Source organism: Hemicordylus capensis, chromosome 3, assembly GCF_027244095.1.
Source record: "Hemicordylus capensis ecotype Gifberg chromosome 3, rHemCap1.1.pri, whole genome shotgun sequence".
Lineage (NCBI taxonomy): Eukaryota > Metazoa > Chordata > Lepidosauria > Squamata > Cordylidae > Hemicordylus > Hemicordylus capensis.
Window position 1 is genome coordinate 136,850,476 of NC_069659.1, and position 144,179 is coordinate 136,994,654.

General features: G+C 43.6%; 1 protein-coding gene across 5 annotated transcripts; it reads right to left on the reverse strand.

Annotated features, from left to right (window-relative positions):
* Positions 1–1,875: 1,875 nt before the first annotated feature.
* Positions 1,876–62,792, reverse strand: FHL2 (four and a half LIM domains 2). Of its 5 annotated transcripts, XM_053308720.1 has the most exons (7): positions 62,640–62,724; positions 62,147–62,272; positions 35,207–35,386; positions 15,118–15,292; positions 5,696–5,865; positions 4,335–4,521; positions 1,876–2,773 (listed from the first exon to the last, which is right to left on the reverse strand). In XM_053308720.1, exons 3-7 carry the CDS (start codon positions 35,360–35,362, stop codon positions 2,622–2,624), a joined length of 840 nt encoding a protein of 279 aa, XP_053164695.1. In that variant the 5' UTR covers positions 35,363–35,386; positions 62,147–62,272; positions 62,640–62,724; the 3' UTR covers positions 1,876–2,621. The 5 variants fall into 5 exon arrangements, with proteins under 5 accessions (XP_053164695.1, XP_053164692.1, XP_053164691.1 ...); XM_053308717.1 differs by lacking the exon at positions 62,147–62,272 and having other exon boundaries at positions 62,640–62,792; XM_053308716.1 differs by lacking the exons at positions 62,147–62,272; positions 62,640–62,724 and adding an exon at positions 54,265–54,312.
* Between the last annotated feature and the right edge of the window lie 81,387 nt (positions 62,793–144,179).

Below are 144,179 nucleotides of genomic sequence, written 5' to 3' on the forward strand. Positions count from 1 at the left end.
AGTGTCTAATACATGAATACAGAGAGCAGAAGTGGGAAAAGAAAATGTAGAGTTCTCCCAACTTTTACAGAATTATTATGTTCTTTTTTTCAGCCCAGGCCATATTTTAAAGAATTGAGATGCACTGCATTTGTTGTAAATGGACGACTGTCTACTTTATTTATTTATTTATTTTTAATCAAATGTGTACACCGCCCCAAAGTTTCATCTCTGGGCAGTTAACAATAGCATAAAAGAAGTTAAAATATATACAAAAACTTAAAACAATTTAACAATTTAAAAATCACCCACAAATTAAAACCTTAAACTTAAAAAAAAACTAAAAAAGCTTGGGTGAAGTGGTGGGTTTTCAAATGCTTTCTAAAAATGGTCAGAGATGGGTAGGATCGTATCTCAGTAGGGAGCACATTCCACAGTCTCGGGGCAGCAACCAAGAAAGCCCATTCACGTGTGGTCTCCAGCCGAGCTGGCGGCAACTGGAGACTGATCTCTCCGGATGACCTCAATGGGCGCTAGGACTCATAATGAAGAAGACGTTCTCTTAGATCTAATTCGGGGCCTAAGCCATGTAGGGTTTTATAAGTTATGACTAGCACTTTGTATTCTGCCCAGAAACCTATTGGCAGCCAGTGTAAGTCTATCAACAAAGGAGTGATGTGGTACTTTGACATCATTAGGAATGTGAATAGCAATAGCACTTACATTTATATACCACTCTATAGCCAGAGCTCTCTAAGTGGTTTACAGTGATTTTTAGCATATTGCCCCCAACATTCTGGGTACTCATTTTACCGACCTCGGAAGGATGGAAGGCTGAGTCAACCTTGAGCCCCTGGTCAGGATCGAACTTGTAACCTTCTGGTTACAGGGCGGCAGTTTTACCACTGCGCCACCAGGGGCTGTTGGCTGTTGGGAATGTTATGTATTATTCTCTATAATACAGTAGAAGCCACAGGCCTTCTCTGTGACTGCCCCAAGGCTCTGGAATCTGCTCCCTGTTGAAATAAGAACATCTCCTTCTCGGTTTGCTTTTAGGAAGACTCTCAAGACACACCTGTTTCTCAGGCTTAAAATTAATTTTAAACTTTAATTTGTTTTTATCTTATGAAATTGTTTTTACTTTATTTTCTGAATTGTTAACTGTTTTTACTCTCTTTTATATTGTGTTTTAAATTTTGTACACTGCCTAGAGATGCACAGAATCACATTATTATATTAAACCACACAGAATCAGGCAGTATAAAAATATGATAAATAAAATTTCAGGAACTTCACTTTGACGCACAGAATTCAAGCAAGAAACATATTCTTTAAAATAAAATAAAATAAAATAAAAAATTAATTATAGCATCCATTAGCTAGTGAAAAAGGGACTCCTGCCTAAATCCTATTAAATCCTAGCCTGCTCATGATTCAGGGACAGGGGATTCTGACCTTTTCTTATGATTTGCTGTGAAATTCAGAATAATCACCTGATCAACACCTGAGGCTACTGATTGCACAAAAATGAAGAGGCTGCTATAATGTTGCATTGGCATCACATATACAGCACAGCAAAGATTTAGAACTGGAATGTAATTGCTCATATTTTGCATGGTTACCTAATCTTTCAGAGTATAAAATTCAGAGTTTTCAGTAATTTAGAGTAGACAGCCCTTTTGCTGTTACTTTCCAGAATATCCTTGTAATTATGCAGTGCTTGTATTTTGTAATAGCCTTATTAGAAATCTGTAAATAATCTTTGTATATGATATTTGTTGTGGCGGGGACAGGCAGGAAGCTGCTGTTTGTTTTTAATCAAAAGGGTTTTTGTAAATGCTAATGTTTATTATAAGTTAATTTTAAAATGTCAACATTCACCAAAATACACCACAGTTGTGTTAGAAATACATTTATTTTGTTGTAAAATACAAGGTGCAATGTAATATCAAAACAGGTAACAAGCTGAAAATGTACTTGTGCAATGATCTTGCAGAATTGTGCAATAATGTATGTTACACGCATCAGTTTAAAACTCATGCAGTCTGATCCTTTGTACATTTACTTGAAAGCAAGCCCTACAAAGTTCAATGGAAGTCAGTGTGTAATGTAAGTATGCATAGAATTGCAGCCTTAACCCCTTGTTTTAAGGCACAGCACAAATCTTTCTATTACTGACACCTACATTCCCTACATGTTATCACTTACACATTTTCAAACTCGGACATCATAAATACTGACTCTTAGTCTGCCAACACACTATAAACAATGACCATTGTAATTATTTAGGAAACCCCATTTTGAAAGTGGAATCTACCTTTAGAATGTAAATATCTGATGAAGAGAAACTTATATTGGTACCATCTGGGGGAAAATGTACCTTGATGTTTTACTGCTCAATTAATAAATTAAATGTTACTGCCTAACAGTTTTTGTTAAAATTCACCGCTTTTCCTTTTGCCTTTCCTTTCTCCAGTGCATTTCCACAATTTAGAGAAAATAGTTAACTGGTAAATAGATAACTGCTGAAAAACAAAACACTACATTTTCAATTTCTTGTCAAAGCTCATACACATCATTACCTAGTTTATAAAATATATGCATTTGTGTGAGAGAGAGCTTATTTTTACTGCTTTTGAATTTTAAATATCTTTACCACACTCAGGACATAGGATCTCATCCCTTTCTGTGAGGAAACCTCGCCCCACTAATGACAGGGAACACTTCTTACAGTTAAAGCAATCGTTATGCCACTGGCGTTCCTCAAAGGAGATATATTTGGTGCCTCCAAGACCTGAAAAAACACAAGACATTGTGAGAAGAATCATGGAGCACTATCTGTGAAGTGATTTGGGGCAGATCCCAACATCATTTGGGGTGGAGAAGGAAGTTCCATGGACATGAATATGTGGAAATGTGCCTAAATTGGGTGTCCACATACGTTTGCAAGAATAGTCCTGTAAGTAAGGTCTTAGATACCTGTCATTCTCTAGAAAAGTTACTTGGATAATCAATGGAGATATAACTGTGTGTATGTTCAGACAATATGCTTGTGTTCTTAGCTTCATTTAAAAAAGTCAAGTCAATCTTCCTTACATGAGGCATTAACTGTGATAAAAACACATCTTGCTAGAGAAGTTTTCAACAGGCACTGAGGCATGTAGGTAAAATGTTGTGTTAACAGAGCAAATTGATTTGACCTTATAGTCATGCTATTTATACACTTTTTGAACAATACCCCTCATGTGCCAGGTTGTGCTGCTGTTCTTAATTACTGTATACTACTTCTTGAATACAAAGGCAGGCTCATTATAGCAGCCTTAACCCTCAAGTAATGTGTTTTGGAAGCTGTAGTGGACACTCTGCCTCCATGTCCATGTCAGAGTATATTGTGGTGGGTGTGGTTGATTTTCTAACCTTGGTTGTGCAAAGTCAACCTCCCTCGCTGGTCTTGTGGTAAAAGGTAAAGTGTGCCATCGAGTCGGTGTCGACTCCTGGCGACCACAGAGCCCTGTGGTTGTCTTTGGAGGAAATGACTTGATTAGCAAGCCAGAAGTCTTGTGGTAGCAAGCATGAATAGTCTCCTTTGCTAAGCAGGCTCTGCCCTGATTTGCATTTGAATGGGGGACTATATGTGAGCTCTGCAAGATATTCTCCTCAAGGAATTGGTCCACTCTGGGAAGAGCATCTGCATGCTTGCATGTAGAAGGTTCCAAGTTCCCTCCCTGGCATCTCCAAGGTAGGGCTGAGGGAGATTCCTGCCTGCAACCTTAGGGAAGCCACTGCCGGTCTGTGTAGACAATACAGAACTAGAGTCAACCTTTAACTGATTTAATGTTCTAACTGATTTTAATTGTAAACCGCCCAGACACACAAGTTTTTGGTGGTATAGAAATATTTTAGACAGACAGACAGACAGAACAATGGTCTGACTAGGTATAAGGCAGCTTCCTATGTTCCCTGCGCAGGTATTCTCAAACGAATCCTACTTTTTGTATACTAGCTTTAATCATTGGGGGTCGGGGGCGGTGTCACTTAACATTATATATTATTTTAGGCTGTCACAGTATCAAAAGGTTGGCGAATCCCTGCTCTGATAAATCCTTTTTTGTAACACTAAAACAAAAACACGGGCACTCTGGAATTTGTGTCATCCTTTCCTTGGTCCTGGGTGCTGCCCTTCCTGCTGCTGCATGATGATCTCAAGTAGTCTATCCAAGCTACTGTGGTGTTTTCTAGAGCACTATTAGGAACAAGCCAAATTATGACACTTGGTGGATGTTTCAAAAATCATCCAGAAACTGCTAATTTGGGGGGGGGGGTGCGCGCAAAGCAAATGGTAACAAGATACTCACCGCTTATTGGATTGGTGCATCCTGCACACTTTTTAGCATAGAGGCTACAAAAACAATTCAGGCAATAAGCAAACTCATCCCGGGAAGTAAAGCGTTGTCCAGACAGCTGTTTTTTGCATCCAGTACACACAAAGCATTCCTTGTGCCATGGCTGCTCTCGGTAAGTAATTCCTCCTGTGGTGATTGGCTATTTAATTACAAAAAAGAGAGTTATCTGCCTATTTGTTTTTGTGTCCTCCACTTTCTTTTACCTTGCAAAGAAGCTGCAAATTGGTTTTGATACTTTGATTCGAAAAATGTCCATTAATCAAAATAGTTTTCCACAAATAAGCAAGCTTGCTACCTCCTTGGTTATCTCAGCACCATTTCAAGTTTCCCTGAAACCACTGCAAGGTTCAGAATGCCTGCTTCTAAATGGCTAATAAATACTGCATGGTGTTTGCACTTGCTTTGATTATACCGTGTAATAAACGAGGTTCTGAAGAATGATTGCATGTCGTCTGAAACATGCATAGTTGGGAGGAAGCAGCTACCTTCCTGGTCTTTCTAAACAGCACCTGTGCTCTCTTGAAAACCCTTTATTTTGCCTTTCTTGTGGGGCCTGTTGGGACTATATATCCAAGCTAGTCCATCTACTGTGCAATTAAGGATGTGCACAAGCATGTACAGCATCCTCTCCTGGTGTTCTTTCTCACTTCTGCTAATCACATGGGGGGAGTGTCAGTTGAACTGCCCGCTTACACGCGATAAGAAGCAGAGGAAAGCATGCCAGGAGCGGGAGCAGTATGTGCTCAGGCATGCCCCTAATCACATGATAGGTGGGCTGGCTCAGATATATCATCTCAAGCAGTCCATGGTTCAGCACCATCTTGTGCGAGTGAAAAGTCTCAACCGTCTAAAAATCCTTTCACTGGCTTTGCACTGGCTGGCCTGGCTCTGTTCTTGGAAGTGTGAGACTCTCCTTGACTGTGGCTCCCGTGATGACCCCTTTATATATATACACCCAACATTCATAAAATGAGTTGACTTTAAATAGCTGAAATGTTGATAGGCATTACGTTTTGGAAAACAGTACGTTTTTCAGTGGTCTAAAATTTCAAAAATGGGGTGGAAATGTCAAACACTTAGAGATGATCTAAGTATACGAATACGAGGAATATTTATATTCGCTTTTCAACAGAAGTTGCCAAAGTGGTTTACACAGATATAAATAATCAAACAAAGAAAAACCGTGATGAACTACTTAGTAATTTCTGTCCAAGCTAAAATGGACCAATTTCAAAAACTCCTGAAATGATTCTTATGTTTCAATTGTGCCATTTATTGAATCGTGAGATCTTGCCAAGAGCAATAAACAATACCTTCTTGCACTGGACACATTGCATGGCAAACTGCTTCTCATAGCAGGGCACACAGAAATTCTGATTGTCTTTGGGGATGAAACTCTTTGTTCCAATTGGCTGTTGGCACCGATGGCAGATAAAGCAAGTCTCATGCCAGCTATTTCCTTTATATTCCATTTTGCGAGTACCTAAGAGGAGACAATAGTATGGAATTCTACAGTGTTTGTTTTTAAGTTAACTTTCAAGTTACTATAGTAAATAGGAGGCTAACATTCCACTGGAGAGTTAGTATATAATGTGAGCATGTAGATCTGGACACACTTAGTAGAAGCCTTTTACCACCTTTTTGTTATATAGCAGGGCTCCTGTACCCAGAGGTGCACCTAGATAAATTTGGAGCCTGGACTGAAAAGCTATTGGAAGCCCCCTGCCCCACCCCCTACAGTATTTTAAATACATTTTTAATGCAACCATACCACCCAGGACAGACCAAAAAGGATTTGGGCCCCGCATGGGGTGTGGAGGCCTTAGACTTTCGGCCCATAAGTCCAGGGGTAAGAGCGCCTCTGTTTGTACCTTGGCAGATTGTATGACAGACAGTAATGCAACAGGTGCAGTAGAACTCAGCATGGAGATGCAGTGAGGAAATGAGCAGCACTTCTTATTATTCCTACAGGGCCCCTCTGCCTGGAAAGATCTGCAGGACATCTCTTTGTGTCCATACAGATTTTCCCAGGCAGAAGGGCCCCATTAAAATAAAAAACTTGGTCATCATAGCCCAGTGGTCTTCATTTAGAGGGGGCCCACAGGCCCCCATCAACCCAAAGTGTGACTCTTTGGTGAGTTATGGTTTATGGGGCCTGTGTGAATCTTGCACCAAAGCTGCACAGTCACCCTGGCACCATGCGGAGACAACCATTCTCACCGTGCAGCGCTGCACTTTACCTTGTGTGTGTGTGTAGGGGGTCTCCTTTAAGGGAAATTGATCCCCTCTTGAGCCCCTGCATCATCTTGGAAAGTGTACACGGAGTGCTGGAAGTGTAGAGTGTATCCAGGTTCACTTTTAAAATGAACACTGGTGCAGTCATTGACACCAACGTGTGCATGTGCATCTGTACATACATACAATATAATGTCTGAATAGGTCTTCTAGTTCTGCTACTTGTATAAACTGGCCCTGAATTGCTGAAAGGTGAAGCACACTCTTGACTCACATTAATATCTCAGTTCTATTTTGAGGTTTAGACTTGCTTACAGATGCATGAGACAGCCCCATTTTCGTATATGGATTGCCTTGCACAAGGTTTGTGTGTGTATCTTCACCCTCTGGAAACAAGCCAGAATAGAAGAAACCCAAGCCACAACCAAGAACAATCAATGGTGAATTAAGGCATAGGCAGAGGAGGCATCTGCCTATGGCAGCAAAATTTGAGGAGCGGCAACTTTTGCTGCTCCTCAAATTTTGCCATGCCTCTCTGGGAGCAGCGGGGAGTTGGGGGGGGGGGCTCTCAAGAGGAATTTCCCCCTTTTGACTATAAAAATCGCCACTGCTGCAATGTGATGGGACACAGTGTTGGGATGACTGCAGGGAGGGTGGAGTTTTATAGACAAAAGGGGGTGGATTTCCCTTCCCCCACGTGGTAGCAAAAATTCTCTTTGCCTATGGGTGGCAAAGTGGTTAATCCGCCCATGAGAATGATCCACCCATGAGAATTTAAACATTTAACATTGTTTAAAATACTTCAAGTAGACCTGGTCAGCACTGAGTTTGCTGTTTAGAAGGGCATGCCAGTTCATAGCAAATCAACCAAATTAGCTGGAGTTTAAGGGCCAAGTGTTACTATCTCTGTATGATTCAGGGAGCTTTCAATTCTATTAATATCATTTATCAGAGGATAAGATTTGACCCCTAGAATAAGCTGTACATTAAAACTTGTGATACTTTAGAAATTTGTAAGTATTCTGTAATTAGCATACAAGCAATGTAGCAAGTGCATTAAAAGATAATTATCTTGCTCTATGACATTTTTAATACATCTTATCAGTTTATTAGTGAGCTATATTAATAAAGGCATAATTACACTCCATTTAGCTCTTCCATGATTTTTTTTTTAAAGATTAGCCAAAGAGCTAAAGCATCCATCCCTGAAGAAATGTATAATGTTCTTTTAGACACAGCAGATCTGATAATGGGTAGGGCTGGGAGGTTTCACTAAGAAGAAGCCGAAGTTCCTATATTTAAATGCTGAGATGTTCTCAAAGCTGCTGCGTTAGGGAGTTGCACTGTCAGGAGTGGTGTTGGGCAACCATAAGCATGCTTGCATTTGTGGAAGAGTTGTGCAACTGTGTGGTATGCCTAATTTGTCTGAGTGAGAAATGTTGCGCAAGAGTGCTATAGCACCATAGGACAAACCTCTGGGTATAGCCTGCCAGTGCCACAAAGATTGAGAGTGGTGTTTAACCCCTGCTGCGAAAAGGTGGCTCTGGGTGCTTAGATGCTATACTGCACTTCTTGAAGAGGAGCACTTAAGCATCATAGGGAGGGGCACTAGAGTGCAATAGCTGTTTCAGGCTGTCTCACATAAATAGAATTAACTCCCTCTCACTAATTGCTAACTTTTAACACCTTCTGGGACCAGGCTAGCACATCTGGGATGCAGATTTGCTTTTGGACTTTGTCCCCTCCTCAAGATAACAGTTTACAGAAGAAGACTGAGATCTCTCTGAACTGACCAAATATCCTGAGCTAATTTGGGTAATTAAAAGACAACATTCAGAGGTTAGCAGAACTAAAGTGCCTTTTGTGATCCAGAAGACTCAAAATGGACATCAAGGGATGGAACCACTATAAGAAGGAGTCTCTGGACATGGCAGTTTAGCAGTTCTGTGCCTACGGGCATTCTGGTCACACGCTAGCTATCTTGTGCCTACAGCAAGATTTGCTCAGGAACTCTGCTCATGAACAGGAACTGTTTGTGACTTCTACTGCGCAGTGAGAAGTCAAGACTTTTCCCCAGCCATGGCACCTTCACTCTCCGCCTCGCTCTGAGCAAACTGTCTGCTTGACCACCAGAAGCCAGACCACCGCTCTGTTGCTTCTCCCAGCTACAGTCTCTCCTCTTCAGCTGAAAGATCCACCATTCTCAAGCCTGGGTAAATATGCAGCTCATACAAACCTGGAATTCCCTCATCCCTTCCCCTACACCCTTCACCTCTCCCCCCTACTAATTTCTGACCCCCCCAAAACCATATCAGCTTTGAGCCTTCCGTCCTCCCTCCCCCCTTTTTCCGCCTGTTTCTAACCTGTACTAGGCTCTAGGAAGATTTAATTGCACGCACATATGTCAGTTAGGCACACTGGGTGGAATATATTGGTACTGGTTAGGATGTTCTGTATAAATACTGTTGCTAATATTAATAGAGTGTTCTGCTTTCTGCTTTGCTAGATTATGTTGCTAGTCTTTATACTCAATAAAGCCCATTGAATCTTTGAGTGGTTGGATCTCTTTTCTTCCTTGTTTCCAGATCAAACGTGGTGACCAATATAAAAGAACTCGGCCCAGGCCTATTTTATATACTAGCTAATGAGAATATTTAGTATATAGATCAGGCCTGGTCTGTAACAACTCCAGTTAGCAATTTATTTTATTTTTATTTTTTTAAAAAAATAAATTCTGTACCTCTAGCCCCTTTGGGGGGCTTCCTAAAGGCCATGGGGGGGTCCATGAAGGCTCCCCCTCCCCCTGCTGGCCTTGATAATCACCACCACAGCTCATCCAGCCGCACTTTGTGGCCTGTTCGGGCCTCCATATACCTGCGCAGTGGCCATTTTGCCTGCCATGGAGCATGCGCAAATGGCCTCTGTGAGGCCAGCGGGAGGAGGGGGAACCTTTACAGACCCCCCCAATCAGCCTTTTGGAAGCCCCCCAAAGCCCCTCCCTGTGATGCTTTGAATTAAAAATAATTCACGACACACACACCCCGCGGACGGGGGGGGGGGTCGAAGGGGGGCCGGACCAAACTGGCCTGATCTGGTTCAAGTGCAGTTCACACTCGAACCGAACTGTGCTAGGTGGTTCTGTGCACACTCCTATCACTGACCCCAAACTGGTGCGCTCTATTATTATTATTATTACATTTATATCCCGCTCTTCCTCCAAGGAGCCCAGAGCGGTGTACTACATACTTGAGTTTCTCTTTCACAACAACCCTGTGAAGTAGGTTAGGCTGAGAGAGAGAAGTGACTGGCCCAGAGTCACCCAGCTAGTTTCATGGCTGAATGGGGATTTGAACTCGGGTCTCCCTGGTCCTAGTCCAGCACTCTAACCACTACACCACACTGGCTCCTTTTTTTGAGATGCAGGATTACAGTGCTTGGGATGATCCACAACATGTTTGTTACAGGTTCCCACTTTTATCTCTATACAGGTATAGTGATCAGCCACCTCTCCCCTAAAGAGTTAACCGGAACTGAACCCTGTCCTTACTGACATGCTGGTGAACTCCCGAGCTCAACCAATCAGCACACCATGTGGGTGGGACCTAGAGAGCCACTGGAAGGAAGAGAAGACTTTTTTGTTAGAAGAAGCAGGCTGGGGGTGCAGAGGAGGACATGTGGCCTTGAAGGTTGGCTGCAGGAAAATGTCTCTGCAAATCCTGGAAAGCCAGGAGGGCAGGAAGCTTGAGTTTTCAACCATGATTGTTTACCTGTAACATAACTAAACTAAGAAACATTAGCCTTCACCCATCCAGACAGACTCTGTAAGACTCTGTAAGCTTTAATTGTGCTTTTTGTATTTTCCTACATACCTGTTCTTGCAACTGAGTAACCACGATTTTTTAAGTGTGCCACCCCAACATCATTCAGGGTGCTTTTTGAAGTATTCTTGTAACCTACGGAGTATTTTTACCTGTAACTAAAAGCTGAGAGAGCCTCAGACGGAAGTAGTCTAGCATTTGAATAAAACTTTTTCTTTTTTTTCTTTTCTTTTCTTTCTTTTAAATACATTTTATTGGTTTTAAAGATATAAAGATTCAAAAGTGGGGGGGGGCGGAAATGAAATTAATATAAGATCAAAAGAACAAGATACATCTCCAAACTTACAAAAGCCACTAATAAAAACAGTTTTGCATACTTGTTTAGCAAACTTATTATCCACAAGTAAAGTACATTCTTATCATCAAGCTTTTTGTTCTTTTCTTTTACAGGTATCTCTGAGCGGGGTTTTTAACTCAGGAGAAGAGCGGGGGGCTGGAAGGGGTTCTTATTCTGGTGCAGCACGTCCTCAGACATTCAGCAAACTACCAGTTTTCTCGCCACATGTAGGCTTGCACATGGAGGATTTTTGTGTACTCTTCCAATAGCAAGAGGAAGAGAGTTTCCCTGGGATTCCACCCCATGCCCAGGGAGGGTCAAGCTCTGTTGAAAAGAGGGATGGTGGTGGCAGCCTTTAGAACCTACCAGAAATACAGAAGAGTTTTAGGAGTAGAATTTGCCAGAAAGCTCAGCAGGGATGATTCAGCATTTCTTTCCCTCATGTGAGCTTGCTCTGAGACAAAGGCTATACTCTGCTACAAAAGGATACTACAATACGATTGATTTTACATCAATCAAGTATGCAGTTTGATTTACGTCTTGAATCAAGTCTGTCATCTCAGTAAGTGATTTAAGACAAAATCCATGCCCAGCCCAGAAACCCGGCAGTTTTAAGTAGGCTGTGGGGCAGAAGAAGCTACATCAGTTGCAGAACTGTGATTTTGGCCAGCTGCTTTGAATATACTTGCATAATTGTGGTTTGTAACTTTGCCATCTTGTAACCAAAACTCCTCTGATTTTAATGTCATGGCTCATCAAGCATAAAATTAATTTGAGGATAACCAACATGAGAGGGAATCTTAAAAGGTTTGCCGTACCAGTGACATTAGCTGATTATGCACGGACTTCCTGTAAGTATAAAAACTGTGACCCCCCCGCCCTCCATTTTCAGTTCTGCTGTTAAATGCTGCCAGTATAAATACTGCTATTCCCAAGCTATTTTATCCTATGCAACAATGAAGATCAAAGTATGTTTAATTGGAACATTGTTTGATCCTCGATTCAGAACGTGAAGAGGCCAGTGGCTTTGGGACAGTGAAACTTGAAAATGAAACAGCTCCATGCTTGATCAGCTTTCAGAGGAGCCTGTTTACTGCTCTCTTTTTCTGGATTACTTTTAAAAGTTGTATGCTGTTCCATAGCTTTCTTGCTATTTTTCAGAAAGCATATTTTAAAAATTCTCAAAGCACAGGAAGGAAGGAAGGAAGGAAGGAAGGAAGGAAGGAAGGAAGGAAGGAAGGAAGGAAGGAAGGAAGGAAGGCTGTTAGCAGGAGTCTGAAGTAGATGGGTTGGATGAGAAGGATTTTTTAAATGATGCCAAATCTTCTAGCATCAACTTACATCAGTTGATGGGATCCTGTGACTGTTCATTCAGACAACCACCAGCAAGGCAGAAAGCTGAGGACATGTCAGGGACATGTTGTCGGGACCCAGCAGCATGCATTCCCAGTAGTCATGACATCTGAACCTGCCCAGGTCCGGTTCCTGTTCCAGATTACAGAGATTCACATGACAGTCTCCCATGATCCTCCGCCCAACTTCAAAGGTAGGGTACAGTTGGGAAGGTGAATCTTGGGACTTGGGTGGGTTCACATGTTATGCCCTCTAGGAGCATGCACTGCCAGTTCCTGACATGTCTCTGCCTTACTGGTGGTCGTGTGAACCCGCCCTTAAACTTACTTTTTATTTGACACCAATCTGCTTTATTTTAAAACTATAGGAATATTAGCCCAATTTGTGCATTATCAAAATGGGTACAGTCAGTGTACCCAAGCAGAAGGGGGAAAGGAACGCTTCAGCTAATCACACCCTCCATCCGCAAAGTACTCTGTGGCCACATCACTTGCTCTTCCTGAGTTCAGCACCTGTCTGCAGCAGTGTGCTCTCTATAATTTTTTTCATCTGTGTGCTGAATGAGTTTGGTTCTGAGTAGAAGTATCAAGGCACATGCATTCAGAATGGGGCCTTCCTGATTCAACTTGAGCGAGGACTAAAATTAACTGAGGGGACACTTAAAAACTTGTGAGCGTGCACAAGTTTGCATGCCTTGGAGGGAAAACTGGTCTGAAGAGACAAGCACTAACTTGGAGCAACTGATCTCCATATTCTGAAACCCTGGCTGTCTCCCAGGGTTTAGTGCTTGTCTCTACAGATAAGTACTGAACTTGGGGGGAGCAGGGGGTACAGTCATGGAACAAGTCAGCACTGGGCTTAGCTAGCTAGCACACTCTCCATTTTAAATTTTTATTGGCTTTTATAATAGCTTTAACATTCAAATTAAATTCATTTATTTAATTCTGCACATAAGTAATTATTGACTTCCTGCTTACCTATCTGCACGGTTCACAATAACTATACATATAAACCATTGCTATAATAATTCAAAACTTACATACTCCACAATACTACTCGATTTTCCCCAACCCAACCTGCTGTTATTACTATATTTCAAACCCTACTGAAAAGTCCATATTAGAAAAATAATTCTTTAAGTAAAGCAAAAATGGTTCCAAATCTTCTTTAAAACATTCCAAATTTTCATCTCTTATAAGTGCTGTAAGCTTTGCCATCTCAGCATATTCCAAAATTTTTATCAACCAGTCTTCTTTTGAGGGCATTTTAGTGTCTTTCCATTTCTGTGCATATACTATCCTGGCCGCCGTAGTTGCATACATAAAAAACATTAAATTTCTTCTGGAAAACTCTCAGTTATTCCTAGCAGGAAGGATTCTGGCCTCTTAAGAAATGTCACTTTAAAGATTTTCTTCAACTCATTGTATATCATATCCCCAAAAGCCTTTGCCTTCCTGCATGACCACCACCTATGGAAAAACGTTCCTTCACATTTCCAACATTTGTTAGAAACATTTTTATACATCAATGCTATTTTTTTCAGTATCAGATACCACCTATACATCATCTTATAGTCATTTTCTTTTAAAGTATAACATGTAGTAAACTTTAAATCAGTTTTCCATAATTTTTCCCAAGCAGCCATATCTATATTATGACCCACATCTTGAGCCCATTTTATCAGTCGTTTTAACCACTTGATCTCGTCTCCTCCAAAAGCAACAACTTATACATCTTAGAGACTAATCTTTCATCATTTTCACACAGTTCCTTCTCAAATCTCAACATTTAATCCACAATCCCAACCTTAAGATCCTTTTTATAAATTTCATTTAGCTGATGATACTGACAACAGTTGCTAACCAAATTTTGTATTTCATTTAAATTTTTTAATTTACAGCCCGTTTCTTGAAAACATAACAAATCCCTATAAGTACCCCATTCAGATTGCATATTTGTCTTTTTACGTGCCAAAACCTCACTTGGGGATACCCATAGTGGAGTTTTACGGCTAGCTAGCACACTCTCATCTACCCTGATGGTTTCAGTGCCCATTTTGTCCATGCATGGCTGGGCTCTGGTGTTCTCAAAGAGGCTTCTTGAGTTTTACATTAAATTTATTAAAGTCATAAACAAATAATTACTCAAGGCTCTTCTGAAGCCTTGAGGGCTGGTTTCAGTATTTCTCTGCATTAATGTCACACAGGGCACATCTGTCCTACAAACTTACAGGTCAATCTTATGCAGGTTTACTCTGTCACATTGAGTTCTGTGGATTTTACTCAGAGGTAAATGTGCACAGAATTTCAGTCTTGAACTGGTATCATTCTCCTGTCCCTAAGGAATCCTGGAAACCATGCTAGAATATGTAGCAGATAATTTTCAACATCTTCATGAAACCACAGTTCCTAGGCTGTGCTGAAAGCTATTACAATGTACTGGTATAAGAACAAACAGAAGTTTGTATTGCTGACATGTCTATAGTGCAGTGGAGGGGATTTCCTTAATCATTAGGTCAGTCTTTCCAAGAAGAAGGAACCTATCCCTATCCCTTCCATAACAGCAGCCTAAGTACTGGAGGAATAATGTTAAGATTTGTTGTTCTACTCTCTTAGTTTTTCTTTTCTTGTATTCTGGAGGCAGAGCATCGAAATTTAATAAAAAAAATTAGAAACCCTCCATGCAACAGAATATACAAAGCATGTGAAAGACCTAATTAACCTACAAAGGATTGATTCCCAGGTTAAAATCTCCCAACACCATCTTCAGCTTCTCAATACAGGAGACTAACAGTAGTTTTGCTTCCAAGCAAAAGCCAATAGGCCTGGAAGCCTCACCTGCATTAAGAAGCCACTGCATTGGCCAGACACACAAGTTCTACCTGGGCCTTTGATGACAAACCCCAAACATGAATGGCAGAAGAGCCCCCACCACACACACATTGGATTAACCCCTAAAGCCCACCCCTGGCCCCAAGCACTCAAGTCCTAACCTGGCATGATGGTCTTCTTGCACTCACTACACTTGGAAGAGTATTCATTGGAGTAGCATTCAGTACAGAGAAGGTGCTCCTCTTTTGCAGCGAAAGGCTTGTCCACCAGCGAGTTCTTGCACTGGAAGCAGTGAAAGCAGGTTTCATGCCAGTGCCGGTCCTTGTAGGACAGATCCTGTAGAAATCCCAAACCACAAAACATGCGTAATGAATAGCCTGTACTATATGGAACATGTACTTGTAGAATCCAGAGGAAAGAGTTGTGGTATGCAAGGACAAGACAGTGGAGTTGAATCAGGAATATTAACGGTTTAATGAGATTATGTACAGAGAGGCAGAGTGCAGCCCACCTTCAGCACTTTTCCTGCCGGCTGTTTGTGTTAGCCCCTCCTCTACTCCAATAAAAGTAACTAAAGCATCACTCAGAAGCTGGCCTGGATCAAGGAATGGATTAACCAAAAACACCACAGTACTAAGAGACGGATGTGAAGCACTTTAATTCTCGAAATGCAGTATTCAGATGCAATGTGATGTAGCTTGCCTCAAACTGTAGCCAGAGCAGAAAACTATTCCTGCAGACCATACTGACCATTGGGCCATCTAGCTCAAATAGCCTGCTCTGACTGGCAGCAGCTCTTCACACCTTCAGATAGGAATCTTTCCCCGGGAACCTTCTGCAGGTGTTCTTTCACTGAGCTGTGACTCCAAGATTTTTAGCTGCAGTTGCACGTCGGTCAGGCAATCATGTTTAGTGGTTCAAAAAAATGAAAGTTATCACAAAATTGCCATGTGCTGAATAATACAGAAATGGGGTGGTTGTTGTTTTTAAAGGGTGATTAAAGGTGAAGAACAATAGGGGCCATATTCAGGATCTGATCCTGGTTAAATCAGCCACAGTGGTTTGACCAAGATTGCCTGGGAATTCTGGGTTCTCACAATCAGCTCCCCAGGGCTCAATGATCCTTGTTAATTTTGGTTCTTTTGAGCTCTTTTTTGCCATCTCTGCTGTGTATGCAGAAACCCCTTTGTCTGTGTTTGGCCCTGTTTCACTGCACCACTGGTTCTTTTCTTTTTTAATATAATGATTTTTAAAAACATTTTGTATTTTACATACATCTTTCCCCATCCCCCCTCCCTCCCCCCTGCCCCCAAGCCCGGCCTTCCCTACCCTAGCCAGCCTTTGTGCACTGCGCTGGCTGTGAGGAGGTGAGAAAAGAAAGGAGAGATCAAGGGAAAGAGAAAGAAGGAGAAGGGGAGAAGGGGAGGGAGGGAGGAGAGAAGGAATACACACCGTTGCACCAATATATGTGGGTAAATCAAAAGGGCTTTTATTCTAAGAATAATCCGAGAAAGTTATCCCAGATTCCTGGCCATCTATTCAGTTTATTTACTTTTATGAAGGCCCATTTTTCATGTGCTGCTAACTCTAGCAGGTCATGCATCCATTCCTCACTCCTAGGGGGAGTGGGAGATTCCCATTGCTGCAGTATTAATCTCTTGGCTACCAGCCTCTCCATAGCCATTGTTTAGAACTTGATTTTAGTCCCCAGTCAGATGGGATATAAACCAGTACTGCATTCAGGTCCTTCAGTGCAAGAAATGAATCCATCACTAAATGAATACACATAATAACCTCCCTCCAGAAGCCTCACACTATGGGACAGTCCTAGAACATATGCGTTAAGTTGGCGTGAGGATTATTGCATCTCCAGCAATTACTGTTTGAGGCCATTTGTAATTGGTTAAGGTGTAGAGGGGTCCAATAGGCCCTGAAAATAATCTTCTGTTGGGTAAGGTGCAATTTAAGATCCATTGAGCGGCATTTAACACGACCTAAAATATTTTGCAATTGCGCTGGTGACAATTTATGTGTAAGTTCCAGGTTCCATTTGTCCCTGAGAATGTCCAAGCCAGGCACCATGTTTCCATGCACAAAGGCAGACAGATATTTATTTAGTTTTGGGAGAAAGGACATCTTAATGGCGTGCACTATTATATCTGGAGTTGCTGGGGGCCCCAGGGTGTCTGGTCCGAATCGAACAGATACACTATGTTTCAATTGCATATACTGACAGGCTCTTGACGGGGGTAAGTGGAACTCCTCTGGCAGAGTTGCAAAGGATTTGTAATTCTGATGGGAACACGAAGTTTGCTATTAGAGGGAATGATGGCGATGAAACTAGAGACACCTCAATTGCTCTGCAAAGTTATTAATATTCAACTTGAACAAAATAGGAGCTAATAGGCATCTTTAATGCATGTCACAGGAATCTGAAATTTTAGCAGTTTACCACTAGTTCTTATCACTCAGATCAGTTTCCCTGAAGGGCAATTTCTACTGTTATCAGAAAGTCAGGTTTCCTGAAGTTACATGATCTGGAATATTTGGAGATGCTGACATTCCTGTCAGTTTGCTTAACTACCCAGCAGCATTCTAGGACATAATGCTCAAAGGGTGATTGTTGCCTTCTAGCTGCACAAGTCATTGCAAGCCCATCCACAAAGCTGAACTGCAGCACACAGTCTTAATTTGTTTGTGTTTCATAAGAACAGGAGAACAGCCCTGCTGAGTCAGACCAAAGGCCTGTCTAGTCCAGCATACCTGTGTATAAGTGGTGACCAGTCAGATACGTCTGGGAAACCCTCAAGCAAGGCATGAAGCCAAGAGCTCTCTCCTGATGTTACTCCCCCATGTATTCAGAGATATACTACTACTAATCATGGAGGCTCCACACAGGAACATAGGACTCTACCTTATACCTGGTCAGACCACAACTGGCAGCAGCTCTCCAGTATTTTAGATAGGGGTTTCACTCAGCCTTACCTGGAGACATCAGGGCTTGAACTCAAGACCTTCAGCATGCAAAGCAAATGCTATACCACTGAGCCACAGTTCCATCCCCTTTTAGCCAATATTTATTTATCTATCATATTTTTATACCTCCTGATATATACATCTCTAGGTGGTGTACAAAATGTAAAACAATATTTAAAAATCAGCACAGATTAAAATACACGAAACAATTAAAACAGTAGCATAAAACAATTATTAAAACAAATTATTAAAATTAATTCTAATTAAAAGCCTGTGAGAACAGATGAGTCTTGAGGGTCTTCCTGAAAACAAACAGAGAAGGAGATGCTCTTATTTCAGGAGGGAGCATATTCCAAAGCCCTGGGGCAGCCACAGAGAACACCAGGTCCTGGGTCACCACCAAACGAGCTGGTGGCAACCGTAACCGGACCTCTCCAGAAGATCATAACAGGCGGCAGGGTTCATGACACTCTCTTAAATAGCCTAGTCCCAAGCCATTAATGGCTTTATAGGTAATAACCAGCACTTTGTATTTCACTCAGAAACAGCCAGTGCTGTTCCCTTAAAACCAGTGTTATGCAGTCCCTTCAAGTTGTCCCAGAGACCAATCTGGCTGCCGCATTCTGTACCAATTGTAGTTTCCAGACTATGTACAAAGGCAGACCCACATAGAGTGCATTACAGGAGTCAAACCTGGAGGTTACCAGCATATGTACCACTGTTTTAAGGTCATTTATCTCCAGAAATGGACGTAGCTGTCATATCAGCCAAGGCTGACAAAACAAACAACAACAAGTATTTATATACCAAATTTCAACAGAAGTTTCCAAAGCAGTTTACAGAGAGAAATAATAAATAAGGTGGCTCCCTGTCCCCAAAGGGCTCACAATCTAAAAAGAAACATACAATAGACACCAGAAACATTCACTGGATGTACTGTGCTGGGGGTGGATAGGGCCAGTTGCTCTCCCCCTGCTCAATAAAGAGAATCACCATGTTTAAAAGGTGCCTCTTTGTCCAGTTAGCAGAGGCTCCTGGCAGAAAGCGCTCCTGGCCACTGCCTCAACTTGAGAAACCAGGGAGAGCTTTGGGTCCAGGAGCACTCCCAAGCTACATACCTGATCTTTCAGGCAGAGTGTAACCCCATCTAGAACAGGCAGATCTTAAACCATCTTTTGGGTCCCAACACCACCACCACCACCAATCAGTACCTCTATCTTATTTGGATTCAACTTCAATTTGTTATCCTTCATCCAGCCCATTACCGCCTCCAACATTTCATGTAGATGTTAAAAAGCATTGGAGACAATATGGAGGCTTGTGGAACTGCACACTTTAGTTCTCACTTTGCAGAACAGCAGTCTCCAAGCAACACCATCTGGAATCTACCAGAGAGGTAGGAATGGAATCACTGTATAACAGTGCCACCCAATCCCACCTCCCTCAGGTGGTCCTGAAGGAAACCATGGTCAATGGTATCAAAAACAACAGAGAGATCCAAAAGGATCAGCAGAGGCACACTCCTTCTGTCGATAGCCAGTTGGAGATCATCCATCAGGCCGACCAAGGCAGTCTCAGTCCCATAGCCCACTTTGAAGACAGTTTGAAATGAGTCTAGATAATCTGCATAATTCAAAACTGCCTGGAGCTGAGAGGCCACGACCCGATCATTCACCTTGCCCAACCATGGAAGATTTGAAACAGGTCTGTAATTAGTTAACTCTGAGGGATCTAATGCGGGTTTCTTCCAAAGTGATCTAATAATGGCCTCCTTAAGACAAGAAGGCATCCTGCCCTCCCTCAGAGAAGCATTTATAACATTTACCAGACCCTCTCTGATAATATAATTACCAGATGAGATAAGCCAAGTAGGGCAAGGGCCAAGAGAACAGGTTGTAGGATGCACAGTCCAAAACAGTTTTTCCACATCCTCAGGAGTCACAAACTGAAAATGATCCAATCTAATCCCATAAGAGGAGTTGCTGGACACTTCCACAGTAGACTCTGCTGTAGCTATGGAATCCAGCTTGGCCTGGATAGAGAGATTTTATCAGCAAAAAAGTCATTACAAATGTCACAGTGAGTGACTGATGGTTCCAAGTTTAAATTCGTGGGGGGGGGGCTATATACTAGGCCCCTCACAACTCTAGACAGCTCAGCTAGATGTGAATTTGTGGAAGCAATGCAGGCAGATGAGAACCCCTTCTTTGCTGCCTGCACTGCCAAAGCATAGATCTTCAAATGTGCTCTGGGTTTTGCCTGATCAGACTTGCACCGAGTCTTCCTCCACTTGCGCTCTAGTCGTCTACCTCGCCGCTTCAGTTCATCCAAATACCACAGGGCTGTCTTTAAAGCAGGTCAGAGAGGACACTTAGGAGCGATTGCGTGTTCCACTTTAGTGAGTTGATTATTCCATGTCTGCACCAGAGCATCGACAGAATCACTAGCAGAACCAACCCTGAATCTTTCCAAGGCTTCTTGGAATCCTACTGGATCCTATAACCTCCTTGGGTGGACCAATCTAATAGGTCCTTCACCCCTGCTGAGGTGGGTTGTGGCTGTAAGTTCTACCTTAACCAAATGGTGATCCATCCATGTCAATAGGGAGATGACAGGAGTCCCCATGGAACACCTCTCTGATCAGAGCAAAAGACCAAATCGAGCATGTGACCAGCATCATGTTTTGGTCCAGAGACCAATTGGGCTAGGCTCACAGTTGTCAGGGCCACTATGAACTCTTGAGCCACTCCTAACAGCCCAGCCCCAAATGAACACTGAAGTCCCCCACTACCAACAACCTGGGCCACTCCAATGCCAAATGAGCAACCAGGTCCATCAGCTCAATTAGAGACTCCACTGGGGAGCGGGGTGATCTTTCATTGAAAGATAATCTTTGAAAGAGCTATCCTCCAGATAAAGAAGCCATCAATAGACCAATCATATCATTTGTCTCTTTTCTTGGGCAATAAGTATATCTATATATAAAACGCTTAGGTGGTCTGTGGCAAATGGTGCATAGCAAGCCCCGCTCACACAGTGCTTTACCAATCAGAGGTAACAGAGCAGGAGCACACCATGGTGACTGGGCAGTCGAGATTCCATATGCAGATAGGGAAGAGGATCCTGTGATGGTTAAGGTCAGTTGGAATGCAGCAGTTACTGGTGGGAAGATTGTAGCGGAGAGAAGAATCTATATAAAAGGATAGTGGGCAGGCATCTGTGAAGAGAGAGGTTGTGTGTGAGGAAAGAGCCCCTTCAGGAAAAGAATGCTGCCACTGTGTGAATTAGATGAAGAAACAAGAGGAACAAGATCTGTTAACTCAGGAAGGAAGAGAGAAAGACAGGGGGAAGAGCGAGTGGAGGAGAGAGAGGAAAAGAAGGGAGAGGAAGAGAGAAGGAAGGAAGGGCAAGGAATGGGCCTGGGCCTGTCAGTGACCTGAGGGGAACGAGTGGCTATGGTGGCAGCAGCAAGGAAGGGCCTGATCAACCATTGCCACTGCTCGGAGCTAGAGAGGCCATTGGTGGTGGGAGGCACGCAAGCAAGAGATGGGCCCGATCCTGTCAGAATCCTGAGGGGACCGAGCAGCCATGGCAGCGGCAGCAGTGAGGAAGGGCCCAGTCAATTATTGCTGCTACTCCTGTGAGGAGGAGCAGGAATGGGGCTCGAGTGATGAGATCTCTGGGTTTAGGAGGCTGTAGCTTGGCCAATCAGCACTGGCAACACTGCAGCCACGACCAAGAGGGGTGATGGAGCAATGGGATGGAGGAGCAACCCAGAGGAGTGAGTGGATGAGGGGGATGAAAGCAATGGGATGGAGGGACATCGAACCGGTTCGGTTCGATGTTTGGGGTCAAAATGAACCATCCCCTGTTCAGTTCGACCCTGGACCAAACACCCCTCGACTGTTCAGGGGGTTCACAGACATTTTTTTAAAAAAAATTTTTTTAAACCCAACAACAACAACAACTTACCACCTTTGGGGGAGTTGTTGGTGGCGGCAGAGGGGTCAGCAGAAGTTCCTCCTCCCCCCGCCAGCCTCCCTTCATGCCTATACCAGTCATTTGGCCAGCTCTTCGGCCCATTTGGGCCTGCCCCCTCCGGCGTGGTGGCCATTTTGTCCAGGCCATGCAGAGGCCAGTTGCACAGGTGCAGCAGCCTCCAAAATGACCACCATGCCAGAGGGGGAATCATGAAAGGAGGCCGGTGGGGTGGGGAGAGGGAACCTTTGCTGACCCCCACCCCCACCCCCAACAACTCCCCCGAAGGGGGTAAGTTAAAAAAAATCTTTTTTTAAAAAAAAGTCTGTGAACCCCCCCCCCCCCGGACTGGACCGAACTGGTGGGGGGGATTCGAGGGGGTTCCAGACCAAACTGGCCCAGTCCGGGTCCAGTCCAGACTAGAACTGAACCGGACCAGCTGGTTCCATGCACACCCCTACTCAGGTGAGGACTAAGAGAACTGAGGTGAGGGGGCTGTGGCAGGTGGTGAGGGGAGCAATCAAGTACTAGGCATGCAGATGCTCTGCGCAGGTTAAGCTAGTACGAATATATTCTCTGGTTCTATATTAATCACAGTGTGGTGATAACTGGACTTCTCTTTCACAAAATTGTTTAATTAATTTATTATTTATTGCATGTATATACTGCCCCATATAAAATATCTGGGTGGTTTACAAGTAAAAACACATTACAAATTACCACACAATTTTCTAAGTAAAAGCTGCTAATGTTTTTCTGTTTTTGAAATACAACAGAACAAGAACAATATTATGCAGAAATATCACTCTTTTTAAAAATTTAATTGACTTTTTCTGCTAATGATAAATATTTTATATGAAATGAATTAGAACTCCTCTTAACAAAGCATTTGCCAATATAGAAATCACCCACAGCTAATTAAATAACTTTCCTTCCTTGCCTAAATAGTGCAAATATCTCTGGAAAATGTTTTATGGGGGGTGGGGGGACAATGTGGAGCCAGCAGATTATGTGTACTGCCCCTTTAAAGGGCAAGCTCAGAAGACTTCAGGATGGGAAGGCCATATAAGAGAATTAGGGAGCATTCTCAGTTTTGCAGCAGAAGCCTATTGGTTGGGCCTGTATCTTCTTGGAGGCCTAAATAGTCATAAGTCCAGACAGACTAGAGATTAAGGATGTGCACAAATTGATTTTTTTCAATTCAATTTGTGCCCGAATAGGATCACCCCTGATTTGTTTTGTGTCTGAATCTGTGTCCCCCCCCCCGAATTACACCAGATTTGATTCATATTTGGATCAATACAGACCACTTATAAAGGTCCTAGGGCATCAAATTTGGGAGGTGGGTAGGTCCTCATGGTTCCATCCACCATCCAAATTTCAAGGCACTGAAATTTGGCACAAGACATGGGACACTTGGTTGATTTTTATTTTAGTTTTTACCGATTTTGTATATGTCTGCCATAGGAAATAATGGGGATGCAAAGTCGCCCATCCTAACATGGACCCCCAGCTTGCATTTAATAATAATAACAACAACAACTAAAGCAAAAAATAACTGAGCACATGAACCAAGCAACCACCAGGGTTCGACTTCCAGCTCTAAAAACAGTTGCCAAAAAACAACTTGCTCAGGTATTAAAAGATGTCAATGCTGCACTTGCAGAAATAACAACCAATCATTTGCAAGAAACAAACCAACTAATGTACAGTGCAGCAACAATAACAACACAAGAGCTCAGATATAAGATCAATGGACCTGTAAAAAAAGAAAGTAGTACATCACCTAAATGGAAGATTAGATTAGAAAATAAAATCTCCAGGCTTAGATCAGATGCTAGTAAATTGAAAGATATGAAAGAAAAGAAGCTGAAGAATGAAAACACCAAACAGTATCTGATCCAAAAATACCACCTAGATTCAAGGAAAATTAGAGAAGTCCTGGAAATAATAAAGCAGCAAATAACAGCAGTGTCAAAGAAGATTAGCAGATATGAAGCCAGAACTACACAACACAGGCAGAATCTCCAATTCCAGTCGAATCAGAGACGTTTCTACCAAAGCATAGAAGGAGAAACTGCAAGAAATGTTGAAACACCAAATAAAGAAGAAACAGTGCAATTCTGGGGGAAATTATGGGACAATCCAATAGATTATAATAAAAAAGCAGGCTGGATGAAAGAGGTCAAAAAATGTAACCAACAAATGCAAGATCTAATAATAACACCAGAATTAATAAGTGAAAGAGCAAAGAAAATTAAAAATTGGACTGCTCCAGGCGACGATGAACTGCATGGCTTTTGGCTTAAACACGTAACAAGCCTTCATAAACAACTATCAAAACAGTTCAATCACATTTTGCAAGGAGGTGATATTGAACAATGGCTAACAACTGGGAAAACTCATCTCATTATGAAAGACCCAGCAAAAGGTGCAGTTCCAAGTAATTATAGAGCAATAACCTGCCTGCCAACCATGTTCAAATTATTAACTGGAATAATAGCAGTTGAAGTGATGCAACACTTATTAACTAACAAACAGCTTCCAGTTGAACAGAAAGGAAATTGCCCAAACACCAGAGGCACAAAAGACCAGCTGCTGATTGACAAAATGATTTTAGAAAACTGCAAGAGAAGAAAAACCAATCTAAGTGTTGCATGGATTGACTACAAGAAAGCCTTCGATTCATTGCCTCACACATGGATACTAAAATGTTTAGAAACAACTGGTGTCAGCAAAAACATTCAGATATTTATAAAATAAAAGCAATGATCACGTGGAGTACACAGTTAACAATCAATGGCGAGACACTTGGACAGGTTAGCATTAGAAGAGGCATTTTCCAAGGGGACTCACTATCCCCTCTGTTGTTTGTAATCGCCATGACCCCACTTCCACAAATACTAAACAAAACAGGCCTCGGATACCAAACATCTAAAACATCCAGTAAAATCAACCATCTGCTGTACATGGACGATCTGAAGTTGTGTGGAAAGTCCCAGTCAGAAATCGAATCACTGCTAACCACTGTCCATATATTCAGCAGGGATATAGCAATGGGATTTGGACTAGACAAGTGTGCTGCATTAATAATGAACAGAGGGAAAATAAGAAAAACAGATGGAATAGAACTGCCCAATGGAAGCAACATCAAGAATCTTGAAGAGAAAGGACATTACAAATACTTGGGCATTGTCCAGGCTGATAACATTGCACATGCTGAAGTTAAAAGAAAAATTGGAAGTGGATACATCAGGAGAGTTAGAAAAATCCTCAAGTCCAAACTCAATGGCGGGAACACCATACAAGCCATAAACACCTGGGCTATACCTGTTATCAGATTCACTGCAGGAATAATAGACTGGACCCAGGCAGAGCTAGAGTCGCTGGATCGTAAGACCAGGAAAATCATGACCATGAATCATGCTCTGCACCGCCACAGTGATGTCGATAGGCTATACCTCCCTCGCAGCTCAGGTGGAAGAAGAATGCTGCAAGTCCATCAAACAGTAGAGGAGGAGAAAAGAGGCCTAGAAGAATATATCAAGGACAGTGAAGAAGATGCACGTCAAATGGTCAATAACGAGAAACTATTCAACACCAATGAAATAAAGCAGGCCTACAAGAAAGAACAAGTCAAGAACCGAGCAGAAAAATGGAAAAATAAGCCCCTGCATGGTCAATATTTGCACAATATAAGCGGAAAATCAGACATCGCCAAGACCTGGCAATGGCTTAAGAATGGCAACTTGAAGAAAGAAACTTAGGCTTTAATACTGGCTGCACAAGAGCAGGCACTAAGAACAACTGTAATAAGAGCAAAAGTCAAAAAATCCACAATAAACAGCAAGTGCCGCCTTTGTAAAGAAGCAGATGAAACAGTGGACCACCTAATCAGCTGTTGTAAAAAGATCGCACAGACTGACTACAAACAAAGGCATGACAAGGTAGCAGGGATGATACACTGGAACATCTGCAAAAAATACAAGCTACCTGTAACCAAAAATTGGTGGGACCATAAAATTGAAAAAGTGGTAGAAAATGAAGATGTAAAAATATTATGGGACTTCCGACTACAAACAGACAAACATCTGCCACACAATACACCAGATAGAACTGTAGTCGAGAAGAAAGAAAAACAAGTTAAAATAATCGACATAGCAATACCAGGGGATAGCAGAATAGAAGAAAAAGAAATGGAAAAAAATCACAAAATACAAAGATGTACCAATTGAAATGGAAAGGCTGTGGCAGAAAGACCAAAATAATCCCAGTGGTAACTGGCACCCTAGGTGCAGTTCCAAAAGACCTTGAAGAGCACCTCAACACCATAGGGACCACAGAAATCACCATCAGCCAATTACAACAAGCAACTTTACGGGGAACAGCCTATATTTTGCGACGATATCTATAATAACCAACAATATTGATGATAAAATTCAGTCATCCCAGGTCCTTGGGAAGGACTCAATGTCTGGATAAAACAAACCAGTCAATAACACCTGTCTAACTGTGTAAACAAGTAATATTAATAATCATAATAATAATAAAGCTAAGCTCAAGCCCTTGTAGAAGCGGAGTTATGAAGCAAAATGTGTGGTCACTAGGTCACTATTTTTCAAGTCTTTGGATTCTTTGGTGTATGATAACTACCCCTCAATGAATTTCCTGATAATGAATCCCTATAAGGATTCATTGCACACCTACATTTCTTTTGTTCATTTTGACTGTCTTTGGACAGTGCCACCTGTCAACTGCCATGTGCCAACTACACATACACACACACACACACACACACACACACACACGGTTTATTTTTTTGTAATTTTTGAAGTGTTTAAATTTAGATCGAAGTGTTTAGATTCTTTGGTGTCTTCATTACACACCTTCATTTCTTCAGTTCATTTTGACCCCACTGCTTTTCAGGTGGGGATGGCGAATTAGTGGCATTCCATGTTCCAACTACCTCCAACCCACAAGCCACTGAGTACTCTGAGTTTATATTTTAGGAATTTTTGAGGGGTTTGACTCTTTGGTGTGTAATGAATCCTCATAGGGATTCATTATGAGGAAAGGTTATTAGACACCAAAGAGTCTAAACACTTGAAAAAAATCCCTAGAACATAAACGAAGTACCCCACTGCCTTGTAGATGGGAGCGGGGTGTATTTGGCACATGGCATTTGACAGATGGCACTGTCCAAAAACAGTCAAAATGAATAGAAGAAATGAAGGTGTGTAAAGAAGCCTGCACTAGATCCCTCAGAGTTGAGCAATTATAGGCCTGTTTCCAACCTCCCATGGCTGGGCAAAGTAATTGAGAAGGTGTTGGCCTCTCGGCTCCAGGATTTCTTGGAGGAAACTGATTATCTAGACACATTTCAAACTGGTTTTTGGGTGGGCTACAGGGTAGAGACTGCCTTGGTCAGCCTGATGGATGATCTCCAATTGGGAATTGACAGAGGAAGTGTGACTCTGTTGGTCCTTTGGATCTCTTGATACTATCGACCATAGTATCCTTCTGGAACGTCTGAAGGTGTTGGGGGGTGGGAGGCACTGTTTTACGGTGGTTCCGCTCCTACCTCTCAGACAGATTCCAGATGGTGTCAATTGGAGATTGTTGCTCTTCAAAATATGAGCTTAAGCATGGTGTCCCTCAAAGCTCCGTACTTTCCCCAATGCTTTTTAACATCTACATGAAACCTCTGGGAGAGATCATCAGGGGATTTGGAGCTGGGTGTTACCAGTATGCTGATGACACCCAGATCTACTTCTCCATGTCAACTTCTTCAGGAGCTGGCATATCCTCCTTAAATGCCTGCCTGGAAAAAGTAATGGGCTGGATGAGGGAGAAGAATAAACTGAAGCTGAATCCAGATAAGATGGAGGTACCTGTTGTGCGGGGTCAGAACTCTAGAGACGATTTTGATCTACCTTTTCTAGATGAGGTCACACTTCCCCCAAAGGAACAGGTTCACAGTCTGGGAGTACTTCTGGATTCACACCTCTCCCTGGTTTCTCAGGTTGAGGCAGTGTCCAGGGGTGCTTTCTATTAGCTCCAGCTGATATGCCAGCTGCACCTTTTTCTCGAGACCAGTGACCTCAAAACAGTGGTACATCTGTTGGTAACCTCCAGACTTGACTTCTGTAATGTGTTCTACGTGGGGCTGCCTTTGTACGTAGTCCGGAAACTTCAGTTGGTTCAGAATGCAGCAGCCAGGTTGGTCTCTGGGTCATCTCAGAGAGACCACATTACTCCTTTACTGATGGAGCTACACAGGCTGCCAATTGGTTTCAGGACAAAATACACATTGCTAGTTATAGCACTTTAAAGCCCTAAACGGCTAAGCACTTTAAAGCCCTAAATAGCTTAGGTCCTGGTTATTTAAGAGAGTGTCTTCTTCACTACAAGCCCCACCGCACATTGAGGTCATCTGAGGAGAGCCGTCTCCAGTTACTGCCAACTCGTTTGGTGGCTACACAGAGATGGGCCTTCTCGGTCGCTGCCGTGAGATTGTGGTATGCGCTCCCTGCTGAGATACGATCCAATTTTCAAAAAACACCTGAAAACCTGTCTTTTCACCCATGCTTTCTCAGCTTTCTAATTTTTTTAGGTTTTAATCTCTGGTTTATTTTTAAATTGTTAAATTGTTTTAAGTTTTTGTATATGTTTTGAACTTGTTTTATGCTATTGTTAATCGCCCAGAGATGAAAGTTTGGGGCAATGTACAAATTTGATAGATAGATAGATAGATAGATAGATAGATAGATAGATAGATAGATAGATAGATAATGAATCCTCATAGGGATTCATTGAGGAAAAGTTATTATACACCAAATAATCCAAACACTTGAAAAACAGTGACTACACATTTTGCTCCATAACTCCACTTCTACAAGGGCTAGAGCTTAGTTCTTGTTGTTGCTGTTGTTTTAAATGAAAGCTGGGAATCTGGGGGAATTAATAGGAGGGATTCAAATGTTGAATCTATTTGAATAGAATCAAGTGCAATTTGGTTTGCCAAATCTAGCCAATGGACCACAGGGGCAATTTGTTTTGTCTCCAAATCACCCAAATCAGCTAGATTCGGGTACAAATCGATTTGTACCCAACTCGATTCGCACATCCCTACTAGAGACAGTTCCACAGATAAGTAATGTTTCTTTTATTTAGTCTCCCCGCCCGCACAATCAGTTTCCCAACAATCTTGTAAGTAGGGATGAGCCCGAATGGGCTTGAGCAGCCACAAGCAGGGCAGGGAGTGGTTCCCTTAAAAAGCAGGTAAGCAGGTCCTTCCCAGCTCCTGCACCATCCCACCACTTTCCCAGACATGTCACTTCCTCTACAAAAGGCTGCTGCAGCACTGGTCCCTGCAGCCTGCTCAGTGGCCATGTTTGTGCAGCACCGCAGCTGCCTGTGGCCTTTTGTAGAGCAAGCAAACAGAGAACGAAGGAGTTTAGCGGGAGATTGGTGGGAAACTCTGTGGGGAGGCACACAAGTAGTGCCCCTTCATCACAGCAGAGACACCCAATGCAAGACTAAGGTGAGTACGACCCAACTGCTGTAATTTTCTTGGAAGACAAAACTCCAAGAGAGAGCCAGCGTGGTGTAGTGGTTAGAGTGCTGGACTAGGACCGGGGAGACCCAAGTTCAAATCCCCATTCAGTCATGAAACTAGCTGGGTGACTCTGGGCCAGTCAATTCTTTCCCAGCTTAACCTACTTCACAGGGATGTTGTGAGGAGAAAATTAAGTATGTAGTACACCGCTCTGGGCTCCTTGGAGGAAGAGCGGGATATAAATGTAAATAAAATTAATTAATTAATTAATTAATTAATTAATACCTAGCTTCAAACCCCATATTCTCTAAATAGCCAATAAAACTAATTATGAAGGTAGAATGCCAGCAGAGGAGGTGCTGCTTTCCAGTGTATTGCACAGAATGTCGTATGTATGATTATCTGCCTGAGGGGCAGAAGTCGTGGGTGTGCGCTCGGTGCAAAGAGCTCTTGGCTCTCAGGGAACAAATTTGTTCCCTTGAAGCCAAGGTGGCTGACCTGGAGAAACTCAGGAAGGCAGAGAGGTGTGTGGATGAGACCCTCAGGGATGTGGTAGAGGCATCCCACTCCCAGGCTGATGGTGCTTCTGCTGTCATGGAGAATGGGGGTCTCAGGGAAGGAGAACCTTGGTCTGAGGAAGAGGAAAACACAACCTTAGCAGAGACCCCTTCCTTGGGTGATACACCCATATCCTCCTCTCACAAAGAGGATACTCCTCCAGGGACCTCTTAGTAGTGGGTGATTTGATCATTAGGGGCATAGAGAGATGGGTTTGTGAACCATGTGAAGACTGCATGGTTACTTGCCTGCCTGGGTGCAAAGGTTGCAGAAGTCAGGCTGTGTCTAGGTAGACTGTTAGGCAGTGCTGGGGAAGAGTCAGCTGCCGTGGTGCACGTTGGCACCAACGCTGTTGGGAAATGCAGTCGAGAGGTCCTGGAAGCCAAATTTAGGCTGCTAGGTAGTATACTGAAGTCCAGGACTCCCAGGGTAGCGTACTCTGAAGTGCTACCTGTTCCATGCACAGGGACAGCGAGACAGGAAGAGCTGAGGGGTCTCAATGCATGAATGAGACGGTGGTGCCGGGAAGAGGGGTTTAGATTTGTTAGGCCCTGGGATACATTTTGGGCAAAGCGAAGCTTGTACAAAAGGGACGGGGTCCACTTGAACTAAGATGGAACCACACTTAAAATCAAGAAGGTCACAGAGCAGCTTTTAAAATGATGCCTGGGGGATTGCTGGCAGGATCAGGGTGGTATCTGCTTTGGTCAGCAAAATCACCTAAGGTATGACAGTGAACATGTTTCGGATAAACTAGAAGGGGACAGAGTAGAGCAGGAGCTGAACAGAAGCAAACACAGGACAGCTTGCCAAATGGGTCAAATGATGGAAAGGGGGATAGCACACGCCAACACCAGGTGAGGGACCAGGTGTACAGGTGTCTATACACTAATGCCAAAAGCCTCCGAGCCAAGCTGGTGAGCTGGAGCACTTGGTTACTAATGGGTGTAACAGAAACCTGGTGGAATGGTAAGAACCAGTGGGACACGACTATTCCTGGATATAAACTCTATAGAAGGGACAAGGAGGGGAGGATTGGGGGTTGTTGTAAGTCCCTACTTGTAAGTTGCAAGCAATGACAGACATTTAGACTAAATTACTCCTCAGTAGTCCCATTGACATTAATAAGACAAGTTAGTCATGAATAACTTATCCCATTCATTTCAGAGGGAATAGTCATGAGTAATTTAGTCTGGATGTCAGTCAACAACTAGCTGAATTATCAGAAGAGGTCTGCTGTATGCTGTTTTTCCCTCACATTTCCAATATACAATTTTGCAAAACATTTGCCCAGTTCTAAGTGGAATATACTTTTTATGCACCTTTTCACAAGCTATTGTGTTATTTTCATTTATATCTATCTTCCTTCTTGATTTCTCCCCCTTTTTTTGTTTAGCTAAAGTAGTATGAACCTTTTTCAAACAATCAGAAAAGAAAATGCCACCCTACTTTCTTTTCCTCAGTAATCATGTGTTCTTTGTGCAAAAGCCTTCTTTTTCCAGCTAACCTGAATGGAATTAAACCATAGAGTGGGATGCAGAGATATTAGTTGCAATATTACTGCGAGTTACACATACAGAAGTCCCTGGCTTTGAGGGGCTAGATAATGAATTATGAACACTGACTTAATAAATTTAGATATTTAAAAATGCAGTTTGAAAATTTGGTAGGGAAGTCTGCTGACACAAAAACTCACCACAGAGGTTTGCTGCCCATGCATGCTCAGTGTGCATTTTGCCCCTGAGCCATCAGGAGCATCCACATGTTGTGCCATTCTCAGATGTTATGGAACACTGCCACACAGGAGTGTGTATTTTTTGGCATGGCCATCTACTCCATGGATTTTACAGCCTTTGAACTGGTCCCAAGATCACTACGATAGCCTAGCAGAACACATGTGCTTTGTGGTTCTTTTTTGTTTCCGTTAAGAAGTATCTGCTGTCAAAGTCTTTGTTTGCATATGCGCGTGCAAGCCAAGGCATGTGCACATGTGCACACTATTCTCTTGCTACATTCTCCCCATACAAAAATATTTTCCTAACCCTTTGCGGGGTGGGGGGGTGGGTGGAATACCTCCATAATCTTGTAGCATATAAAATGCGATTGCATACTTTATCCCCCATTGCAGAAAGTCTTGTTTAAAAATCATGGAGAGATTGGATAACAATCTCAGTCCAAGTTGAAAAGTTCAGCTGATTAATTCCACAGAACTTGCTCTGAGATTTGTTGAGGCTAGGCCAAGCTTAGAGATTCTTGAATGTCAACACATGCAAAGTGCCCAAGGGATTAAAGAGATTTTAGCCAAAAGAAAATTCTGGAAAGAAATTGCTACTTTATTTCTGCTTCTCAGCTCAGAGAATCTTTGCACATGTACTTTTGGAATTGTTTGCGTCTGCTTTTTTGCTCCCCATTGCTCAGAGAGGGGCACATATGAAGCAGGGTTTCAGATGTTTATACCAATCCAGTTCTCTTTGCAGAGCCAACAAAATATTGGTTGGGATTGGGATTTTTTTTCTCACCAATATGTTATACAGAAGTATCATTAAAAAGGGAAAAAAACACACATAGGACTGAAATGCACAAGATATGGGAAATCTACAATCCTATCATGATTATTTTTACCGTAAGGCAGCTTTTGGAAGCTCCATTTTTTAGTGATGCTAGAGGAAGGAGGTTTTTAAGCTTTTCCTCCCCAGCACTCTTTTCTTAACTTGTATCATCCCCTGAAGCACTTAGCTCTGCACTTGGGGGCGGTGGGGGGGGGAAGAGTACAGTCATCCCTGATCAATCACAAGGGTTCCATTCTGGGAAAACCTCGCAGTTAGCTAATCCGTGGTTGGAAAGCAATAGAAATACATTGGAAACAGGGGGTTAGGGGAACTGCGGTCTGGAAAAGACTGAAAAATACAATTAAAAATAGAAAAAATCACTCCTGAACCCCTGAAAATCACCCCGAGCCCCGGAAATTGCAAAAAAACAACAACCCCATGATTGGGAAACCATGGTTGGCAAGGGATGAATGTACTTGTATATATTTTTTTCTGTTGCTGAACTAATAGGCAATTTAGATTTGGAAAGCACCATGAAATAGGTTTTTTTTTTAAAAAAAAAAACCCACTCCAGCACTGTTGCTCTGATCAAGATTAGAGCTCTCTGCAACTTCTTTTAAGGTAAAAATAAACACATTGGGAGACAGAGAAGATCTCCCAATGTATTTATTTTTGCCTTAGAAGGAGGTAGTGTCATTTGATGGAGCTACATGTTACAGGTGACACAATAGCCTTTTTAAGTCAAATTGCATATTCTAGCTCTATTCAGACCATATGCTGTGTGAATGTACACAAGTCTGTACTTTTTTTTTTTTTAATGAATGGCCGTATCTGCGTTGATGGTAAAAGTGAACCTGTTTACAGACCCCTCAAATGCATGGTACAGATACAAAGTGTACTTCGGTACCTGTGTTCATGTGAATAACTGTAGCTGTGTACAGACCTGTGCCTGTTTACACTGTACACTCATTGTATGAATGTTGAACATAAGTGTGCAAATAGAGCTTTGGGGCTTTATGAATGTGTATAGGAAAAGGGCAGCAGACTCTGCTCCTTTTCCTATATGCCTTCATCAAAGGCTTGAATAGAATACCCAAGTGTACAGCTGTTTGTGTGAGCGCTGTGCCCACATGTTCAGAAACTTTGCCTTTGCAGGGTCCCTCATCATGTGCCCAGTACCCTCCATGCATGCACCTGTACATGTGGGAGATCCATTCTATGAATGCACAGAGGTGGAGGGATGGAATCTGCTATCTTCAGCTGGTATTCATTACACCAGCAATTTACACTACTGAGCAGGGCTATACAAAACAAGTTTTGTGGTTTCCACACAAAAGTTTCCACCTTCCCCTCATCATGTATAGCAACACTTCTCCATGTCATGATCTCAGCATGTCATGCACTTCCATATGCCTGCTCCACTTCATTGGTGGATTAGAGTCTGCTGATGCCATGACATGGAGAAGTGTTTATACACAGTATGGAGGAACTAGAGACACAGTGCCATTGGGGGCAGCATCTCCATGTTGCCTGTAATATACAGTTCCACCCAATAGTATTTCAGTCATGCTCATGTACAAATCTACCTTCCCTAACCAAATTATGTCTTCCTTAGGCATCACCTCAGTACTAAGGGTTGATGTCAAAGTTGTTCCCAAATCTTACCACACAGGAACTACGATAATTGACATTTACTTACTTAGCACCTAGAAAGCGTTTGGTGCTGTTTAGAAATTACTAAATTTCTGGTCCCTTCTTTTTCTGGTGCCTACTTAAGAACCTCCTTGTTGGGTGGTCAATGGCCTGTTCTTCCACGCTTCTCGACCTGCTCCAGTTCCTTCTCCCTGCTACAGAGCCTCAGGTATAGAGGGGGGGGGTCATTCTGCACCCATTTCTTCCTCTTCCAGGATTCCTGTCACTGACTGGACTCCTCCCTGGGAATTCTACCAGCCCTTTCCACAGACACGTCTTCCCCCAAGGCACCAGCCATGTTGGCTCTGAAGGGCTCCGCATGCCAGCAGCAGCCTCAAGAGGGTTATTTGGGCTCTTGCAAGAGATTGCCATAGCTCTGCAAGATCTGTTAGGCCTCCAGCCTGGCCCCTCCCAGCTGCAGCCTCATCAGTAGTGCCATGGTCACCTGCCCCCACCACTTCCTGTGTCCCTCCAGCTCCCAATTCCCATACTGTTCCAGGTAGGAATGGGGCTCTTGTGGCCTCATCACCACTCCCATTCCTTTGGGGCTTTGATTCCCATCGCTCCTTTTTCAGGGTTCCGAGGACTGTTCTGGCTGTGGCATTTCCCTTCTCCCATCCCATAAGGAGTCTAGTGCAAGAATTTCACTCTGCATTAGGACATGGTAGAGCAGCTGGCCCCAACCACCTGCCGGTGGCAAAATAGTTTTTGGCACACATGGTGGGCATTATATGTTTTCTACCGAGATTATCTAAGAAAGGATAAATGTCATAGACAATTTCAGGGGGCCAGTTGTCAAAAGGAGCCTTATGGGATGTGTCTGCTTCCCAGACCCTCTTTCCTCAAAGAGTCCTTAGGACACCTTTCAGAGAACATGAGCAAAGCGTAGGAAAGCTGACTGTAGAAGGAGGACAGAGGAATACAGAGCCAAGGTATTACCTTAGAATCACAGCCAATGGGCTTTTTGCATTCCTCACAGGCATTCGAGTACAGGCTCTCATAGCACTTGATGCAATAGGGGCTGTCCTCCCTCAGGATGTACTTCTTGCCAAAGAGGGTCTCCTTGCAGTAGTGGCAGTCAAAGCGTTCTGCCATGTTGACGTCTGCGATTCTGCCAGGCTGTCAACAAGAAGAAAACAAGCAACTTCAGGGTTAAGAATAAAGAGTGATAGTGCTGCCTTAAATATCGGTGACAAAATCAGTTTTTTGACTGAGCTTGCTGTTGACAAGGCATTGTTATTAACTAGCATTTTTATTATCATGTTGTAGTTATATATTGATATCCCACCCTTACTCGGAGGAGCTCAGATTATCTCATTTTCACCTCACAAATAAGGTAGGTCATGGCCAACAACAAGCTGCTTGTCCAAGATTCATTCCACCTTCCAGGCAATTTTGGTATTGGAGGGAAGAGAGAGTGGTTATTGCAGGGGAGATGCCAGCTCCATTCTTTCTCATGGCCAGCAGCTGTGGCCAAGAGCAAATGGGAAGAAGGGCAGCACCTGGGCCAGTGGAGGCAGGCCAGCAAATCAGGTAGGGGATAGAGCCAGCAAGGGGGCAGGGTGCTAAGGAGGAAGAGAACTTGAGATGGGGTGGCAGCAGCAGGCAGGTGAGCTTATACCACAGCAGGATGCCCTACTTGCCACTCCATTGTACACTTGCCGCTTGAGACCATCACCTCACCTGGCCTCATGGGGGAGCCTCCCCTCAACCTGGGTCAGGAAGCATGCAAGCCAAGAGTCAAAGGCAAGCTACAAGTCAGAGCTTGTAGAGTCAAAGCCAACCCAACCCGAGAAGATCTTGCTATTGATGCAAAGTCTTGTGCCACCTAGGGAGCTTTAATTTATACCCTCTCAGTCCCAGGAAGACCCAGCGAATAGCAGTCTGCCACACAAGGGAACTTATGCAGGAGTCTATGGCTTTCAACCAGGCAGTTCCTGACACCCTGAGAGATCAATACATCCTCCATGGGCTACTTTGTCTACACACCTGACTGGTCACAGTAAGGACGTGTGTGCATCATGAGCACGCACACCCTTCCCCCTCCGCACATGTTGGGTTTCCTTTCCCTAATTGTGTGGGACTGGTTCAACAAAACCACTCCTCTACATGTGCTGCACATACTGGTTTAAACTAGTATTTGTGGTGCATTTGGCTAAACCATGTCCCACTCCCTCACGATTAATGAGAGTAGTGCTCCAGTGTTCCAGAAGGGGGAGAAGGATGCCAACACTCACGATGTGCACGTGTCTTTTTTTCCTGTGGTCAGGCTGGTGGACAAAGTATCATCCGAACTAGCCCCATGTGTACAAGAAATATATCTCTGAATTCAGATGCTGGGGATAAAACCCAGGAAGATGCCATTATTGTCATGCCCAGCTTGATAGGGGTCCCTGGGTGTGCTATATGTCCCAGGAAGAAAGCTCCCATTGGAGCTAATTGTCACATGGCAGCTGTGAGGCTGATCTAGATCCAGATCGGGGCAAAGGGTTAAATCTTTGATTTAAAAGCCCTGCCTGGAGATGTCAGGAATTGAATCAGGAAGCAGATTCAGCAGATATTCTTCCACTGAGCGACTACAGCCCCATCAGGGGTGCTCCTGCACCCCTACTGCACCCACAGAGACTTCCCTACAAAGGCTCCTGACCTCTGTAGCCACTTCCCCACTAATCAGGCTCACTTCTTGTTGCAGAGCCCACTGCGGCGGGGGGGGACCTGCCTGGGAGGCATTTGAGAAAGGAGCCCAGGAGATCAAGGGATGAATTCACCATTCTCGCACACTGCATGGGAACTCCAAAGGAAGTCAGTTTGGCTCCAAGTCAGAATTCATATCTGAACTTCATCCCTTAGCAGAAGGTGCATGGCCAATGTTTCTTTCTTCTCCTCTGGTTTTAATCACACCCGACAGCCAAGGAGACCTACGAGCTCTTTGTAAACTCATTAGCACTCTCTCTATGATTCCAATCAGACATCAGCAACTTGACAAGGTAAAGCAGAAAGCTGTCAGTGAGCCGGTCATGGTCCAAAGGGACTTGACGAGGCAAACTAGGCAGAATCCATTTCCTGGCATTTTGCCATCTTGTAGCAGAAAGATTTGGGCAGCCAAGAGTGGAATGGTGTCTTTAGCATCTTTGTGCCAGTTTTTAAAGGTGTCTGAATGAAACAGAGTGGCAGAGCAAGTTCTCCTTGAACCATGAAGCTCACTGTAATCTTGGACTGATCACTCACTGGCTGCATTCGCATGTAACATGGAACCGCGGGTCCAATGGACCCACATTCTGCCCTCCCCCGCCCACTCTTCCCTCAACTCTGGTTCCAGGGGATGCTGTCAGTGGTTCTGGATTCGGATGTACCACAGGCTGCATCCAACCTCGGGTTGCAGCACGGAAACTCACTACAACCTGAGGATTCAGGCTGGGGTTTCAAATGTGAACCCTCAGTTTCATTGCCACGCCAAACTGTGTTTCCCTGCATTCAGACATAACGTCTGCAGAACTGCTGGCCCACTCAACTGCAGTTCCACATTACATGCAAATATGGTCACTGTTAACCTAACCTACTCTGCAGGATTGTTATGAAATGATGTATGCTGCCCTAAGGTCCTTGGAAGCAGGATGGGATATAACAGGAAATATGTCAGAAGCATCTTTGAGATTTTCATGTGCAGCAACTTCCTAACTTCAGAGAGTGAGGACTGATTCCAATGTGCAGAAATAGGACATGGTCCTTCTTGGACTGTACCATTAGACTGCAAGAGAGAGATCACATGTTTGAATGCTCCCCCATGTCAAAATAGCCCTTGTGCACAGAAAGCTAGCATGTTAGGGGGGAAGTTAGACAGAAATTAAGCTTCCTTGAAGGGAGGCTAGTATTTCAAGTTCAGAGATGTTTTATAACATGGGGAGAACTGAAATATACTATACCCCACCTGCTGTTTTGAGCTGCATTGTCCAGGAATGGCTGTACCATGTGCTATTTCTCTGTGTTTGAACTGGCTCTGACTCTGGTACCATTCCTATCTAAACCACAATGCTCTTATTGTAAAGGAAATTTTCAGACACGTAAATCAGGATCTTTCATAAATATGAAATTGGCCAGCATAGATTCCTACAGTATTCCCTATAGCATGTCAGCACACAAAGGAAGTATAAAAATTCCACTGAGAGTTTTCTTAACTTGTCTTGAAGGTAAAACACCTCTCTCTCTCTCTCTCTCTCTCTCTCTCTCTCTCTCTCTCTCACACACACACACACACACACACACACTTCACTCTCTCTCTAAAACACATACACATACACTTCTGTTTTCCACTGTATTGAGTAAGAAAGTGATCATATAACAGTCAGTAGGAAATATGGGTGTAAATATATTGCTTTTTATTTCCTTGAGAACAGCTTATTTATAGGATAATTTTTTTAAGTTGCCCAAACCAGAGAAAATTGGTTATTTCCCAAGGTTTTCTTCCTCTGCAGAAAGCCTCAGGTTAATGCAGCCTATTAGTTTCAGTAGAAAATGAAGACATGATTTGTATTATCACTTGAAGCAGGAGGTGCTTGAAACAGGAGTCAAGTATGATGAGTAGGCACTGAATCGCTTTCCCCAGTGGCACTGGTCACAGGACAGAAGTGCAAGCAGTTTAAGCCAGGCTACCAGTTTTTGGTAGCAAGCCAAAATTTGATGGTCCTGGAAATCAGGTGATTCCAAAAAGCCGATCCTGTGTCACTGTCTGCTATAAAGCTACCAGTTGGAGTCCTGTAGTCTGGACAGTTTGTAGCTGACAAAGGTAATTATGTTATTCTATGCCTCCCTTCTTGCTTGTACTTGGACCTGAGGGTCATACATATAATGTTTAATATGTAATATGTCTCTCTGTGTGTACACATACATGCAAGTGTGTGTGTTTAACAAACAGCCATAGGAGCAGGTAATCAGGATGGAGACCATGGTGTATGAGGAAAGGGATTGAATCAGAGTCCTGATTAATATGCCCTGATTTTAAATCCAAACATTTTAAAAACACATGCAGGTACATAGGAAGTTGCCATATACTGAGTCAGACCATTGGTCTATCTAGCTCTTCACAGGCTGGCAGCAGCTTCTCCAAGGTTGCAGGCAGGAATCTCTCTCAGCCCTATCCTGGAGACACTGCCAGGGAGGGAATTTGGAACCTTCTGCTCTTCCCAGAGCGGCTCCATCCCCTGAGGGGAATATCTTACAGCGCTCACACTTCTAGTCTCCCTTCCATATGCAACCAGGGCAGACCCTGCTGAGCTAAGGAGACAAGTCATGCTTGCTGCCACAAGACCAGCTCTCCTCTCCTAAGATCAGGACCTAAGATCTCCTAAGGTCTGCATGTTTAATGTAATGTGTATGCTCTTACACTAAGGATCCATTTTTTGCTGAATTGTCCTAAGGGATAAAAAATTTTTTAGCAGTTCATGAGGTTCTGCTAGTGTACAGAGGAATTTGGTTTTCCTTCTAGTGCACACAAGACATGGATGGGAAGTGAATTTCTTTATGTGCATGGTTTTCTTTTCCATTTGTTTTCCTTCGTGGGGGAAAAAGATTTGTATCAGCAACTTCTGTGTAGACATAAATCCATGCAGGAGGAGATGTTTGGAGAGCATTTTTGTTATTGTTTCAAAAGCTGAAACATAAAGATTTACAATGTCTCTTCTTTTTGTTGTTATAGTCTAGCAAGGAGTAGATCACATTCAGTCCCCGCCCAGTAGTTGGCACAAACATTGCCTCTCATGGCTTCGCAAGAAAGTTATGTCCTCCTCCTGAGAACACCAGTCCATTTTCCAATCAAAATTATAAATCCATAAACAAGTAAAGAATGAACATACTTGAATGAAGCTTTTAAAGATAATGCCTAAAGTAATTTGTAGTGGCCATTTGAATAGTGGAGAAGATACAATGCAAACGTTAATAACTTCTGGAGCACATTTTTGTACAAAGCACTTTACTTAGTTCATATCTCCTTGATCCTCACAACAGCCCTGCAAGGTAGGCTACAAGGCTGAGAAAAACTGAGTTCCTCAAGGCCACCAAATTATCCTCATGGTTGTACAGGCATTTTGCCTTCGACTTATAATATCCAGACACAACATCCTGGCTACTGAACCACTGTCAGGCAAGACCCTAGCAGGACTGGTGACTATTAGCCTACCAATGTGGCCAGTCTCTATACAGCTTTACCTTTCTTGGGTTGCTCTCTAGCAGCTATTTATATGCCACTCCCAAGACCCCAGTGACCTATCTCTGAGGAAGTGCTACATGAACAAGGGGCTCATATCCTGCTCTGAAAGTGCTCTCACAAGTTACTGCTGGCCCTCAAATCATAAGTTATGGGCTGAGCTCATATATGTATTCCTCTTCAAGAAAGAGACAGATCTGAGTTCTGTTTTGTTCTCTGCCGTACAAGGAACCTGAACATTCAGATCTGAGCTAGGGACAGACTTGACTAATTTTAAGTGGGGCGTGAATTGGTACATGCTATACCATATCCATTAGTGATTAAAGCGGAGACCTTCCATTGCCTCTGCATGGCATATGGGAAACACATATATCAGGCAGCAGCGACATAGGAAGATGCTGAAAGGCATCATCCAGAGGCGTAACTATAGGGGGGGCAGGGGGGGCACGTGCCCCGGGCGCCATCTTTTCTGGTCACGTGGGGGGCGCCGCCATGACAAAAAATTTTTTTAAATTTTTTTTAATTTTTTTTGTTAATACAAATGTTTCCTGCTCAGTGCAGCAGCGCTGCAGCAGTCAAGGGAGCGCGTCGGTGCCCCCTTCCCCATGAGCGGTCCCTTCCGTGCCGCCCATGCCCCCCCCCATTGCTTTGCTTGGCGGCGGGCGCTTGTGAGGAAAAACCTAAGTATAATGTAGTATGTTGGGGGGGTGGGGGTGGGCGGAGGGCGCCATTTCAGTGCTTGCCCCGGCGCCGTTTTCCCTAGTTACGCCTCTGGCATCATCTCATACTGCATGGGAGGAGGCAATGGTAAACCCCTCCTATATTCCACCAAAGAAAACCGCAGGGCTCTGTGGGTGCCAGGAGTTAACTTGAATTCAACATAGATTCCTAACTCAACGGCTTTACTTTACACATGTGCATGTGTTTGTGTGAATGACTGTACATGTATTTATTTAAAATGTGAACCTGGGTACAGGTCCCCTCCAATGTAGGGAACAGTTAGGAAGTGTAGTACTATGCCTGTTTTGAACATAATGTGTGAATAATTGTATGTGCATACAGCTCTGTACATGGTACACAGGTGGTACATGTGCTGCACATAATGAGTAAATGTGACTGTGTATACTCTATGCACATACAGATCTGTACACTCATATAGGAAGACATAAATGATGGCAGTTTGGTGCTTTTTGCTGCTTGATCCACTGAAAACTGTCAGTCAACATGATTACAGTATGCCATTATTCATCTCCATATTTTCATAAAATAACAAAATATTCCCCAGAAATTGAAAAAGTGTAAATGGATTCAATTAATATCCTGTAAGTTTTATTCTCTAGAACGGGGTTCCCAACCTGTAGTACTCTAGATGCTACAACTACAACTCCCATCACCCCAAGCTACAATGTATTCTGGCTAGGGATGATGGGAGTTGTAGTTCATCAACATCTGGAGTACCACAGGTTGGGAACCCTACTCTAGAAAACACAGATAGGTACAAGTGATGGTCTGATGTAGGTCAAGTCAGTGTAAAAATCTATGTTGAATTCAAGTATTCTGTTTCTTTTTTGGAAGGGGAAAGCAGCCTACTGGTGTTAAGGTGGGTCCCCCCCCCCACTTCTGGTAGCAACTTTCTAGCTTGAACCAAATACATCAGTTTTTGGGAGTGTAGGTGGTTTGCAGTCACAAGTTTCCAGAGTGAGCTGTTGCAATAGAAGTGCTCCTTCTATTTAGTTGATGTTTTGCAGCCCTAATGGAGACCAAAGAATCAATGGCAAGGATAGAAACCGCTACTTTAGGGGCATGCATCCAAGGGCTTGGACGTACCCAATGTGATTCTTGACTCCCCACCTCCTTTAAATAGCAAACACCCATGTTACGCCACAAATTACTTTTAAATTTCTCCTCCGGGCCAAACTGCCTAAGTATGTTTCCTCCCATGTTATATTTGTGGTGGGAGTCTGCCACCTTGAGCAAAACACAGAGCTGGTTCAAATACATTGGTCCCAGGGCACATCAAGACGGAGAGGCATGCCCAGAGTGCTCCCATTGTGACATCCTTCGTGGATGTCCCGAAACCCTCATGGCATGTCTCTTGATTGTAGAGGGTGGGGGCTGTTCACTGGCATCATCCCAAAACATGAACTCCCAATTACTTGTGTAACTATTTGGGGGAGGAAATCTCAATGGGCACACTCCCTCTTCCACATGTGTGGGGGCTAGGGATGTGCACGAACCTGTTCAGAGGCCTTTTTACGGGCCTCCAAACAGGTTTGAACACTGGCTTGAAGGTGGGGTGTGGGGTGTTGGACTTTAAGGGTGGGGGAGGGTACACTTACCCCTCCCTCTGTTTCCCCCCCACCGGTGCTCGGTTTTTGTAAAGTCCTTCAGGGCGGCAGCGTACCTCTCTGCTGCCCCGTCCCCTCTTTGGCCAGAAGTGGCCGGAAGTACCTGGCATGCACATCAGGCAGGCTTGCATGATGTGCACACACGTGCGCCAGGTACTTCTGGCCACTTCTGGCCAAAGAGGGGATGGGGAGGCAGGGAGGTACGCTGCTGCCCCGAAGGACTTTACAAAAACCGAGCACCGGTGGGGGGGAAACAGAGGGAGGGGTAAGTGCACCCACCCCCACCCTTAAAGTCTGGCCCCCACACACACATTCTAACCACCCTCACCCAGTTCCATGCACATCCCTAGTGGGCGCTGGTATCATTTGAGCCAGCCAACAGAGGGGCAGTAAACCTTTTGCATAGAAAAAAAAGGATCTGTCCCCTTCAAGTAGTTTTTCTCCCCACAAAGGAAAAGACAAAACTGTTCCCGCACAGGGGGCGGGGTAGAAAAGCATCTGGTTTGACAATTTTGCATTAAAAATTGGACCCAGTGGAAAGTGTTTCCATCACTGATTCTTCATGCAAGATGGCAAACTTCTTGCAGCTAGTTTTGATTATTATTTTAAGTAGGGGGAATATTAAATGCAACTTCATGTAATGTTTGATGCACACAGAGGGAGGCATTGCCACCACATTGCACACAGGGCTGGTGCTCAAGAAACAAAGAAGCTCAAAGTCCTCTTGGAAATACTTGTGGGACTATTTGCACGTTTCCTTGGTTCTTGAGCAATAGATTAAAAAAAAAAATCTTATCATTAAAAGAATGCACAGCAACTGTGAGAATGTATATATGATTGTATGAATAGTTTTCTATGTTTCAAAAGACACAGCTCTGTATCACGATACCACAACTTGTGTCCCTTAATTTTGAAACTCCAGTTAAACCACCATAACAAGGTGCCCATGTTATTTTTTGTGACTTCAACATTTCTTAGCATGTTTTTCTTTCCATACACATTCCTTCCAAACCATTGCCGAACCATCAGAATATCATCCTAAAACAGCTCTATTTGTGTCAAATTAAGAGCTGCAGCAAAAACAATTGAGTGAGCCTTAATCCTCACTTCACATATTAATGTACTTAAGTGATCACAAAGCAATTTTTGTTTCCCATCTACATTTTGTATGATTATTTAAAACTGTTGCTGATATGCAGACTAATATCATGCGTGCAAAAAACCCACTGCATACATGCACCAGGGAAGAAGTGATTTATGTCAATCTCCCCTTCCTTCTGCAGCCCCTGTGCCTCTTGAAAATATGTTCCACAACCCTCAGAGACATATTTTTGAGAGTTATGATGGGCTTCAAAGGGAAGGGGAGGTCTGTGAAAATAGCTTCACCCCGTTGCATGCATGCAGTGTGTGTGTGTGTGTGTGTGTGTGTGTACGTACGCACGCACGCGCGTGCGCGCGCACACACACACACACACACAGAGAGTAGTCTGGACAGCAGTAGTTATCATCATCATCCATCCATCCATCTATCCTCCAAGGAGCAAAGTGTACATCTTCTCTTTCCCCCTCTAATACCACTATGATGTACATCATGCCAAGACCCTTGGAAATACCCTTGGAAACTAAACAAGCAAGACCCGGAAGATGACCATATACCGCCCCCCTGCTTATTTGGCTCCAGCCCCTGGTATTCAGAAGTGTATTGTGATGCGATCAGGCCATAGCTCAACGAGAGAGCATCTGTTTTGTATGCAGGAGGTCCAGGTTCAGTCCCTGGCATCTCCAGATAGGACTGGGAAAGACTCTGGGAGAGTTCCTGCCAGTCAGTATAGATATGCTAAACCAGATGGACCAAGGATCTGATTTGGTAGCTTCCTGTCTGTGTTTCTGAACACAGATGTCCAATGCAGCTTTCATGGGTAACAGGAGGAGCTTCCATGGGCAGAGCTGGGATAGAGCAGGTAAAAGTTGCTTTGAGTGGGTAGAGACTAGGGCACATGTGGTGGGAGTGTCTCAGCAGGGCAAATGGGATTGTAGCACCCGCCCTCTTTGGAGGTGCGATCCATAACCAGAAGTGCCTTTCCCTAACTTTCCTTAATCATGCATGTAGACATGTATATCCCACTTTTCCTCCAGTAAGGGCCCTCAGCACAGTTTGCAACAAATAATTTATTTATTTATTATTTTTTACATTTTATATCCCGCTCCTCCTCCAAGGAGCCCAGAGTGGTGTACTACATACTTAAATTTCTCCTCACAACAACCCTGTGAAGTAGGTTAGGCTGAGAGAGAAGTGACTGGCCAATACATCAACAAAACAGAAACAGCACTCAGTAAAATGACAGTTAAGTCACAGCTTAAAACAATTCAAAAGCAAATGTTGTCAGAAGCTTGGGCCTTTTATTGAAAGGTTTTCAGTTATGTATAAGATGGTCATGTAGGCAGCTGACACACATGCCTAAGTGCCACTGTATACTCATCTAACAAGTTAAAACACACCCATATTTGTGGTCATAAATGTCTTTGAATGGAGCTGTGGTGAACTGAGTGGGACATCTCATTGGCCAGAGAGGCTTCTTGAACGGCCTAGTGCAAACTAGGCTCCTTCCTCCTCTTTTTGGATGCTGTATCCCTAAGCAAGGAGAAAATCCAGGCTGTGGGGAGGAGAGAAGTATCCCAGAAGTGACTGTCCATGCATTTTCAGGAGGAGAGGGCCTATCAGCTGTGCATGGTTGAGACTAGGGGTGTGCACGAATGGTTACACTCTGAACTGGTTCACCTCGAACTGGGCTGGTTCGGCGGTTCAAACATGAACTGAACCGGGGGCGATGCACAGACACCATGCAAATGGCCTCCACACATCCAAAGAGGCTGACACTGCTCCATCGCATGGACAGCATGCTAAAAGGGGGCATCACAGAGCGTGCTTGGGCTATGGGCTATGCTGGGTGTGGGGGCAAGTGGTGGCACCAGCAGTTGTGCCAACTGGGCAAGACCCTTTAAATACTTCTCTCATTGCCCCCAGGTCCCCGTTACTGCTTCCCAGAACTCCCACTCCTTTATTTGTAAAGGGGAATCTTCACCAGATTCCCCTTTACAAGTATTAGCCTCTCTAACTGCCGAACTGGTTCTGGCAAACGGACCGGACCGGCTGGTCGGCTTGATTGAACCAGTTTGGCAACATGCAGTTCGGTTCAAATTCTATTGGAATTTGAACCGAACTGTGATTTTTGATTCATATACACCCCTAATTTGGATTTCATTTTTAGAGTTGCTTAAACTGTCCTGCTTTCCTCAATTATCTTTTGAGAAGAGTGGGTTTTCTATACGGGCACAAAAATTTGTTTGGGCTGATGTGCTGCTAAATCACATTGAGTAATTTAATCCCAGGCATAGATGTATTCTATACTTTCCATATGGGAAAGTATAAAATACACCTTCCCGTAAAGTGAATCCTGAGCTTTTGTCTAACTTTTCCCCTTTGACATGTGCCATTTGTAGCTTTAAACTGCAGATGAACCTGGACAATGGGATGGAATGTAACTGCATTATATCTACATTATGAATTCCTCCTTAATATATAAATTATAATTTTCACAGACTTGATCTGACACATACTAAATGTTAGAACAGATATTTTCACACACCCATACTGAGAGTATATCTTCTGCTCACCTTTTTTTCCCCAAAAGGAGAAAGTTACTACTTTTTATATTTAAAAGTGACAGGTAATTGCCAATTGACAAAGCAAATAAGCAAAGAGAATAAGATGCGGAAGTTATTCTGGCTGCATTCATACAATCACAATGATCCTGGTTGAAAATTAATCAGGACTAGTGAATCCAGCAAAGCTAATTGTGTGAACCCAAAATTTCAGGGCAATCTTGGTCAAACCACTCCAGTCAACCAGCATTTAACTAGGACAGATAATTTGGGTTTTGAGTGGTTTGACCAGGATTGCCCTGAAATTCTGGGTTCACAGAATCAGCTGCACTGGGCTCAGTGATCCTGATTAAACTTTTTGAAGCAGTATCTTTGTGACTGTGTGAACACAGCCTCTATATTCCTTTCTATTCACCAAAGACATAACCTAGTAAAAGCAACTTAGTTGTGACTATATGTCATTAAGATCAATGGGTTTAAAGAAGACAGATACTTAATTCCTGATGATTTAACTGGGTCTTATGACCCCTTTTGGTAGATTGTACACCAAACTTTCCTATTTTCCTGAATACATTTAAAATCATCCCATCACACCCCCACACCCCCTATGCAACTATAACAGGTTATAAATATGGCAATTATTCAATCCAGATTAAATCAATTTACTTAACAATTACTACAAGGTATTTTAATCAGAATGTGCAAGGAAGGAATTCAACATTTGTATCAAAAGCAAACGTGTTATAGTGGAGAAAGGAATGGAGAGAGAGACCTACTAGGACAGAAAGATATAAATAGCCTCCTTGGGTGCCTCCTATTAAAAAGGTAGGATATAAATATATATTTTTAATGAAATGAAAGTTGGCATTGACTTGCTTGTATTTTTTCAGTGATAGATACAGAAGCCTTACAGATATCAAATGTTAAATGCAATGCAAACAACCAAGCAAGGTTAACTTTGTACATTCTGTTTAAATATAAATATAAAAATGCATTTCAGAGCACTACCTTTCTTTAAGCAATTCTGGGTCCTGTGGGTGTGATAAGAGTATGGCTACCTCTTTTCTATGCTTCTACTACTGCACACATTAATGAGGTCTTTTGTTACTGTAGGAAGCAGGAAGTGTTCACAAAGGTGTAAAGAGATCGAGATCTGAACACTCATTTATTTATGATCCTTTCAATACGGGTAGCAAACCTTGTCTCAACATGAACTGACACAATTCCATGTTTCCTTTTTCACGTGTCATGTTCATTCACAGAACACGACAAAATCATTCTTTCTTCCCAGCCTCATTCTAAATCCTGTATTTGCAGAAAACACAGAGCCAGTTCTATTGCCTTCTCCTACTGACTCTCACATCTACAATGAGCACAATTGCTTCACCCTATGCAAAGTATTGTTCTATTCCTAAAACATCACATCCTTTGTTATGTACAGCATAACCTCCAAAGGTTTATTGTTGGCTGTGGGGGGAAAAAAAGGGATGTCTACTTACAGGCAGGCAGCTAGTGGTACTCCCTGGAGTTGGGATGGGGAGTCACATCCATTAACAAATGGCTAACACAAATGACCTGCTGGTAGAGAAGAGGAGATCTACAGCTAGCCGGGGAATCCTCCAGCCTGAACAGCTCTTCTGATTTCTGCTCAGCCGTCTGTTGTGTGGAAACAGGCGTCTGCCTTCACAGCCTAGTGAAAACCCCTGTGTATCATTTTACCATATAAGGAGACAAAAGCACCAGAGACACCAGACTCTTTGAGGCTCAGTGCAGCTGGCATTCAATGCTATCCTAGGGAGCCGATCCTCTTCACACCTACCTCCCCCAAATCATCACACTGTCTTTTATTGGCTCCATGCCTTAAGATTGTTTTTATGCATATCCCCCAACAGAGTTTTCACTCCTATAGTGGCTTATTTTAATTGTGTTGTTTCTATGCCATACTGCCCAGTCTAAATGTTCACAGCATGCACCAAGAAAACTGTATATGCTTTTCAATATTTGTTCATACAGTCAGACACACCTATGCACTTCTTCCTCATTAATCTCATGTCCTTTCACCAAAATAATGCATAACCAAGATTATGCTGTTCTCTTTTGTACTTCCTTGCTGGCTTGCTGTAACACATTGTGTGGAGGCAGGGCAGTCAATGGAAATATATTTCAGGATCACATCTCACTACACTGTAGCCAATTCAAACTAGCCAGCAGTCCCAACATGAGGGACTGGTCAATGCTACTTTATGGCCCCAAATCCTGCGAACAGAGTTCTCTGTAGGGATCTTTACTGAAGAATTCTCAGCACCTACACCAAATAGTGCTCCTCAGAATTCATTAGACAAAGCTGTGACAACAGAGTCAAACTCATATAAATGTGTAGTGTAGAAACGCTGTTAGCACATATATGCATTGGTGCACAGGCAGATTCATGTCTCATTTAAATTCTTTTTCTATTCACTTCCTTGAACGGGTTGAGATTAGAGATGTGAAAATCGATTCAAATTTGAATCGATTCTTCTCAGATCTGTGTGATTTGAGTGATTCAAATTCAAATTGAATCACCCCTTAAAGGACAATTTGATTTAAATTTGAAATGAATTTTGAAATTTGATTTGAATTTGAAATGAATTTTGAAATTTGATTTGAATTTGATTTGAGAGCCATTTGGCACCTTTTAAAAACCATTCAGCCCCCTTGATTGGTTAAAAAAGGTACGAAAACAGGGTCAAATCAATTCAAATTCAATTCAAACTTGAATTGAATTTTTGGACCGATTTGTTTATTTATTTATTTTTATTGTTTACATTTTATATCTCGTTCTTCCTCCAAGGAGCCCAGAGCAGTGTACTACATACTTAGGTTTCTCCTCACAACAACCCAGTGAAGTAGGTTAGGCTGAGAGAGAAGTGACTGGCCCAGAGTCGCCCAGCAAGTATCATGGCTGAATGGGAATTTGAACTTGGGTCTCCCCGGTCCTAGTCCAGCACACAAATCACTGATTTGAATTCAAAATAAATTTTCAAAATTTAATTTGAATTCAAAATGAATCAAAGAATTAATTTCATGCACATCTCTAGTTGAGAGTCACACCCATGACTCACAAACTGTAGGACGTGCACAAGGCTTCACTGAGGACTTAAGAAGCTTTGCTTCTGTTGAATTTGTAATAATGTAAAACTTAGGCCCAGTTTGGTTCGAGTTCAAACTGAACCTGAACTGCACCGGACCAGTTTGGGTTTGGCCCCCTTCAAACCCCTCCCCCCCCCGCCATTTGGTTCAGTTCGGGTGGGGGGAGTTGTTGAACATTTTTTGAAAAAAAATCTTTTTTAAAACGTACCCCCTCCAAGGTGGCAGGGGCCATGACCCAGGCCATGCAGGGTCCCACTGCGCAGGCATGGTGGCCTCCAAAATGGCCACTGCACCAGGGAATAGGCCCAGAAAGGGCTGAAGACACCTGAACCAGGCATTTTTTACAAAAAGGAAGGCCAGCAGGTGGGGGGAACCTCCACAGATCCCCTGCCACCTTGGAGAAGCCCCCCAGTGGGATAAGTTAAAAAGGGGGGAGGGGAAATTCAAAAAATGTTCAACAAACCCCTGAACTGGGTGTGTGTGTTCAGTCTGGGGTCAAGCCAAACTGGGGGTGGTTCGGCTCAACCCTGAGCCTTCAAACTAAACTTGTTCAATTTCAAACCAGTTTGGATTTGAACCTATTTGCACAACCCTAGTAAAACCTACCTTTGTCGTTACATTCACTCACTTTACAAAAGTTTATCCTCCATGTTCCATATGAATAATGATAAGATAAACAGTTTGAGTGAGGCTCAGAGGCAATTTAATCTTTATGTGTGAAAAGGCTCATTGTTTGGTCACTCTTCGTTTTGTGGAATGAAACAAGGTACTTTTTGGTACCAATCTGACATGTGTTTGTGTTTAAGTACAGATGATATATACAGCCTGTGCATATTTTTATAACTTTCTATTATGGAAAGCAAGTAATGGTAATATCCTTCCCCCAATCTTGTTTCCTTGAAATTGGCAGATTATCAGGCCTAATTGAGAGAGGCAAACTAGACATGGCATGGGGAAAAGGACTGCTTTTCTCTCTTCTATCCTGCCATTTGAACACTAAAAACAAGTGGTTTGGGTAAGAACTAACCTGCCTACTTTCCTTTCACTATAATATTGATAATTACCAGCTTCACAAGTTACCTCACTTCATCCTAAAATGTTCACATGTCTGCCATCTTGAATTAGGGTGGATAACATCCTTACAAACTAAGCCCTTGAGCCATCCCTATGTGTCTCTACACCTGTAGCAAGTTTGGTTCAAATCAGTTAAGTGGTTCACAAGTTAGTTCACTTGTGCCTCAAACGTTCATGCGACCGCCATCTTGAATTGTGGTGGATGACATCATCACAGACTATGCCATTGAGGTGCCCCTATGTGTCACTCACTACAACTGTACCAAATTTGGTTCAAATTGGTTACGCAGTCCACAAGTTAGCCCTCTTGACCCTCAAATATTCATGCATCCACCATCTTGAATCATGGTGGATGACATCATTATAAACTACACCATAGAGGTGTCCCTATGTGTCCCCACAACTATACGTCATTTGGTTCATATTAGTCCAGGCATTGTGAAGTTGATGGGACACACACACACACACACACACACACACACACACACACACACACACACAATGTCAGGTGATCTCATAAGCTTACTTTCCTTAAGGAAAGTAGGCTAATAGTCCACACCTCAGATGCTTTGTTCCCCAGCGGGGCGGGCTATGTATTTTTCCATGAAGGGAGAAAAACAGCTGGGACACATGATTTGTAGCAAACAGAAGGAGCAGAAAGAGTTTAGTAGGTCCTCTCCCTGCTCTCTTCTGATTGCAGCCTTCCATGACTGCTTTTCCTTTAAGAACAATTCCATGCCCACAAAGTAATGTGGAATTCTGCATCATATCTACTTTGGTCCTCACCGAGGTGGTCTGGGCTGCAAGCAAGGGCTCAGGTGGCAAGAGAAGGCTCGCATGACTAAATGCTCTTCCATACCAGGAAAGAAAGAAAGAAATATCTCCACAAGCATACCAGGAGAAGGGTTCTAGTCTAGTCTTCTCCTTGACATCTAGCTTTCAATGTGCAGTGGGATTTTTTTTTTTTAAGAGCAGCATTCAATCATGTAAGCTCTGACACCATCCAGACATAGATTTATTATTTCAGCTCATCTGCATGTTACACACAACAGGTGTAACTTTCCTGATTTTTTTCTTAAACTAAAAGCAGCAGTATAGTGCTAAATATAGAGCAGAGAAAGGTGGGGAGCATATGCATAACCCTTTCCCTAAAACTGTTTTTTTCATTCAGAATTGCCTCCCCAGCTAGTTTCTCTTGTTTAAGAAAACCTTCCCCATGGGGGTGGGGGGGGGAGAATTCAGCTCCCTGTATGTTTACTGGCATGAGGAGAAAAACTGTTTTTGTTTGCGGTGTGTGTGTGTGAAAGAGTGAGAGAGAGAGAGAGAGAGAGAGAGAGAGAGAGAGAGAGAGAAAGAGAGAGATTTTGAGCAGAAAAATATCCTAAGGGGAAAGGGTTAAGCAGCCTCTTTCCCATCAGTCCTCTCCCTAAGGCTGTAAGGAGCCCACCTGCAGCTGCTTTTCATTACAAAAAGAACCCATGATGGTTAAAAATAACATGTTACTACATCCATAACCCTTGTGCATGTTTTCCTCACATGTCAATGTGCTTTAGTGTCTGGTTTGCCATTTAGTTGTAGCTGACAGAATCAAAGTACATGTTACATGTTACTACATGTAACATGTACTTTGATTCTGTCAGCTACAGCTAAATGGCAAACCAGACACTAAAGCATATTGACGTGTGGGGAAAACATCAGTTTTTAAAAGATCCAGCTGGTCTTTTCTTTGATTTTATAGCCTCAAAGAGGAAAAAGTTCCATTCATTAAAACCTGACTGGGAAGAAGTCCTTGGAACTGCAAGTATGTGAAGGGGGAGACAACAAGATGAAAGCTGACTGGAAATGTTCTTAGTACAACCAGGAGGGAACTCACATTGTAAAGATTTCTGTTATTAACTAGAATCCTCTACAGTTTTGTTTTTGTTTTTGACTTTTGTTGAAAAGTTGCCAGAACAAACACAATAGATATTTTTAAAATTAAATTTTTATTAATTTTAACAATATCTTAACATTAACAACATATTGAACAAATATGGACTTCCCGCTCACACCTCCTTGTGAATAATCATCTATAGAATTAACCCTTGCTATAATAATAATTCAAAACATAGATCGAAACCTTACAAACACGATTTTGATCTACCCAACCTGCTAATATTACTAGATTTCAAACCCTGTTGTAAAATCAATATTAGGAAAATAGTTCTTTAAATATAATAAGAATGGTTTCCAATCTTCTTTAAAGCATTCTAAATTTTGGTCTCTTATTAGTACTGTAAGTTTTACCATCTCCGCATATTCCAAATTTTTTATCAGCCAATCTTCTTTTGAAGGCAGTTCATTGTCCTTCCATTTCTGTGCATATATTATTCTGGCCGCCGTAGAAGCGTACATAAAAAATGTTAAATTAGTTGTAGAAAACACTCCTTGCGTTATTCCCAGCAGGAAGGATTCTGGCTTCTTAGGAAATGTCATTTTAAATATTTTCTTTAACTCATTATATATCATGTCCCAAAAGGCCTTAGCCTTCCTACAGGTCCACCACATATGAAAAAAGGTTCCTTCAGAGTGTCCACATTTCCAACATTTGTTTGAAACATTTTTATACATTAATGCCAGTTTTTTTGGTGTCAAATACCACCTATACATCATTTTATAATAATTTTCTTTTAGAACATAACATGCAGTGAACTTTAAATCAGTTTTCCATAATTTTTCCCAGGCTGCCATTTCTATATTGCACCCCACATCTTGAGCCCATTTTACCATAGTCGTTTTACCACTTCGTCTCTTGTCTCCTCCAAAAGCAAGAGCTTATACATTTTAGAAACTAATTTTTCATCATTTTCACACAGCTCCTTCTCAAATCTCGACATGTGATCCTCAAATCCAACTTTAAGATCCTTCTTATAGACTTAATTTAGCTGATGGTACTGAAACCAACAACAAACACAATAGATATAACAGTTTGGGAGAAGATAGCTGTTTGGTAGCACTGTAGCCCACCGATATATTTTAACATGTGAGTTCAACTTCTATTCCTGTGAATCCTAGAAACACACACACATGAATGGGGATCATGGGCATGTGTGCAAGTGTAGGACACTTGTGTGTGTGCAATAGTTTCCAGAATATCAGAGATATTTATTTTGACAGTCTGTTACTACTACTGCGATGATGACAAATATTTATATACGCTCCTCAACAAAGTTCTCAAGCAGTTTACATAGAAAAATACATAAATAAGTATAATTCAAGTCTGCCCAACTTTGGCCCTCCAGCTGCTGTTGGATTGCAACTCCCACCATCCACCATGACCAATAGTCAGGGATGATGGGAGTTGTAGTCCATAAACAGCTGGAGGGCCTGGTTGGGCAGCCCTGGCCTAACTGAATGAAGCCTGAAGGCATCAAGGGTACATACAACCCAATAACTTTATATTATTCATAGAAGGAAACTGGGTTTCACTGAATTACTGGGGTATCAAAAATCCACATACTTACACAACAGAGAGAATGCTTAACTTTAGTACACACACAATCCATTAAATTAATGCAGTAGAGCTGGCTTGGAAGCACCCTTACCATGGTCAGTTCAAACACACTTCTTTTCCTCTCTGAGCAAAGCCACTTCTACAAGTCTGCAAGACATTTCAACTGTGAAATGGTGCTGATTGGCTGGCGTCTATGAGGTCACAAAGACACCACCCCTACCATGCCTAGAGCATTTTTCAATTGTTTAAAAATGTGTCTGCTTTTAAATAATGAAAAGGGTGAATGTATAAATGCACAAGCAGTAAAGTAAAGTTGTGCCATTGAGTCGGTGTCGACTCCTGGCGACCACAGAGCCATGTGGTTTTCTTTGGCAGAATAACATACTTAAACCTAAGTGGGAGGGGGTCAAGACAGGCAAACTCCTTGTTTGACTTGCTAGAATGTATGGCTGCCATGCAAGTTGAACGAAGAAAGGAGGAAATTGAGCACACACTGCAACCTGCAGATATTAAGCAGAACGTTGTAGGGGTAACATGGGTAGGTCCTGGGGATACCAACGTGAGTTGGGGGGTAGGGTATGATGGGTGCTACCTACCATCCAACTCACAAAAGAAATGGGCAAGTGGGTCATTTAAATTTTTTTAACCTTTCCCAAAGAACTCCATAGAGTTTCTGTTGTGGGTTGGGTGGTAGGAAGCAGCCATCATGTTGTACCACTCAACCCACTTTGGTGTCCCTAGGAGGTATCCATGGGAAACCATGGGATGTTAGGAGTTTGAACAAACTGCCCTCACAGAATGCACACGACAAATTTTGTATTGCAATTTGCAATTTTGTGTCCATGCCTTGCAAAACACTACATATTAGCAGCACACAGTTAAAGGAAACTGTCCCTTCCAACACAGAACATACATTTTTTTAAACACAGGCCAAACATGACCAAAAAATAATCACTGACCCAGAATCCACTGCCAGCCACAGTGCCTGTGCTGCAGTAACATCATTGGCACAAGTTACTCTCTCACACACAATTATGACTTCTAACTTCAGCATTGCAATGGCTGCCATAGCAGCAACACTCTTGGCAGCAAGCATAACCATAAGCTCAACTAGCACGTCTTCAGCCACATTTTGACTTAGTACACCTTGTTATGTAGAATGCAGATTTCAGGGCAGACCAGAGCAGAGAGTGAAGCATGTTAGTCTCAAAGCCAGACATTGAGCTTATCTCACAGCAATCACCAAGAAAATATCACACACACACACACACACACACACACACACACACACACACACCTACCTGCCACACTGTCCCATTTATCACAACACCATCTCACAAACAGACCAAACCACAACTCAAGGAAGGAAGGAAGGCACCCATGTTCTGCCTTTGTCAATCTGAGATCCAGCAAAACAAGATAGTTAATAATATAGCAGCAATAGCACAGCATATTATACTCAGTGCTGAGAAAAGAAAATCACAAATTCACACCTTCTTTGATTTCCTTCCTTCCCCCTCTCCTGATGTATCCTCTTCAAGGGCACACCAAGGGCTCTCTCTGCTTCCCCTTCCCAGGCCTTTTGAAAACATTTTGAAATTCCCTTCTGTTTGGTCCCTCCCCTCTCAGCCAATGGGGGCACATTTGCCCATGACACTTTTTTTGTATGATAAGAAGCCAACAAAGAAGCAAGGAGATTTCAAGTCAATCGGAAGCCAGTGCCAGAAAACCAATCAGCAAGGGGGAAAGCCTGCCAGAATGGCACTCAGATTATTTGAATAGATCTGAGCTTGAATCAGGGTTGTTTCAATTCAGACTTGAATCATGCCCTTTATTTTAAGGGGTCTTTGTTTCAATTCCAAATAACGAGGGTTGGCTTGATTTGAGCTCAAATCAATTCTAACTCAAATTGATTTGCACATCTCTGATGTCACTCATTGAATTTAATAGGACTTAAGTTAGTTCATGACTAACTTGTCTCATTGACAAGCTAAGCCCACTCTCCCTGCAAACCCCCTAGATGCTCTTCTCATGGATCGTGAGAAGAGCCTCGATGCCTCTCAGTATCTTCCTATATCATTGCTGTCTGATATAGGAATTTCCCATATTCTGGGAAACACACCAGCCAGGATTCAAACGGGCAACCTCTGGCTTGCTAGTCAAGTCATTTGCACCATTAGGTGGCTGAAGGTGCCTAGGCCCCACGCCCAGAAATGGACTAGAAGCCAGCTTTAAAACTGGTGTGAATTTTCCTAGCCAGCAATATGGCTGCTGTGTGTTATATCAACTGCAGTTTGAATGGTATCCAGAGGCAGAAATGTCCTGGTCCATGATTGACAAAATGACACCATTAAAACAAATACAATGAATATTTCTATACCGCTTTTCACCCCAAAGTCCCCAAAGTGGTTTAGATAGATAGATATAAATAAATAAATATTAAATGGCTCCCTGTCCCCAAAGGGCTCACAATCCAAAAAAGAAACATAAGATAGACACCAGCAACAGCCACTGGAGAGAACTGTGCTGGGGATGGATAGGGCCAGTTGATCTCCCCCTGCTTAATAAAGAGAATCAGCACTTTTAAAAGGTGCCTCTCTGCTTGCTTGCTTGCGTGCTTGCTTGCTTGCTTGTTTATTTATTATATTTTTCTACCGCCTGATATATACATCTTTAGGTAGTGTACAAATTTTAATATTAACAATCACAGATTAAAATATAAAAAACACAACAAAACAATATAACACAAATGATTAAAATTATTAAAATTAATTGTATTTAACTGAGAGAACAGGACAGTTTTGAAGGTCTTCCTGAAAATAAACAGAGTAGAAGAAGCTCTGATTTCAGCAGGGAGCATATTCCAAAGCAGCCATAACCAGATCTCTCCAGAAGATTGTAAAAGGTAGCAGGGTTCATGACAAAGGAGGCACTCCCTTAAATCGCTTGGACCCAAGCCATTAAGGGCTTTATAGGTAACTAGTGGTTTTGTAGCCCGTTGGTTAACGGGCGCTAGTGGAGCTCTGCGCTCCAGACTTTCGCCGCCATTCCCTCTCCCGCCACCCCCGCCACCCGGGGCTCCGGCCGGGCCCGCCACTCACCACCGCCCGCGGCTCCGGCTGGGCCCGCCACCCACCGCGGCTCCGGCCTGGGCCACCGCTGCCCGGGCCCACCGCCGCATTGTTTTGTCTGCCGCCTCGTCCGGCGGCCATCCTGGGCGGCCAGAAGCAGCCGCCCCGAAGAAGCCAGGTAAGCGGCGGCACGGCCAGGCCTCGGCCATGGCTCTGCCGCCTCCTCGGCCGCGCCGCCTCCTCTGGCCGAGGCGGCGGCTTTGCCGACGCCTCGGCCAGTGTCCCCCGCCGCCGCTTACCCGGCTTCTTCAGGGCGGCCGCTTCTGGCCGCCCAAGATGGCCGCCGGGTGCTGGCGGTCCTGCCTCCCTGGCTCCTTCTGGCCATGCGCTTCGCGCATGCCCAGAAGAGGCCAGGGAGGCACAGACACACGCTTGGTGTCCGTCCACGGACGGACACCAAGCCTCTTATTAGAGAGGATAACCAGCACATTGTATTTCACCTGAAACATATCAGCAGCCAGTGTAATTATTTCAAAATCAATATTATATGGTCCTTTTGTGTTGTCCCAGAGACCAATCTGGCTGCCGCATTCTGTACCAATTGTAGTTTCTGCACTACAAAGGCAGCCCCATGTAGAGTCCATTACAGTAGTCAAGTCTGGAGATTACCAGCATATGTACCACTGTTTTAAGGTCATTCACCTCTAGAAATGGACATAGCTGATGTATCAGCCAAAGCTGATAAAAAGCACTCCTGGCCAGGAGCACTCCCAAACTACGTACCTGTTCTTTCAGGGAGAATGTAACCCCATCCAGAGCAGGCAGATCTAAACCATCTCTCAGGTCCCAACCCGCCACAGTCAGTACCTCCGTGTTATTTGGATTCAACTTCAGTTTGTTATCCCTCATCCAGCCCATTACCGCCTCAGGGCAGGCATTTAGGGAAGATATGTGCACAGTCTGAAGCAGTTTGTTCACTTCCTCAGGAGTCACAAACTGAAAATGATCCAGTTAGCAGGGGACTAGCATTAGTTCCGTGTTTCCAAAGGCAAGGGGGTTAGACAGTTTTACTTAACAGAACCCTGTTCCCTTTACTGAGGAGAGCTTCAAAGCCTCTTAAGAAATGGCTGGGTTTGCTGCTCAAAGGGGAAACAGAGGGTCAAAAATAGTTCTAAAAGCATGTGAGCCCTGGTGGGAGAATAAATCAGAGGTGCACCTAGATAATTTTGGAGTCTGGACCTAAAGGCCTTTGGAGGCCTCCCTCTCCTGCAAATTAAGCATCATCATGCCAGGCGACCACACCATCTGAGACAGACTAAAGAGGATTTGGGGCCCCCCAGGGGTTGTGGAGGCCCTGAAGTCCAGGGCTAAGAGTGCTTCTGGCCTAAAGTTGCTCTTGGGGACAGTGCAAGAGAAGCTTTTGCAAGATGCCGGGATGCAGACCCAACTAGACAAGATGACAGAGATTCTGAAAGGGCACATAGCAGTTTGGGGTGCAATTGGGAAAATGTCACAGAGAGAAAGAGCCTGTGAGAAAGAACCTCTCTTCCTCAGCACTGTGGCCCCCTGGATGAAATGGCATTGGAGGTCTAATGATCTGTACTTTTATGCAAATATTGCTGGAACCTTGTTGAACTGTCAATCAAAAGAATCCATTGGTGGGAGCTGGAGTGGAGTGGAGGAGAGGGAGAGAGAGAAAGATGGCGGGAGAGTCAATTGAGAAATAGTGGGGGGGTTGGGTTTGTTAGGGACAGTCTCAAAGAGGAGACGTTCTTTAATTCAAAGAGGTTATTCACACAATCAAAAACTGTGTTCTACCCAGGTTTGGGAGCTGTGTGTGCTCCCAATTTTGGGTTGTGTGGAAGCAAGGTAAGAGGAATACCTGGGTAGAAACCCAGCTTTTTCTCCTACCTTGCTTCCACACAATCACTTCTACCCAGCTTTTCTTCCTACCTTGCTTCCACATAACCAATAATTGGGAGCTTACACAGTTCCCAAACCTGGGTAGAACACAGTGAGGCGGGTCTCACGATCAGTGAGACCCGCTTTTGCTGCTATTGCGGGGAGAGTGGGCTAAGCCCACTCTCCCCACAGACGATTGTGGCAGGAGCCCTGGGCGGCTGGATCAGCTGTCCACATGATTGCCGCCTCCGTGATGGCCCCCGGAAGCTCCAGTATGCCCTGCGTGAGTGCGCAGGGCATACTGGGGAGACCCCCGGATCCGGGAGGTAGCTTTTCGCCTCCCCTCCAGGGGTCTACTCATGAGTAGCTGTGGCATGGAGCCACAGCGTGGCTACTCACGATCAGGCAGCCCGGGTTTGCGGAGCACTTGCTCCGCAAATCCGGGCTAAGGGGAGGGCTACTAAAGTGGGCTAGCTGCTCGTAAACTACCGGGCTCGCCTGGTGGTTTACATGATTAGGCAAAATTGGGCTTGGCTCCCCTAGGCCAATTTTGCCTGATCGTGAGAATAGCCCCAGTTTTTGGCTGTGTCAATGATCTGAAAGTATAGGACAGCCTCACACAAGTGCTGCTTGGTAAGTTCGTTTAGACTTTCATTTAGCAGTTAAGGACTACCTTGAAACAAAGTGAAGTGTAACCTTGTACCATAAGCAAGTACAATACCCTACAGCCTTGTAAAAATAAACAAAATCTCAGAAACATCCATTTAGAATAAAGTTTATTCTTAATTATTTGTTTTGAACCTCTGCTCTGTGAGAGTTCTGCCACTTCCCTACTCATGCTAATCAAAGTTACATTTACCGAGAGACTGAAATGTGTCTAAAGTATTCTGGAGGCTTTATAGTATCCCCCACCTGCACCCCACCCCCCGGGGGCAGCATGTGTAAAAGTGTAATAAGGTCTATAGAAACTCCTACCAATTCAATTGTCCTCAAAACACAGTATATTAAACCACCCTAAACCCCACATGCCCCCATCTGATACCCTTCCTGCCTGCAGCTACTTTTTACAGACATTTAAGGAAAGAGTTGATGTGATCGTGGACCCCTGTTGGCCTCAGGGGTTTCCACTTACAAGGTTGAAAGTAGTTTTTGCTTAGTACAGTTTGTAGTGAGAATCTTAAACCTACATTCATCAGAATACATATTCCCATGACAAATGCTTCTCTACTGCTTTCTAGTCCTTACTGAAAATGACCACCCATTCACAAAAACAGAGCAAGGGGGGCTCAAAGGTGATTCAATCTTCACTGATGACAATATTTCATTGATACTGCTACATATTACAGTTGAGCCCAGAAACACGGTGGGGCATAAAACGTATGTGCCAATCAGGTGTCCATACATGCAGATTTTTCTTCCACACATTATCCCCTGCAAATGGAGCAAAGAGGCACCTTTTTAAAGTGGTGCTTCTCTTTATTTAGCAGAGGGAGAGCAACTGGCCCTATCCATCCCCAGCACAGCATTCTTCCAGTGGCTGTTGCTGGTGTCTATCTTATGTTTATTTTTAGATTGTGAGCCCTTTGAGGACAGGGAGTCATTTTATGTATCTATTTATATCTATGTAAACCACTTTGGGAACTTTTTGCTGAAAAGCAGTATATAAATATTTGTTGTATTTGTATCCGTCGTATACCAATTTGCAGGATAAATCACCACTAGTGTGTTCCCCACAGCAGTTATGACATTGCTGCAGGGCTCTAAGATTCCACCCCCCCCCCCGCCAAATGCAGCTTCCCAGGTCTGTGGAGAGAAGGCAGTGGTCCCCATATATAATCAGTCATTTTATAAAATCCATGAACCATGAAACCTGTTCAGCCAAGCTTTACTCTGCTAATCAGCAGTGTCTGGCAAACTGATCCTGTGGAACTGGGTCTAGATTTATAGCATGAGACTCCGACATAGAAGTCAGTCTCATGATTGAATAATTCACTTAACAATAAGCTGAATGTAATTTTTAAGAACAAAACAAAATCCACAAGCCTATGTATTGATAAGACACTTTGCAGCAGGCTAGAAGGCAACTTCGAGGGGAAACAAGAAACCAAATGAAAGAGAGCTTTGCAAACAGAACACCAGGAATAGATCCAACTTCCTGGCATGCTAGTTTTCTATGTGCAAGCCTAATTACTTTTTATGTGAATCTGTTTAGATATATAATCAGGACTGTATTCTAAGAGAGCAGTGTCAGGGAAAGAATTTAAAAAAAACACTATACAGAGAGGTATGCCTTTCTATTTCCAAATTTCCAAATATTTAGTAGCAAACAAGAACTAACTGGCTGACATCCAAACTCAGTACTCACAAGTACAGCCCAGGCTTTAGTGTAATAGGACTTCTGTTGAGCAATCATCATCATCATCATCATCATCATCATTAAATAATAATAATAATAATAATAAATAATGTGGTTTGGATATCAGTCACTGTTTTTATTTCTTTTAATCCGAATACAACTCCATCTTCTGTATAGGCAAAGGAATAGCCTGACCTTATGTGTGTTTATTTGATAGGAAGACACAAATTTCAATGGGATGGATTACTTCAGAAGTGTGCACACAGAACTTGAGCCAAAATTACTTGAAGATAAATTTCAGGATTCTAATGTTGCAGGAAAATATACATTCTTTAATTACATGGCATCCCCTATTTCTAGATATTTGCCTTGATTTTGCAAAATTGCAACCATCTCAAACAATAGATCAACTTTTTTCTTTTTGGTCAGATATGAGAGCAACAGTCAACAGTGTCCCCTTTAAATGTATGTTGATTGTATCCAATAAACCTATTAAACCAGTAAGCCTATTTGTGATTGCTGGTGAAGGAGAGGTATTTAAAAGGCAGTCATGTAAAGTTGTTCATACTGCATTTTCCCTTCACCTGTTCAGCAACAATACTAGGAGGCATGAGCTGCAAAGGTCTGAGACAGCTCTTCATTACCGCAGCATAAGAGCAACGAAAGATCAGCTATGGGGAAAGCAGACATCAGCTCATCATCACTTGGGAGTTCTCCACAGAGTAGGCTTCGCTGTGAGTTTTCTGCAAGGCTTTACTGTGAACTCAAAACTATAAAAAAAAAAACACCTGATGAGAAAAGTGGATTTTCTTAACCCTAGATATAAATTGGATTGTACTCTAACGAGCTGTGAAAACCCCCAATCGTGTGTGAAATGCTCCCCAACGGCTCGCAGGGACTTGGGGGTAAATCTGCCCGCCCGATCCATTCCAGAGGAGATGTGGGCTAAAAAAGCCGGGTGTGGGAAACTTCCTGGCTCTTATCAATGGGATTTAGCGAGAGGTGGTACAAATGCATGCGTGTGTGTGTTCTCTTTGTTGAGGACAGGGAGAAAAGGATGAAACTTCTCTTAAGAATCATTCTCCCTGTAGCAGTATTGGGGTGGGGGGGAGACAGCAGTACTCCATTTGCTCTTACCTTGCTGGGTGATGTCTGTGGGCTCCAGCCAGGGAATGAGGAAGCATCGGCAAGCACCAAAGCTTATTACTTTATTGGATTACCCAAACTATGTATTCAGCAGTTCGACTGTCAAGAGTTCATTTGCCAGATGAGCTATAAATACAATATCTCCAAAGAAGCTGCCGTCCTGGGCGATAAGACCCACGCATCTCTCTGCACTGCTGGCCTTTTAAGGACTCGTGAACAGGAGCACACCAGTTCTGCCTTTGAAAGGATGGCCTTGCTCCCAGGCACCTCTGCCCTTCAGTTTATGCCATGGGGCTAGCTGGGTTAGTGTGCACATATATACAGGCATTTGTGGAAACAGGAGTCCTCCCGTGGCACCTTCAAAACCAATTGATTTATTGTGGCAGAACCTGTCATGGTCTAGAGCTCACTTCCTCAGCCATTATCCGGTTTATTATACACTTGGGTTGTGTATAAGAATACAAGATGCACACTCATCTGAGGGTAAATTCCACTGGTTACAGAGGGACTTCTCAGTAAAAGTGTAGGACACGCTGCTGTGTGGCAATCTTAAACATACTTTCTAGGAGCAAGCCCCTTCAACTCAATGGACTTACTTGCAAGTAAAGAGGCACAGGATTAGGTTGCTTGAAGCTAGTTTGCTTAGAGTACATTGTCCTCACATGAGAAGAATTGTTATAACTGCAGAGTAGTAGTTCAACCACTTAAAACTCTCAGTTCTACGATATGCACCATTAGAGATTATTTAAAAACATCTTGAAAGTGTTTAGTTTACATGTATCCCATAATCTCTACTCCTGGAGCTACAAAATTCCTTTGGTTTGTTGCAAGGGAGGATCTTGTCTTTGGAAACCTAAAGATGTTTTTGAACATCCACACACAGAAGTGCCTTATGAGCTCCAGATTTCAGCCATATTTTGGTGACATGAGTATCTGTGTGTTTTAAGAATCTGTGGGAAGCCCCAGTGTCTCCCAGGGTGTCCTCAGCTCACAGTTTCATGGAGCAACTTGAGAAGCAGACAAAGGAACCCTCTCAGTGTTAAAACTGGGCCATGGGATCCACTTTTCAATGGGTTCATCCCACTGTGTGGCTCTAACATTTAAATGCCTGCAACCATGTGGATGAAACCAATTGTGTGGGCTTTTAAAACAAAACAATCACTTAGCCTAGATTATGTGGGTGGATGATTTCATGTTAAGTACTGGATGTGTGAGAATGGCAGCACATAGCAGACATCTTCCAATAGCTATGTATTACTAAAGACTCCCTGGAAAAACATAGTGCATAAAACACAGATTGAAATAAGAAGGTGCATCACTTATTTATTTATTTGAAATTATATCCAATGTTCCCCGCAGTCAGTGGCATAAAGTGACTTACTATAAGCATAGACGCAGAACAAGGTAAACCATATGAAACAAAACAGCATAGTAGCATCAAAACCCACTTATTTGAGTGACTGGCTCTGGTTTCTAGACCATCCAGCCCTAGGACTGTTCCAGTTCCTCAGGTCATACAAGCCCAGTTATTCACACAGGCTTCTGCTGCAACACAGAAAAATTCCCTCCAGTTCTATCACAAGCCCTTATCACCCTGAGACTTTCTTAAAAGAGTCAGGACTGTCCTCAACAAAGTATACATGTTTAATTGCAGGCCTTTAAACATTACAGCCATGCTATGAAATGACACCACTCTGATAGCTGAGAATGCAGATGATTTGCAAGCTCTAGTAATGAAAGTCAAGGAGCACAGTGAAAAAATGGGAGTATGATTAAATGTAAAGAAGAATAAACTAATTACAACGGGTACAGCAACCAGCCTCAGAACTGACAATGAAGACATTGAAGTGGTGGATAGCTTCTGCCTTTCAGGATTGACCATCAACAGTCAAGGATCCAGCAGTCAAGAAATACGCTGCAGACTAGCACTTGGTAGGGTTGCAATGAAGGCCTTGGAAAGGATATTTAGATGCCGTGATGTGTCTACACCTACAAAGATTAGAATCTTTCAGACCATGGTTTTCCCTGTGACACTCTATGGATGCGAAAGCTGGACTTTGAAGAAGCAAGATAGAAAAAGCATTGACACTTTTGAACTTGGGTGCTGGAGAAGACTTTTGAGGATACCATGGACAGCCAGGAAAACCAACAAATGGATCATAGAAAAAATCAATCCAGAATTTTCACTCGAGGCACAAATGACCAGGCTCAAACTATCATACTTCAGACACATTATGCTCCCTTAAGAAGTCCAGACCCAGCTCCCTTGAGAAGTCTATAATGCTGGGGAAAATTGAAGGAAAGAGAAGAAGAGGACGACCAGCAGCAAGGTGGATGGACTCGATTACGACAGCAATGAACGCATCACTGAAAGACCTTCAAGGCCAAGCTGAAGACAGATCATCCTGGAGAGAATCTATCTATGTGGCCGCTAAGAGTCGACACTGACTTAACGGTACTTAATCAATCCATCCATCCATCAATCAATGGAATGAAGCCATAGAAAACCAGCTCTTATGTTGATTTTTATGTTTGTTGTAAACCACCCAGAGACTTGCATTTTGGATAGTATATAAATGTTTTAAACAAACAAACAAACAAACAAACAAATGAATAAATGTTACAGCTGTAACATTTAATTGGTTTCTGAATTGTTTCTATGGAATCCCGGCCATATGGAAAGCCATTTTTGGTGGTGAATTGGCTGCTACACAAATATCTGAATGAGGCTATAGATAGAGTCACAAATTCTTCAAACTAGGGCTTGGCAATTGTTACCATATACTGTGTTCAGAGGGTATAAGTGTGGCACAACACATAGATGCAGAGACAAGAGGCCCATTCACACATTATATGTGTGGGATGTGGAACTGAAACTGTCTTGGTCACTCTAGTGGATGACCTACGCTGGGAATTAGACAGGGGGAGTGCATCTCTGTTGGTTCTGATGGACCTCTCAGCTGCGTTCGATACTATCAACCATGGTATCCTGCTGGACTGCCTCTTGAGTATGGGAATTGGAGGTACTGTGCTGGAGTGGCTCCAGTACTTTCTTGGGAGGAGGGTCCAGAATGTGGTGCTGGGTGACTATTGCTTAGCTCCGTGGCCATTGGACTGTGGGGTGCCACAGGGTTTGGCTTTGTCCCTCATGCTGTTTAGCACCTACATGAAACTGCTGGGAGAGGTCATCCGGGGACTTGGACTGAGTTGTCAGCAATATTCAGATGACTCTCAGCTTTATCTCTCCTTGTCACTTGATCCTAGGGTGGCAGTGGATGCCCTGAATCGGGGGCTGGAGGCCATGATGGGTTGGATGCGGGCTAATAACTGAGACTGAATCCGGACAAGAAAAAGGTAATGTTGGTCAGTAAGAGAGCCAATCGGGATGAGGAGGTTGTATTGGCTCTGGATGGAGATGCATTCCCCTTGAAGGAGCAAGTATGCAGCTTGGGGGTATTACAGGATCCAGATCTGCTTTTGGATGCTTAGGTGGAGGCAGTGGCTAGGGGTGCCTTTGCATGGCTTCGGCTAGTGCACCAGCTGCGTCCCTTTCTCAAGAAGGCAGATCTGGCCACAGTTACCCATGCCTTAGTCATGTCATGGCTGATTACTTTAACGTGCTCTATGTGGGGCTGCCCTTGAAGAATATTTGGAAACTGCAGCTAGTGCAAAATGCGGCAGCTAGGATTTTATCTGGAGCTGCCCGTTGGGATCACATCACACCCATTTTGAAAGAGCTGCACTGGCTACCTGTTTGTTTCCGGGTCCAATTCAAGGTGCTGGTTTTGACCTTTAAAGCCCTTAACAGTTTGGGCCCAGGATACCTGAGGGACCTCCTGCTCCGAAGGGTTGCTGCCCACTTGATGAGGTTATCTGAGGAGACTCTGCTGCAAGTGCCAACAATGAGAGAGGCTTGGTTGTCATGCACGCAGGACAGGGCCTTCTCTGCTGTTGCCCCCAGACTCTGGAATGCTCTCCCAGTGGTTATTCGCACCTCATTCTCCATCACAGCTTTTAGAAAGCATGTTAAATCTTGGCTTTTTACCGAGCCTTTTATATGATTATCTCTACTGCTGCTTCTTTGTATTTTATACAGTTCTTATGCTTGTATTTTAAATCTCTTTAGTCAGATCTATGTTTCTATATTTTAGCTTAATATTTTAATTCTGTAATTTTTATAGTCTTGTTTTTAATTTTTGTGTGAACCGCCTTGGGATTATTTTAATGAAAGGCGGTATACAAATTTAACAATAATGTTCAACACTTCCACAATGAGTGTACAGTGTACACAAGTACTGATCTGTACACAGGTACCGTCATTCACATGTTTTGCTGAACACAGGTACAGGAGTATACTTCCTATCTTTACAATGGTTTTGTATCCAGGTTCACTTTTAAAATGAACACACAGGTACAGTCATTCACACAAATTTGTGTACAAGTGTACAGAACAGTCATCTGTATGCTCATATGGCATAATGTCTAAATCAGGCTAGGTTCTTTACGGGGAAGGGGGAACATGGTGGATGGCTGAATGGAGAGGAGAGCCACAGAGGAAACAATAGCTTAGAGGTGGCAGTCAGATCCTCCTGCCAGCCAGTTCCCTTGACCCTGATACAAGCCTCATTATTTATAATAGCCTGCTCTTGAGTGAAGTCCTCCTTTTATGGAAGCAGGAAATGGCTGTGACCAGAAAGCCATATATAAAGGGCAGGGAGTGGAGTGGAGAAGAGTAAATACTTCTAGGAATCTTAGCAATATTTACTCTTCTCCACTCCACTAGAGACGAAGGGATGTCCCCCTCTCCCCAAAGCCAAATAGATTCAAGGTTTGCCTTGCTCTTTTCTTCTTCACACTATGGCTGAATTCAGACAGAACACAGAACTGTGAGTCCAATGGACCTGCGGTTCTGCTCCCCTGCCCCCCATGCGCTTACCTGTCTGAATTTGGACGTAAATGCTGGTCTCTTCTCTGCAGTCTATGAGACTGCAAAGAGAGGGAGAATTGGCTTCCGGGCTTCCTCCTTTTGCTTATGGACAGTTGCGGCAGCCAATCAGGATGGAAAGAGGGAGGGGCTTCCTTCCCTCAACTCCGGTCCCAGGGAAGCCTGCCTTCATTACTGAATTTGGAGGCAGCTGCAAACTGGAGGCATGAGCAGCGAACCTCATATCAAACCGAGGGTTCAGACTGGAGTTTGGTGAGTGAACCCTTGGGTTGAGTTAGGGTTCAAACTGCTGTTTCCTGCATTCAGACATTCAGGTTTGGGGACCTCTGGCTGCTCTGCCTTGGTTCCCCATTATGTCCGAATCTGACTCTAGCTACAGTGGTTGCAGAAGACTGCTTCCACTTGCTGAGCAGGCACATAAGGACCCCACAACAGGGCATACATGCCTGAGAGCTGGATGCCTAACAGCCGCCACACACATACACTCGTCTTCAGGCATTTGAAAGAGGAATCTGGGGTGCACTATATTCAAAGTGAAACCATTTTAAGGCTGATATCCTCAGGAGAGAAGGCTCATAAGAGTCAGTGGGACTCTTCCAAAAAACTGCAGAGATGTCGAAACATCCTTCAGTCTAGCCTAGGTGAGGAATGGGATTGTGCTGACAGGCAGACAGCAACAGCAGTACTTTCCTATAGGTGGCTGTGTTCAACAGGGCTGCATTTGGATGCAATTAGATTATAAGGGTATTCTCATGCAGGGCTTAGGGTCAGACTAGGTTGAAGGGTGACAGACATGTGGTTCTTTTCAGTATCTGCCCCATCCACATATGAAATAGGGTAGGTTTGGGTATTTTAACAGTAAAAAGGAACACGCAACAGAGGAAGACTGACCCTCCATCCTGCACCTCATCCCTCTCCTCAATTCTAAACAATTCCCCTCTTACCATCTCCTTTACCAGGAAGTGTATATAAGGGGCAAGGGAGCAGGGTTCAGTATCCTTCTCTCCCCTGCCCCCGCCGCCCTTCTTTTACTGACTAAAGAAAGACAGCTGCCTTACTCCTCACAGTCCTTACCCTTAAAATGTGACCACGGTTGCCATGTGAACAATGAACCTCTCGTGTTTAGTTTGGCCCTCCAACGGCCTTTAAGCCTCCCTTGCTAGATAATTAATCTATGGAATTGTTTGCCATGGGATGTGGTGATGGCCACCAGCTTGGATGGCTTTAAAAGTGGCTTAGACAAATTCATGGAGGACAGGTCTATCAATGGCTATTTGTCTGGTGGGCTTTGGGCCACCTCTAGCCTCAGAGGCATAATGCCTCTCAATACCAGTTGCGGGGGAGCAACAGCAGGGAAGAGGGCATGCACATACCTCTCGCATCTGGTGGGCCTCTGTGTGAAACAGGATGCTGGACTAGATAGGCCTTGGGCCTGATCCAGCAGGGCTGTTCCTATGTTCTTGCTCTTTATGTCGATATCTTATCACTGTGGAAGAGCAAACAGAGGAGAGGCACCTGATATGAAAAAGCCTGTTGACCAATGTTTACATTTGCACTGGCAAACTCTGCAGACAAGAGTTGCTTTAACTCTTACATGAAATGCCATGAGATTCCTAACTGTGGGTTATTTACCACCACCACCCCCGATGATGTTAAAATACAATTCCCATCATCCCAGTCCCCAGTCCAGACCCCACGTGAAGTAGAGCTGGAGAGAATCAATGTGCTATTCAAGACATATTTGACAATGTGTTGCCTTCCTAAGGTGTTTAATTTGAACCAGGACTTGCCATAGTATGTATCTAGGGGCTGTTTTCAGTGCCAAGGGTTCAGCCCCAAAACACAGGGAGCAAACATAAACTAGAGGTCCTCTGAACATATGCAGAGTTCATGTCCTCTTATCACTAAGTAATGAAACTGAAGCCAGCCCCAACACATCTGGGCTGAGGAGTCAGCGGGCTGCCATGCCAAGAAGGTGAAGCTTGAGTTCCAGTACTTCTCATTTTAGAATTGAAACATTAATTTATCTTCCCAATAAAATCAGTTGGCATCAGAGACCTGCATGTCAACAGGATAAGGTTCTGGGACCTTACTTTGTACATGTTGTAGATGCCCCCAAGGGTAGGTCATAGCAGCAGGACGACAATCTGAAATAAGTAGCTTTAAAGAGATTATATTAGATTATACTGATTTAATATCACATTCTCCATCTAGGAGGAGAGCTTTCCTCAGAGATGTTCATGGGAATCTGACGTCACTATCCTGTCACTCATGATGAGCACAACAGAAATGCTTCACCACAGTGCTGCTGAGCCTTTAATCTAATTTTGTGGATTTAAGAGGTAGGAACTGTAGACGTGATAGGTACTCCATGGGACTGGGGAACAGAGCCAGGAGAAGGAGGAAACATGCATAAATTTCAGCAGCCTATTTTGTTGAAAACTTTCCATCCAGTTCTGTGCCTGGAGAATAGTTTTCTTTGAAGGATTGGGAGATTCAGTGCTCATTTATCTCATATGCATTTGTGTGCTTGTTTTGTTCTCAGGCATCTCATAACTTTGGAACCCAGTTTTAGATTTCAGTGTTTCATTTCCAGGATCTCTCTCTTAACAGTTCCCTGAATACACAATACAAGTCATTCCTTTCCATTATCCAGGTTGATTTTCACATGATTTGTTCACCTACATGACTGGTGCCTGATGATGTCCCAAAGCAGGTTAGATCCAGGGTCCTTTGGATGTGAACTGAAAGCAGCTTGGAACAAGTATCTGAACTATTCCCCACTTTTTTCACTGGTGGTCCAGGCTATAACAGGCCTTGATAAAGGTCAGTGTGATGATTGGCTGGGAGTCCTATATATGCCACTCCAAGTTAAGTAAACCTAATCTGAATGCATGTTGGAGTCTGTAGCTGAGAAGCTAGAGGTTCACTGTTACAATCTGCTTGACTTGTCCTTTCTATTTCTGGTTTCCAGTCTCCTTCACTTCACCCTTGCCCTATTACTGAACTTCCTCCTTGGAAATGAATTCCCCACTTCCATTCATTCATTCTGCAGAACTTCACTCACCCTTGAACAGACTTGGCATGTACCCACTGCTGATTACACCTGGCTGCTGATAGCATCTTAGAATAATGCCTACCTGTCTGTCTTCTGGGTTTCTGACAATAGGTTTATTGCTTTTATGCTAACAACTCCACCCCTGGTACACTCACTGCCTCTGAAATTGGAAACTGGAACTTAATCTTTTGGCTATCATGACTAGTGTAAAAAGAGGATTACACCCTAATGTGCGAAATGGAAACAAACTTTTGTATGTTTGACACAATTTATACAATCCAAGATTCTCAGTGTTTGATGAACTTGAAGGAATTCTTCTTCAACAGGAAAGCGATGCACTATAACCTTTTTTTCCAGAACAGAACTAATCTATACTTTTTCTCAAAGCAGAAAAAACCTTAAATTGATAGTTTACTTATACTGCACAACTTTTCCCTTGACACCCTTCTGCATTCAAGTTGAATTATTGATTGAGTATACATCTATAGGAGTTTAGTATTATGATTAGGAGCCAAAGATATGTTGATTGTCCATATATTTGTTAAATCCTTTTTTAAAAAGCTATTTATGTTAGCAATCATCACAACATCCTATGGTAATAGATCTGACAGCTGATGATGCATTTTGTGATATAGCACATGTTTTGTTTTTGTTAAACCAGCTCATCAATTTCAGTGGATGGTCATTAGCTTTTGAAATAGTGAATATTTTCCCCATGATTTTATTAACTCCTACCCTACAGTGTGTCCCCCACCCCCACTCTCTCTAAGCAGTATGATTTATAAAAGCTCCTCCTGTGTGCAGCTGCTTCCAGGCCCTGTCCTTTCTCAAGCTGCCTACAATGTTCATTCATTCTTGTATAGCTGCTGTTTAGAGATCATGCTAAAATTACTTCAGTCCAAATCTGCATTCATCCCTATAATCCACCAACCTAAATCCTCATTAATATATTCTCAGGTTTTCATTTAACAACGTGCTTAGATATAATTATCCACTGGTCATGACAGCAAAGCTATCTGAGTAACTGGATGAAACCAAAACAGGGTTAAAATGTTAAAAAAAACAACAACACCATTCACTTAAGTGGGCTGTTCACAGTTCTCTCATTACACCAGCTTGGTTTTTTGTTTTGTTTTTAATTTTTGTTATTTTATGCAATGAATCCTGATGAGCCTACATGCACTTAGAGATCAAAATATCATTTGTCTTATTAAATAGTGATGTACTTACCTGCTTTTAGGAATTTAATTTAATTAAGCAAGGCAGTCATTCTATAAAATATCAACGAATGGTTGCTATCCCTGATTTTTAGGGGTATCACACAGAGAGAGAGAGAGACACACACAGTCACACAGTAAATGAACAACATTCAGCATTAGATAGAGAGGTTGTTCTCATGACCAGCCCTAACTGGGTAGGGCAGGGTAGCTGTAGCCCAGGTAGGGCTGGCCATGAGAACTGCCAGGATTAGTCCCAATCCCAGCACTCCTCTACTAGGTAGCCCAGGCTTTGTACCCCAGGCTAAAGGTTAGGTAGGAAGACACATGCACACCCTCCTAGCTCACCGCCCAGCCGAACGGAAGGAGTGGCCCAGCATTCGGAAATCCCCTAATTCTTCTCATGTGGTGCACAATGCTTCTTGTGCAGTGCATTGTGGGACACAGCCTGCTTTCGCGCCACCCTCTCACCAATCCAGGAACACTCACATAGTGGAGCCCAGGAGTGGTGAGGATTGTGTGGGGGGAAGTTGGCACTGTTCTTCCTTCCCCAGCCCCGGCAAAAATGGTTGTGTGAACAACTTTATAACCTATTTCACTATTTCTATCCTGTGACATTTTGCTGTGGTTCCATAGTTGTTTTACATGATGTAGTTTGACCCTGTGATGGTGTTCTGTCAGGGCCCTCAGAGTCAAACAAAGAATGAAAACCATCTGTTGCCTCTTCTTGCTTTTTCTTTTTCTTTTAGCAGCCTCTGGTTATTCTGGAACACAATAAGGCTCTACGCACGATCAGTGTGCAGAGCCGAAAGGGGTTCTGCAGGGAGAGCGGGCATGACCCACTCTCCCCGCAGGTGATCACGCACCCCTCCTTGGGCGGGTGGATCGCTCACCCAGACAAGCGGCGGCTTCGCTCCGGCACTCCCGCGCCTTGCCCAGCAGCTCTGGGGGTCGGGCCAAGGGAAGCACCTCCATGAGAGTGTGGGGTGCGTTACTGGGATCCCCCTCCCCTCTCCCTGAGTGTGCCCACCATGGTTGCTCGCAGCCATGGCTGACACACGAGCATTAAAATGAGGTTAACAGAGCGCTCGCTTTGTTAGTCTCAATTAAGGGGGAAGGTATTTAGGGGGACTTGCCGCTGTGGAGCCACCAGGCTCACCTGTGAGCCCAGTGGTTCTCATGAGTGAGCAAAACCAGGCTAAGGGAGCCCAGCCCGGTTTTGCTGGCTCGTGAAAATCGCCTCAATATGTGTAACAGAAGTATATTCCTATGCAATATTCATTCATATCAATAAATCATCAGGATAGTTAGTTATGTCCACAATCAATAGAGAAGGGCAGTTTTTGAATATAGCCAGAATATCATTTAGGGAAAATAATATGCTCTAAACAAAGATGGCTGTTTTTATTTCTGGAACAGAAGAAATAAATAACTAGAATGGTAGGCTAGGATAACTGGAGCTTCTCAGATCTCCTTTACTCTTCTAACTGTAATCTTTTATCCTTCAAAACACAAAATGAACCACACACACACACAATCTGGCCCATCTACAGGTGAAACTCGGAAAATTAGAATATCGTGCAAAAGTCCATGTTGTAGACCATGGTTCCATGTAATATTCTAATTTTCTGGGATAGTGGATTTGGGGTTTTCATGAGCTGTACACCATGATCATCACAATTATAACAAATTAAGGCTTGACTTATCTCGCTTTGCATGTAATGCGTCTGTCTCATATATCAGTTTCACCTTTTAATTTGCATTACTGAAATTAATGGACTTTTGCACGATATTCTAATTTTCCGAGTTTCACCTGTAGGTCCTTCATGAGCCTCTAGACTATGGTAAATTATTCAAGCTTGTTTAAAAGAATGCAACTCTAAACACTGAGTTTAAACACTGACTATCTAGAATTTCCACGTGCCCATCACTCTGTAGGAAAGTTGTAGGTATTGGCATTGACAATGAGCAAAAGGGGAGCAAAAACATTTGAGCACAAGAACAGGGAAATTTGGATGGGTTGCACTTCCCCAAAGGTTCAGTCTCAGTTTGGTGGTGCACCTGGATGCAGCATTGTCCGTAAATGCTCAGGTCAGGTGACAGGTTTGGCTAGGAGTGCCTTCTGGACTCTGTCCAGATTCACATACACGTGGAACCGAAGGAAGACTTACATACATTGGCAATGCCTTGCAGCTCGTGACTAACTCAGATGGACACTTCTCTTCTTATGGCTGTCTTGACCTGCATGTATTATTATTATTATTATTATTATTATTTATTATTATCTTGTTTACACAGTCAGACAGGTGTTATTGACTGGTTTGTTTTATCCAGACATCGAGTCCTTCCCAAGGACCTAGGATGGCTGAATGTTATTGTCAATGTTGTTGCTGTTATTATAGATATCGTCGCAGAATATAGGCTGTTCCCAATAAAGCTGCTTTTTGTAATTGGCTGATGGTGATTTCTGTGGCCCCTATGGTGTTGAGGTGCTCTTCAAGGTCTTTTGGAACTGCACCCAGGGCACCAATTACCACTGGGATTATTTTGGTCTTTTTCTGCCACAGCCTATCAATTTCTATTTGTAGATCTTTGTATTTTGTGATTTTTTTCTATTTCTTTTTCTTCTATTCTGCTATCCCCTGGTATTGCTATGTTGATTATTTTAACTTGTTTTTCTTTCTTCTCGACTACAGTGATATCTGGTGTATTGTGTGGCAGATGTTTGTCTGTTTGTAGTCGGAAGTCCCATAATATTTTTACATCTTCATTTTCTACAACTTTTTCAATTTTATGGTCCCACCAATGTTTGGCTACAGGTAGCTTGTATTTTTTGCAGATGTTCCAGTGTATCATCGCTGCTACCTTGTCATGCCTTTGTTTGTAGTCAGTCTGTGTGATCTTTTTACAACAGCTGATTAGGTGGTCCACTGTTTCATCTGCTTCTTTACAAAGGCGGCACTTGCTGTTTGTTTTTGATTTTTCGACTTTTGCTCTTATTGCATTTGTTCTTAGTACCTTGTGCAGCCAGTATTAAACCCTCTGTTTCTTTCTTCAAGTTGCCATTCTTAAGCCATTGCCAGGTCTTGGTGATGTCTGATTTTCCACTTACATTGTGCAAATATTGACCATGCAGGGGCTTATTTCTCCATTTTTCTGCTCGGTTCTTGACTTGTTCTTTCTTGTAGGCCTGCTTTTTTTCATTGGTGTTGAATAGTTTCTCGTTATTGACCATTTTAAGTGCATCTTCTTCACTGTCCCTTATATATTCTTCAAGGCCTCTTTTCTCCTCCTCTGCTGTTTGATGGACTTGCAGCATTCCTCTTCCACCTGAGCCGCGAGGGAGGTATAGCCTATCTATATCACTGCGGGGGTGCAGAGCATGATTGATGGTCATGATTTTCCTGGTCTTACGATCTAGCTTCACTAGCTCTGCCTGGGTCCAGTCTATTATTCCTGCAGTGTATCTGATAACAGGTATAGCCCAGGTGTTTATGGCTTGTATGGTGTTCCTGCCATTGAGTTTGGACTTTAGGATCTTTCTAACTCTCCTGATGTAGTCACTTCCAATTTTTCTTTTAACTTCAGTGTGTGCAGTGTTATCAGCCTGGAGAATGCCCAAGTATTTGTAATATTCTTTCTCTTCCAGGTTCTTGATGTTGCTTCCATTGGGTAGTTCTATTCCTTCTGTTTTTGTTATTTTTCCTCTTTTCATTATTAATGCAGCACACTTGTCTAGTCCAAACTCCATTGCTATATCGCTACTAAATATACGGAAGGTGTTTAGCAGTGATTCAATTTCTGACTGGGACTTTCCATACAACTTCAGTTATTATTATTATTAATTCAATTTCTATACCGCCCTTTCAAAAATGGCTCAGGGTGGTTTATATAGAGAAATAATAAATAAATAAGATGGATCCGTGTCCCCAAAGGGCTCACAATCTTAAAAAAATAAGATAAACACCAGCAACACTAAAAAAAATAAGATAGACATCAGCAGCAGTCACTGGAGGTACTGTGCTGGGGATGGATAGGGCCAATTACTCTCCCCCTGCGAAATAAAGAGAATCACCACATTAAAAGGTGCCTCTTTGCCAAATCAGCAGGGGTTGTATATATGTATGTATGTAACCTCCCACCTCGGGAACGTGATCTCTAACATATCTGCATGCTAAACGAACCATGCCAGCACAGCGGCTGACCACGCCAGGAACTCCTGCTGACAACACCCCTGGAGGACCCCCTGGACCTGGAGAAGACCCTCTGCCATCAAGGACCCACGCCCAGAGGCTGCAATTGGCAGAAGAAGACTGGCACGGCACTGCTGGCCACACGCAAGGTGAAGCTGGGATCTGTCTCTCCCTTGGACCTTTTGGACATTCCTCTCACTGAACTCTTTTAACTGGACTCTACCCAAACCCGTAGGAACTCACGTACAGTGCTATATCCTCTCTATCATTGCAACCACACATTCGTTAGTATGCAGCCGTGTTTTATCGGGAAATTCTATTCACTATTGCTTTTGTGAACCATATGCTAAACATTCTCTAATAAAAGTCAATCTGTTTCTGCCAGGTTGCCTGCTATAGCTCCTCTTAGTAAAGGTAGATCTGACCTTAGTTTCCCATATTCAAGTGACATCCAGACTGCACTCTTATAATACTCTATATGGGACTGCCTTCAAAGACAGTGTGTAAACTTGGGTTGGTACAATATGCAGCCTCCAGAACGTTGGTAGACGCAAGATAGTTGGAGCACATTATTACATCTGTTGCACATCACTGGATTGCTTAGAAATTCTTTTCCAGATTCACCTGAAGTGCTGCTACTAACATTAAAGCTGCAAATGGCATAAGGCCAGATTATCTTATGGACCATCCTTGCCAATATGAATCTGCCCAAGCCCTAAGATCAGCATCAGAGAGTCTGACCTTTGGTCCACTATTAGAAGATATATGGGAGGCAGGTACCAGAAACAGAGCCTTCTCAGTGGTGGCACTGTAGTAGTGGAACTGTTTTCCTGAGAAGCACCAAAAGGGTCCCTCCCTCTTCATCATTAGATGATTGATGAAAACTTTGTTATTCCAGAAAGTATTTTAATTTTCTTTTAAGCAATGTATTCTCCCTCTCTAATGGTGGAGTGCACATTTCCCCGACATGGAGCAAGTGCTCATTGTACTTCCCTGTTTTTGACTGCAAAAAACCCCCAATGTATTCCTTCTTCCTATAGGTGGATGAAGGCTTGTGAAAGGCCCAAATAAAGGGGGGGAGGGAAATGAGGTGTTCTTTGCAGGATTGTTGTTGGAAAAAGCCCTGGGTTTGTTTTTTTTTAAAGCCCCTTTATGATAGAGTGAAGTGACTTCAAAACAAAGGCAATAGCCCCTCCTTTTTAGAATGCAAATGTGATTCTAAAAATATAATGTGAATAGGAACAAACTTAGTTAGGATAATTTAATTAAGCTCTTAGTCTGAAAAAGTCTGAGTGTAGCATTCAGACTATTTGGAAAGTATGAGGACACATAATTGCATTGGCCAATTAGCCAAAGTGCAGTGTAAAACTAGGAAGGCAGAATGGCCAGTGCCTTCCAGGCTCCCCAGTCCTCCTGGGATTATAACACGATTCTTACCCTGTTCTGAAATGCTGCAAAAATGTCACTCTATAATTGCTTGTTGAGAACAGGCAAAGCAAGTGTTTCCCTTGGTTCATTTTTCCCTGTTCTATTTAATACTTAATGTGATTATGTGTATGTCCTTAATGCCAGCTGAGCTGATCCTAGTCATAAAAGCACTGTACTTGGCATAAGTTTTGCTTCCTTGCAGAAGGCACTCCAAGCCATGAACATGGTACCCACAAAATACAGAAGGTTATGAAGACATTTGCATTTGAACAAGGACAAAGGAAACCTTGGAACATGCTGAGGATACTCTCATGCACACCCTAACCCAGGCTAGGGAAGCCCAGCCTGGGTTAGGCTGTGCATGAGAACTGCCGGGATCAGGCCCAATTCCAGCGGGGCAGCACCTCCTAGTCCCACTTTGAAACCCAGCTCTTAGCCAGGGTTAAGGGCTCAAGTGAGCTCTTAACCCAGGCTCTGGGATTGTGTGTTTGCTGGGGCTATGTTCACCCCCAGTGGACACATAGATGGATGCCTCTCCTGGGGAAATCCCCCACTGCATCGTGCATGTCACACGGTGCATTGTGGGATATCTGGAGGCCAGGATGCATTGTTCTGGCCTCCAGAGTTCCGTGCTGTGGCATCGGATCGTCTGGGAGTGCAGTCTGCCTCCCAGCAGGAGTCCAGCACTCATCTGGGGGGAAGGTGAGTACAACCAGCCTCACCCGCCCGGTCTTGTGAACAGCCTCATTGCCTGGTTCAGCATAATCTTCTTCTTTCTCTTTCTCACTTTTGGCATTAATTTCACATGAATCAGAAGAACAATTTAAGGTTTAAGGTCTATGCCATTGGTGAGCTTGTGTGGTTTCAGTCTCAAGAATCTAACTTTGCTATTGAAGCAACAGAAGAACAGAGAATGTTCAGAACAGGTTTGAAGTTCTTGATTTTATCTTATATACATAACCGGAAAGGAATGCAACTCTTATTCAGACTCCTTCCACAAGTATGCAGTTCTTTTCTGCATGTTGCCAAGGGGAGGAAGTGCTAAGCTTCTGCTGCCTGTTCCTTGCTCCAGCCATCTTCAGTCTTCTCCACCGGGTTTGCTGTGTCCTGCCTCCAAGCACGAGAAGTATGGAGTAGCTGTTGGAGATGGAGTTCCAGTGTATCGACCTTTTGCACCAACTATCCTAATGACCACTAGGGGCATTGGGAGTAGAGGGAGTTAGTGAGGGTCTCCTTACCTGTCCCTGCTTTGCCTCCACTCTATGACCCCTGCCTTGACTCCTCAGGTACTTCCTGTAGTGAGTCAGTCCTCTTCCTTTTCTCTTAGAGAGTAGATGGAGACCTCTCTCTCTCCCTACCTATCCATTGAAGCTGTTCTCACAGTCAGTGAGATGAACTTAAGTTGGGTCTGCAGGGAGAGTGCGCTTAGCCTGCTCTCCCCGCAGACGATCACTACTGCAGCCCTGAGTGGCCGGATCGGCCGCCCACATGACTGCCGGCTCCGTCATGGAGCCAGTGGGGACTGCGGGGATCGGGGGCTGTGTGGGCCCCGGAAGTTCCATGATGCCCTGCGCGAGTGTGAGGGAGAGACCCCCAAGCCTGAGAGGCCGCTTTCAGCCTCCCAGCCGGAGGTCTCCTCATATGTTGCTGTGGTGCAGAGCTGCACCGCGGCAATACACAATCAACTCCGCTAACCCCATTTAAGGGGAGGGGTAGTTAAGTGGGTTACCCGCTTTGGGGAAACTGGACTTGCCTGCGAGCCTAGTGGTTTCCACGATCCATGGAAAGCGGGCTAAGCTCCCTTGGCCTGCTTTCCACTGATCATGAGAATACCCTCATTACGTAGCTGATAGATAGGACTAGGTTTTTCCTATTTCAAACATACTTCACCAATAAACCTATTTAGTTTAGATTGTACAACAATCTCCATGCGTGTTCTTTAAATAACTGCAACAACTCAACTCAGTACTCTACTCTGTAACTGGAGTGGGTAGCTTCTTTTGGCACTTTGCTGAATGATTACAAACCCCAACAGTAGCGAGGGCACTGTGGAAGGGAGGATGCAGCACATATCTCCTTTCCATGATATCAGATTCATCCTTAGCATTTAAACCGCACATTTGCTCAGTGCTCAGAGTGCTTCACATTAGCATGATTAGCTGCTAAGGTTCTCTTTGAGTGCCTTCTGTTAAAAAAATGTGACTCATGCACATAATACATTTCTAATTAAATGAAAGAGTAAAATCTAAGCAGTTCTTAAACAACCCTGTAAGAAGCATCTCCCATGTCAGTCACTTCTCTGCTCAACCTCCCTGCCTACGACACAGCCGTCTTGAAAGACATAGTACTCAGCTCAACTGCAGTATAAGTGTAATGCACAGCTAGTGTGGGAGGCCCCAGCAGCCAAAGCAAGTGCTCAGCAGAAGGCTTGGGCCAGATGTCCAATGAGATCTGAGGAGCCAGAGCTGGCTATACAAACCCAGTGAGAAGATTCCCCATAGATCTGTTGCACCAGCACTGAGCATCTGGGGCAGTGACCTTCACTATTTTTCAAGTGGGGGCCACTTTGCCAACAACAACAACACACCTTCAATGTGAGAGCCATTTTCCACTCGGCCATTGTTGCCAAACCTAAGGGGTATACTCGTGGGTCAAATGGGCCGTAACCCGAAGTTTGGCTTTAAAAAAGCCAAATCTGGCAACAGAGCGAAGTCTGCACAGCATTACAAATTTCTCAGTGCTAGGAGGGCCCTCTCTTAAGAGCTCTGGGAAGGGCTACACTTCCCATCACTCTGTGAATGCCTTCAAGATAGTGCAGGAGCTCACGAGGGGTCTGTTGGCTCTGTTTCCCTTCAAGGAGCCCCTGGTTCCTAGGCAAAGTGCAGCACTGCATGATAAGAATGATGGCCTCACTGCATGCTGCCAGGCGTATAGAGGTTCTTCCTAGACCTCGTGGGGCCCTGATCTGGCGCAAGTTCTGCTCTTCCCAAGTAGGCCAGATAAAGGAGAGGCTGCTAAACATGCACTGCACTATCAGATCTGAGCTTTTGCCCTGGTCATCATGCTGCTTTGGAGGTCCTGAGGATGATAAGCCACCTGAATGACCACGGTAGAATTCAGGAATATACTTAAACACGCAATAAAACGCAGATATAAATTTGGGCACATAAGCAAATGAAAGAAACATAAAGTGCATCCTCAATCCATATACTTCAACCTTAAGGGCTGAAGACTAAAAAGAGCAAGCCATTTAATATTAACAATGCATCTATTTTACAGAATGAACAGTTTCTACGGAGTGAAGTTTCTTCTGTGACTTCACCAAGCCTAAGACCAGCTTTGAATATGCAAAGAGAAGCATCTGTTTGAGGGTCTCTTACCCACCACAGTTTTAATTAATACTGTGTACAGTTAGACGTGTCCGAGGTGGATGGAAAAGGCTCTAGCTAGAACCTGATTTCACTATCAATCCTTTCCTCGCTTTCAAAGAGTTTCAATAAAGCAATTGCCTGGATAAAGAAGAGCAATGTACTGGGAAGACTGAGAGCCCTTTCTCATGAGCAGTGAGAAAGGGCTACCCAATTTGCGGGGCAGAAGCCTGAAAGCACTTACCTCCCCGCAGATGATCGGTCTTCCATCCCTGGGTGGGTGGATTGCCTGCCCAGACAAGCTCCAGCTGCTGTCAATAGCTCCGAGGGCTGGGCTGTCAGGACACACCGCCCCGTGCTGCTCTGCTTCCCAGAGCTCCAATAATATGGGTACCCCCCGTCCCCTTCCTGAGTCTGTCAGCCACGGCTGATTGCAGCCGCAGCTGCCACACGATCAAAAAAGCGGGGAAAGGAGAGCACTCGCTTAGCCCTTAGCCCAGTCTTGCACATGTGTGTGAATAGCCTCTGAGTCTATGAAGATATTCACACAATCTAAAACTGTGTTCTACCCAGGTTTGGGGGTTGTGTGTGTTCCCAGTTTTCAGTTGTGAGGAAGCAAGGTAGGAGGAAAACCTGGGTAGCCTTTCCTCCTACCTTGCTTCCACACGATCACGTCTACCTAGGTTTCCTCTTACCTTGCTTCCACACAGCTGGAATTTGGGAGCACACACAGCTCCTAAACACGAGAACACAGTTTTAGAATGTGTGAATGACCTCACTGTCTCAGACTAGACTCCATGAGCTTTTCACCGAATGCAAGCTGAGCAGAAATATGGAAACTTTGGGTAATACAATCCAAATCAGCTGATTTTTAGATCTGATAAAAGCATACATCTGTATCCTTGTCGCAGCTGGAATATTACTCTCACAGATTCCTGTGTTATCATATAATGCCAGTACAGAAACCCCAATAGGCACTAACTTTGATTCAAGTTATGTGTTGGACAGCAAGTCAGTAAATTTACGTTGAGCCTACAATATACAATGAAGTGAACTGAAATAGTGACATTTTAAACTATGCAATTAAGATTCTGTACACTGCATAGCAGAGTATGCTAGTCTGGGGGCTAGCTAATGTCCAGGCCAACATTCTTTGCTATACACAACATCTTTATGGAATGTTATTATCAGGGACTTTAATTGAAATAAAAGGCAGCCGGTTCCAATTAGATCATATCAGTCTCTCTGCTGAAGGATCTGCTAAAATGACTTCTGATGCAAGAGCAAATTCCTAATCCTTGCAATTTCTTGCATTGTCTGCAGATCAGACATTCCAACCACAAAATACTTCCAACTTCTTCGATATTATAATTGTCAGGCCTTACTTGGAATTTTTTGACCTGTTATGCCAACACCTAGTGATTTTTTTTGAACACATTTTCAAATACCAGACAAATATTTGGAAAATCTACACAAAAAGGAAATCTAGAGACCTTAGTAGTAGTTCTGAAGAAAGGCGGCGGGGGGGGGGGGGAGCGGAGGGATCTGTAAACACTGTGGTTTTAGTGACGCACCGTTTTAATCAAAACCAGCGGTGGTTTCATTCCTGTGGCCACAATGGAGATAAAATGCAGTGAAGAATATTTACAACAAATCATTTATTATTATGTCCACCTCCTTCAAGCAGTTATGATCAAATTGTCTTCTAAGGAATATCACCTCTCTTATATTGTTGTTTGTTGCTTTGGTTATGTTTCTTTCCATGAACAATGCACACAGTAGCACTCATGCAATAGATGGAAGGGTGGTCTCGAGACTCACACTTACACAAACCCTTTCCAGGTGTCCTCAAACTGGGCACGGTGTATCTAGTCAAGTGGGAATGGGAGTGCACTACCTAGCCCTGCGGCTGCCCAAGTATACTCTTAGGCATGCCCCCCGGGCATCTCAGGATTGTGTGAATGTCTGAGAAAAGCAGCACTGTGCCTGGAGACCTTGTCCATGAGCTTTTTCAGGTGGTGATTCTACAGCTAATTTACTTCGGGAGGATGTCTATGCATTCACCCACCCGCCAGATTTACCTCAAAGGCCATGTGATATTTCAGAGAGCACTTCAAACACCATTTGGGTTTCCCCCTCTATAATGGAATCTAGCCTGATTTACATCCGGGGTAAAGAAATCCTCTTTTGGCGTCAGAGTATCCGTTATGCCCTGAACCCACAGTGAAGGTAAAGTAAAGTGTGCCATTGAGTCGGTGTCGACTCCTGGAGACCACAGAGCCCTCTGGTTGTCTTTGGTAGAACACAGGAGGAGTTTACCATTGCCATCTCCCACACAGTATGAGATGATGCCTTTCAGCACCTTCCTATACCACTGCTGCCCAATATAGGTGTTTCCCATCGTCAGGGAAACATAACAGTGGGGATCCCAATTGGCAGCCTCTGGCTTGCTAGTCAAATTGCAGTAACTTGTGGTAAACCCACAGTAAAGCCGGCTGTCTGAAAAGCCTGCATGAGATTTATGACCTTGGAACACCCGGGGTTCTAAATTATGTGGATTAGTCTCCCCAGGTACAGCCCTGTGCTTCTCAAGTTAGCACTGAACTGAGGAGACACCCAGGAGAGCATGCCTAAGGTGTCCATTGGTGTGTGTGGGGACTAACCTAAGTGTCCCTGTTCCTCTTCTGCACAGGTACATTGTCCCCAACGTATAACACTCAAAGAGGGCTCCAATGTTTGTGTTGGAACTTGTGCCTCTAACACAGAGAGAAGTGAAAACCTCATAACTTGATACTCCTGCTGAGAACATCTGCTAGATCAGGGATTCTCACCGTTGGGTCCCCAGCGGCCTTTGGTTGGGGATTATGGGAGTTGAAGTCCAATAACATCTGGGGACCCAACGGTGAGAATCCCTGTGCTAGATCCTCATATGCTAGATCTTATCTCTGAGAACATATCTATCTAAAGGTGCTCTCACATTCTGCAAGTCTCTACCATGACCAAGAGACAGTATCGACAAAGGGATAAAACAAATCGGGGTGGGGGTGATGCAGAGATGACTTTATCTTCATTTTCAGTTATCACAGTGGAGCAGGAACAGCATCAGCCCCACTCCAGTGGTGTCTCTAAGTGCAACCCTTTGTGCTTTCCTCCCTATAAGTGAATAACAGCCATTCCTTCTTGTGAGGATAGGTACCATGCTGTTCTTGGAGATCCTGTAGCACTGTGGGTGAAAACCCTGCCCCCTGCTTGGAGTCAGGGAGGACGGTGTACTGGTGAGTAAAGAGCACAGAGATGCACCCCCAGAGGCCCTCTATCCAAGCTTCCCCTTCAGTCATGTTTGGGGACTTCTAGAAAACTGGCACACAGAGCCTTCCCCCTTCCCCAGCCATTCTCTTTCCCTGCTTGTGGCATTTCTATGAGGCTTCTATGAGTCCAGAAAAGCAGTCATCCTTTTCTCTCTCTAACCCAATGACATAAAATAAGGCATATTTAAAACAAATCTTCAACAGGATAGCTTCAGAGTAAGCAGAGTCTTGCATCCTATGGGACCTCTTGCACAGCTGCCTTCACCTACACTAGTACCCAAATTGTTACAACCGGAAAGTATAGAAGGGGCTAAAATAAAGGCATGTCATCAAGAGACCTCAGCAGCAGAAACACTTTCTAAATTTGCCCCATCATCACATGGTTTGTGTCTCCTGCTCACAACTGCCTTGATAAAAGGCATGTGCTATGTGCGTGATAGAAGACATGTTCTGCTTTCTGACTGGAAGTTATCTGGGTGACAGCAATGATGTTTTTGGCCTTGGATGGCAAAGATACTTGCTTTACTGAACAAATAAATATGGTGTCCACTTCTTATCTGTGGCTGTGTACATAGACTAAATCAGTGTGCACATCAACTGATATTTTAACCCATGTTAGCTAATGTGACAGAGTGCTATCCAATTCAGTGGTTTCTTATTCTTACAATTGGAAGGGAAGTCAAAGCAATTTCAGCCTGAGGGGAACGTGACTTTTGCCTTTGGATTCAGACCAGAATGATAACTCAGATGCTGCCTTCTCATCAGATGCAGTGCTGGGAAGTGGGAGGCTGTGCATTTGTTTTATATAGCCTGCATGACAGGAGGTCCTTCCTGTTTGTCAGCTCCACCAGTTAAATAGGGGTGTGTGTGTGCGTGCGTGCATGTCTGTGCATGTGCGCTAATCTTCATTTAAAGGTTTAATTGAACTATTTAGCTACCTTATTAAAGCAGTAATTGACAAGCTTTCAGAATCGGGACCAAGCATTAGCCACAACCAACAACTTGGGACTAATTTTTAATGCATTATTAGTGTACATATCCTCTCTAGCCCTATTCAGACATTACATTGCATGTGTCTGTGCACATATACATTTTTTGCATGAATGACTGTACATTTTAAAAGTGAACCTCACTACAGATGGGAAGTGTATTACCGTGCATGTGTTGAATATAGTTTGTGAGTGACACAGGAGTGTACAGAATAAATATGTACATGCATATACTGTACACAGATTGTACATGCATTGAACATAATGGGTGAATAGGGCTAATCTCTTGCTCTCTCTGGCCTTTTCTTAAGAAAATAAGACAAAAGTATAGTAGTGAGACTATTATACCCATGGCTGTGGGTACCAGTAAAGCTGAAGACCCATAAAGCATGAATCCCTCCCTGCTTCTTCTGTAAATACATCTTGTAGTGTGTTGCTGGATGTTGCCCATTTTAAGTCAACATGCAGCAGTGTTTCTTATCGGGATTACATTTGGACATGCTCTTAATCTTGGGAATAATTCCTAGTTGTTGCTGCTGCTGGCCAAGGTGTCGCTTTCACGTATTCACACTTTGCACTCTGCCCCTTCTCTCCCTTCTCATCCTTTACAAGAAAGCAGATTCTGAGAACTCTCTCTCTCTCTCTCTCTCTCTCTCTTTCTCTCCATGGCCTACTGATTCATCTTTAGAGGTGATGAATTGCTACTGATGGGTTGACTTCAAGGTAATATACAGTGCAACAAAGAAGCATGCAGGGTACACAAGCTCTTCAGTTTCTAAATATAAAGCCATCTGAGGGATAACAGTTGTTCTGATGATATAGTCTTATTATATTGTGATACAATGAAATGTCTGAAATAACCTTCCACCTAACTAAGAGGAAGGCAACTTCCAAAAGCAACACTGTTTTATAGCTCTTCCCTCATAAACACAAAGCAGTCTTATGTAGATTTAACTAAGACTTTATTCAGAAAACTCCATTTTCTCCTCCTCCATCTCCTATCTCTTTCTTTTTGACTCCACACTCTCTGTAGGATCCCCACTAGGACAAACTTCTAATTAACAAAACATAAAAGATTGTAATACAACAAACACCACATTCCCATTGTTAGGAGAGGTCTGCCTCCCATTTCAAATCACATCCAGCACTGTGTAAAGCGAATGAGCAGAAAACTTTTAAGAAAAATCTACCAAAGTACTGCATTAAGATAACCTAAATTTTGAAGTTTGAAGCCTACTCTGGAAAAAGCAGAAGCAGCTTCAGGAGGTGACCAAGCTTTTTTAAACAGAACAACATCAAGCCTTTTCCCCTCTTCAAACTAACTAACAGGAGGAGGGGAGATTTTGAGGGGCTGGTTTCTCTTTAAGGAATAAGTCCTAGTCTGAGTGTTTGTTATTTGCCAGGGCTAGCATTTGCCAGGGCTAGCAAACTCCTGTGGCATCGAGTTATTGTTTCTCCCTGCCTGGAGAGGGTGGAGTCAGCTAGGGCTGTGAGAGGCAACACATTCCTTTATTGTTTGTTTGTTTGTTTGTTTGTTCAATTTCTATACTGCCCTTCCAAAAATGGCTCAGGGCGGTTTACACAGAGAAATAATAAATAAATAAGATGGATCCCTGTCCCCAAAGGGCTCACAAACTAAAAAGAAACATAAGACAGACACCAGGAACAGTCCCTGGAGGTACTGTGCTGGGGGTCTATAGGGCCAGTTACTCTCCCCCTGCTAAATAAAGAGAATCACCACGTTAAGAGGTGCCTCTTTGCCAAGTTAGCAGGGATAAGAGACATTCCTGTGTCTCAGTTTAGGGCCTACTCTCTGCATAAGAGGTGAAGGCCCGAGAGCATAGCCAAGAGGGCATAGCCAACAGGGATAGCAAACAGGGCATTGGAGTTTAGCAGGAAGTGTGTGTGGGAGCCTGGAACAAGCTCCTGTGATCAAAAGGAGCACAGTGGAGAAGAGACAGTAAGTACAACTCCCTCCCTCATAAAAGTACTGATTCCTCCCTCATATTCTTGAGAAAGGCAGTTTGGACAGTTAAATTGCTGACCAATACAGCTGAGACCTATACTTCAAATAAACTATCTCTAAATACTGTAAACTGCCAACAAAACCAGTTATGAAGATAGGAAGTCAGCAGGCGAGGGGGCACTTCCAGTGTATTGCACAGAGTGCCACATGTATGACTGTTTGCCCCATGGGCAGAAGTCATGGGTGTGTGCTCGGTGCAAGGGGCTCCTAGCTCTCAGGGATCAAGGTTGTTCCCTCAAGACCAAGGTGGCAGAACTGGAGAAGCTCAGAGAGACAGAGAGGCATTTGACACCTTCATGGACATGGTAGAGGCATCCTACTCCAGGGCTGGTAGCTCCTCTGCTGTCAGGGAGAATGAAGATCTCGGGGAAGGAGGACATCAGTCTGAGGAAGAGGGAAATGTTCTTTTAGAAGGGACCCCTTCCGTGGAAGATGAGCCCATATCCTCTTGCAGAGATTATACTCCTCCGGGGCATGGGGGCCTCCTTGTAGTGGGTGATTCTATCATTAGAGGTATAGAGAGATGGGTTTGTGACCCGCATGTTCACCGCACAGTGACTTGCCTGCCTGGTGCGAAGGTTGTGGACATCATGCAGTGTCTAGATAGACACTGCATGATGTCCACAACCTTCGCACCAGGCAGGCAAGTCACTGTGCGGTGACTAGATAGACTGTTAGGCAGTACTGGGGAGGAGACAGCTGTCATGGTGCACCTCGGCACCAACGATGTGGGGAAATGTAGTTGGGAGGTCCTGGAAACCAAATTTAGGCTGATAGGTAGCATATTGAAGTCCAGGACCCCCAAGGAAGCATTCTCAGAAATGCTACCTGTTCTATGCGCAGGTACAGAGAGACAGGCAGAGCTGAGGAGTTTCAATGCATGGATGAGATGTTGGTGCCGGGAGGAGGGGTTTAGATAGCTGACTGGATCTGGACAGTATCTGGTTCAGCAAATGCCATCCTTTAAAATGCAAGGGTGCAGAGGATTCAGATAAAACAGAAGAGGACAGAGCAGAACCACATAAAGTGAAGACAGAAGGCTTTGCCAGCTGGTCAAAGAGTCAAAAGAAAGATAGCACACACCAGGGAAGAGATTCAGCATATAGGTGCTTATATGCCAATGCCTCAAGCCTCCGAGCCAAGATGGGTGAGCTGGAGTGCTTGGTTGCTAACACAGAAATAGATATAGTGGGCATAACAGAAACATGGTGGAACAGTGAGAACTAGTGGGACACTGTTATCCCTGGATATAAACTCTAGAGAAAGGACAGGGAGGGGCACCTTGGAGGTGGAGTAGCACTGTATGTTAAAGAAGGCATAGAATCTAACAAGGTAGAAAACCTGGGTGGACCGGAGTCCTCCACAGATACCCTGTGGGTGAAAATACAGGGCCTGAAAGGAAATGTGCTACTGGGGATGTGCTATCACCATCCAGATCAAAATGCTGACAGTGACTGGGAGTTGCAGGAGGAAATTAGGGAGGTATCAAGTAGAGTCAGGGCAGTAATAATAGGTGGCTTCAATTACCCACATATAGACTGGGTAAATTTACAGTCAGGTAATGACAAAGAGGTCAAATTTCTAGATATGCAGAATGACTGTGCCCTAGAACAGTTGATTTTGGAACCAACCAGAGAGAAGGTGAGCTTGGACTTAATCCTGAGTGGCACCTAGGACCTGACATGTGATGTTAATGTCATTGACCTTTAGGGAACAGTGACCATAGTGCAATCAAATTCAGCACACTTGCGGGGAGAGAATCACCAAAGAAGTCTAACACAGACACTTTGAATTTCAGAAGAGGAAACTTCTCCAAAATGAGGAGTATGGTGAAAAGAAAGCTGAAAAGGAAAATCAGGAGAGTCACTTCGCTCCAGAGTGCATGGAGTTTACTCAAAACCAAAATACTGGTTAGATTGTATACCCCAAAGGGGGAAAGGCACCACTAAGTCCAGGAGGATGCCAGCATGGCTAACAGGTAACATCAAGGAAGCCATAAAAGGGAAGAAGACTTCCTTCCAAAACTGGAATGCCTGTCCAAATGAAGAGAACAAAAAGGAACACAAACTATGGCAAAAGAAATGCAAGGTGACAATAAGGGAGGCAAAAAAGAGAGTTTGAGGAACATTTAGCTAAGAGCATCAAGGGGAATAACAAAACCTCTTTAAATACATCAGATGCAGGAAACCTGCCAGGGACACGGTTGGACCATTAGACAATGAGGGAGTGACAGGGATTATTAAGGAGAACATGAAGTTGCAGAGAAGCTAAATGAGTTCTTTGCATCCGTCTTCACGGCAGAGGATATGGAGCATATACCTGTCCCTGAATCAGGGTTTTCAGGGATGGAGGCTAGAGAATTGAGTCAGATAGAAGTGACAAGAGATGATGTTCTAAACTGTCTGAAAAACTGAAAACTGGAAAATTGCCAGGGCCAGATGGTATCCATCCGAGAGTCCTCAAAGAACTCAAATGTGAAACTGCCAACGCCCTTGCTAAAATATATAACTTATCCCTGCAATAGGGCTCTGTACCAGAGGACTGGAGAGTAGCAAATGTAACACCGGTTTTCAAGAAGGGATCCAGGGGCGATCCAGGAAATTACAGGCCGGTTAGCTTAATGTCCATTCCAGGCAAATTGATGGAAAGCATCCTCAAGGATCAAATTGTAAAGCACATAGAAGAACAAGCCCTGCTGGGAGAGAACCAGCATGGCTTCTGCAAAGGTAAATTTGCAAACAAACCTTTTGGAATTCTTTGAGAGTGTCACCAAGTATGTGGATAAAGGTGATCCAGTTGATCCAGATGTGGATAAAGGTGATCCAGTATACCTGGAGTTCCAAAAAGCTTTCGACAAAGTTCCTCATCAAAGACTCTTGAGAAAACTTAGCACTCATGGGATAAGGGAACAAGTACATGTGAGGACTGGTAACTGGTTGAAGGAGAGGAAACAGAGGGTAGGTATAAAAGGAGAGTTTTGACAATGGAGGAAGTGCCCCCCCCCGGAATCTGTACTGGGATCGGTGCTTTTTAATTTATTGATAAATGATCTAGAAGTAGGGGCAAGCAGCGAGGTGGCCAAATTTGCAAATGATACCAAACTCTTTCGGCTAATGAAATCCAAAACAGATTGTGAGGCGCTCCAAAAGGATCTCTCCAGACTGAGGGAGCGGGCGACAAAAGGGCAAATGAGGTTCAGTGTTGGCAAGTGTAAAGTGATGCACATTAGGACAAAAAAACCCAACTTCAAGTATATATTGATGGGATCTGAGCTGTCGGTGACTGACCAAGAGAGACATCTTGGGGTTATAGTGGACAACTCATTGAAAGTGTCGACTCAGTTGTGAAAAAGGCCAATTCCCTGCTAGGAATCATTAGCAAGGGGATTGAAAATAAAACTGCTAATATTATAATGCCCTTATACAAAGCTATGGTGTAGCCACACCTGAAGCACTGAGTACAATACTGGTCATCACATCTAAAAAAGGGCATTTTGTAACTGGAAAAGGTGCAGAAGAGGGCAACCAAAATGATCAAGGGCCTAGAGCACCTTGCTTATGAGGCAAGGCTACAACACCTGGGGCTATTTAGTTTAGGAAAAAAGACGACTGTGGGGAGACATGATAGAGGTCTATAAAATCACGCATGGTGTGGAGAAAGTGGATAGACAGAAATTCTTCTGCTTTCACATAACACTAGAACTAGGGGTCATCCCATGAAATTGATTGCCAGGAAATCTAGGATCAACAAACGGAAGTATTTTTTCACACAATGCATAATCAACTTGTGGAATTCTCTGCCACAAGATGTGGTGACAGTCAACAACTAGGATGGCTTTAAGAGGGGTTTGGATAACTTCATGGAGGAGAGGTCTATCAATGGCTACTAGTGAAGGACTATAGGCCACCCCCAGCTTCAAAGGCAGGATGCCTCTGAGTACCAGTTGAAGGGAAGCAACAGCAGGGGAAAGTGGATGCACATACCTCTTGCCTGTGGGCTCCCCAGAGGCATCTGGTGGGCCACTGTGTGAAACAGGATGCTGGATTAGATGGGCCTTGGGCCTGATCCAGCAGGGCTGTTCTTATGTTCTTAAATTCTGCACCAGGAAAAGCCAACTCCTGCAAACTGAATGAATTATGCAGATTAATTTCTTCCTCTTTAGTATAATTTACTGTTTGTCTGAAGATGCAGCCAAGAGCTATGCAGGACAATGCACCCACAACTCCAGACTGCTGTTCGGATCCCTACAAACACATACATTCTCCATGTCTCTGTGTGACTGTTTCTCAGGTCAAACGTCTCTGGCCATTTTACTGGTTCTGCATAGACCTGTTATAAGCAAGCAGGTGGACCTGTTGCTAGGTATGCCTGTTAAAGAAGTGCAACTTTGTGCTGTACAGTTCTTATATGGCCTTTGCCATCAGCTAGAGGGCTAAGGAGCACTGGGAGGTTGTACTTCCTGCCTCCCAGGAAGAGCATTATGGTAAGAGGATGGCCAGCCTCGTCCCATTCATCAGGCTGCTTGCCTGCTCCCTCCCAGAAAAGAATTATCTGCTCTAGCTGCCAGTTGCCCAGGAATAGCCGAAGTAAAGGGAAGCATTCTCTGTCCTCTTCCATCAGCCAGAGGCCCAAGGGGCTGTTAAACTGTGCATGTCTGGAGGCTTTGTTTTGTTTAATTATTTTTACTGCAATCCATTGTAAGCCACCTTGAGGACCAAAGCCTTAACTCAGGCACCACCAAGATTAACCAGAGATCTCCAGTTTCTGTGTGCATTCCTCTCAATGGGATGACATCAGTGGCCACTTGAATCTAGGGATGGAAGGTTAGTTTCTTTATAATGACCCAGGCTATTATTCACTTATAGCATATATGATTAAGTTTGAAAGGAAAACAATTCTTTCCCCTGGAAAATAGGAACATCTGTTGGTTGTTTGTGGCACAAAAGTTGCAAAGAACAAACTAAATGCCTTAGCTTGGATTTATACTGTCTTTCTGACAAAGACGTTCCTGGAAAAGCCTTATTTTTTGAATTCCCAGAAAGTACTGTGGACAAAGGAAATAACAATCAATTAAAATGACTTCAAATTCTCAATAAAATAACTAAATAAGCTCTTGTAATACCTTATTAGGAAAACTGTCCTTCAAAAATACTTTAAAAGTTTCAGTTGCAATGGAATGGTATCTACTTCTGATTTCCAGTTAAAAATGCACTATAATGTGATTAAATAGTAAAAAAAATAAAAAATGAAATCCTGTTTCATGAACTGGTTCACCTAAATTCCATCTGGGAAATGCAGTTAAGTGTCTGGTATAGCCTAAGGTGGTATTGACTCGCATAGGAAATTGTGGGTATTAAAGTTAATACAAGTTATCTTGCCTACATTATTCCCCCTCCTGATTTCTGCAATTGGCCTTCTTTGTTCTAAACAAAATAGATTAATCCAAATGTCTGCTCTGGAATGAAATTTCTCAAGCGGTCTGCACCTCATAGTTTGTCTCATTCATCCCAGAAATGTCAAGGCTAATGCTGCCTACATCAACTGACATCTTCTTCAGTTAAAAGATGGTTCATGTCAGAGTTGTCAGCAGGGGAGAAATGCATTAGGAATGGTTTTAAAGAGATCTTAAGCTATGCAGATGTACACAGCTGTTCAAAGAATAAGCAAGCTAGGAACAGAGGTCCAGGAGAGAGAAGTCAGTAATAAGGAAGTGCTTTCATTGTTTACTTGAAGATAATTCATACTCAGGAAGCTTGGGTTGTAAATAATGGACTCTAACAGAGAGATGACTAGGCACAGGAAATGAAGCTTTTCAAAATCTTTCATTATTATTTTAAGTCTATGAACAGATATTTCACCTTCAGTGCGGAGGTTTGAAACTATGTCCATGTGGTGACTGTTTCACACTCCACATATTGTCTAGGGTGGTTTGTAACACAAATCCTTCCAGTTTTAGAGAGAATCTCCATGGCGCTTTCCAGATTAGACCCATATTATGAAGGTCTTCCATGGTGACCAGAATGAGTTCCAAAATGGCTTGTGTGCTAGACATGAGTATGGCACACCTGATTTCAAATGACTGCTCAGCTAAGGACTCTCTGATTGGCCCTAGGCAAGTCACTGATCACCATCTCCCAAAGTCAAGTTCCCTGTCAGGAGAGTGGAAATTATTCCACTTTCTGTCCAGTTCCTCGGCATATACCTTGGGGAGGGGGCAGTAAAATGCTTTCTTCTGGACTGCCTCTTGCTAGTTCCATGTACATATGGAACTGCCATATGTGCATATGCTGCCAGTGCATATGGAAGCATTTTAAATAATCCCACTGACTGGTGTATGTACTGTTCCTGCCAAGCAGCACAGTCAAGGAAAGGGAGGAGGCCACAAGGAGGTAACAAAGGACCAGCTAATAGGTGAAGGGGCAAGAACACATTCCAGAAGCCCAAAGGCAGGCATGATGCATGGATGGGGAAACAGGAGTCACCCGTGTAGGAGCCAAAAGTTTAATTATCTGGATCAGTAAAACTGTCTTATGAGGTTGTTTCCAGTTCCATCCAGGGTATCTGCATGTGGGAGATAAATATCTTCTAGCAAGTTCAAACATATTCTTCATTATCAATGGAAGGAAATCCCTCTTGGGACGTTCTGGTACACTTCAAAGGAGAAACAGAAATCATTTACCTGGGTTTGGGAGTGGTGTGTGCTCCCAATTTTTGGATGTGCAGAAGAAGAAAACCTGGGTAGAAGTGATTGTGTGGAAGCAAGGTAGGAGGAAAAGCTGGGTTTCTATCTAGGTATTCTTCTTACCTTGCTTCCACACAACCCAAAATTGGGAGCACACACAGCTCCCAAACCTGGGTAGAATTCAGTTTTTGATTGTGTGAATGACCTCACAGTGTTCCTCAAAATTATCTTCATTTTATCTGTTTAGAAGACATTTTTCAATATACAATCTGCACATACTAAGGGCATGTTTAGATTTCCTTGACACTTTCTGCAAATGCCTCAAAGAAGGGAACTGGAAAGAAGAAGAGTTTTTTCATGAGACTTTGTCAATAACCAGACCTGAACCAATCTTCCACCACACAATTTGGTCTCTTGTGAATGAAAAGGGCTATTCATATGACCTACCAGGTGGGCAGGGGGGAGGCTTCCCAAAGCTTGCCTTCCCCCCCAGATGATCATTGTTTCCCTCATGGGAGTACAGAGCGTGCTCCCACACGAGCCCCGCTGCTCTGTGGATTTCTCTGGGTATCCCACAGTGCACCACACACCAAGTGCAGTGCAGTGCACTGGGGGCCATGTGTATGCAGGCATCACACGGGGGCAGCTGGGGGAGAGTGCCGTCAGCACATGAAATTAGCTGGGAGGAGTGCTGCTGATTCAGGAAGTGGTGGTGAGCAGCCGAGGAGTGGATATGCAACTGCTCTCTTCCGTTTTGAAGGGGCAGGGGATGTGTTCCAAACCACATCTTGAAATGTGATTCATGCACATCCCTACTCTCAGAGGTCTCTAAAGGCACAGCGGGGAATTGGTGTGTGTGCTGCATCTGCCTGTGCAATTGGCCAACCAGCGCAAAGTCTCTGGTTTTCCAGTTATTTCATTTATCTTTAAAATATATATATCCTTGGCTTCCCCCCCTTAAAAAAATGAAAAAAAATTTGGTGGTGGTGGTGGTGGTGAAATCCCAGCAAAAAGAGAAAACACACCTCAAGATCCTTGTAAATGTATTGTATTATATATTTTATCAAAAGCCCAATGCATTTTGGCCAAAAAGGCCCCCTTCAGGAGCAATGATATTGTTTGAAAATCTTACAAGAGATCTCTGTGAAAAATACTCGTACTTGTGTGAAGCAAGCTTGCTTCAAGTAAGCTTCAAGTTAGTAAGGAGTATTTTTTCCACAGAACTATCTTGTAGGAAACATCTGGTGGGCCACTGTATGAAATAAGATGCTGGACTAGATAGGACTTGGGCCTGATCCAGCAGGGCTGCTCCTATGATCTTATGTTATTAAGCTGAAGACTGTATTAAGACTAGGAAGCCTAATCAACTGAGCAAAGAAATATAATTTTGCTGAAGAAGTATAAGTATAAATTAAGAAATGTTAGGAAGGCAGCTAAGATAGGGAGAACAGTATGAGCAGTATGCCGAGGAAAGTCTGGATGTGTTTTTCTCATGTTTAACTTAATGTCTTTCAAGAAGCCTAGCTTCAACTGCTTATTATATTTAAGTAAATTAAATAGGCATCTGAGGGATAACAGTTGTTCTGAGGCATAACTACTTCTAGGTATAACTACTTCTGAATGTGAACACACACACACACACACACACACACACACACACACACACACACACACACACACTTTGGCTTAATATTTTATACACTCAGAAGGACAGGCTACCTTGCCCTGCATTTGATAATGTCATGCAGCGGATGGCTGGGTAATATGAATGTGCTTTGCCAACCATGTGGTAAAACTTGGTTCAGTACCCTATAAGGAGACACATCTTCAACTAACACAATCACCCTCTGGAAATATGTAGGCTGTCCCACACTATTATTTCCCTGAACAAAGATGAAATACATTGTAAAAGCTGTATTTATTTATTTTTTTGGGTGACCCTAGTGCTAGCTTGCTCCCGACTTCAAGCTTTCAACGTTTTACTGTTAGGATGAGTTTTTCCTGTCTCCCAAGAATGGATTATCAATCATCTCCACATCATTGGATTTCCACTTAGGGTGAAGCAGGGGTGAAGACAGAAGGAAAGCTTAAGAGCCCGAGTGGTCAAGAGATTAGAGTGTTGGACTAGGACCAAGGAAGGCAAGTTCAAATCACTGGGTCACCCTGGGCCAGTCACCTATCTCTCAGCCTAATCTATTTCACAGGGTTATTGTGAGGATAAACATAACCATGTAGATAGCTCTGGCCTCCTTGGAAGAAAAGCGGGATAAAAATGTAAAAATAAATAAACTGGAGGGGAAGCTTGAGGAGTATCTTCTCACGTAAATGTTTTGTGGGGAGAAAAATATGTTTGGGGGATTGAAGAATTGGGTTATTAAGTTTGGCGGGTGGCTCTTGGTAAAATGAAAGAGTAAACTCATTTTAGGTAACCTGGCTTAGGTCTAGGTTATCTTAGAGAGCGCCTTCTTCTGCATGATCCCCACCCACTGAGGACATCTGAGGAGGTGCATTTCGAGTTACCAACGGTACGGCTGGTGGCGACTCAAAGGCAGGCCTCTGGGCTGTGGGATGTACTCCTGGCTGAAATCCATAGCTGTTGGCTTTCAGGAGAGCCCTTAAAACCGATCTGTTTGGCCTGGCCTTCCAGGGTTTTTAAACTGTTTTAAATGTTTTAATGGTTAATGGTTTTATGCTGTTTTTAAATTGTTCTATAATGATTGTTTTTAAAAGTATTGATTTGTGGGTTTTATTTTTATTGTGCATCGCCCAGAGCCATTTGGATGGGGCGGTATATACATGTAATAAATAAATAATAAACTTCTTAAATGCTTAGGGATTGTCTGCACCCCTGGGGCAAAGACAAACATTGGCTTTTCAGGTCTCTCATAGTAGGTACTTCATCTATGACACAGCATGAGCCTGGCTTTTCAATACGTATTACGTACAGACAGATATGCCAGCAAGTCAAATCCTAGAGAACCCTAGTCCATACCTACAACATGGGACATGTTTGCAGGTATATTAGTCTTGTTCCTCCTCTTAGCAGCCTGTCCTCCTTTAAAAATGTATTTTCAACAGCACATTTGTGTTTTTATGTATATGAATCCTTAACCATTGCATCTGCACCCCTGAATAAGAGATGAGACAGTGTTATAGGGATTCAAACCTGAGCCAAAAATGTATTAAAGTTTAACTTGTATCTGCAACATCAAGTAACCTTGAGTAGGGTACAATTCTACAGCTGAGGCAGAGACCGCCTGGCAAATGGCAATTTCTGCCTTTCCTCTTCTGTAGGCAAGCAAACTGGGCCCAAGAATATCAGCAATCATCTGTTTGCTGCCAGGTGTTCAAGTCACACTGTTGACTGTGTTTAGGGAGGTCTGCCTTAGTAACCACCTCTCCCCCACAAGCCTCATATCTCTGTGCGAGAGATAAGGAAATCTCCAAAAGTATCCATTTCCTAGACACTTCAGACCATAAGTTCTGAGATGCTGTCCCATTAAGAAATCCCGCCCCACACTGTAACCTCTGGTCGCTCACCAATGATGATACTGTGGTGCTCGCACACTTTATTGGCCATTATACCCACACTTTATTGGCCATTGTGACTAGGGCCTGCTCAAGTTAAGGAACCAACCCCTACAATTGGAATGATAAGTAAAACATATAATGTAGAGTAGATGAGAACAAATCCCCACCCAAAACTAATCAAGGTGAGAACCTTTTAATACTACTCTTCCCCAGTGGTAACTAACATCCAAGCTGTCTTTTAAAGAGGGCCAGCATGAGATCTGAAACAGCTTATATAGTTCCACTCAGTATCACCTGGCCTTCATCCAAGGATCCTTGTGCTGCTTTGTATAGTGTGATGCATCCCACCTCATATTCAGCCAGGTGCAATTCTGCCCCCTTCCATTGTTAGCAAGAGGAAGGAGCAACATTTTTTAAAAAGCCCCTCACAAACATGTAAACAAGAATTGTGGAATATGGAGGAAGGTCTGTTGAGGAAGTCAAGAGCTTTTTCAGAGATTTTTAAAAGATGTGAACATCATTTATGGATAAATATGGGGGAAACCCCTCCATTCTCTATTAGCCTTCAGGAGAGCCCTTAAAACGTATCTGTTTGGCCTGGCTTTCCAGGGTTTTTTTAATCGGTTTTAATATTTTAACCTGGTTTCAGGGTTTTTAATTACTGCGACTGTTTAATTGTTGTTTTTAAAATGTTTTTAAATTGTTAATTGTTGTTATATTGTTTTTTAATTTTTGTTTTAGCTCTTTACTGTTTTAATGGTTTGTTTTAATTGTAAACCACCCTGAGTCATTTTGGAAGGGCAGTATAAAAATCAAATAAATAATAAATAAATAACTATGATACTTAACAAAATATCAACAAAGACCTGTGTTAGAAAGCTGCTCATTACCTTGTCATTTAGTGAGCATGTTCAGAAACTGCATACTAGTCACTTGATTGAGTATATACCTGTAATTAGCAAGTCTTTAGCATTATCATAATATCTGAAATTCGAACAACCAAGCAAAAGTGGATTGCTAGTATAACTGCAGATCACAATAGGACTGATTGGATATGACTGTAATATGAGGAGACAAAAAAGCGAGCAGGAACAGGGGTAACCGGGAGGGCTGGAGTGGCTAGGGCCAGTGACCTGTCATGTCTGAACAGAGATGGGTGACCATGGTCAGGGCATGGAATAATTAAGCAGAGGGGTAAGGGAAGAAGTAGATGTAGGAAGCATGTGCAATCAAGAGGATGGAGGCCAGTCCCTAGTTCAGAATGACCTTTTAGAGTACATTGAACACTATAAAAAGTGAATGCGTCCTGATACTTAAAATGTTTCTCCTAATAGCCCACTTAAGATGTACAGGCCTGGCAGAAGATGAGCATGCTCCAGCAGTGCAGTTAACACCCTCTTCTTTTAATGGCTGGAGTGATTTTAGTGGGTTGTTCTTTTCCTAATCACATGTACATGAATGCAGATTTACTAAGACTGAAGTCTTATGCACTCTTTCTTGGAAGAAATTTTCAATGTACTGTGGCAATGGGAAACACCCAATCCACCAAGAATTGAGGACTGGGTGCACAATCAGCTTGAGTTAGCAGCATATTAAAAATGGGCCCTTATCAAGGCAAATAAATCAGATAAATGGTCAGAAATTTGGGACAACACCTTTGAGTTATTCATAGAATAAGAACCCTTTTGACTTCCTGATATTTATTGATGCAAAAGTATGTATTCCTTCTCTACTTTCTCTTCTTCTTCTTCTCCCCCCCCCTTTTCCCTCTCTCCCTTTCCCTCTCTCCCTTATCTTACTTCCCCCCAACCAGTGCAGGGGGGAAAGAATGGGTTGAAGTTGGGAGGGCTGGCTCAGGATGGGTATGGGGAGGGAAGGGGGAAAACTGGGGGGGGGATGTTTGTAAACTACATAATGTCATAATTGTTTTAAAAAATTAAAGAAATGTTCACTGAAAACAACAGGACATCCTTTCTAGTAAACATGATTAGGGCTGAACTGTTATTGCTGTGATATGCTGTTTGTCCTTGGCTTTAGTGAATCCCAGTGTAATCCACTAAGATGCAGACCAGAGAATCCTGGGTTCAAGTTCTACTTCAGCTGTGCTCACTGAATGGCCTCTAAAATGGGATCTCTACCCAAGTACTTTTGTCCCACCCCAAACCACACCTCCAGGGTGGCTAAGCCACTACTAGAAGGTATGGTTTAGCATGAATGCTTGCAAAAAAAACCCAGAAAAATAGGAAAAACACTTTCCCCCGCCACCCCCCAAGGCCAGAGACAAATTTCTAATTTTCCTTTTCTAGTCTGGGAAGGGAATTTTCACATCTCTAATCAGGTATTAGGCTGAGCTTTTTCTTATTATATGTATTCATTTTATTTGAAATATCTATAGCCTACCTATAAAGCAGGTACGGGGATTGTTCAGGAGAGTGGGAAAAGAGAAAGATATCTTTTTTCCTTTCCTCCTTCATAAAACATCCCTGTATAGGAAGTTTATATATATAAGATGCAGGAAGGCAATCCTCACAGTACTTAGCCCTCCAATCTGAATCTACGCCCGCCCCCCGCCAAAAAAATACTGTTGTTACAGTATTAAATGCAGAAATGGGTCTGTACACCTCCCTTGGCACCCATTAAAAAGTGCCTAGTCTGGCTTGAACTGTTTTTGAGAGAAAGAGTCCAGGAAAGGAGTCCAGTGTTGAACACTGAAGATTAGGGCAAACTAGAAAGTCAAGCAAGTAAGGAAGCATAGGCCGCATTCACACATAACGTGAAACTAGAGGTTGCTGAACTGTGGTTAATTTTTCACACCGTGAATCACATCACAGATTTTTGTCCAACCGCACTTCAGAAACCTCAATTTTCATGGCAGGAGAGTCCCTCCCTCTTCCTGGTTCACTGCGGCCGCATCCCAGCAAGCTCTAGAGACTGTGGGCAAGGTGTCAGCACGTCTCCAGGGTGGCAGCCATTGGCCACCATCTTCGGGGGTGGGGGGTCATGGCAAACATGATCATGCCTTTTCTGAATAGTCTGACCTCCCTCAGCAGCAAAAGGGCACTGAAATCCATTTAATGCCATGCCATTCAAGCCCTTCTTCTGTCAGCGATTGCAACGCTGCCCTCGTAAAAGCCCCAGACAAAAAACTGTCTCACACAAGCACAATTTCTGGCATGTGTGTAAGGATCGGGGGGGGGGCACTATTTTCCAGTTACTCAGGAAAGGGAAGGGAACATAATGACTTCCTAGGAAGGGATATGTATATGAGGATCCAAGGATCCTAGGGTCTGGCCCACTGTGACCAAGGATGCTCTTGTGATGACTCACCCCAGCAAAACAATCCATGGATACAAAACCACACTCCTGCCCCCATGACAGCTTGCCCCGAGGGGACTAGCACTCTCATGTCAGTCTACCGAGGAGGACTTTAGGCTCAACAGCCATCAGTCTTCCATCAGACTGTGTGCTTATGAGTTGAGCCAACCCAAAAAAGAGGGACCCACTTCAGTGGGGTCCAATGTTCCCTCTAATAGGGATTCCCAAATGTTGTTGACTGCAACTCTCATAATCCCCAACCAAAGGCCATTGCAGTTGGGGATGCTGGGAGTTGTAATCAACAACATCTGGGATAGGAATGTGCACACATTGATTTTTTGATTTTTTTCGTGCCCAAATCAAATCACCCCTGATTTGTTTTGTGTCTGAATCTGACCCCACAAATCACCCCAGATTTGATTTGGATTTGATTTGATTTGGATTGATTAGGATCACTTATAAAAGTCTTAGGGACACCAAATTTGGGTGGTGGGTAGGACCCCATGGGTGCCACCTACCACCCAGATTCCAAGGCAGTGGGGCACTTGGTTGATTTTTAATTATTTATCTTAGTTTTTAATGTTTTTGTATATTTCTGCCATAGGAAATAATGGGGATTCAAAGTTGCCATATCCCAACCCTAACATGGATCCCCAGCTTTTTTTTTTAAGCTAAGCTCTAGCCCTTGTAGAAGTGGCGTTATGGAGCAAAATGTGCAGTCATTATTTTTCAAGTGTTCAGATTCTTTGGTGTATAATAACTTTTCCTCATAATGAATCCGTATGAGGATTTATTGCACACCTTCATTTCTTCTGTTCATTTTCACTGTCATTGGACAGTGCCAACAGTCAACTGCCACGTGCCAACTACACATCCCCCCACACATGCTGGAGTACTCAGTTTATTTTTTAGGGCTTTTTTTGGAAGTGTTTAGATTCTTTGGTGTCTTCATTACACACCTTCAGTTCTTCTGCTTTGTGGGTGGGGCATTAGTGGCATCCCATGTGCCAACTACCCCCCAACCCACAAGCCATTGGGTACTCATTTATATTTTAGGAAGTTTTGAGGTGTTTAGACTCTTTGGTGTAAATGAATTGTAATGAATATGTTTCTGTCCCAGCGCTCTAATGGGGAGTGGGGTTGCCCTGCTTCTGTTGCCACCTCGAGTGCACGTGCTTGTGAACATACATCTTTGTCGCTTCATTTTCGGAGAGCAAAGCACATAGTGCCCATCTTGCCATTCCACCCCCTTTCTCTCCTGATTGCTAGGCGGGGCAGGGAGCAAGGGACAAGAGTGGGAAGACAAGAGTGGGAAGAAAACATGCCCTGGTGTGTCTTTGCTGTTTGACAGGCTGGCAAGCTTGGGATGGGACATGGAGACATCCCTGTTGCCGAACTACTGCTCGGTGACAGGGGGTGGGGCAAGTGCTTGGAGAGCCAGCAAGGGAGAAGCTCCACAGGTGTGGGGCCGGCGTTATCCTGGGTGGGTCTGTGCTGCCGTCTCTATTATTATGGTTCCAGAAACTGAACAAAACCGTGGTTAGGGCACTGTCTGTATACAGGCGTAACGCTGCTGCCAAAAAAACCTCAGTGGTTTTCAGTTCTCTTACTGAACTTGTTTGGGCTTTTCTCACTCTTTCCTCAGCTCCTTTCTCCAGTTCTCTGGACCAACTCAGTCTTCTTTCTTCCCTCAAACTTCCTCAGATCTGTCCTTCCCTGCCTTCTGCTCCTCCACCAGCTCCCCTGATGGGCCCAATTTGCTTCCTCTCTCTAAATTCATTTGGGCTTTTCTCTTCCTTCCTCCACTCTTCCTCCAGACCAACTCAATCTACTTTTCTTCCTCAAACTCATTTGGGTCTGTCTTCCCCCCCCCCCTGCTCCTTCTCCAGTTCTTTTCACTGACCCAGCCTTCCCTCTGTGCCCAACCTTATTTATTATTTATTTATTTAAAATATTTATACTCTGCCCCTCCAGTGCACTACTGCTCAGGGTGGCTCACAACAATAAGATAGACACAAGATACAATAAAAGTAATAAATTAACTACATTAAACAAACAAACCAAACAAACCAAAAAACAAATCAGACCTTGCTCTGATCTCGATCTCTCCCTTAACATCCTCCACATTCTTCCCTTCTCCCACTCCTCAGTATAGCATATGCATTTAAATAGCCAGTATAGCAAAAGTAAAGCATTAGTGCGCAGACACACACACACCTTTGTGTGTTCTGTGTCACATGGGAATGCCCTGCGTGTTCTATCACAATCCAAGCTTCTACTCTCTATTCAATAAAATCTATTTTTATTTGAATTTTAAGCCTGTGGTTGTGACTCTCTAGGGAACTGCCTGCTTTATTACCTTAGCCTAGAACAGGGGTGGGGAACCTTGGCCCTCCAGCTGTTTTTGAACTACAACTCCCACCATCCCCAGCTAATTGTGGCTGGGGATGATGGGAGTTGTAGTTCAAAGACAGCTGGAGGGCCAAGGTTCCCCACTCCTGAACATAAGAACCTAAGAACAGCCCTGCTGGACAAGGCCCAAGGCCCATCTAGTCCAGCATCCTGTTTCGTACAGTGGCCCACCAGATGCCGCTGGAAGCCACAGACAGGAGTTGAGGGCGTGCCCTCTCTCCTGCTGTTACTCCCCTGCAACTGGTACTCAGAGGCACCCTGCCCTTGAGGCTGGAGGTGGCCCACAGCCCTCCGACTAGTAGCCATTGATAGACCTCTCCTCCATGAAGTCATCCAAACCCCTCTTAAGTCATCCAAACCCCTGGCCTAGAAGGTCCCGAAAGGGGCTCAACAGTGTCCCCTCATAACACTTTCTGTAAGCCTTTCTAGTCCCCCTTTGCTTTCCAGTTTTATTTTATATTATTACCAACTGACTAAAGAACCCACAACATTTCATATATTCTAAAGGCCCACAAAGGTCCTGGGCATATAGGCCCATTTTATTTTATGTTTTAATATATTTTTTCCAGTTTGCAAATTGCCTACTTGTACATACCTAGAGTATCTACAGATGTATCTACTTGTACATACCTTCAGTATGTAGAAGCCACTATTTGTGGCGGGTGTGTATATATGTGTGTGTGTGTGTGCGTGTTTGCTTTTTTTCCAAAGTGGTCAGAGCCTTTGTTTCCGGAAGCTCTGAACACCCTGAGTTTACTGTTAGAGGAAATGACATCTTGCCTTTCTGTTAGCAATACATGCAAGGCAACCTATACATCACACAATAAAATATAAATCAATACCAGCAGATAAATATGCTTTGGAGAATATCGTTAGGCAGGAAGATCAGGTAGATTCGAGTATTGTGAAGAAGAAAGCAGAAACAGAAACAGACCTGCCACCTTGTGTCCAAATCTGCTACTGCAACCTCCTTTCTCAAAATAATTTTAAAGGCAATCTGTTTTATATAGTATTTGAGAATTAATGTAGCTGTCTCACACAATACATGATTCTGGTGGTTTTTTTAAGCATGTGGTATAAACATGTGGTAGGTATACTATTCTGGTAATGTTTGAAATGTGCTAGGCTCAGCCTCTGGTCCCAGTTTGATGCTGCTTTTGCAGGCAGCAGAAACAGCAGAGAAGGTTTGTCAATATTGTAGGGGGCATTCACAAAAGGAATGAAAAGGTTTGGGGGGAAATTGCGGGTGGCAATGAGATAGCAGTTTTCCCCACAACCAGTTCTTTAACTTGAAAATGCCATCAATGGCAGCAGCAGTGCTTGAAGCACAACACATATTTGCAATGGTTGCCACCCATTTTTTTCTTTCCCAGAATACACCTGGGACTTCTGCTTGATTTTGGAAAATAAAATGTAGGGCAGTGGCAGTCACAAAGCAGATATCTTCTAAAGTGCAGCTGAAGTCACCAGCTGCAGAAGCAGTGGCATTTTCAAGTTAGAGAACAGGAAAAAGAGAACTGCCATCCCACTGCTGCTGACAAGCCTCCCTGCCCCTGAAATTGTTTTCACAGCTTTCATGGACACCCCCACAAAAGTTGCATTTTCACTCCCCTGAACCTTGCCCCTTCAAACATACAAAAGGAGTGGTCTGAAAATGTTCAGGCAGTGCTAGTTTGAAGCAGTTACAAGTTTCTAGTGCTCAGAGTTCCAGAAAATAAAATGTTTTAAATTTATTTATTTATTTACTTACTTAACATATTTTTATATCGCCCAAAACATACGTCTCTGGGTAGCTTACAACAAAACAAAATAAATGGCAACAGAAAAGATTAACAAATTAGTTGAAACAAAATAAATGACAACAGAAAATGTTAAAATATTACAACAATTTAAAATTTTGTAAACAATGTTTAAAACAATGTTAAAACTATTAAAACAGTATTTAATTAAAAGCCTGGGTGAACAGATGCATCTTTAAAGACTTTTAAAAAGTTGTCAGAGATGGGGAGGCTCTTATTTCAGCAGGGAGCACATTCCAAAGCTTCAGGGCAGCAGCGAAGGCCCGTCCCCGAGTGGCCACCAGATGAGCCAGTGGCAACTGCAGACGGACCTCTCCTGATGATCTCAGTGTGCGGTGGGGTTCATGATGAAGAAGATGTTCTCTTATATACCCAGGGCCCAAGCCGTTTAGGGCTTCATAGGTTATAACCAGCACCTTGTATTTTGCCTGGAAACTTATCATCACCCAGTGTAGCTCTTTCAGTACGGGCTGGGGTCATGGCCACCAAGGGGTGGGCTTGTCTTTTTTTAAAAAAACAAACTTTTAAAGCCGCTGATGAGTGGCAGTGGAGCGGGATGGTGGCAAGAGCTCTCCTGCCTCCCAAACTATGTGAATGACTGCTCTGGGGCAGGGTTCGCTGGGGCGTGTGCACTGGCAACAAGTGTGCTGCGGCTGAACTGAAAGTACTGAAAGCGGGGCCAGTGAGGGACTCTTTCACTGCCATCTCACCATCCCTCTCTCCTGCAGTGAGTCAGTCAGTGGTGAGTGCTTCCAGGTCAGCTGCAGGTGCATCCGCCCCAGTAAGCCCTGCCCCAGAGCAGCCATTCACATAGTTTGGGAGGCAGGAGAGCTCTCACCGCCATCCCGCTCCGCCGTTTCGACCCTGCACAATGAGTACTTCCATCTTATATGGATTCACTCTCAGTTTGTTATCCCTCATCCAGCCCATCACTGCCTCCAGGCAGGCATTTAGGGATGTTATGCCCTCTCCTGATGATGCTGATATGGAGAAATAGATTTGGGTGTGATCAGCATACTAATAGCATCCTTCACCAAATCTCCTGATGATCTCTCTCAGCAGTTTCATGAAGATGTTAAACAACATCGGAGACAATATGGAGCCCTGAGGGACACCATATGAAAGTTCAGATTTTGAAGAACAACAGTCTCCAAGGGACACCATCGGGGACCTTCAGCTCATGTCATCTGGAGTGCCAGGAGCAGGGGGCTCCCGATTGCTCCAGAAGAGGGCAGCCCAACTTTTTGAGCTGGTGGTTTACTAAGTGTGATGCAGACACTCCTTCCCCCCTGTTCACTGCTGGAAATGGTGGTGGACCAGGCGGAAGCCTTTTGACCCAGCGGCGATTGTTCACACGATTGCCTGTCGAGGTTAAATTTAACCTCAGTCAACCACCAGCTCAAAAAGTCAGGCTACCATCTTCTAGAGCAACCAGGAACGCTCTGTTCCTGGATCTCCAGATGACATGCACTGCCTTGGGTAACTCAGGCAGCTCAGGTCATAAGAACAGTCTCTGTGTGTCATAGAGGTCTTTCGCAGAACCTCACTGTGGGGGGGGGAGGGGAGGGTGGGCTGCGGGGAAGGCTGGAGCTTGCCTGCCTTCACCGACAAATGAGCAGCAGCTGTACTCCCCTCCCCCACACCTCCACTGAGTGGAGCAGCTGCCCTAAGGAGAGCAGCCGCCACACTCGTGACCCGAGGCCCTCCAGGATGCGGGAGGGGGATGTTTTCCCACTCCCAGCATTTGCCTTTGCTGCGCTCGCTTTCGTGTGGGTGCACGGCACGGTGGAGGCAAAGACGGCTGCCACTCAGCTGCCAGGGAAAGCAGGCGAGCTCCTGCATTCCCCACAGCCCTCCGGAGCGGCAGCTGGAGGAGGTCGTGTGCACGGCCTCATAATATTTCTCACCTGCGTACTTTCCAGATTAACCCCGACAACATATCTGCTAAATGTGTGTCCGGCGAGGCTGGCTGTCCTTACCTCCGAGGACGGAGTGGTGAGAGGGCCCAAGGCGACAGGGACGGGTGGCAGCCGGGGAGAGATGAAGGCAGGGACTCAGCAGGGACCCAACAGGCAGGGACTCGGCTCCAGTGGAGGAGGAGCAGAGCCCTGCTAAGACCATGCGAGGATAACATCAGCAGCACACTTCCCGAAGAGAGGGGCTCTGAGCAGGAGGAAGGAGAAGAGGGAGAGGCTTGGGCAACAGCTGTAAGGGGTAATCAATTACGGGTAATAAAGAGGGGCGTTGGCCCCATAATTGGGGGCAGGCGATGCATAGCCTGTGAGGAGGCATATAAGGAGCCGGCCAGGGATGAGAAGGAGGGTGGTGGAGAGTGTCCGAGGCCCCCGGAGAGGGGGAGACACAAGCAACCTGGGACAGAGGAGAAAAAGGGTGACGCTCAACCCCCTCCCTGTCCCTGCTCTGAGGCCGGTCCTGATAAGCCTAGCCAGGCTAGGAAGAGGAGACAGGGACATGTAGCCGGACAGTGTGCTTCTGTACTTCCTGTGTTGTGACACTGTAGTCCTTATGCTGTCAGCAGGGTGCCGTTCACATTTTGGAGGCCTTGTTTAGGATTTTATCGCTGTGATTTAATGCTATAACGCAGGGTTTCTTAACCTTGGGCCCCCAGATGTTGTTGGACTACAACTCCCAGAATCCCCAGACATGGCCTTTGTGGCTGGGGATTCTGGGAGTTGTAGTCCAACAACATCTCGGGGCCCAAGGTTAAGAAACCTTGCTAAAACGTATGCCCATTGCAAAAGAGTAGCTGTATTTTCTGCTGTAGATTCTGGGGAGCATTTTCAATTCGATCCTGCCAAGCCAAAGCATTCTACAACAGTTCTAGCGGGTAATCTGGAAAGTGCTCTGGAGTCCCTGGTGACTCCAGGAAAGTGGGATGTTAGTTTTGATCTACCCTCCTTTACCTTGTAACCACCTAGACTGAAAGCCTAATAAGAAATGGCTTCCATTATTATAATGATATATAATAAGTATCCCCAATATGTTACAACTTTGAAATTTCATGGAGGTTCAAGGAATGCCTGGTTTATTTTTGAGGGTTGTTTTTTCTTGGATTAGGCTAAAAACATCTACTTTCTCTCCCCTCCTATTCCAATATGTTCATGCCATGTTCCATATTTCCTGTCTATATAAATTTAGCACACCAGAAACCCCCAACAACCTTGTAGCTCTCCATTTTCTTTCAAGAATTAATCAGCACTGACAGATTTGTGACTTTCGATGACCCTTAAATTTTATTGTCTGCTAGCGTGTCAGGCACCGATTTTCTTCTACCCTTACCCTGGAGCACACATTACAGTGATCTTACCCCAACATGACAAGGGCAGGGACTTTTAGCCAATAAAAGGGCATCATCTGTATCTTTGTAGGGCAACTGAGGTCAGCAAATGGGGTTGGTGGAAATAAATAGGGCAGGCTATTGCTGACTTGGTTCGAGTAGACACAATATGTTGCTTTTGGCCAGCCTTAGTCCTTTCCCATTTCTTTTACTTATAAAGACTTCCTTATGAACAATGTTCATAATCATAAAATTGGAAGGAGGCAGACCATTTAAAATGCCCATAGAAGATTTCATAATCTTCCCAAGGCACGCTATTCCAGTGCTGAACTGCTCTTATCCATAGGAATGTCTTCCTAATGTTTCATCCATCCTCATCAGTCCTTTATTTTTGGAGTGGGGGTGAAGTGGGGCCATAGTAGAGTACATGTTTTGTATTCACAAGGTCCAGGTTCTATCCTGGCATCTCAATGTCTACGGGAGCTCAGGTAGTAGGACTGAGAGGCCTCTGCCTGACCTCCAAAAGAGCCAGTGTCAGTCAGAGAATGTAGCACTAAATGAACCACTGGCTTTATTCACTATAAGGCAGCTTGGTGTGCTCCTAGCTAAGTATATTTTCCTCTCATTTAATATTTTTGGCAAAGATTTGAATAAGTAACCTGCATATGCAGAAGAAAGCCATATACATAGATAGCCAAACACTTGTGCTTTTTGGTGAGGCATGTTCAGTGCTACAAACTAGCCTCATCAATGGTATTACCTTTAAGCATATGATGAAACAAGAAGAACTAATCTGCTTACTTTCCTTTCACTATAATCTTAATTGATAATAACCATCTTCACAAGTTAGCCTATTTGCACCTCAAATATTCATGTGTCTGCCACCTTGAATTGGGGTGGATCACATCATCACAAACTAGAATGTTGAGGTATCCCTACAGCTGTACCCAATTTGGTTCATATTGGTCCAGGCATTGCGTAGTTGATAGTGGGGGACACACAAACATGCACAAAGCTGGGTGATCCCCTGAGCCTACTTTCCTTAAAGGGGGTAGGCTAAAGGGGGTTGGAAGAATACATTTCAGATGGGCATTTATATGCATGATGCTTTCCTGTGTCAAATAACCCACAAACTCTGGCAAGTTAAATGCATGCCTGAATTGTTCATAAGAGTTTGCTAATATTTTCTGCTGTGGTAACGGTTAAAGAGAGAGCTCTCCTAATGAAAGGGATCTTTAACTTCTCGGTTGCCCATGCATCGCCTGAGCGAATGTGGACTTCTTGGTTCCACAGAGAATCCTAAAGAGGTGGAGCAGGGAGTGCAATACGAGAGGGTTGCTATGGCGATATGCCTGCTCTGAAATGACAAACCGACTTTATTTTGCTAGACACCATGACATCTGTTTCATCCAGGAAGAAGAACCCATTTTTGCAAATGTATGCACCTGATATTAAACAATGGTGGATAGTTTGTATATATGGCAAGCAGCTGAGAGGAAATGCAAAGAAATTAATGAAATTTGAAGTCAGTGGGCAGACACTCTTGGGAAATATGAAACCCCAAAGTTGGATCTTATAATATCATTACTGCAAAGCTCTTAGAATATTAACATTAAAAATGTAGTTCTCTTGTATACCTTTTTTCTGATTCCCTTCTGTCTGCCCCCCCCCCTTTTTTTTTTTTTTTTGCTTAATATGACAGGATGTCTGAAACTGCTCAGTTACAAATCTGTAACTGACAGCTAGAACAGAAGAAATGGAAGGCCTGGCGTTTTAAGATACTAAGCAGAGTTGATGTACTAAAATACGAGCCTCGGGGTATTCAAGTCTGATTCATGATTCTGACATGCACTCACTGGTTGACCTTGAGCAAATCACTTAGGCCATATTTGTATCTGATGTTTTCAATGACCCTCAGTTCAGCAGCAAGCAGAGGTGCAGAGCAGGGATCTTAGACCTTTTCACACAGCCCAGATCCTTTCTGTTCGGAGGTGTACTAGAGTCAGGGGTTCGCACCTTTCGCCTTTAGGCTTGGCAGTGGGCATATCCCTTTCACTTCCCCATTTATCATAATATTGAACAATGATGCAGGTATAACATGTGGGTTCTGAAGGGCCCGGACAGTGATGGAATTTCCAAGAGAGCGATAAAGGTAAAACAAGTGATAAATATATGTATGCAAATATTCATTAACAGAGACATTTAACTTAACAGTTCTCACACATGTCTTTCTTACTCTCCCCTTTTGTCTTTTTAAAAAAACCCTCCAATGTTCAACTGATCCAATCTACCTGGGAAGAAGGAAAGTAAAACAATTGTGCAGCTTAAACTCCTGGCTTGATCCAGTCCTTCTCTTCTTAGGCAGCTTTCCATGAAGGCTAACAAGACAAACTCAAGAATTACAGCCCTAAGCAAAAGGCTAGGGCTCGTTCAGCTTCTGTCTCATGCATCAGACATCCATCCACTATCTCCCTCTGGGTCTACTCACAGCAGAGTAGCTACCTGAGCACACCCACCAGCCTGAACCAAGTACTACACCCTATGTGGGGGTTACACAGGCATATGGCCAGGAACAAAGGACACTGAGCTTTCCATATCAAGACCCTGTGGTTGCTATTGAACTCAACATAGCAGGCAGGAAGCATTGTAGATTAACTGGCCCTCAGACAGTTTTTGAAAATGATGTCAAATGGTCCTTTTTAAATTCAGTATAAGTATGATATTAATGGCAGTCTAAGGGTCAAACTAGACATTGGTTTAAGTACATGATTGGGGCTAGGGGCGTAGGGAGCCTTGCCACCGCTGGAGTCCTTCAGTGGTCCCCTCCCCCCTGGTTTTATCATAGCATGTGCAAAGTGTGTGTGCCCCAAGCCATGCCCCCTGCATCTGATGTCAGATGCAATGGGGCAGGGCCAATGCTGAGAATGGGGCCCGTCAGCCCCGGCAAAGCTTCCCTTCACCAGCCAGCTGTTTGTTGATTTATTGACAAGAAGCTCCTTTCCCTGCCTTCTTGAGGAGGCAGGGAAAGGAACTCCCTGTCAGTGACTGGGGAGGTGTGAAGGAATGAAGCCTACACCACTTGGTTTTTGTAAATAAGTCACGATATTGTAAAGAGCATTAATATTCCTAAACTTCTTTATTATTGTAAATAGGATTTCTGTGTTAATGTGATTGCAAACGTCCCTATGTTGCAAAGAGAGTAGGGATGTGCACGGAACAAGTTCTGCACTCCTCTTCTGGAGCTCCGAATTGGTTAGAATGTCCTGCGTACGAGCCAGTTTGGAGGGCGGGGGGCACTTTAAGGGACACGGAAGGTGCTTCCAACCTGCCCATCCCTGCACCACTGCTTTTTCCCCACTGGCACTCTCCTAAACAGTGTGGGCACAGGGCTGCAGCATTTCTACTTGCAGCCCGTTCAACGTCGCCCACGCACATGGCCGACGCACATGTCAGGAGTCCATGGACCAGTTCCGCACACATCCCTAAAGCTGGCTGGGTCAAAAGTCCAGCGCCTCTGATGATGCAAGATTCAGTTAAAGATGATGCAATATACTGAGTTAATTTTGGAGGGGAAAGGAACTTTAATATAATTAGTTGAATTCTGAAAAATGGAGGGAACCTAAATTACACTGGATTGTTTAAAAAACTGTTAAGCAAAAACTGTGTATAAAAGGGGTTGCTTTTAACACAGGAGTGTTCAGTTTGAGGAAGAGTCCTGGAAGTCAGTCACAGTTGAGCTAGGAAGCTCTGAGAGAAAGAGTCTTGGACAAGCTATCAGCTATGAGAGTTCAGTTTTGGAAGTCAGCAGTGAGAGTTCAGTTTGGAGATCAGAGTGTACAAGTCAGAGCTGAGAATCAGAAGGAAGAGAAGCAATGCAGTCAAGAAACTACACGTTGGAGAATCGCAGGAGCTGAGTCCAGCTGAAGATTTTCTAGCACAGACTAAGTGAGCCAGTGCTGTGGCTATAGCAATTATCAAAATCACTTACAGGGAGTGGAGACTCCCTGTTAAGGGCTGAAATCTCCGAAGAACCAGGCTGGACCGAACCTCAAGTATGTGCTTGTGACCAAGATCTGATACTGCATTAGGAACCAGCCAAATCACTGCAAAGGCTGAGGTAACAAGAGCAGGGGAAGGGACTCTGAGCTAGGGACCAGTTTTAGATTAATTGATTGCATTTTTCCATCCTTTTATTTCTTCCTTTTTGCTCAAATAGTACCTGTTTTGTTTTCTAAAAGATTCTGCTATATAAAAAAACTAAAGCTAATGTTTTAACCTGACCAAATTTTCCCCAAGTAAACTTTCTTGTTGCATTTAAAGATTAGGTTTGTTTGATTGTCTCTATCCCATGAGTATAGGCCTTTCCACTCTACTGAGGGATTTTTCTGTGATTTGCAGGGGCAGATCTGGGGTGGTGGTGCAAGGGTGCAGTTGCACCCCCTGTGAATTTGTGCTGAGTCTCATTGAGATTGGCACTGCAGAGAGTTTTAAAAAGGGTTGACTTTTCTCCTGCCATCTCCCAGCCTTATTGGTTCTCCTGGAGTCTTGTGCTCCTCCCCTGCTCTGCACTTGAATTTATTGTAATTGCAGAGCCGATGTAGCTGGCGGCTGGGCTTGTTGTCTCCCTCAAAGAAGGAAATTAACACATTTAAAAAAAAAATTTTAAAGACTCTTAGCTGTTTGTTTTGTTTGTGTATGATTTGTTCTCCTTGCTTAAGCCACCATGTTTCTCTCTCCACACCAATGAACTGTGTGTGTGTATGTACATGTGAGAGAAGTCCCACCGTGTGTGTGTGTGTGTGTGTGTGTGTGTGTGTGTGAGAGAGAGAGAGAGAGAGAGAGAGAGAGAGAGAGAGAGAGAGAGAGAGAGTTTTAAACTTTTTTTTAAAAACCCATTTCCAAAGTATGCCAAAACTGTTCTAGTACAAACTTATAAGAAAAACCCTCCCCATCCCAACAGTATACCTTCTTGTGAGGAAATTAATCAGTACAAAAGTATTAAAAGCTTTTAAAAGGGGCGGGGGGATGCGCTGACAAAATGGATATGTTTTTGTTCCTGCCTTTTGTTTCTGAAGATCTGGGTGTCTCTCTGTGTGGATTTCTTTCTCTTCCCCCACCCTGCCCTTATTAAAAATAGTTATATGCTGCTTTTTTAGCAACAGAGTTCTCAAAATGGCTTAAAAAGCAAAATATAAGAAAATGGTTCTCTCTCAACATGTTTCCCCTTTTAATCATTACTATTTTATTATGTTATGTGCTTGTAACAGTAGTTAATATGTAAGTTATTTATAAATTGTCTTTCTAATAAGCTTGTAATGGACTAAAATACCCCAACTTCTTGAAAGTAGCTTTGAATTTGCTTCTGAGTTTACATGCTTAGGATTGGAGTGCATGTGGCTAAAAGTCAACATAAAGTAAACACATGCATATATTTTTATTATGACACACATCCTGTTCTTCCTCAAAAGAGTTCAGGGTAGTGTACATGATCTTCCTCCCCACTTTTATCCTCACAACAATCCTGTGAGGCAGGTTTGGAGGAGAGAGAGAGTGTGTGTCTCAGCTAAAGTCCCACAGTGAGTTTCATGATTGAATGGGGAATGCAAGTCCCCCAATCCTAATCTTAACACTCTAATCACTAGGGATGTGCACAAAACCAGTTGGCCCAGTTCGGTTCAAATTCGAGCCGGGTTTGAACCAGGAGGGGGAGGTTTGGTTTTGGTTTTTTTCGAACCACCCCCTGGTTTGGTTTTAATTCGAACCGGTTCAAACTGGTTTGAACCGTTTCAGACACCCAAAAATTGGTAGGATGGTAGCTGGCACCGAGGGGTACCTGTCACCCAAACCCCAAAGCAATCGTACACTCGTACAATTTTTTATGAATTTTTGAATACTATTTTTATTTTTTTCTCATAGGATATAATGGGACTCCAACCAGCCCATTATTCCTTATTGTGGAGCACCCATGGGTGCCAACAACCATGCAAACTCCGAAGCAATAAGACACCCCTATGATATTTTATGAATATTTGAAATATTTTTAATTATTTTTCTCATAGAGTATAATGGGACCCAAACCAGTCCATATCCCCTATTGTGGAGCACCTAGGGGCACAAAAGCAGGGTGGGTGGTAGACAGACAGGGGTGCCTACCACCCACAAAACCCCAAGGCAATTGGACACTCCTCTGATTATTGGTGAATTGTTAAAGTATTTTTGAATTCCTCATAGAGAATAATTAGGATTGCAGCAAATGTATAGCTTCACGTCGGGGGGAAAGGGGTGTCGTAGAGTGGAGTGTGGTGGGTGGTAGTTCCTAGGGTGGGCAAGGAAGCTATCAGAATTATTTGAAAGGAATTGGGCAAAGGGCTGATTTTTAAGTGATTTCTGAAGTTTACGCGTCTTTAAGGTTTTTCTACATAAAGAAGCATGGAGGTGTCAGCAAATGTATAGCTTCACGTCAAGGGCAAAGGGGTGGCCTAGAGCAGTGTGGGGTTGGTGGTAGTGCCAGGTAGGGGCAAGGAAGCTACCTGAATTTTTTCAAAGGATTTGGGCCAAGGGCTGATTTTTGGTGAATTGTTGAAGTTTACGCGTCTTTAAGGTTTCCCCCCATTAGGTATAATGGAGGGCTTATCACTTCATGTCAGGGGGAAAGGGGTGGCCTAGAGCAGTGTGGGGTTGGTGGTAGTGCCAGGTAGGGGCAAGGAAGCTATCAGAATTATTTGAAAGGAATTGGGCAAAGGGCTGATTTTTAAGTGATTTCTGAAGTTTACGCGTCTTTAAGGTTTTTCTACATAAAGAAGCATGGAGGTGTCAGCAAATGTATAGCTTCACGTCAGGGGCAAAGGGGTGACCTAGAGCAGTGTGGGGTTGGTGGTAGTGCCAGGTAGGGGCAAGGAAGCTACCTGAATTTTTTCAAAGGATTTGGGCCAAGGGCTGGTTTTTGGTGAATTGTTGAAGTTTACGCATCTTTAAGGTTTCCCCCCATTAGGTATAATGGAGGGCTTATCGCTTCATGTCAGGGGGAAAGGGGTGGCCTAGAGAGTGTGACCTAGGGGTGTCTTATTGCTTCGGAGTTTGCATGGTTGTTGGCACCCATGGGTGCTCCACAATAAGGAATAATGGGCTGGTTGGAGTCCCATTATATCCTATGAGAAAAAAATAAAAATAGTATTCAAAAATTTGGGTTTGGGTGGTTGTTGGCACCCATGGGTGCTCCACAATAAGGTATAATGCCCTGGTTCGAGTCCCATTATATCCTATGAGAAAAAAATAAAAATAGTATTCAAAAATTCATAAAAAATCGTACGAGTGTCCGATTGCTTTGGGGTTTGGGTGACAGGTACCCCTGGGTGCCAGCTACCATCCTACTAATTTTTGGGTGTCTGAAACCATTCTAATCGGTTCAAATTGAACCACCCCCTGGTTCGGTTCGAATTCGAACCTGCAGCTCGAACCTGATGGCTGGTTCAGTTCGAATTCAAACCTCCGAACCACCCCGGTTCGAATTTGAACTGGTTCACATTCAAAACGGTTCGCACATCCCTACTAATCACTACACCACACTGGTTCTCAACTGTGTGTCTATCAATTGCAGGAGAAATCTGATGCAGGAGTAAAAGGAGATTCATTTTTAGGGTGAAGCAAACTAGTGCGGAAGAGAGTGTTGGATACCTTTAAGGGAGCATGAATGGGTTTAATTATCAAAATGTAGGGAGGCTGTGATCCCAAGCCCTGGATCTTTTAAGTACCTAGCAACATGTCTGCAAGGAAGAGGGGCAGGATTGTCCATGCAAAATCTGGTATTGGCAGGTATGTTCAGAAATTCTTCTAAAATACCCCCCCCCCAAAAAAATTTCAATCTTTTCTTCTGCATATTTTAGTGTAAGAAGCAGTGAATTCAGCTAATGTAAGTGGCAGGGCAAGGGGAGGTAGAAAAGGAATGAGAGAAAGAGCAGAGAGGAGGAGGAAGATGGAACGTAGGTGTGAGGTGGGCTCAAGGCTATGTGTGGTTCCTCAGAGGTGCTTTGGAAACTAATCCAGCCCACCACCAGGTTTGAGTTTGACACTCCTTGGCATAGTGCATTTTCAAGAGAAATAAAATCCAAGCCCTAATATTTTCATATATGGCGGGGGGTCCTGTTGCACTCCCTGTAATTTCCTGCTGGATCAGACTCTGGTGATTTGATATTAAAGCAAAGACTGAAAGGCTGTTTTAGCAGACACAGCCATAGCAAAGAAAAGTCTACTTGGTGGCAGAGTTAAAGAATTGATATCATGGGGCTGGTGAGATTGGTAAGGCTCTTCCACATGTGGTATCACACAGGTGGGACAGACAGCTGTTTTCCCCCCAGGAAGGGAAGCTCAGCTGGCCCATTCTCAGCAATGGCCCTGCCCCCTTGCATCTGACATCAGATGCAGTGGCAGGGCCAATACCCAGGAGAGGGTCCCTTCCCCCCCCCAGTCAGTGTTTCAGTGAAACGCTGACTGGCTAGGCTCCCCCCCCACACACACACACACCCGCAGGATGTAGCCAGTATTTCAGTGAAACACTGGCTGGAGAGGAGGGGTGTGCCTCACACTCCCAGCTAGTGAGCACATCATTTGCCAGTTGGGAGTGGGAGGGGGCAAGAAGGTGCCCTAGCTGAGGGTGAGGGGAACATTGGCAGCTCCCTCAGACCCTAGCAACTGGGGGACAATTGTTCCACCTTGCTCCATAGTCCCTCTGCCCCTGATTGGGGCTAGTATGCTTGTTTTTTTTTTTAAATTCTGTAAATAGTAGCCCCTGTGGATCAGGACCAGTGTTCCCTCTATTTTTTTTTCATCTGTGTGCGGAATGAGTTTTTGATCTGTGCGGCAGTGTTAAGGCAGTGTGCGTGAACATACATTAAGAGTGAGACCTTCCTGATTCAACCTGAGTGAGATCTAAAATTAAATGTGTAGATATATATTTTTTTTAAAAAACTTGTGAGCAGGCACATGTGTGCATGCCTTAGAAGGAACACTGATCAGGACCATGCTAATGGGAGCTTTTTCCAAGATGAAGAGCAGCTGTGGGAGCCCTAGTTTGGGACTGGTACTATGGCATGGTCAGAGAATTAAAGATCCAAATCCATAGGAGGAAATGCAGCTGCCGTTTACTGGACTTTTAAAAACAAAAACAAAAAAACATGATATCCCCAATCATGTACTTAAGTAACATCTAGATTCAGCATAATATGGCCCCTTACTCTTGTATCTACTTACCTGGTCTTTGAGATATGCCATTGAGGCCCTGTTCTCCACTCTACAATGGGCAGAGATTCGGCTGGCATGTACCAAGAACAGGGCTTTCTCAGTGGCAGCCCCACAGTAATGGAACTCCTCTTTTAGGGACATCCAAATGGTCTTCTTCTCTGCTGTTTATAAAAAGAACCTAAAAGCATGCCTGGTTCACAAAGATTTCTTCCTTTAAATTGTGCTGTTACTATATCTATGCTTCTGGTTTTATTGTTTATTGTCTCTTATAGTTTTGTTGTTTTGTTCTTATGTTCTAACTGCAAACTGCTTTGAATTTTAAATAATTCCGTAATTAAGGGTTGCATCTGGACTAGTACACTATGACTAAGCACCATTGAAATCAAAGAGACAAAATGTCCTATTTAATTTCAATGGTATTTCACCATGACAAACTTAGCCTTACTGGTTTTATTACTGAGTTCAATAGTCAGAAACCAGTTTTACTGTGTAATCTAGGGCATTGGAGAAGACAAGATAGAAAGCCAATTTCCCTTCTACTTATTCACTCATCGCTGCCATGTAATTACAGATGTTTGAGTACAAATATATTGTTTTTTCCTGGGAGGGAGAGGGAAATCATGTCAGTCATTATGTCAGAACATAATGAGTTCATTTACGCAATCTAAAACTGTGTTCTATCTGGGTTTGGGAGCTGTGAGTGCTCCCAGTTTTCAGCTGTGTGGAAGCAAGGTAAGAGGAAAATGTGGGCAGATGTTATTGTGTGGAAGCAAACTAGGAGGAAAAGATACGCAGATTGCTTTCTTGCTTCCACACAATCACTTCTACTCAGGTTTTCCTCCTACCTTGCTTCCACACAACTGAAAATTGGGAGCACACACAGCTCCCAAACCCAGATAGAACGCAGTTTTTAATTGTGTGAATGACTTCCATATGTATTATTTCTATCAATTTCCCCCTTCATTCTGAAGCTAGCTATGAATAGATTGACAGAGGCCTGAATGGCACAAGTCATCCATTAACTGGCAGGCATTACAGACTGGAGTTGGCCCATGATCAGTGGCACATATGAGACAAAGAAAAGGAATGGCTTCTTCATTAAGCATATAACTGATGTATTGCTGGAGGATGTTATTCCACTACATAGTTTTTTTTTTTAAAAAAAAAACCCAAACACTTTTGTCAGACTCCCAGGGGACAAAGTGGGCCCCTAACCCTTCTTGAACTCCAGAATGACTGGAGCATTTCCCAATAGGTCAGCTTCAGGGACAGCCAGGGGAGGAGGTTAGCTTGTCACCTGAGTCGTCCTCCTCCTGGCTTGCTGCACTCAGCCAGTTCCCTCTCCTGGAGAACTCCTGGCTGCCATACTCAGAAGCAGCCCCTCCTCATCAGCTGCCTTGTCTTTAAATACCCCAGTGCAGAGCTGACAGGGCTTAAAGCCGACTTCCAGCCCCGCCCCCTTCCTGACCTGGCTTCCTGTTTCCTGCCACACCCAACATAGCTGTCTCCCTAGAGCTGTTTCCTGCAGCTCTCCCTGCCTTGTCCTCTCAAGCCTACTGGGATCCAACCAGCCTGGGCCCTTCTCATCCCCCCTGCCCCTTAAAGGGGACAAAAGCCTCAGAGGAGGAATGCCACACCCTTCTCCATACTCCATAGGACAACCAGGTAACATGGCATCCCGACAACTTTAGTTAAGTAAATGGTGAATAGCTTGGTGACTACAATAGCTAGTGGCCATGACAGCTAAAGTGGGAATTCCCTTATCAAAGGAAGGACATCTCTGAAAACTAGATGTTAAAGGCAAACAGGGAAAGGCAATCTCTTATCATACTTTGCTTGCGAGTTTCCTATGGGCACCTGGCTGGCCACTGATGGAGATGGACTAGGTAGACATTTAGTCCCATCCAGCAAGACAGTTCTTAAAATCCATCAACATTGTTTTGTGAACCAAGGGCCTTATAAGGTCTGGGGTAACTAGTTCATAACCACTGCTCTACATACTTTTTAGTGCTTAAAATATAACATGTTTATCAGACTACTTTTAACCATGGAATAGTGGATAAAAGTATGAACCAATCCATTCATTCACTTACCTACCTGCCTGCCTTTCTACTTATTTACTTCTAATTATTAAAATAATTTTACCCTGCCTTTCTGGTGGTAAGATCACCAAAGCAGCTAACAATAATAACAGAATGATACATCATACTATAAAAGATCTCTTGCTTGTTTTACAGGGTTGTTGTAAGATTACTTGTATGTTGCTCATTTAAGAAAGCACTATATGAATATCTAGCGCTGGTTCTCACAATTGTCCTAACACTGGTTTACTGGGCATCAAGAGATTCCCACCCCATGCACACTTCCATGGACTGCATTGTGTGAACTCAGAAAATTTCAGCACTCGGATTAGCACCGTGTCAAACTGACATTGGTAATCTAAGATTTGAAGTTAATGATTTGATGATCTTGGTTTCATGTTGGTTTGGTGTGGTGTCAACCTGAGATTGCCAACATATTCCAAGTTCTCACAATACACTCTGCAGGAGTATGGGCATGGTGGGAAGCTCTAGATTCCCTGTAAATCGATATTAGGATGATTGTGAGACCAGCCATAGTCATTATTTATTTGAAGAATAAGAATATTTGTATTCCTAACTAGCTTTTAGGGATGTGCACAAATTAACTTTTTCACTTCGTTTTGTACCTGAATCGAATCACCCCCAATTTGTTTTGAGTCCAAACTCCCCTGCCCTTGTCCCTTCTTTGACCTCTAGCCAATGCTGGGTCAGTCACTCCTGGCAACACAAGATTTGAATGGAAACGAGCCAATCTGGAACCATTGGGGAATCTCCACCCAATCGTTGCACACTGTAAGTCACCAATCTGAAGCTTGGGAGGGTGGGATTTTTATTTTTAAAAATAAAATAAAAATCCTTACACAAAATGGAGATGGCAAGAGAGATTGCCACAAAAATAATCTACAAATTTTTCAGGTCCAAAGTCTGGGTGACTTGTTTTGGACCCGAATCTGACCATCTAGCACAAGGGCAATTTGTTTTGTCCACAAATTGCCCAAAGCAGGTCAATTTGGGTACAAATAGTTTTGTACCTGAAATGATTCACACATCCCTACTAGCTTTGGTATTTATGTCGTTGAACAAGAACAGCTTTTAGATCCAGCCTGAATTCTGGGTTATTTGAAAGCCTGCATGCCTCTTTTACTAATAGAAGCTGTTCTAGTAAAAGCTTGCTTTTCTTTATGGTCTCTGTGTAGGCACGCCTTAGAATCTGTGCCCACGTATAGCTTGTTCAGAACTTTCTAGATATTAGTTTCAAGAATTTTGGCATGAGCCCTGCACCTCTGCAGTGAATACACATCTAAATAGGTATGGCCTGGCTCCTCCCTTAATTCCTTGTAGACCACCACAGCAGAACACCATTCAAAAGATGCTGATTGTTTGTCTGCACAGATTGTCTGCACAGATTGCCACTTGAAAAGCATCTGTTAGGTAAGCAATCTGTTTTTCTTCTTCATGGCCTCTACATCTATGGGAAATTAGCAAGTTACCTTACTTGGAAGGGAGGTGTTCTCAGTTGAGCAAGGATTGCAGTGGCCCTTGAGGGAGAGCCACTGATTGGTAAGCAGCCCACTCTTCACTCTCCCCCCTGCCTCCCTGAATGTTTTGTTCTTCGGCATGTCTGTATGGTTCTTCTTCAGTAAATACATGGGGTGTGGGGGGCAGTGAGAAGAAGACAAGGAGCCCATCTTCACTTCTTGTCCCAGGACACACTTCTACCTTGCTATGCCTCTGGAGGTGATGGTAACCAAAAAGAAGACTTTGAAATACGAGTATAGGTCATATGGAGTTAGGAGTCCAAAGGGTTTAATCATGAGCTTTGCAAAGGGCCAACTGTAGGTCTCAAGTCGGAATCTTTTGTAGCATTGGCAGGTATGGATGGGAGACCAAGCCAAAGCGTAGGTGTGTGTAGAGCCTGATTTGTATATGTCACAAATTATATTTGTCCATTCCACCTTACTTCCAACCTTCATGCTTTTGGAAACATGGTTGAAAATTCTAAGCACCTTAACTTTAAACCAAAGATTTCTGACCTGGATGTAAATCTCACTGAAAATCAATAGAACTCATTTTGCAAAAACACACTTGGGATCTAGATGCACAGTTGAATGTTCCACTGAAGTGATGAGATTTAGTTCCAAGTAAATGTATGTAGAACTGAGGGTAGAATCAAAACTACCCTTTGACATACAATGAAAGTGAGTGGTTTTCTCAGGAGAACGATAATAAGAGAGAAGGTACTATATACAGTAGCTCTGGATTTTAGTGAAAAGGTGGAGAGTTGTGAGCTAAAAGCAAGACTGGATTACTTCCTTCAAGGTACAATGTTCACTCTTCACCTCAAAGGAAGGTCATTGGCTGCTCAGTTCAGATAGGGAGGGAGCAAAATGTTGTTCTCTAACAGAAAAGGTTAAGGGGCTGACCTGATATGTATTACTGAGACTTGGTTGGGGGAGGCTAGTGGTCCAGTTTGGTCCCAGCTTCTCCCTCCAGGATATTCTGTAGAGGACCAGGTGAGGGGACGTGGGTGGGGAGGTGGATGGCTGTGGTCTATAAGGATAAACATCTCCCTTACCAGGGTTCCTGTTAGGGTGTCGGACCATACTGAATGTGTGTACTTGAGTTTGGGGACCAGGGATAGATTGGGACTTCTGTTGGTGTACTGATCGCCCCACTGCCCAGCGGAATCCCTTACTGAGCTGACGGACTTGGTCGCAGAACTCGCGTCTCCCAGATTTTTGGTGCTGGGGGACTTCATTGTTCATTTTGGGACCAATCTGTCCGGGGTAGCTCAGGAGTTCATAGCGGCCATGACAACTATGGGCCTATCTCAAGTGGTCTCTGGACTGACACATATTGCAGGTCACACACTTGATTTAGTATTTTACTCTGATCAGGTGGTGTTCCATTGGTGGGGACCCCTGTGATTTCCCCATTGTCATGGACGGACCACCATCTGGTTAAGGTTGGACTTACAACCACTTCCCACAACAGCAGGGGTGAGAGGCCCATTAGAATGGTCCACCTGAAGAGGTTATTCGATCCAGCAAGATTCCAAGAAACCTTGGAGGGATTCAATGTTGGCTTTGCCAGTGATCCTGTTGATGCCCTGGTTGAGAATTGGAACAACTTGCTCACCAGGACTGTAGACACGATTGCTCCCAAGCATCCCCTCCGACCCGCTTCAAATTTGGCCCCTTGGTATACAGAAGACCTACGGGGGCTGAAGCGGCAAGGTAGGTGACTGGAGCGCAAGTGGGGGAAGACTCGACTCGAATCTGACAGATTGTGACATAGAGCATATCTAAAGATCTATGCTCAGGCAATATGTGTGGCAAAGAGGTGGTTCTTTTCTGCCCATATTGCCTCTGTGAGTTCGCATCCAGTGAAGTTGTGAGGGGACTAGTATCTGCTCCCCCTCCCTTGAACCATAATTTGGAGTCGTCAGTTATCCGCTGTGATGTGTTTAAAGAGTTCTTCACAGATAAAATCTCTCAGATTCGAGCCAACCTAGATGGAGACTCCACAATTAATTTGATATCTGAGCTGGAGGTTCCCAACGACTCCTCTTATATGATTCGACTGGATCGGTTTCAGTCTGTGACTACTGGGGATGTGGACAAGCTACTTGGAGCGGTGAGGCCTACCATTTTTTCCCTTGACCCTTGTCCAACATGGCTTGTTCGATCTAGTAGGGAGGTTGTTGTAGAATGTAGAGAGCCTGGTGGAAATAATAAATGCTTCTCTGAGGGAGGGCAGGATGCCTCTTTGTCTTAAGGAGGCAATCATTAGACCTCTTCTAAAGAAGCCTGCACTAGATCCCTCAGAGTTGAGCAATTATAGGCCTGTTTCCAACCTCCCATGGCTGGGCAAGGTAATTGAGAGGGTGGTGGCCTCTCAGTTCCAGGTGGTCTTGGAGGAAACTGATTATCTAGACACATTTCAAACTGGTTTTCGGACGGGCTGTGAGGTGGAGACTGCCTTGGTCGGCCTGATGGATGATCTCCAATTGCCAATTGACAGAGGAAGTGCGACTCTGTTGGTCCTTTTGGATCTCTCAGCGACTTTCAGTACTATTGGCCATAGTATCCTTCTGGAACGTCTGAGGGAGTTGGGGGTGGGAGGCACTGTTTTACAGTGGTTCTGCTCCTACCTCTCGGATAGATTCCAGATGGTGTCGATTGGAGACTGTTGCTATTCGAAATCTGAGCTTAAGTATGGTGTCCCTCAAGGCTCCATACTTTCTCCAATGCTTTTTAACAGCTACATGAAACCGCTGGGAGAGATCATCAGGGGATTTGGAGCTGGTGTTACCAGTACGCTGATGACACCCAGATCTACTTCTCCATGTCAACTTCTTCAGGAGCTGGCATATCCTCCCTAAATGCCTGCCTGGAAGCAGTAATTGGCTGGATGAGGGAGAATAAACTGAAGCTGAATCCAGATAAGACGGAGGTACTTATTGTGCGAGGTCAGAACTCTAAAGACGATTTTGATCTACCTGTTCTAGATGGGGTCACACTTCCTAATAAGGTACAGGTTCGCAGCCTGGGAGTACTTCTGGATTCACACCTCTCCCTGGTTTCTCAGGTTGAGGCAGTGGCCAGGGGTGTTTTCTATTAGCTCCAGCTGATATGCCAACTGCGCCCGTTTCTCGAGATCAACTATCTCAAAACAGTGGTACATCTGTTGGTAACCTCCAGATTTGACTTTTGTAATGTGCTCTATGTGGGGCTGCCTTTGTACGTAGTCCGGAAACTTCAGTTGGTTCAGAATGTGGCAGCCAGGTTGGTCTCTGGCTCATCTTGGAGAGACCATGTTACTCCTTTACTGATGGAGTTACACTGGCTGCCAATAGGTTCCCGGACAAAATACAAAGTGCTAGTTATAACTTACAAAGCCCTAAATGACTCAGGGCCTGGGTATTTAAGAGAGTGTCTTCTTCATTATAAGCCCCGCCGCCCATTGAGGTCATCTGAGGAGGTCTGTCTCCAGTTACTGCCAACTCCTTTGGTGGCTACACAGAGACGGGCCTTCTCGGTTGCTGCCCCGAGATTGTGGAATGCGCTCCCTGCTGAGATACGATCCTCCCCATCTCTGGCAATTTTCAAAAAACACCTGAAAACCCATCTTTTCACCCAAGCTTTATCAGCTTCATAATATTTTGGGGGTTTAATCTCTGGTTTATTTTTAAATTGTTAAATTCTTTTTAAGTTTTTGTATGTTTTTAACTGGTTTTATGTTATTGTAAACTGCCCAGAGACGAAAGTTTGAGGCGGTGTACAAATTTGATAAATAAAATAATAAAATAAATAAAAATACTTTCCCTCAGAGGTGAGAGGGAACATTCAAAATGACATCGTCCACCCACACTCTGAAATTGCACCATACCATATTAGGATTTGGCCATCTCATTCTGTAGGCTAGACTGAGACCTAAGTTAGTTAATACATTTATCATATGATCGTCTGTTTCTCTACTTCTTTAATTTAGAATTAGCAGCTATGGGGGCCCCTGATCCTGACTGGAACTGTGACATTGGGAGGTGAAATTTTATTTATTTATTATTTTATTTTATTTTATTTTATATTTTATATCCCGCTCTTCCTCCAAGGAGCCCAGAGCGGTGTACTACATACTTAAGTTTCTCCTCACAACAACCCTGTGAAGTAGGTTAAGCTGAGAGAGAAGTGACTGGCCCAGAGTCACCCAGCAAGTATCATGGCTGAATGGGGATATGAATGCAGGTCTTCTTGGTCCTAGTCCAGCACTCTAACCACTACACCACAGTGGTTCTCCTTTTTATCCTTTTGCTCCCATCAGAGCTCCAATCCAGATTGTCCCCCCTAACCAAGGCTGCTTACATCAGAAAAATGGGTCCCATTGATGCCAGTGGTGGCTTTCTTTCCAGGACAAATACAATTGCAAATGGCCCAGTCCAGATCACGCCCAGGACAGAGGCAAAATGTTAGGATCACATGTTATGATCCTAAATCAGGCTCATTCATCCTATAGCTGTTATTTCTAAATTAAAACAACCATGGGAGCAGACATTCCTGTGATAAACGTACTATCCAGCCTTGGTCTTAGATTAGTGAGTTTCTAGTAATGTGGATTCCCAAAGCAGAAAGAGGTAGAATTCATTTCTCTCCCCTTGACAGTGCTTATAATTAAACTCATGTTTATAAAGCAATGTACATTTTCTTTATTTAAGAAGCATTTGTGGCTGGGGATAAGTGAGGGATTATTTCACTGTTAGGTTTTAAATATAATTTAGTGATAGAGTTTATGTATTCTGGGTATGGTTTATTATTTTTAGCTGGGAGCCTAATGGGATGTGGGTGGGGTGGGGAGGAGGGATGTGATTAAAACTGTCCAGCTCTGCAGCAAGAGACTCAGACTTTAGAATTAATCTAACACTCTTCATTAATTATTGACCAAAGTAGTTGTTCCTAGTACATGGGTTCATTACATATGAAAAATCACAGGGGAGATAGTAAAACAACACGAAGAAGCCATAAAACAAAATTCTTTCCCACTACTGCCTCTTTCTTTCCTGGATAAGGGTAATATTAAGAGTACACTAAGGTTTTCAGCATAAGTAATAAAAGAGTAATTAAACATTAAAGAACTTGTGTAGAGAAAGAAACTTCACTACAAACGCCTTTTATCAGAGTGGAAGGCCCATGGATTTCAACACAGAGAACACAGTTATTATGGACAGTAAAATTCAATTTATATTTCAACACTGGCAAGACTTATGAGTTTGGGAACAAGGGATAAGCATGCAGGTTCCAGCCAGGAGTGAATTATTGTTATACTCCTGAAAGAGGGGTTTATTACAGCTGTCTTGACAGATCATTAACTATAGTAGCGTGTATGGAAGTGGAATAATAAATTGCCCATCACACCACCATCCTTAGAGCACAGCAAAAGTAACACAAATTAGCTATTTACGTCTTGCACATTATACATGTTGCAATGATTAAATGCCATCTGTCATGCCTAGTGCATGAACTCCACAGAGCAATGGAGAGATGGCATAATACTTTCACACATATCCCTCCAGACATATTGGGCCACAGGCAGCTTGAGGGTTATCTGGACACGGCAACCACATTTGGTTGCTTAAATGAACAGGAATGTTTGAATTCATAGAGACATCTAGCAACCGGGAGTCAGTACATTTGCTGAAAGCAATTAGTCCACTATCCAATAATGATGTGATTAAAACCTAAAAATGATCTTGGATTCAGCCTCTTGCAGTTCAGCTGGAGTGTACACGATTAATTGACACAGAGGATATTTATAGCACACAGTATGGGGGAAGATGGCCTATTGACTTGAAAGCTCATGAACACAAGTTCAGGCTAGGTTTGATTTAAAAGAATAAAGAATAATAAAGAATAATAATAAATAATAAATAATTAATTAAATTATTAATATACAAAATTACAAGGTTGCTTCCAGAGCTGCCTTCAGGTTTGATGGTCTTGGCACAGGGCCCCTGGTGGGCAACCTTTTAACTCGGTGGGGCCCCTCTCCCTTTTCTAGCATGTACTTCATTTGCTGCTGCTGCAGATGTCGAAGCAATGCAGTTCTAATCAACAGGTGGGTACTGCGTCCGTCAGCTACCATGTGTGGGTTGTCAGGCTGGGAAGCTGGTCTGGAGACCAGGACAACTGCAGAGTCCAGAGCAGATAACAGGAGAGGCAGGGCAAGGCAGCAGGCAGGAACCAGGGAAACAAGACAGGAGACTGGACAGAGACAGGCGCTAGGAGCAGTGGCAGCGCTGGAGTGCAGGCTCTCAGGAAAGCTGCGAAGGTGAGCTGCTGCCTCAGCCAGAACTCTCCAGCTAGAACTCTTAGGCACTTGCATAGGAACAGGAAGTTCCACCCCTTCCTGGAGCTAACCAGATCCTGGTCCAAGGCTTGTGTCCAGGTTTTCTCCCTCCTCCTTACCAACATTAGATGGTACTCCCTGGATGGTCAGGTGGATACTTTTTCACTGATTTAGAAGTTCTAAACTTTGACAGAACTTTGGTGTGGGATGTGCTAGATCACCCAAACCCCCAAGCTTCCTGGAGGGGCTGTCTGCAGAGTGAATGTGCTCTGGCTCCCCAAGGGCTGTGGCTTCCAGGGAACTCCTACTGTGCTAGGTAGCCCTGTGGCTCCTGTCCCTCTTCCCCCTTACCTAGAGAAGTTCTGTGAGGAACCTGACAGCACTGGTTGGGAAGGCATAGCTGCTATTTCTGCTGCAGCAGCTACAAAAAAATGAATACATACTGATCCAGTGCAGAGCATCTTGCTGCAGCTACAAAAAATAAAAATAGAAATGATTACATACTGATCCAGTGCAGAGCATCTGCACCCCTAGTTCTCCCTGCCTCCTCACCGTCTTCATTTCTGCCCTCCCTTCAGCCCCAGTCCGTTCTCTTCCCACCCCACTTCAGCTCCAGTCCGTCCGTTCTCCTCCTCCCAGTCTGCTTTCTCTTGCTGGCTGGCCTGGCTGGCACTTTCCTTCCCCACCAGTCGGTGGTACTTTCCCTCACCAGCCGTCCTGGCCGGCATGTTCCCTCCCCACCCGCTGGCCGGCCGCCACCACCATTTTCTCCCCTGTCACTATCCAGGCAGTTGCTTGTGAACTCTCGCGAGTGCTGCCACACATGGGATTAGCAACGGGTATGCCTAGGAGAAATATATATAAATAAAGAAGATTGGTTCATCAAGGGCAGGAGCCTTGTTATAGGAGAGATTATATAAGATATAATCTCTCTTATATTTAGCAGGGGGAGAGCAACTGTCTCTATTCATTCCAACACAGCATTCCTACAGTGGCTGTTGCTGGTGTTCCTGAATTGATCGCTCTCCAGGTTTCAATTCTTTGTATGGTCCCAGACTGATGTCAGAAGTGGCCCCCTTGGTGGCAGCCCAAGGAAAGTGCCTTCTACTGTTGGCCCTGATTACTTCTGCATTAAAAAAAGAGATCCTTTCTATAAGGTCGATTTGTGTTAACATTTAGTGATAATTTTAATCATGGAATGTCAAAATAAGAATACCAACTTAAGCCACATTTGGTTTATCCAGTTAGCAAACCTATGCTGAAATAGGAATTACCTTATTCCTTATATAGAAATGTGTGCATATTACAGATAATAGGTAGGTACATTGTTGTGCCCTCGTGTTTCTAAATCAAAATGCTTTATCTTTTAAAAAATAAAATAAGCACTGCCCTCAAATAGAACGTGATTAACAGAATTTGAAAACAAATGATGTCTTTTCCTTGATAACAAGAGGACTGGAGCTACAGCCACCATAGCATTAAATGGAAAACCACTCCTGTTGCTTGCAAAGATAACTGCCTCTTCACAGCTTCAGTCTGATTGTTAAAGCAGAAATTCAATAAGGCTAGAGCATTATCTTAGGAAAGTAGGCAATGGAAGGGTTGATGATTTCATAAATCCAGGGCAAAGTCAGGGATGGAATTATTGAGCCTCCAAAACCTGGTCTCTGCTGAGTGTTTGCTGACATATATTAGCAAGCACACACCATGGATCTGTCTGTAAGTCTGTTTATTTGCAGGGTTGGGGTAGGGAATGGGAACATAAGCCCTGCCTGGGCTCTGGAGGACAAATAGATAGATAGTTTAAATGTAGTGAGGCGAGGTTGCTGTATTAGTCGGTATAAGCAGTACGCTAGTCAATAGACAAACTGATTAAGGAGATTAGAGATCAAAAGAAAAGTGCACTTATTTCTACACACTTCTTTTCTCAGCTGGGCCTTTCACTAAGAGTAATTGTGTGGGCTCCATTTCAAACTGTGGACACCACTAAAGTGCTTTGGCTAAGTTATTCTGCCCATCCATAATGTGGATGGGCACAATAGTCATATGTGCCCATACAAAAACACAACAAAGATTAATCTCCAGTGTGTTTGCTGACTGTTCAAGCTGCAGGCTTCAGCGCTAGGTCATAAACACATCTCTGCCTCATCCTTTTCAGCAGGATTTACAGGGGTTTTTTCTGTGCACTTGAGCCAGAAAGCTCTGCCCTGCTTTTTCCAAAATGAAATGCAACCATTAAGTCAAGAAACAGCTTCCTAATTATTTTTTCTATATAGTATATCTGACTTCCCCTTATGGTCCTGCCATCTGACATCTCCACTCCACAAAGATCCACCCACAGCTGCATCAGCACAAAGAGTAGCCCAAGCTGCTACAACCACATGCAATGGCTGGCAAACAAGGCAATGACATGCAGCGCCCCTGGCTGATTCTCCTGCCATTCAAGAAAGTAATTGCCAGAAATTGTGCTTAGGGTTCCACTGATCTCTCTCTCTTATACCTTTAGGATGCTGCATAGGTGAAGATGGCTTAGAACCTCTCCTCTTTCTCCTCCTCCAAATGCTTATGTATTTATATTTGTAGTTGGTGTATATATATTTGTTATATATATTCCCGCCCCCCGTCACCTCTGCACATCTCTGTGCCTTTTCTATTACTCATCCGGTGCTACTCAAGGATTTGTGTTATAGCTTTAGGATGCTGCATAGGTCACTCTCCAGCCTCGGAGGCAAGATGCCTCTAAATACCAGTTGTAGGGGCACAAGAGCAGGAGAGAGGGCATGCACATACCTCTTGTCTGTGGGCTTCTCAGAGGCATCTGGTGGGCCACTGTGGAAAACAGGATGCTGGACTAGATAGGCCTTGGGCCTGGTGCTGCAGGGCTGTTCCTGTATTCTTAAGATGACTTAGAACCTTTCTTCCTCCTCCAAACATGTATATTTGTAGTAGTAGTGTATATTTATATTTCCTGTCACCCATGCACATCTCTGTGTCTTCTTTTTCTCAGCTGGTGCGACTTAAGGATTTTTGTGAGGCCTGCCTGGGGCACCAGGTAAGGCACAGGGACCCCAAACTTACATCAGCACCTTAGAAATATATTTAACATCACAAAGTAAATTTTCTTTCTTTTTGTAAGATGTTAAATATATTTCTGGTAGACACAATCAAACCTTGAATACAATACAGTTGTGGTCTTCAAAGTGTGAATCAGGCCTCCCTAAAGAGATTAAAGTAGGTGCAAGAAAAAGCATGCGTTAAGTCAAAGTGGAATGGCTGGCATTCACACCTCTTCCATACCAAGTGCCAGGAGCCATTACATTTATTAATCTGCATGATGAATGAAGTCAGAGGTTAATTGTCATTGAAGGATCATTGCCCATTCCAAGACACATAAATATATATATGCTATAGGAAAGCTGAGAGGGAAAAGAGAGACTATTGATTAGGACCTATGATAAAAAGATGCAGCATACAAAATACAGTATCCTTGTTTCATATAGGCAGTTGCAAAAATTGGACAAAAGCTTTCCTTGTTCAGCAAAGATGGAAAGAATTACAGCCTGCTATTTAACTGTGTTCCTTGAAGAAATGCACTTGTCCACATTTGGGGTTGCGGGGTGGGGGGAGGTGGCAACTGTCCTTCAAAGAGTGGCTTGCCCCAATTTCTGTTTCAGAAATCTAATATGTGGGACACAGCTCACTCACCCATAAATGCACTTTGCCCCTTCGATGCCCGCTTCAGGTTTTTTCTGTTGCCACCACTGCACATTTCAAATGAAAGCATTTAATTATTTTTTCAGTTTTTAAGATGTACAATCCCTGGGGTTTGGGGCTGATTACACAACTTTGACAAAATGCTGCTGCTGCTCCTATTTGGTTATTATTTTACATTTATATCCCGCTCTTCCTCCAAGGAGCCCAGAGCAGTGTACTACATACTTGAGTTTGTTAGACTTTTTGCCAGTTTGTTTTAATTTGAATAGTTTTAATTGGGAATTACTTTTAATTTGCTTTTATTGTAAGCACCCCTGGGAGCTGTTATGGCTGAAAGGCAAATTAGATAGAGTAAGTAAATAAATCTATATGGATCTAACATCCCTGAAGGAGTCACAATATATTTACTTCACTTACCTACCTGCAGACCTTCTTCTTACTCAAGATGGACCCCTTTCCATTCCAAATGTAATGGCCTTACTACAGTTGGTACTCAGATTGATGCTGAGAAGCATGCAACAGTATTGAATATTTTTAAACCTCTCATTTTTCCAGCTGTCCTGTAGCCTAACCTTGCCTTCTAGTAAACCCATAATTTCCCTTATAAGAGTCTTGTGCCTTTAACTGTATTAGAAGCAGAAATTTGACAGATGAAGCTTGCACTATCAGTGGCTTACATACTGCGCAATGTGTCACCCATGGAAGGGAGGGGAGGTGCCTGCAAGAGGCTTCCGCAGCTGCCGAGAGCCCACTCCTGCTGCTAGTGGGAACAGGAGCTGCTCTGTGCGCATTAAGCTATGTGTCATTACTCCTGTGCTACTCCTGCCACTATCTCCAGCAGCAGGAGTGGAGCAGGAGTGTGTTGGGGTTGCGCACGTGGGGCTTTTGCAACAGCCAAAAGCCTGGCTGCTAGCAAGGGCTGCTGTGTGCACAAAAAGCCATGTGTCACTACCCCTACACTGTGTTACCACTCCTGCCATTCTTACCATTATTGGCAGGAGTGGGGATGCATGGCTTAGACTGCATGCCGTAGCCCCTGGGCCCGCTAGCAGTGAGGACGCACACACTCTCAGCAGAGGCCGAAACCCTGCACATGCATCCCCAAGCCATTGTATATAACAAAAACATTACCTGTTGAATTCTTGCTATTATTATTGCATGAAGCTGCTATTAATTATTTATTATTATTATTATTATTATTATTATTATTATTATTATTAACATTTATATCCCGCTCTTCCTCCAAGGAGCCCAGAGTACTACATATACTTGGACTCGGACCTCTGAAAAGTATAAGCATGCATATGTATTCAGTACTTGGTTTGGGCCCCTTTTGCAGCAATTACTGCCTCAATGCGGCATGGCATGGATGCTATCAGCCTGTGGCACTGATGAGGTGTTATGGAAGACCAGGATGCTTCATTAGCGGCCTTCAGCTCTTCTGCATTGTTTGGTCTCATGTCTCTCATCCTTCTCTTGGCAATGCCCCATAGATTCTCTATGGGGTCAGGTCAGGCGAGTTTGCTGGCCAATCAAGCACAGTACACTGTATACTTTTCAGAGGTCCGATATTGTTCTATTCTACAATCCTTGTCTTCTTGGTTCCATGTAATATTCTAATTTTCTGAGATTGTGGATTTGGGGTTTTCATGAGCTGTACGCCATGATCATCACAATTATAACAAATTAAGGCTTGACTTATCTCGCTTTGCATGTAATGCGTCTGTCTCATATATCAGTTTCACCTTTTAATTTGCATTACTGAAATTAATGGACTTTTGCACGATATTCTAATTTTCCGAGTTTCACCTGTATCTCTGGGTCTCTGAGGGAGGGGGCAGGAGCACCATTAGGCATGGACCTGGGGCCCAGGTATGTGTCCCCACTCTCCTAGAAGGCCACATAATTTTCCCCTGGGGAAAACAGGTTAACTTTTATGTTTCTGGAATGGCTTGGCCTATAGCTCTGAAATTTGGCACAGGTATAGGATTGGTTAGCAGAACTCTGTGTATTCATTTTGAAGCAGATCAGTCAATTCATTGATTTTTAATGATTTTTTAAATTAAAAAAACTTCAAAAACATCAATGGCTGGTTTTATTGCAGAAAATTACAAAAACATCTAGAACCGAAGCCCACCCCCCTTGGACCATCATTCCACCCCCATGTGGAGGAATCTGCCCATTGCCTTCATTAAAAAGGGTAAACCTCTTCCCCCCTTTCACTCCTTTTATATTTCTGGAATGGCTTGGCCTATAGTTCTGAAATTGGATGCAGATGTAGGACCAGTTAGCAGGACCCTGTGTATTGATTTCAGAGAGGATCTGTTGATTTTTAACTTTTTAAATTTTAAAACCTAAAAAAAAAAAAAAAAACCAACGGCAAAGTCCTATAAGTGGCTTGTTTCATGGCAGAAAATTACAAAAACATCTGGAACTGAAGTCCCCCCTTGGACCATCATTCCACCCACATGTGACGGAATCTGCACTTTGCATTCATAATGTACAACATGCCCCCCTTTTGCCCATTTTTTTTTTTACATTTCTAAAATAGTTGGGCTCAGAGTTCTGAAATTGGACACACATGTAGTCCAAGACAGCAGGACTCTGTGTATTTTTATTTAAAGGAAATCAGTCAATCCTGTGATTTTTAATGAATTGTTTCCCTACTGCAGTAATTCTGCCAGAAAGTTTTTTCTGTCCAGAGAGTACTTCACACCTAGGGAAAGTGGAACTGCTACATTTGAATAAACAAATCTTTTTTTTTTTTTAAGCACTATACTCTGGTTGGTTTGTGATCCAAAAAGTCTGCATGAGAACTGTGATGCAAGGGATGTGTATTGTGGTTTTAATCCCCCCCCCCAAACAGATGCACTATATGTCCAAGTTTGTTTTGTGTTTGAACTCTGGAGGGACATGTGTTGCATTCCAGGTAGTCTATGGGGCTATTCACATTACTGCACACACACGTGGTCTGATGGGCAGGTGGTGGGGAGGCAGAGTTCAGCCTACTTTCCCCCAGACAACTGCTCCAAGTCCCTGTGGTGTGCAGGCCATGCACACACATGACCGGCACTGCCAGGTAGATGGCTATCTGTACTGCTCCTGGCAATGCAAGTAAGAAGAGTCATTGTCCCGGCCTCCAAGAACCTGCTGAGCACAGTGCACTGCAGGATTCCCCTAGGGAATGGGGGCTCTAGGCACCCGTCTCTGTGTCAGCTTGAGCTGCAAGCAGCTCATGCTGACACATGACCCTGGGGGCTGGGTTAAAGGCATGTTTGCGCCCTTAACCTCGGCTAATAGCCAGGCTTCGGCGCTGGGTTTAGCACCAAAGCACTGCCAGGATCCACGCAGATCCCAGTGGTTCTCACAGGCAGCCAAGCCCATTAAGCCTGGGCTTGGCTGCTTGTGAGAACAGCCTCAGTGAATGGTCAAGAAGCTATGTCAATCCATTGGGGCTTGTGTCATCTTTTCTTTTCTTTTTTTGACAAATGCACTCTGGCCCAGATCGGTGGGTTTGCAGTGAATGATAAAGAACTGACTGGATGATCGCTTGCTCTTTGCTCCCCACCCCGCTGCTCATGCCTCTCTGCAGAAGGAAGGTCAGGGACTTGTCTTCGCTTTTTGTCCCAGGGCCCACTCCAACCTTGCTATGCTCCTGCATACAATCAAAAGGTAACATTTGGTCAGGATTTTTTGGAGCAGGCCTTATCATTCACCTGTCACCCAGATTCCATTGTCTTGCATGTTTACAAGCTCAACCTAATTACTGAACTGATTTGTCATATAATTAGCGATGGGACATATTAGCACAAAGAGCCAGGCCTTGACCGAATTTAACCATATCACGGTATCATTCTGATTCACATACCAGTACTGGAATTTAAGCTGATTTTCTCCTGTTGATTTCAGTAGATTTGTAGACTGAGCAGAAAACATTCTAATTAAACTAAACCACCAGAAATGTATAGTTTGGTCTGCACAACTGAAATAGCACATAACAGGAATGAATGAATGAATGGTGTGAAATGACCAACCCAATGAATGAATGTAAAACAGATATATTGGAGCACAGACCTAAGGCCCACTTCTTATCAGTGCTGATGCATGGAGTCACAGAGTACTGCTCAATCATATTTTTGTCAGATTGTCTTCAGGAGAATGAAGCAACCCATGCACTTGAAATGAAAGTGAGCTTATTTTGAACATTGCTTGGATGCATAAACCAATCCTGACCCTCTCAAAATGGATTAAAACACACACACACACACACACACACACACACACACACACACACACACAACAATACTGCTATATATTACAGAAGACAGAGTGATACATTCCAGACAGTAGGCTATTAATGGCATGTTTGATCTGGCACGTGTGTTGGGGCTCTGCCGTGCACAGCTCTGTGGACTCACTCCATGGATGGCTCCTGCGGTGACAGGAGTCCCTTCCTTTTCTGGTGCTCCCTCGGGGACAGTGACAGCAGCAGGGTCCAACACACCCAGATCCTAGCATGCTGTGGCCATAGAGGATCCCAAAGCCCAGGGGCGTGCAGCCACATCTTTTGAAGGCACCGGGCCTCCGCACGGCACTGAGGCAGCCCAGATATCACAATATGGCGCCCAGAAGCTGGGTCGATGGGACCAGAGTGCCTGCAGGGGTGGGACTTCCAGAGGAGGGGAGGCTGTGTGCAAAGTGTTCAGGGCTATTTAGGGAGGCCAGGTCAATGATGAAGGCATTCCCAGGTGGAGACCATCGCGATGGTTGAGGTCCTCTGGGGAGAGTCTCAACAGAGGGATTGACCTGGCCAGAGTAGGAGTTGGGTGACAAAAAAAACCCCTCCTCGGCATTCTCTGACACCTCAGGGAGGGCAAAGAAAAGATAGAGCATTGCTTCTAGGAGGCGTCTTATGGGCCCAGATGAAGAGGCACAGACAGTGTGAAACAGCCCTGTAGCCAGCCATCCTTGTTAGGTGAGGCAGCCACATTTTAAAGTGGGTCTTACTTTTATGTTTTATGCATAGAGCAGGCTGATCTTTTTTTTCTCACTGCTGGAGGAGAATGTGAGGGGGAAGCGAAAGGCAGTGACCTTCCCTCTTGTTTTTAAATAAAATTGTTCTTGTTCTTAAAACAAACTGTCATTCTTTAAATGGAGGTTGTCATTGTCATGTCACAATTTAAAAAAAAAAAAATCCTAGGTGGGGCAAAACAGTGTTTGAGATAGGGCAGTACACCCCCAGGCCCTACCATGGCTACAGGGCTGTTTTTAGTACCTGAGAATAATACAATTTTGTGTTTGTTTTTAAAACAATAAAAAAATAGGGAAACTACAGAATAGAAACTAGTCTGTAACTGATGCTCTACTTTACTACTTTGGGTGTGTCCCAGTTCCAGTTAAAATCAATGGAAATTTTGCCATGGATGACTAGGTAATACAGAAAGGATCCTTTATGATCCTCACAAAACACCAAGTATATATTTCAGATTATAACACTCAAAATGTGAGATTTGACGTTTGAGATCTCATGATACCTTTGTATGTTTTTAACATTTTACAAAACAGAAAAGAAAATAGGAACTATATTTAACAACAGCAAGAAGAATGATTAGTTTATTGTTCCACGAAATACTTGCTCTGAATCCAACTGGTAACTTTCTGGCTTGATACTCTACTTGGAGCACTGTTTCTGGCCTACACAGGACACTTTTGAGCAGATGTGAGAACTTTAGTCAGTGCCTAAGAAGATGCACACACAGTGGAATGGTTGAACACCAGTAAATCTTCCACTATCAGATGGAACTCAACTAAAATATTACCAGCAGTAGTTTGCAGATAAGTTGAATGACGTTTCCTAAAAAAATCCATCCATGGCATCCATCACCGTGCAAGTTGATGTACATGGTCTCTTCAGGATAGATTTATCTTTCAAGAAGAATATTTTGCTTCCTGTTGCAAATGTTGTACTTATTGCACAATGATATTTTAAAGGCAATTTGCTGTGTCAGCACCAGGCAGTCAGGATATTTTACAACTGTGACTGTAACAAATATCTTTCCAAAGGATGACAGAAAAGTCTCAACAACTCTCCAAAAGAGGGTAAGAAAGTTACTGCTTGTATATGAGACCAGGAGCAGCCCAGAGTACTGGGGTGCCTGAGGAAATGTGTGAAATGTTGGCTTACCCCATGACCCTGGTGCAGGCCAGCCCCTTTCAGAACTGAACCTTGCAAGCTTTGAAAGTGGTTCTTGGAGAAGGAAAGATAGCTAGCTGCATAATCTTCTCTCTTTGGGTCAAATAGGTCTCCAAGAGTTGCTCTGATGGCAGCAGTAGAAGGCATCTTGCCTTCCTGCCAGTGCCCCAGTAATTTGCCACCTGAGGCAACCACCTCGCCTTGCCTCATGAAAGGACTGTTCCTGTGTGAAATGTTAACCCTATTCACAGAATGACCCACTAATTAGAAAATGGCTGAAGCACAGTTGTTTTGGAAAGTAATGCATGGGGACAAAGGCTTTCCCAGACAACTACAAGGAGCTCTGGTAAGAACTAATCTGCCTACTTTCCTTTCATTATAATCTTAATTGATAATCATCAACCTCTGCCTCAAAGATTCATGCATCCGCCAACTTGTGTTGGGGTGGATGACATCATCACAGACTACATCGTTGAGGTGTCCCTACAACTGCACTAAGTTTAGTTCACATTGGTCCAGGCATTGAGAAGTTGATAGGGCCACACACACATCGACACACACACACGGACACGTGTGCATGGACACACATACATTGTTACTAGCAATGCTTTTCTGCCAGCAACCAGGAGTTCCCTCATTTGTGCTTGAGTCTCCAGGCTTGGAGATCTCACTCTGGACACACTCAGGAGCCTCACATCATCGTGAGCTCTCTGTTTGTGGCACATGAGGACAGGTCACTTAGTTGACAGTGGGCCAGTTGCCCCTAGATTTGGCTCCTAACAAGCAAATTGGAAAGGGGAGCAGATGCACTCCCTACCTATCTGGGATACCCTAAGTAGACCCCAGGAGTAAGCTAGAGTAAAGTCTGGTGTCGTAAATCTGTTAGCTCGGCTAACCCAACAGGATTTACAACCCCCTTCAGCACTCCCCCTGTGAGATAACAGAAAGCAGCAGCAGAAACTGCAAGAAGGAAAATAAAAGGCTCACAAAGAAAATAGTAAACGAATTAAGTACCCTGAACTGAACTAGGTAATCCCCCCCTAACAATAACTGAGTAATAAGTGAAAAGAAACACAAAGCAAGGAATGAAATGAGCGAAGGACACTAGAACAAGGAATTAACGGAACAAAGCAGGAAAGCATAAACAAGGCAAACTGGAACTTAGAAAAGTTTGAAATTTAAATAGCACACTGTCTGCAGCCAGCAAAAGTTGCAAACAGCATCTGAGCAATTGAGAGACTGCTAAATATATATGGCTCAAGAGAACCAGCAGCCAATCAGGCTTCCCTGAGTCAGCACTTCGGCTTCCTCTCTTGTGATCTCCTGCACCTGCATGACTCCCACTGAGCTTCCCTCTTGAGACGTCTTCTCAAGACAGGTGAAATCCTAGGCTCCTCCCCATCAGAAATCATGTCTGGCAGCTCTTGCGAATCCTCAGCTCCAGAGTCTGGTCTCCCTGCCAAATCTTGTTGCTGTGCCTCTGAGCCCTCACTAGCAGGCAATTTGAAAAAATTTGGCAATTTTGAATTTGACAAAATTTATGTTGCCATTTGAGGGTTAAACAGAAATTGATATCCCCACAACAAGATACCCCAAATGAGCAACCCTTACATGTTTATTGTGCAAAGCAATCCTTTGCCTTGAAAGCCCTGAAAGGTAAGAAAATGCCACACAAGGTGGCTAGTTATCTTATCTGAGCCCTTTGACACCACAGTCCCCAATATTCTGTGTAGTCACTCCTGCTCCAAATGGAGATATTTTGGGCTAAGCTGTAACATTTATTACTGATTTAAAGTGTCAGCTTTAATTCTCTCCTGTATCCCCACCTACCATGTATTTATAATTATAATTGGTTTGGTTCAGAATGATGAGTAACGCAAGCATAATTAGGCTGCTCGGCTCCAAGGTGTGTTTCTTGAAACTAAACTAAAGGAAATGAAAAAGGGAGGCATAGGTGTAGTAGGACTAGAGTTATATATTATAGAGTTGTTATACATAGAGTTGTTTGTGAGGGTGAATGGGTAATGAGACAGTGTAATACACTGTGAAATGACAGCTCCTAATTCCATTTCTGGAACATTCATGGCAAATAAGAGATGAGGCGTTACCTTCCCACACAGTAAACAAGTAAGTGGGTGGAGAGTGCATGGAATCCAGACTACAAGAGTTGAAAAGGACACTCAGCCTGCAAAAGAAGGTATCTGTGGCAAACTCTACAGTGTTCCCTCAGGAGATCATGGATCCTGAGACAAAAATGCAAGTGGGACAAAAATTTGAGAGAAAATAACCATATCCAGTGATAATTTGTTGTTGACCCACATTTGTTGACATATACATTTGTGACTCTCATCCTTTTTACCTTACCTTCCTTCAGGAAAGTAAGCTTATGAGATCACCCAGCAGTGTGTGTGTGTGCGCACGCATCTGTCCGATCTATAACTTTGCATTATAAACTGGGTACCATTATAGGGACACTAGTTTGTATTGATGTCATCCACCCTGATTCAAGATGGCGGAAGTGTAAACGTTTGAGGGGCAAGTGCGCTAACTTGTGAACTGCCTAATCAATTTGAGCCAAATTTGCTACAGCTGTAGGGTCACAGGGTTGCCTCACTGGCATAGTTTGTAATGATCTCTCATCCACCCCAATTAAAGATGGCAGGCGTGTGAACGTTTGAGGTCCATGTGAGCTAACTTATGGACCATCTAACTGCTTTGAACCAAATTCAAAGTAGTGAGTGAAACATCAGGAGATCTCAATGACATAGTTTGTCATGATGTCATCCACCTCAGTTCAAGATGGTGGATCTGTGAACGTTTGAGGTGCAAGTAGGCTAACTTGTGAACCTCCTAGTTTAATTGAACCAAATTTAGTACAGCTGTAGGGACACATAGGGACACCTCAACAGTGTAGTTTGTGATGATGTCTTCCACCCCAGTTCAAGATAGTGGGCACCTGAATGTTCAAGCAACAAGCTGGCTAACATGTGAAGATGGTAATAAATTAAGATAACAGTGAAAGGAAAGTAGGCAGATTAGTTCTTACTATAACGTCTTATTTATCTATGCTAACATAATATAACTGAACAATTGTTATGACGCTTTCTCTTATACTCATACATAGAACAGCATGTATTTCTGGGCCCATTTTAATTTGGTTATCGATAATGGACTCAATTAATGCCTTCAAATTGATACAAGTGAGTTGATCTGGAACAGGTTTTGTTTTTAAACTTCCTACTGTAGAATCCAAGAGAAAAAGTTGTGGGATGCAAAGGCAAGGCAGTGGAGTAGAATCAGGAATATTAATAGTTTAATGAAACAGATATTATGTACAGAGAAGCAAGTGCAGACTGCTTTTCAGTGCTCTTGCGGCGGGCTGTTTGTTAGCCCTGCCTCTAATCCAGGACTAAAATAAAAGTAACTAAAGCACCATTCAAAAGCTGACCTGCATCAAGGAATAGATTAACCCAGTGGTTCCCAAACTGGGAACTTCCAGAGGTTACTGGACTACAGCTTCCATCATCCCCAGCCACAATAGATTGTAGCTGGGGCTGATGGGAGTTGTAGTTCAGCAACATCTGGAGGCTCCCAGTTTGGGAACCACTGGGTTAACTAAAAACACCACACCTACCTCTGGAGAATCACTGTCAGCCAAGGAAATTCCAGCAAGTCTGCCATGGAACTCCTGTGCATTGCAGAGAATTCTACAAAGTATTTTAAGGTGAACTCGCTATTCAAGTAGGGTGTTCAGGCAGGAGGTTATTGGTATTTGCTGTTGCCTTTTGTGAACACAGTATATGTTCCAGAACACCTAACACTTGTTTGCAGCTGCATGTTGCAAAGGGACACTGGAAGTGGTGTACAAGCCACCAGAGAAGCTTGTCCTTCATTAACGGTGAGCTGATAAGCTTCCAAGAATCTCCACCATTCCCTGAAATATATTTTGCAAATCCATTTGTCTAGAAAGTTCTGCAGCCTCAAGGTCATGATGGCCTGCAAGGTATTCTTGAACATACCACTTAGTTGGTTCTTGTGGTACTAGAGGTCACTTGCAAGTACACTTGAAATCCATTTTGTGCAGAATTTAATGTGATCCTTACCCTTATTTTTCTCCATAGATGTATAATGCTGTTTCATGTTGCCTACTTTCTTGAGTGGTAGAAAGGCTTAGCACAGCTCTACATGTTCAGGTCCATTGCGAGGTGAAGATGTGGAGGGCTTTTGTGATACCTTTAATATCTTTAGTGTTCAAAGTCCTCTGTTATCCTGCCCATGTGCTCCTGTTGTAATTTATTTACAAATCTATAGATCAAGAAGGTGGAAAGAAAGTAAGCATACAGCTTGGCAGTGTTGGCCTTAAATCAACATTAGGACCCCATAAACACACTCTTGTTACAGACTCCCAAATGTGCTTCATGCCAGCCAGATTCAACTGCATGTGTTTCTCTCTCCCTGCACAAAATGTCCCTGCACAAAAAAACCTAAAACAAAAGTACTGCACAAAATGTCCCTCAGAGGCTCCTGTCATACTTTTAAATGGCTGTGGCTTGAAGTGCACCCACAATGGATATTTAGATTATAACAATTAATGTTGCAGTTCACTAATTCTATTGATGAAGTTCCTATTGTTCACCTTCAACGTGGTAGAAAAGAATCTAGGAAGCAAGCACTCTCTCTTTGCTTGGTGCACTAGAAAAGTGTGGCCGATAACAATACAGGTATATACATCCTTTCATCCTCTTTGATTTTCAAAGTCCTCTATGTTATCCATTAATGTTGTCATCCCAGCCAGGTGCTCCTGTTGTAGTCCATCTAATCAGAGACCTGCTGCTTCAGTTGTTTAATTAATACTGCCCATATTAATCCGAGACATTCCATTTCAACCCTTCTGGTTGATTCAATATTCTCTTTTAGAGCTTCCTGTTTGGCACTGAAAGGCTGGTTAGTGTCCCTGTGACCTCCTGACCTACACTGCAGCTGTTGGTTTCATAGAGGCCAGTGTTGTTCTCAAGGCTTCTTGTCATTTTTTTTGCTGCTTGCTAACATCTAGACATAAGAAATGCATAATTGTGTTATTGCTGATTCAAGGAAGCAATGTGATGTATGTGGACATTTCTGTAGATTTGGAGTAACAACCAAAGACAAAATAGAGAAAACAGGGAAAGTACAAGACAAACTAATGGCCCTATCAGAAATGGAAACAAAGAAGGGGGGGTAGTATGAACAAGAAATGAATCATAATTAAAAATATGAAGAAAGACCATTCAAAATGAAACTATGGCGATCAGAAATAGCAGACAGAAAGAAGCATGATGGGATGTTCAAGAAAATCCAGAGAAACAATGACTCCTTGCAAACGTTGAGAATAAATTAAGTAAAGTGAAAACGATCATAAATGTAAAGATGATGTTGGCAGTCTTGTTTTGAACAAGTCAACAGGCAGTCCATCGTTGATCCAGCCTGTGAAGCAACTTTGCCTGACTCATTTGGCTGGTCAAACTTTAACTAAGATGTGGTAAACAAGTTTGCTCATCTTCTCACTTACACGGAAAAGAAGCAATCAAGCCTCTGTGTCTCTTGTTTCACACAAATGTTATTGCATTGTTGTCTCACTCTCATTCTGGAAAGGCAAAGGGCCACTGCCAATCTGCCTCTTGATATGATCTTGTGGAAGGAACATTCATCTTTGTTCACGTAACTGCAGTTATCCCTGCTAACTGAACAAAGAGGCACCTTTTAAAAGTGGTGATTCTCTTTATTGAGCAGGAGGAGAGCAACTGGCCCTATTCAGCTCCAGCATAGCATCCCTCCAGTGGCTGTTGCTGGGGTCTACATTATGTTTCTTTTTAGATTGTGTGCCCCTTGGGGACAGGGAGCCATCTTATTTATTTATTATTTCTCTATATAAACCGCTTTGGAAATTTTTTGTTGAAAAGCGGTACATAAATATTCGTTGTTATCCAAGTACATATCTTCCATCCCTCTGGTCCTTACTTACTTCTAGGACATGCTAATCCATGTCTGGAAAATACACTAGTCCCTAAGAATGCAACTTGAGTGCCTCTCTTTCCTATAATAATGTATGGAAACAGTGGCGCACCTAGATGAACTGGCTGCCCGAACTGCTCCTGTCGCAAGCCCTTCCCCTGCCGCCATTGTGAGCCCCCTCCCTGATATTCCAGCCACCCATGTGTGTGGTGGGGGGGTGAGGCAAACAGGCCTTCCCCCCACCTGTGGCGGTGACAGGTGGAGTGGGAAAGGTCACTGACCGTCCGGCTCAGCGGCCTTTGAGAACTGTGAGGTGCTCCAGTGCACCTGTGCAGTTACAATACAGTGTCACAAGCCCGTGAAATCACATGGGTGGCTGGAATATCACTTGTGGCAGTGGCAGGCAGCCCCCTGGGCTTTGGAGGCTGGGGCCCCAAGGTCCGGGGGTTCGAGTGCCTCTGTGTGGGCAGGGCAAAGCAAATGATCTGAGGGCATGTGATACTGCTCCTACTTTTTTTAAAAGGACAAGAGGCTTGATCTCTTGTGAAAGACTGCCTGGGAGCATCACAGAAAACCCTCTCAGCTGAAGAACAAGGTCTATCTGGATTATTATTATTATTATTATTATTATTATTTTATTATTAATTTTTACATTTATGTCCCGCTCTTCCTCCAAGGAGCCCAGAGCGGTGTACTACATACTTGAGTTTCTCTTTCACAACAACCCTGTGAAGTAGGTTAGGCTAAGAGAGAAGTGACTGGCCCAGAGTCACCCAGCTAGTTTCATGGCTGAATGGGGATTTGAACTCGGGTCTCCCCGGTCCTAGTCCAGCACTCTAACCACTATACCATGCTGGCTCTCTAGAATAAACTAATAATGACAAGGCCTCTAGAATAAATTAAT

Excerpts from the sequence above, each read along its gene's own strand:
- FHL2 (XM_053308716.1), bottom strand. Across the intron at positions 15,293-35,206 it reads CCATTGGCTGTGATTCTAAG|GATCTGTCCTACAAGGACCG; the intron begins GTAATACCTTGG and ends GGATTTCTACAG. Across the intron at positions 4,522-5,695 it reads AATGTGTCCAGTGCAAGAAG|CCAATCACCACAGGAGGAAT; the intron begins GTATTGTTTATT and ends GTAATTAAATAG.